The sequence below is a fragment of the Scyliorhinus torazame genome, chromosome 18, assembly GCF_047496885.1.
Source record: "Scyliorhinus torazame isolate Kashiwa2021f chromosome 18, sScyTor2.1, whole genome shotgun sequence".
In the NCBI taxonomy this organism is placed as follows: domain Eukaryota; kingdom Metazoa; phylum Chordata; class Chondrichthyes; order Carcharhiniformes; family Scyliorhinidae; genus Scyliorhinus; species Scyliorhinus torazame.
In genome coordinates, this window is record NC_092724.1 from 100,689 (window position 1) to 225,719 (window position 125,031).

Below are 125,031 nucleotides of genomic sequence, written 5' to 3' on the forward strand. Positions count from 1 at the left end.
TTTAAGGAGATTGGGTCAAGAATCAAACCCAAAAAGAAGTCAGCGAGTTGTTGCGATCTGCTATGCATTGCCTGAAAAGATGTGGTGGAAGCAGAATTGGATTAGGAATTGAAGGGGAAGATTGGTTAGATTACCATAGATCTGACACAAAGGACCAATTTCCAATCAGTGATTAGCCTCCGACTGTGCTGAATCACGATACAATTGTGGTGAACTTTAACCAGGTACATGTTTATTGGTAAAATGATTGGACAAAACGTGGAATCATTGAGAGTGGTTTACCTGATTGGTTAATTGATAGCACATGTTTATTAACTAAATTAACTAAAGGCCTTGGGATTTCGGCCGGAGCGGTGGTGATTTCTGGGAGGTAAGTTTCTCCTTTAAAAACACTTACCTTCACAGGAGCAGGCCTTGGGATTTCGGCGGGAGCGGTGCGCAAGTGATTTCTGGGAGGTAAGTTTCTCCTTTAAAAACACTTACCTAGTCCCGTTTCTGTTCTTCTTTTCTGTTTTATTTTTTAAATATAAGGTGGGAACCGGAAGTTCGGCTTCTGGGACAGGGGGGACCTATACCGTTGGGATGGTCTCGACCTGAACCGAGCTGGGACCAGTGTTCTGGCGAAGAGAGTAAATAGGGTGGTCAATAGGACTTTAAACTAAAGATTGGGGGGGAAGGGAAAGTCAGGGAACCAAGAGGTGAAGTAATCAGCGGGGAGCGTAGCTGCTTAGGAATACAAAAAAACACGAACAGACAAAACTCAAGAGTGGTTACGATTGTCCCCATCCCACAAAATATGACACAGTGTATGGAAAGGCTCAGTAAACCAAGGTCCACCACACTAAGAAAACAAAAAGGGACGGTCAATAGAGAATTAAAGGTGCTATATTTAAATGCGCGCAGTGTAGGGAACAAGGTAGATGAGCTTGTGGCCCAGATTGTGACTGGCAGGTATGATGTGGTAGGCATCACAGAGACATGGTTGCAGGGGGTTCAGGACTGGCATTTAAACATCCAGGGATTCACAACCTATCGAAAAGACAGAGAGGTGGGCAGAGGGGGCAGGGTTGCCTTGTTAATTAGGAATGAAATTAAATCAATAGCACTAAACGACATAGGGTCAGATGATGTGGAGTCTGTGTGGGTAGAGTTGAGGAACCACAAAGGCAAAAAAACCATAATGGGAGTTATGTACAGGCCTCCTAACAGTGGTCAGGACCGGGGGCACAAAATGCACCACGAAATAGAAAGTGCATGTCAGAAAGGCAAGGTCACAGTGATCATGGGGGACTTCAATATGCAGGTGGACTGGGTAAATAATGCTGCCAGTGGACCCAAGGAAAGGGAATTCATTGAATGTTTACAGGAGGGCTTTTTGGAACAGCTTGTGATGGAGCCCACGAGGGAACAGGCCATTCTGGACTTAGTGTTATGTAATGAGCCAGACTTGATTAAAGATCTTAAAGTAAGGGAGCACTTAGGAGGCAGTGATCATAATATGGTCGAATTCAATCTCCAATTTGAAAGAAAGAAGGTAGAATCAGATGTAAAGGTGTTACAGTTAAATAAAGGTAAGTACAGGGGCATGAGGGAGGAACTGACGAAAATCAACTGGGAGCAGAGCCTAGTGGGAAAGACAGTAGAACAGCAATGGCAGGAGTTTCTGGGAGTAATTGAGGACACAGTACAGAGGTTCATCCCAAAGAAAAGAAAGGTTATCAGAGGGGGGATTAGGCAGCCATGGCTGACAAAGGAAGTTAGGGAATGCATCAAAGCAAAAGAGAAAGCCTATAATGTGGCAAAGACTAGTGGGAAGTCAGAAGATTGGGAAGACTACAAAAACAAACAGAGGATAACAAAGAGAGAAATAAGGAAAGAGAGGATCAATTATGAAGGTAGGCTAGCCAGTAACATTAGGAATGATAGTAAAAGTTTCTTTAAATACATTAAAAACAAACGGGAGGCAAAAGTTGACATTGGGCCGCTCCAAAATGATGCTGGTAATTTTGTGATGAGAGACAAGGAAATAGCTGAGGAACTGAATAAGTACTTTGCATCAGTCTTCACAGTGGAAGACATGAGTAATATCCCAACAATTCAGGAGAGTCAGGGGGCAGAGTTGAATATGGTAGCCATCACAAAGGAGAAAGTGCGAGAGAAACTAAGAGGTCTAAAAATTGATAAATCCCCGGGCCCAGATGGGCTACATCCTAGAGTTCTAAAGGAGATAGCTGAAGAAATAGTGGAGGCGTTAGTTATGATCTTTCAAAAGTCACTGGAGTGAGGGAAAGTCCCAGAGGATTGGAAAATCGCTGTTGTAACTCCCCTGTTCAAGAAGGGAACAAGGAAAAAGATGGAAAATTATAGGCCAATTAGCCTAACCTCGGTTGTTGGCAGGATTCTAGAATCCATTGTTAAGGATGAGATTTCTAAATTCTTGGAAGTGCAGGGTCGGATTAGGACAAGTCAGCATGGATTTAGTAAGGGGAGGTCGTGCCTGACAAACCTGTTAGAGTTCTTTGAAGAGATAACAAATAGGTTAGACCAAGGAGAGCCAATGGATGTTATCTATCTTGACTTCCAAAAGGCCTTTGATAAGGTGCCTCACGGGAGACTGCTGAGTAAAATAAGGGCCCATGGTATTCGAGGCAAGGTACTAACATGGATTGACGATTGGCTGTCAGGCAGAAGGCAGAGAGTTGGGATAAAAGTTTCTTTTTCGGAATGGCAACCGGTGACGAGTGGTGTCCCGCAGGGTTCAGTGTTGGGGCCACAGCTGTTCTCTTTATATATTAACGATCTAGATGACGGGACTGGGGGCGTTCTGGCTAAGTTTGCCGATGATACAAAGATAGGTGGAGGGGCAGGTAGTATGGAGGAGGTGGGGAGGCTGCAGAAAGATTTAGACAGTTTAGGAGAGTGGTCCAAGAAATGGCTGATGAAATTCAACGTGGGCAAGTGCGAGGTCTTGCACTTTGGAAAAAAGAATAGAGGCATGGACTATTTTCTAAACGGTGACAAAATTCATAATGCTGAAGTGCAAAGGGACTTGGGAGTCCTAGTCCAGGATTCTCTAAAGGTAAACTTGCAGGTTGAGTCCGTAATTAAGAAAGCAAATGCAATGTTGTCATTCATCTCAAGAGGCTTGGAATATAAAAGCAGGGATATACTTCTGAAGCTTTATAAAGCATTAGTTAGGCCCCATTTAGAATACTGTGAGCAATTTTGGGCCCCACACCTCAGGAAGGACATACTGGCGCTGGAGCGGGTCCAGCGGAGATTCACACGGATGATCCCAGGAATGGTAGGCCTAACATACGATGAACATCTGAGGATCCTGGGATTATATTCATTGGAGTTTAGGAGGTTGAGGGGAGATCTAATAGAAACTTACAAGATAATGAATGGCTTAGATAGGGTGGATGTAGGGAAGTTGTTTCCATTAGCAGGGGAGACTAGGACCCGGGGGCACAGCCTTAGAATAAAAGGGAGTCACTTTAGAACAGAGATGAGGAGAAATGTCTTCAGCCAGAGAGTGGTGGGTCTGTGGAATTCATTGCCACAGAGGGCGGTGGAGGCCGGGACGTTGAGTGTCTTTAAGACAGAAGTTGATAAATTCTTGATTTCTCGAGGAATTAAGGGCTATGGAGAGTGAGCGGGTAAATGGAGTTGAAATCAGCCATGATTGAATGGTGGAGTGGACTCGATGGGCCGAATGGCCTTACTTCCGCTCCTATGTCTTATGGTCTTATGGTCTTAAATACACATGTGAAGTCTGTTTAGCTGCATTAGGAGGAGATGTAAGTCATTTCCAACTAAAATTATTCATAGATCTCAGATGGTGAAGATGTGGCCACTTATTATTAGTCAATTATTATTGGATAACACTGCAAACTCAAAATAAATGCTACAGTCAACAGCACAGTTTATAGAAAATTTAAACAATGCTCCACAAAAGTAATGGAAATATTTTGTGGACTTAGAATAAAATAGTTTGCGCCAATACCAAGGATGCAAACAGGATAATATTTTCAGAAGAAGGAAGGATGACAAGTACGAACTAATCTCTACCCGAACATTCAGGTTCGGCAACATTCAAAAAAGTGGGGACAAAATACCAAAGAGGTTCATTCATGCCATAGTTCCCAACCCTGAGAAAAAATGTAAAGCAGTCAGAATTTTAAAAGAATGCCGTCTACATTGGATGACAAAATATGGCTGGTCTTGTCAAGTTTAGGAATAGATTTTTAAAAACTAATTGAAGCTGGATTAACGACTGAGAGTCATTCTTATTCTGTCAGAGACAGCAGGGTGATGGGTGGTCAAATTCCAGCAGAAATTAGTTGGGTCCAAGTCATCAAAAGACAAATGGGACACAATTCTCTCCAAAATATGACTGGCTGGCTGTCAAAGGACAGGCGCTGCCGGTACACACGAGGGCTAAAGCGGCACCTCTTTCCCACCTCCTCCTTGGCCCTCTGGAGCATCTGGGCCTAGTCCAGCCCGGCAGCCTCTCGGGTGTCCTAGGTGACGTGGTGCCACCCTGTTCATCGGATGCGGCAGGGACCGGGGGGGGGGGGGGGGGGGGGGGTGAAGTCTGAAGTGCTGCGGTGTTCTGGCACCCCCCCTCCGAGGGTCACCGGCACGGACCCCAACATGTCCTTCTCCCTCAGAGTGCCCAATGGTCCCTGGGTACTCCTTGGGACTGAGGTCCAGCTGGAGCTATCCCCTGAGATATCCCCCCACCTGGAACTGCCAGTCCTGGAGGCCCACTCTCATCTTGACCAGGGTCTCAATGCTCGTGGCCATGGAGCTCAGGGACTGGGCCACCTCCCTCTGTGACTGGCTGAGGTGTGCAGCACCTGGGAAACGCTCTCGGGTGGTGCCAGGGGCACAGTGCTAGTTACTCACCCTGGCCACCCTGAGGAGGATGTGCAGCTTTTTACGGCATTGCTAGCTGGTCCTAGCAGTGGGGCCCACGCTGCTCAGGGCCTCTGCCACTTGCTCCCAGGACTGGTATATGGCAGTCGGTGGCAGCCTCCTTCCCACCCCAAGACCCACCTCTCCTCCACGGTGTCCATCAGGGTCTCGAGCTCTGAGTCAGTGAACCAGGGTGCCACTCTTTGTACTGCTTTCTACTTGGCTGGGATGATAGTGTGTAGGGTGGGGAGCGCTGATATGTGGCTGCAGCTTGTCAGGCCCTCGCGTGCCACTCCCTTCCTTGGCCAATCAGGCACGGTTTTGCATTGGAATTGCATTAATTCCACGTGGCGTTGGTGCCAGCCTATTCATGGACCCTGAATTTCCCTGGGACCAATGCCACTTCCATGGTGGTAGAACACCAGCGATTCAGTCCCAGCGTTGGCACTTTTATGTCTAAACATTTTTTTGCAGTGGGGAAGTAAAGATACCAACACGTCAGGGATCAGGGCGTCAGTTTGAAAGGGTGGCCCAGAACACAAAGTGAGATTGAAGGTCCCCCACCCCCACCCCCATGGTCATCATGACCCCCTGCAGACATGGGCAACACCCCAAACCTCAACCCCGGAGGGGCAACCTTCGCCCCCACACCAGCCAGGCATGAGGGTGAACTGGCTCCACTCACATCCGCCATCAATGGCATCAGGGCCAACCCCGAGTCAACATACCCCATTATGGGGTCGCTGAGGGGGCCCCTGCACCTTTAAGGCTACACCCCTTTCAGTCCCCCTGCTCACCCGGTCACCCCCCACTCTTCATAACCCCCCCCCCTTAATGCACCCCTTCATGCCTCCCTTTCATGGGTGATTTGTTCTGTTGTGAGTGTAACATAAGCGGCTTCCTTGTGGTGCACTTGACAAAGGAAGGTTCAGACGTGGAGATAACTTCAACACGTTTATTATACTATCTACACTTCTATTACTCGGGTTCGACACTACTGCTAATCCTACTGTAGCTACCCAGACTGACGAACCAGTTGCTGCAATCCACGTGGTGGGTGTAATATTGAATCAACCCTGTGTCTGTACTTACTGACTGTCTCCACTGGAAAGAGGCAGATCGTGTGTGTGGTGTCATTTATATATGGGTTGGTGTAATGCCCTCCTGTGGTCGTGTCACCTCCGTGTGTATCGTGAATGTCCATTGGTCGTGTCCTATTGTTATAACCTGCCTATTTACCATTGGCTGGGGACTAATGACTATCCCACAATCCTGTGGGAGTATGAGCTTCCCCAATGAGGGGGGCGGAGAAACCACTAGTAAACTCCTAGTATAAATAAAGCTGGCCAGTTCAGGAACCAGCAGGAAGGAGCATGTAGCAAGGGAAGTTACTGCTACTGTTATGTATATATGTTATAGTAAATAAATGTTATTACTTTGTATCCTTAAAACTCGTGCTGGATTCTTCGTGGCCCTTACAAAACCTATCTAACTGATCTATTGGTTGAGTGTGTGTGTGTGTGTGTGTGTGATGTCTCTTGTGCTCCCTCTAGTGTCTAGCTAGCCTGCATGTATTTACATTGATGCACATCACCACAATGGGCATGGCTCCCTCAGCCTCTACCCCTTGGCAGTGCCATTAGGCACTCAGGCACTGCACCTGGCAACCTGCTGGTGTCAAGTTGGCACTGTCCAGGTGCCAGGGACAGTTCCTGGACACTGCCCTGCCCTGTGCCCAACCACCTGGGGGTTCCAATGGCCTCTTGAGCCCCCCCTGTGTGGCCATCACATCTGTTTTTTGTAAACCAGCATTGATTCATGCCAGCCTCACGCTGCTCCAGTGCAACTCTGAATCCCAGGAGACGGGTGCCGGGGAAACCTGCCTCATTTAAATGTGCGGATCTGGATCATGCCCACCGAGGACGTGATCTGGATAGGGTCGGGCACCATGGGTAGGGAGCATTGCAATCAGCTCGCCACCTGCCCAAAACACGATTTGGGGTCTCTTGCTATACACCGGGAATAGCGGGATCAGGTGCTGCTGGGAAATCGCGCCAATGGTCTTATGTTGGAATTGACTGCAGGCCATTGGATTTTTGTAAAATCTGCTGCCTGGTCCTTTTTTTTAAGAAATAAAGAAAACAGCTGAATGGAGACCAGGAGAACGAGAGAGAATCACAAATCCGCATCAGCGATTCCCCACACAGCCTCACAGCTGTGATGCCAGAAGAGGGCGTTCGCAAACATTCTTATGGAACAAAAAGGATGATTCATTCGGGGATTGAGTTTATACATCACAAACACAAAATGAAGAAAATTCTTCCTCTTTTAGCCTTTTTGTCTCTGTTTGGCATGGTGACAAACCTCAAGGCAGAGGAGGCATTTTCCATTCCCATTTTCAGGGGGCGGAAGTGGGAGATCCCACAGGAGCTTACATCAGCAGGATTTCCCATTCCGATTGGGGGGGAAACAAAGACCGAACAGGAATCCCAATGTTGAATGTCAGGATCCCTATTTGAATACATTTACATGTAATTATCAGACCTTCAGGCCTGATAGTCGATCTCACCCACCGCCCAGGTTGTCCTGTCACCTCATTGTGCTTAAATCACAACAGGTGCCGCACACCGTGCACCTGGCAAGCAGAACCCATTGTGGGCACGCACGCGAGTACATCGCCCATTGGGAGTGAAGAATGAGGGTCAATCCTGGCCTGTATTGTGGCACGACTTGCATGAGTGTTATGAAAACATTGGGCGCGATTCTCCAGAAAGATTTCTAAGTGTGGTAGTGAGCGGGAATTGCCGTGAGCTTCCCAGAGCCTCAGCCCAGCGAGGCCGGCAACGCTATTCAACATTCATTGGTCCACTCAATGAGGCCTCATAGGCTTCACGCTGCAAATGAAGGCTTGCCAGCCGATTCGCTGGGACTGCGCCCACCAGCCCCATAAGACCATAAGACATAGGAGCGGAAGTAAGGCCATTCGGCCCATCGAGTCCATTCCACCATTCAATCATGGCTGATTTCAACTCCATTTACCCGCGCTCTCTCCATAGCCCTTAATTCCTCGAGAAATCAAGAATTTATCAACTTCTGTCTTAAAGACACTCAACGTCCCGGCCTCCACCGCCCTCTGTGGCAATGAATTCCACAGACCCACCACTCTCTGGCTGGAGAAATTTCTCCTCATCTCTGTTCTAAAGTGACTCCCTTTTATTCTAAGGCTGTGCCCCCGGGTCCTAGTCTCCCCTGCTAATGGAAACAACTTCCCTACATCCACCCTATCTAAGCCATTCATTATCTTGTAAGTTTCTATTAGATCTCCCCTCAACCTCCTAAACTCCAATGAATATAATCCCAGGATCCTCAGACGTTCATCGTATGTTAGGTCTACCATTCCTGGAGACTTCCGGGTGTGGCTATGCAGAGCTAGGTCGCATATTCGGTAGCTCCTGCTTGGAACGGACTTTTGGGCTCTTTTACAGGGCCCCCACGGTATTTGTTTGACATTTCCCGGTGTGAGAAGAAGACTGCAGCATTCCCCTGACAGTGTCCCCCAGGAATGTTATGTCTTTTGGCTACCAGACCCGGCAGAAACAGTAAAAGATTTGGCTGCAACAGGATAAACAGGGCCTCTTCCAGCATGCAGAGAAGGGCAAGCTTAAAGCTGCAATCTGACTTGACTCTATCAAAGGTGAATTCTAGCAGGAGAGGGAACAACTGTGAAAAGATCTACCAAGGCCATTGAAGAAGCAGGGACGAGGCTTCCGGTGGCGGCCATGGAGGAGTAGGTCGCGCATTCGGCAGCTCCTGTCTGGAACGGACTCCCAGACCTTTTTCAGGAGTTTCCATAGACTTTTTGGGGCAGACTGGTGAAGCGAACACTGCCAAAAGGATTCCCTCTCGACTTCCGGTTGCGGCTATGCGAAGCTAAGCCGCACGATTCAGCAGTTCCCACTACCATGGACTTTCGGGCTCGTTAGAGGAGCCCCAACGGAACTTTTTTTTTTTTTTTTTGATGCATCCCGTGGGGAAGGGAAGAGAGAGGTCCCCCTCCAACTTCTATGAAACGGACCAGAAGTGTAACGGCCAAAGGAGCGGCACTGGAGCAACGAGGGGAAGAAAACAAAATGGTGGCGGCTAGGGACAAAGGGGAGCTGCAGGACTTCATCAAGCGCTGCTTCGAGGAGCAGCGCGAGGAGATGAGCAAGGAGATGTTGGCGCCTATGCTTTCGGCAATTGAAGGACTCGGGATCACCCAGAAGGCCCACGAAGCTAAGATCCAGGAGGTACAGAAAAGAGTCAGTCAGAACGAGGACGAGCTCGTGGGCCTGGCGGTGAGAGTGAAGCAGAACGAGGCGCTACACAAGAGGTGGACGGGAAGACTCGAAGACCTGGAGAACAGGTCGAGGAGAAAGAATCTGCGAATCCTGGGTCTCCCTGAGGGAGTGGAGGGGGCCGATGCCGGGGCATACGCGAGCACGACGCTCGAGGCGATGATGGGCACGAAGGCCCCTTCGAGGCCGCTGGAGTTGGACGGGGCACATCGGGTGCTGGCGAAGAAGCCCCAGGCAAATGAGCCGCCAAGGGCGATGGTGGTGAGATTTCACCGGTTCACGGACAGAGAGTGGGTCCTGAGATGGGCCAAGAAGGAGCGGAGCAGTAAGTGGGACAATGCAGAGATCCGAATATACCCGGACTGGAGCACGGAGGTTGCAAAGCAGAGAGCGTGTTTCAACCGGGCCAAAGCGGCGTTGTACCGGAAAGAAGTGAAATTCGGAATGCTGCAGCCAGCGCGACTGTGGGTCACATACAAGGGCCAACACTGTTACTTCGAAACGCCTGAAGAGGCGTGGACCTTTGTAGAAGCCGAAAAGTTGGACTCTAACTGAGGGTTTGTGAGGATGGGGGGGATGTTTTGGGGTTTGATGTGTGATGGTTGTTGTATATAGGGGGTCAATCACGCGCAGGAAATGTTACATGGGCTGGGGGAGAGAGACAAGGCCGTGACAGGAGCTGCGCCAGAGGGGCCGGATCGGGCTTTGGAAAGTCGGGAAGGGGAACGAAGGAATGCATATGGATTGGGAGACTCCCACGCGGGGAGGTCAATGAGACGGCGGGGGAAGCCGGGGTCAGCAGGCGTCAGCTGACTTACGGGAGTGACATGGGGGAAGCAAAAAAGCTAGACAGGGGTCTAGCGGGGGGGAGGGGAGGGGAGGGGGGGAAGGGGGGGGAAAGGGTTGCTGCTGCACTGGCCGAAAGGGAATGGGACACAGAAGAGGTGGTTGGGACGGGGATCCCCCCTCTGGGGGACTGGAGGGTGAGGGAGGCGTAGACACGGGACTGGCCCAGAAAAGGAGATGGCTAGTCGGCGGGGTGTGGGGGGGTGAGAGCCCCTCCAATCCGGCTGATAACGTGGAATGTGAGGGGCCTGAATGGGCCGGTGAAGAGGGCTCAAGTGTTCGCGCACTTAAAGGGACTGAAGGCGGACGTGGCCATGCTCCAAGAGGCACATCTGAAGGTGGCAGACCAGGTCAGGTTAAGAAAGGGATGGGTAGGACAGGTATTCCACTCGGGACTGGACGCAAAGAGTAGAGGGGTGGCAATATTGGTGGGAAAGCGGGTGTCATTTGAGGCCAAGACTATTGTAGCGGACAATGGAGGGCGATATGTAATGGTGAGCGGTAGGCTGCAAGGGACGTGGGTGGTGTTGGTAAACGTATACGCCCCGAACTGGGATGATGCAGGATTCATGAAGCGCATGTTGGGGCGCATTCCGGACCTGGAGATAGGAGGCCTGATAATGGGAGGGGACTTCAATACAGTGTTGAATCCAGCACTAGACCGCTCCAAATCAAGGACTGGAAAGAGGCCGGCGGCGGCCAAGGTACTTCGGGGGTTTATGGATCAGATGGGGGGAGTGGACCCATGGCGGTTTGCAAGGCCGCAGGCCAGGGAATTTTCTTTCTTCTCCCATGTACACAAAGCCTACTCCCGGATAGATTTCTTTGTTCTGGGTAGGGCGCTCATCCCGAGGGTGGAGGGGACGGAGTATTCGGCTATAGCCGTTTCGGACCATGCCCCGCACTGGGTGGAACTGGAGCTGGGAGAGGAGAGGGACCAACGTCCGCTGTGGCGGCTGGATGTGGGACTGCTGGCGGACGAGGTGGTGTGTGGGAAGGTGAGGGGGTGTATCGAAAGGTACTTGGAGGCCAACGACAACGGGGAGGTGCGGGTGGGGGTGGTATGGGAGGCGTTGAAGGCGGTGATCAGGGGAGAGCTCATTTCCATTAGGGCTCATAGGGAGAAGACAGAGGGTATGGAAAGGGAGAGGTTATTGGGGGAGATTTTGAGAGTGGACAGGAGATACGCAGAGGCCCCGGAGGAAAGATTACTTGGGGAAAGACGACGGCTCCAGACGGAGTTTGACCTGTTGACCACAGGGAAGGCGGAGGCACAGTGGAGGAAAGCGCAGGGGGCGACCTACAAGTATGGGGAAAAGGCTAGTCGGATGCTGGCACACCAGCTCCGTAAGAGGATGGCAGCGAGGGAAATAGGGGGAGTCAAAGATGGAAGGGGAGCCACGGTTCGGAGTGCGACGAAAATAAACGAGGTATTCAAGGCCTTTTATGAAGAGCTGTACAGATCCCAGCCCCCAGCGGGGGAAGAGGGGATGAGACGATTCCTAGATCAGCTGAGATTCCCGAGGGTAGAGGAGGTGGCTGGTTTGGGGGCACCAATTGGGTTGGAGGAGCTGAGCAAGGGTTTGGGGAGCATGCAGGCGGGGAAGGCCCCGGGACCGGACGGATTCCTGGTGGAGTTCTACAGGAAGTACGCAGACCTGTTGGCCCCGCTACTGGTGAGGACCTTTAATGAGGCAAGAGAGGAGGGGACCCTGCCCCCGACAATGTCGGAAGCGACAATTTCTTTGATCCTAAAGCGGGACAAGGACCCACAGCAATGTGGATCGTACAGGCCGATCACACTCCTCAATGTGGATGCAAAGTTGCTGACAAAAGTGCTGGCCACGAGGATCGAGGATTGTGTCCCGGGGGTAATCCATGAGGACCAGACGGGATTTGTAAAGGGCAGGCAACTAAACACCAATGTGCGGCGGCTCTTAAACGTGATAATGATGCCATCGGAGGAGGGAGAGGCGGAGATAGTGGCAGCTATGGACGCGGAGAAGGCCTTTGACCGAGTAGAGTGGGAGTACCTCTGGGAGGTGCTGCGTAGGTTTGGGTTCGGGGTAGGGTTTATCAATTGGGTTAAGCTCCTTTACAGAGCCCCGATGGCGAGTGTAGTGACGAACCGGCGGAGGTCGGAGTACTTTCGACTGTACCGAGGGACGAGGCAGGGGTGCCCCCTGTCCCCCCTGTTGTTCGCATTGGCGATCAAACCATTGGCCATGTCATTGAGGGAGTCTAATAAATGGAAGGGGGTGGTCCGAGGGGGAGAAGAGCATCGGGTGTCGCTATATGCGGATGACCAGTTGCTGTACATGGCGGATCCAATGGAGGGGATGGTGGAGGTCATGCAGACTCTAAGGGAGTTTGGGGAGTTTTTGGCCTATAAGCTCAATGTAGGGAAGAGTGAGCTCTTTGTATTACAGGCGGGGGACCAAGAAAGAGGGATAGGGGACCTACCGCTGAGGAGGGCGGAGGGGAGCTTTCGGTATCTGGGGATCCAAATAGCCAGGAGTTGGGGGACCCTACATAAACTGAATCTGACGAGGTTGGTGGAGCAAATGGAGGAGGATTTAAAAAGATGGGACATGTTACCGCTCTCGCTGGCGGGTAGAGTGCAGTCGGTCAAAATGGTGGTCCTTCCGAGGTTTCTGTTTGCGTTTCAGTGCCTTCCCATCGTGATCACTAAGGCCTTTTTTAAGAAAGTAGGCAGGAGTATTATGGGGTTTGTGTGGGCGAATAAGACCCCGAGAGTAAGGAGAGGGTTCCTGGAACGCAGTAGGGACCGAGGAGGGTTGGCGCTGCCAAACCCGGGGAGCTACTACTGGGCAGAAAATATGGCGATGATCCGCAAGTGGGTTATGGAGGGAGAGGGGGCGGCATGGAAGAGGATGGAGATGGCGTCCTGTAAAGGAACGAGCCTGGGGGCGTTGGTGACGGCACCGCTGCCGCTCTCGCCGCCAAAGTATACCACGAGCCCGGTGGTGGCGGCAACGCTAAGGATCTGGGGCCAGTGGAGACGGCACCGGGGTGCAATGGGAGCATCGGTGTGGTCCCCGATCAGGGGTAACCACCGGTTTGTCCCGCGGAAGATGGACGGGGGGTTCCAGAGCTGGCATCGGGCGGGGATTGGAAGAATGGGGGACCTGTTCATCGACGGGACGTTTGCGAGCCTAGGGGCACTGGAGGAGAAGTTCGAGTTACCCCCGGGAAATGCCTTTAGATATATGCAGGTGAGGGCTTTTGTGAGGCGACAGGTGAGGGAATTCCCGTTGCTCACGGCACAAGAAGTTCAAGATAGGGTGATCTCGGGTGTATGGGTCGGGGAGGGCAAGGTGTCGGAAATACACCAGGAGTTGAAAGAAGAGGGGGAAGCGCTGGTAGAAGAGTTGAAGGGTAAATGGGAGGAGGAGCTGGGGGAGGAGATCAAGGAAGGTCTGTGGGCTGATGCCCTAGGTAGGGTTAATTCCTCCTCCTCGTGTGCCAGGCTCAGCCTGATACAATTTAAGGTGGTCCACAGAGCGCACTTGACGGGGGCGAGGTTGAGTAGGTTCTTTGATGTAGAGGACAGATGTGGAAGGTGCTCAGGGAGCCCGGCGAACCATGTCCATATGTTTTGGTCATGCCCGGCACTGGAGGGATTCTGGAGAGGAGTGGCGGGAGCAATATCTCAGGTGGTGAAAGTCTGGGTCAAGCCAAGCTGGGGGCTAGCAATATTTGGAGTAGTGGACGAACCGGGAGTGCAGGAGGCGAAAAAGGCCGGCATTCTGGCCTTTGCGTCCCTAGTAGCCCGGCGAAGGAACTTGCTAATGTGGAAGGAGGTGAAGCCCCCCAGCCTGGAGGCCTGGATGAATGATATGGCTGGGTTCATAAAGTTGGAGAGGATTAAGTTTGCCTTGAGAGGGTCTGCGCAGGGGTTCTACAGGCGGTGGCAACCGTTCCTAGACTATCTCGCGGAGCGTTAGAGGAAGGTCGGTCAGCAGCAGCAGAAACCTTGGGGGGTGGGAGGGTGGAGGGGGGGGGGGGGGAGGGGACGTCCTGGGAGGGGGGGAGGGGGGAGGAAAGGGGGTCTGCCTGGGAGGGTGGATGAGCAAGAGATAACATGAAGGGTTGGGGAAACTGGCACGTACGGGTGAGGGCCAGTGTACAAAGCTATGTAAATATATAATTTTGCCATGTATATATCTTGCTCTGCGCGATTTCTCGTTTTTTTTTGTTACGGGGGTGGGGGGGGGGGGTGGTTATTGTTTGTATGGGAGAAAAATTGTGTTAAAAAACTTTAATAAATATATATATTTTAAAAGGTCTACCATTCCTGGGATCGTCCGTGTGAATCTCCGCTGGACCCGCTCCAGCGCCAGTATGTCCTTCCTGAGGTGTGGGGCCCAAAATTGCTCACAGTATTCTAAATGGGGCCTAACTAATGCTTTATAAAGCTTCAGAAGTACATCCCTGCTTTTACATTCCAAGCCTCTTGAGATAAATGACAACATTGCATTTGCTTTCTTAATTACGGACTCAACCTGCAAGTTTACCTTTAGAGAATCCTGGACTAGGACTCCCAAGTCCCTTTGCACTTCAGCATTATGAATTTTGTCACCGTTTAGAAAATAGTCCACGCCTCTATTCTTTTTTCCAAAGTGCAAGACCTCGCACTTGCCCACGTTGAATTTCATCAGCCATTTCTTGGACCACTCTCCTAAACTGTCTAAATCTTTCTGCAGCCTCCCCACCTCCTCAATACTACCTGCCCCTCCACCTATCTTTGTATCATCGGCAAACTTAGCCAGAATGCCCCCTGCTAACAAGGGCAAACAGCACTTGAAATGCACTGGCACAGCAAACCCCACTCAACTTACAGCTATGGCGCATAGAAAACCGGCCCCAAGATTGGAGACACAGACCTGGGGAGGCTCCTAGAGGGGGTGGAGGCCTGGAGGGTAAGCCACAGGGCCACCTGGGATGGTGGCAGCATCGACGCTCGGGCAGTGTGACCAGTAGGACTGGCCTCCAGTGCCGCAAGTAGGTCAATGACATACACCAGGCAGCACCCCCCCAAACTGCCGCCCCAACCCTCCGTCTGCCCCCCCCAACCTACCCTTCACCCCCCTCCCATCACTCCAACCCTGTCTTCACCCCCCCCCCCGCGACCGCACCACGTGAACCGCACGTGTGGCTAACGATGCCCTCTCTGAGTCTCCACAGGAGAAGCTCTCCCACAGTTGGCGGGAGAGGGCCCAGGTCGGCGGAGGGCTGCCCGGCAGAAGAATTCTCATGACCTTCGAGGAACAGGCCTGGATGTTACGGGGGTGGCTGAGGATAGAGCGGTCATGAACACGGAGGTAGGTCCATGGCTCAGAGGCGAGGAACCGCCAGGCCTCACCCGGATGGACTGTCACACGCGAGTTGTTATTGCCATACCGACTGACCCATCCCTCCCATGGACCACATGTCCATTCCCCCATCCGGGGTGGCCCCCTCTCCTGCCTCCCATGAGACCACCTCGGAAGAGAGTTGAGGATGCCACAGTTGAGGTGTCACAGCTGTCATCCGCTCCCGCCACCAGCGCAGAGACACACACCTCGGTGGGAAATGTTAGTGGTCAGGCCTCTGGGGCACAATCTGGTGAGCACCGCACTGCTGATGATGTACATCAGGTGGAGGCAGGAACCACCAGGGGAGACAGCAGTTGGAGGGCTGCTGGATCCCTGGACCCAGCTGGGTCCCAGCCTGATGCTGAGCCTCTGGAACAGGGTTACCCGGAGCTGATGGAGGTGATAAAAGCAACCAGGACATTCAGGGTGTCAGCGTCACTTCAGAAGATCCATATCCAATTGGAGGAGTCCCAAAGGCTACGGGCACAGGAGATGTCGCCGGCAATGAGCGGCACTGAGCCCAACACTGCCAGGGTGGAGAGCCAGGTGTAGGACGTCGGCAGCATGGTGCAGACATTGGGAAACTGCCAAGGCTTCCCAAGCCAGATGATGCTGGGGCAGCCGGGGCTGGAGCTAGCTGCTCCTCCCAAGGTGAACCCCAGGGCCGTATGGGCACCGATATGGAGGAGGAGGCGCTGGGTGCCAACCCGCACCCGCCCCATGGAGTGGAGATGGTGGCCATCAGCTGCCCCAATTCCACCCCTCTGATGAGGTCACACCTCACAGCCAACACCCGGAACAGAGCAACACGGCTGTGAATGTGTCGCCAACATGTTCGCCGGGGCCCTCTGGCCTTGGATCCCCAAGGGGATGCCCACCAGGGGCATTGAAGGACACGGGATGAGATAGGCAGCTAGCTGCCTCCACATCTGAGGTGAGATTCTCCGAACCCCCTGCCAGGTCGGAGAATCGCCGGGGGCTGGCATGAATCCCGCCCCCGCCGGTTGCCGAATTTTGTGCCGTGCCGTGGGGGCACTCTTTCCCTTCCGCCTTTGCCACGGTCTCCACCATGGCGGAGGCAGAAGAGACCCCCTCCACAGCGCATGCGCGGGAATGCAGTCAGCGGCCACTAACGCTCCCGCGCATGCACCGCCCGGAGATGTCATTTCTGCGCCAGCTGGCGGGGCACCAAAGGCCTTTCCCGCCAGCTGGCGGGGCGGAAATCAGTCCGGCGCGGGCCTAGCCCCTCAAGGTTAGGGCTCGGCCCCCCAAGATGCGGAGGTTCCGCACGTTTGGGGCGACGCGATGCCGGACTGATTAGCGCCGTTTTGGCGCCGGTCGGCGGACATCGCGCCGATACTGGAGAATTTCGCCCCCGAAGTGCATCCTGGGAATACACCAAGATGTAATGGTAGAGCTAGGAAGACCAAGCATGCTGAGGATCACTGAGAGCACTGGGGGAGAAAGGGTGGGTGGGGGTGTGCGTTGGGAGGGTGGGGGAATTGTGGTGGGTTTGTGGAGGGTGGGGATAGTGGGCCGGCACCATCAGCAAAGTAGGCACTGGCCACCAATTCCCTGTTCCGGCGGGGGGGTGGGGGGGGGGGGGTGGGGTGGGGGGGGGTTAGCAGGAAGGCAGCGTAGAGCACAGGGCTCCAGCTGCCAGTATGGCCCGGAGAAAGGCCGGGTCCATGGCCACGCATGCGCATGGCGGCGGCCCTTGCGGACCCGGCACACAAAATAGTCCCCCCCTTCAGCAGGCTCGCACGCCCCAGACTGCCTCACCACAGTGCCCCCGGCCCTGAATATGTCCCCCACTGCACGGGATCGGCCCTCCCCTGACTGTGGTGGCGCTGGACTGAGTCCCAAAAAAATTACTAGCTAACTTGCACTCATATTTCACCTTCTCCCCCCTTATTGCTTTTTTGGTTGTCCTCTGCTCACTTTTAAATGATTCCCAATCCTCTGGCCTGTCACAAATCCTCGCCACTTTGTCTGCTTTTTCATTTGCTTTTATGCTGTCCTGGATGTCCCTGATCAGCCATGGATGCCTTGACCTCCCCTTAGCATGTTTCCTCCTCCTTGGGATGAATTTCTGCTGTGCCTCCCGAATAACCCCCAAAACCTCCTGCCATTGCTGTTCTACTGTCTTCCCTGCTAGGCTCCTTTTCCAATCAACTCTGGCCAGCTCCTCCCTCATGTCTTTGTAGTTACCCTTATTTAATTGTAATACCGTTACATCTGATTCCAGCTTCTCCCTCTCAAACTGCAGGGTAAATTCTATCATATTGTGGTCACTGCCCCCTCAGGGCTCCTTCACCTTAAGTTCCCTAATCAATAAAGAAGCTCATCAACCTGGCATTAAAATGTTTTGTCTGCATACAAGAAAAATTATTTTTCTAAGTGTTTATTTTGCGCACGTTCTGAGCAATTAAACAAGCACTTGTATGAAAGGTGAGAATTTTGAGTTCAGGTCTCAATAAGGTTACTATTTATACGCACTTGGATTATCTACAAATACAAGAGCAGCAGGGGTCAGGTCCTATAAAATTAAGCTGCTCAGGTCACTGAACCAAAGAGGGTATCCAATAACCCTTCAAACTTCCCGCAATCATGCAAAGCAAGCAAGAATTATTGGTGGACCAATGTTTATGGTAACAAAGCAAACCGTGCCCCTAGTTGGATTGATATATCAAACATTTTCTTGTGCTAAGCAATACAAACTGCAGAGGCTGGATGTTTAAATCTCTTGTAGACAAGTAATGTTGCTTCAAAATGCATAAGAAGTTTACAAAGCAATACAAATATCAAACCAGAAAAGCACCAATAGCAGATGTACTGACATTAAGGTGATAAATAAATTTGACCTTTCATTCTTTTGTGAGGGCCACGAAGAATCCAGCACGAGTTTTAAGGATACAAAGTAATAACATTTATTTACAATAACATGTATATATAACAGCAGCAGCAACTTCCCTTGCTGCACACTCCTTCCTGCTGGTTCCTAAACTGGCCAGCTTTATTTATACTAGGAGTTTACTAATGGTTTCTCCGACCCCCTCATTGGGGAAGCTCATACTCCCACAGGATTGTGGGATTGTCATTAGTCCCCAGCCAATGGTAAGTAGGCAGGTAATAACACATTCCTGGTAAGTTCATGACTTACAAATGGCTGTTTTTGATGCAACGACCAGGAACTTGTGCGTGGAGCAAACGTAGGGCAAACTCCAAAGCTAACAATGAGCAGATATACACATCAGCTCTGAAGGCAAAGATCACAATTCAGGAACCTTTTTGCAAATTTCCCAAATTGTCAGCTGCTCTAACCTACAAAATAAAAAACGTGACTTGCCAAATATTTTATTCAAGTTTATTGGTATTAAAGTTAAGTAAAGCTCTTCATGGATATGATCCACTTGATGAGGAAAATTGAAAATGCAGTTCAAGTTTCACCTCCCATCAAATCTCTGCAAATGGGTACATTTGAATCTTTTGTAAGAACGAGAGGAAAATATGATAATGTCATTGAGTTGCAGCTGGAGCTACAATATTTACAGTTTCAGAATGCTGAGGTACATTTAATTTTATAGCACATGGCAATGAGTTTTTGCAGTGACAATATTACATTTCAGAAGGGACAGGAATGCCCACCTCACGGCCTCGGCACAATCCAGTTAGTGCTCCAGGCCAGAATGGAGGGATGCTGCATTGTTTAGACATGTCTTTCTTTGAATGATGGGTTGAGCCGTGGTCCTGGTCATTTCGGCTGGTTTCAGAGCACAGTAAATATTTCACGGCCAGAATTCCTTCTTTAACTACCAAAATAAGCTTGTCACAGCACGAGACTTCAGAAAACCAAGTATTTACAGGCCATTTGGTCTGGTCAGTATCAATATAAATACTCCACAAGCTTCCCCTTTTCTTCATTTAACTCCATCAACATAAACGGACAATGAAAATAAATCTCAACTTTTAACTTTTTCAATTAAACCCCCCCTTCCTCCTCCTCACTGCCAGCTTCAGCTTTTAAGGAGTGGGGAAAGAGTGTTCCATGTTTACACTATTCTCCATGTGGGAAAAATGTTTCCGAACATAAACATTATTCAGCCTTGTTCTGAACTCGCACAGCAGAGGAAATTCACCTCATCGACCCTATCGAGTCCTTTGATCATCTTGAACAATCCAATCGATAGCTTTGAATTAACTATATAACCCTAGGTCAATGAAAATAGCCCAAATGTTTCTATATAAATAGTTTGATATTTCTGACAAAGTCCATTTCACAAAGACAGGGAGCTGTTGCTTTGGCGCACTTACCTTGCAACACGCACGCTTCTCTATTTAAGTAGCTCTCTTACCTTTTTATCATAGTTAAATTTATTTTTCTCTTTGACAGGAAGAACCAGGATTCCTTTGTGCTTTGCCCAGCTCTGTACAGCAGTTACAGAACAGGAGAGTAGCACAGAGAGACTTGAAACAGTTCAACAGCAACGCAGATCAAAAGTCACACCCATTATCTCAGCAGCGTCTATATATACAGCACTCTAGAATAAATTACGCAATGTAGTTGGTAAGCTTTTGTTATCATAGGTTAAAGCTTCTTACCAACACTAGCTATACAAAAGGTCAGGGAAGGATCAATTAAATATTATGATAGCTCTCCCAGTTCCATTGCAAACTATGGGTTTTCTCTGCAGTTTGTCACAACATTTATTGTCTAATTTATCACTAGGAATTTGAGTTTGTCAAATCAGAGGTCAAGCGACTTGTATGCAGCATGTAAACGAGGACATAAATATCTGCTTTTGCATTTATACACTTGTGCGTGGTAACAGTAGATGAAGAAACTTTTAATACCGCAATATTTATTGTACTTAATAATAATAATTGCTTATTGTCACAAGTAGGCTTCAATGAAGTTACTGTAAAAAGCCCCTAGTCACCACATTCCGGCACCTGTTTGGGGAGGCTGGTACCCGCACTGCTGGCCTTGTTCTGCATTACAAGCTAGCTATTTACTCCACTGTGCTAAACCAGCTTGAACAGGATTGAAAGACACTTTTAACGGTACTTATCCACTTGCAAAACTTTTGAAAAGTTGATAGAAAAATAAAAGTTACAGTCATGAATTGGCACGTAATGGTGTGAATATATTGTATGCCAAAGTATACAGATACGCATTAGTGAAGTTTTAGAATTTGATCATGAAAAACAAGACACTAAAAATGTTGCCAGTTATTCCGCCTGTCATGATATTTGGCGGGGGGGGGGGGGGGGGGGGCGGGGGGGACAGAATAGTGATCAAACTGTTGTCTATACCCAACATTTTCCAATATTATTTCAGATATCCGGTTTTCTTTACATTTCTGACCTTCCTATCGAGTTTGCTACTTGCTCGTCTATGTTTCAATAAAATCACCTCTCATTCGTCTACATTTAAATGAGAATGCACCCAACCTGTTCAACGTCCCTCCAGACAATCCCTTCACCCCAGGAATCAGTACGATGAATCTTCTCTGAACCACTTTCATAGAAAATAGGAGCAGGAGGAGGCCATTCGGCCCTTCGAGCTTGCTCCACCACTCATTATGATCATGGCTGATCATTCAGCTCAATAGCCTCATCCCACTTTCCTCCATATCCTTTGATCCCTTCGCCCTGAGTGCCATATCGAATTGCTTCTTGAAGCCATACAGGGTGGGATTCTCTGTTGGCTGATGGCAAATTTGGGAAACGCGATTGGCGGAGAATCGGTTCTGATCCCAAAATCGCAACAGGCGCCCATTTGACACCAAATCGCAATTCTCTGTCATCTCAACGGTGGGGTCAATGAGGCCCAGAATGCACGGATAGTAAACACCGTTTGCATATCGTTAGTGCGCCTGCCCCGGTAGTCTCCGGGGCCTCCGCGATTCTCCTCCTCCGATAGGCCAAGTTGCCGATGGTGCCGATTGTGAAATCGGCGTGGCTGCTGAGGGAGAAAGAGGAGGTAGGACTCAGAGAGGCGCGACTGTGGGCTGCCGGGCCGGAACCTGGTTGGGCTGGGTAGGGTGGGGAGTGGGGGAGGCCCTGCCAAGGCCAGGGGGAAGGGGGTGACCAGGAGATGGGCCGGGGTGACTTCCCCGCACGGGACTGGGGCAGTGTCGGGGCCACCATTGCCACGCCTGCAAGGCAGCCATCTTGCTGGGCACCCCACTGACCTCCCACCTTGGCCCCTGGTTCTGCTGATTGACAACTGCCATATGGGTTCCCCCATCCCCGCATCCCACCCTCCGCCACACCCCACATAACTGCCACCTGCCGGCATGGCATCAGGTGCCCACCCAAGGGCAAAGCCCACTGTAGCCCTTACGGGGGAGGCGGGCGAGGGCCCTGGAGCATACCGCTGGCAAGGGCAGTGTCAGTCGATGGTACCCCTGGCAACAGAGTTGGGTACCAGGGCCGGAGGCCCCCAAGGTGCCTGGCACAGGCTGAGCCAGGGGTGCGGAGATTGGGGGGGGGGCATGCAGGGGCAGTGCCCGCAGTGCCAACCGGGGCCACGTGTAACCCGTTGGACCTGGTTGGGCACGGGGATATGCACCATGCTAACATGTTGACCTCTCATCCCCTGCTGACAATGGATATTGGAATTCTGTAATACTGGGGCTGGTTTAGCACAGTGGGCTAAACAGCTGGCTTATAATGTAGAACAAGGCCAGCAGCGCAGGTTCAATTCCCGTTCCAGCCTCCCAGAACAGGAGCTGGAATGTGGTGACTAGGGGCTTTTCGCAGTAACTTCAATGAAGCCGACTTGTGACAATAAGCAATTATTATTATGTTATTATTATTAAAACCAGCAATGATGCCGTCCTGCTGGTCGCCGGAGCCCTGGGGGATGCCCTGCGGCTGTACAAGCTGGAGCTGCTCGAGGAGGAGGGGGAAGCTGCAGCGGCGGAGCGGGCAGCAGCAGAGCGGGCAGCAGCGGAGCGGGCAGCAGAGGAGCGGTCAACAGCGGAGCGGGCAGCAGCAGAGCAGGCAGCAGAGGAGCGGGCAGCAGCGGAGCGGGCAGCAGCAGAGTGAGCAGCAGAGGAGCGGGCAACAGCGGAGCGGGCAGCAGCAGAGCGGGCAGCAGAGGAGCGGGCAGCAGCGGAGTGAGCAGCAGCGGAGCGGGCAGCAGCGGAGCGGGCAGCAGCAGAGCGGGTAGCAGCGGAGCGGGCAGCAGCAGAGCGGGCAGCAGCGGAGCGGGCAGCAGCGGAGCGGGCAGCAGCGGAGTGGGCAGCAGCAGAGCGGGCAGCAGAGGAGTGGGCAGCAGCGGAGTGAGCAGCAGCGGAGCGGGCAGCAGTGGAGCGGGCAGCAGCGGAGCGGGCAGCAGCGGAGTGGGCAGCAGCAGAGTGGGCAGCAGTGGAGCGGGCAGCAGCGGAGTGGGCAGCCGTGTAGCGAGCAGCAGCGGAGCGGGCAGCAGCGGAGTGGGCAGCAGTGGAATGGGCAGCAGTGGAGTGAGCAGCAGCGGAGCGGGCAGCAGCAGAGCGGGCAGCAGAGGAGCGGGCAGCAGCGGAGTGGGCAGCAGCAGAGTGGGCAGCAGTGGAGCGGGCAGCAGCGGAGTGGGCAGCCGCGTAGCGAGCAGCAGCGGAGCGGGCAGCAGCGGAGTGGGCAGCAGCGGAGCGGGCAGCAGTGGAGCGGGCAGCAGCGGAGTGAGCAGCAGCGGAGCGGGCAGCAGAGCGGGCAGCAGCGGAGCGGGCAGCAGCGGAGCGGGCATCAGCGGAGCGGGCAGCAGAGTGGGCAGCTGCAGAGCGGGCAGCAGTGGAGCGGGCAGCAGTGGAGCGGGCAGCAGCGGAGCGGGCAGCAGCTGAGCGGGCAGCAGAGCAGGCAGCAGCGGAGCGGGCAGCAGCGGAGCGGGCATCAGCGGAGCGGGCAGCAGCGGAGCGAGCAGCAGAGGAGCGGGCAGCAGCGGAGTGGGCAGCAGAGGAGTGGGCAGCAGCGGAGCGGGCAGCAGTGGAGCGGGCAGCAGCGGAGTGAGCAGCAGCGGAGCGGGCAGCAGCGGAGCGGGCAGCAGCAGAGCGGGCAGCAGCAGAGCGGGCAGCAGCGGAGCGGGCAGCAGCAGAGCGGGCAGCAGAGGACTGGGCAGCAGCGGAGTGAGCAGCAGCGGAGCGGGCAGCAGCGGAGCGGGCAGCAGCGGAGCGGGCAGCAGCGGAGTGGGCAGCAGCAGAGTGGGCAGCAGTGGAGCGGGCAGCAGCGGAGTGGGCAGCAGTGGAGTGAGCAGCAGCGGAGCGGGCAGCAGCGGAGCGGGCAGCAGCGGAGTGGGCAGCAGTGGAATGGGCAGCAGTGGAGTGAGCAGCAGCGGAGCGGGCAGCAGCAGAGCGGGCAGCAGAGGAGCGGGCAGCAGCGGAGTGGGCAGCAGCAGAGTGGGCAGCAGTGGAGCGGGCAGCAGCGGAGTGGGCAGCCGCATAGCGAGCAGCAGCGGAGCGGGCAGCAGCGGAGTGGGCAGCAGTGGAGCGGGCAGCAGTGGAGCGGGCAGCAGCGGAGTGAGCAGCAGCGGAGCGGGCAGCAGAGCGGGCAGCAGCGGAGCGGGCAGCAGCGGAGCGGGCATCAGCGGAGCGGGCAGCAGAGTGGGCAGCTGCAGAGCGGGCAGCAGTGGAGCGGGCAGCAGCGGAGCGGGCAGCAGCGGAGCGGGCAGCAGCGGAGCGGGCATCAGCGGAGCGGGCAGCAGCGGAGCGAGCAGCAGAGGAGCGGGCAGCAGCGGAGTGGGCAGCAGAGGAGTGGGCAGCAGCGGAGTGAGCAGCAGCGGAGCAAGCAGCAGCGGAGCGGCCAGCAGAGGAGCGAGCAGCAGCAGAGCGGGCAGCAGCGGAGTGAGCAGCAGCGGAGCGAGCAGCAGCGGAGCGGGCAGCAGCGGAGTGAGCAGCAGTGGAGCGGGCAGCAGAGGAGCGGGCAGCAGCGGAGTGAGCAGCAGCGGAGCGGGCAGCACGGGAGCGGGCAGCAGCGGAGTGGCAGCAGCGGAGTGGGCAGCAGCGGAGCGGGCAGCAGAGGAGCGGGCAGCAGCGGAGTGAGCAGCAGCGGAGTGGGCAGCACGGGAGCGGGCAGCAGCGGAGTGGCAGCAGCGGAGTGGGCAGCAGCAGAGCGGGCAGCAGCTGAGTGAGCAGCAGCTGAGCGGGCAGCAGCGAAGCGGGCAGCAGCGGAGCGGGCAGCAGCGGAGTGGGCAGCAGCAGAGTGGGCAGCAGCAGAGTGGGCAGCAGCAGAGTGGGCAGCAGCAGAGTGGGCAGCAGCAGAGTGGGCAGCAGCAGAGTGGGCAGCAGCAGAGTGGGCAGCAGCAGAGTGGGCAGCAGCAGAGTGGGCAGCAGCAGAGTGGGCAGCAGCGGAGCGGACAGCAGCGGAGCGGGCAGCAGCGGAGCGGGCAGCAGCGGAGTGGGCAGCAGCGGAGCGGGCAGCAGCGGAGCGGGCAGCAGCGGAGCGGGCAGCAGCAGAGTGGGCAGCAGCAGAGTGGGCAGCAGCAGAGTGGGCAGCAGCAGAGTGGGCAGCAGCGGAGTGGGCAGCAGCGGAGCGGGCAGCAGCGGAGCGGGCAGCAGCGGAGCGGGCAGCAGCGGAGCGGGCAGCAGCGGAGCGAGCAGCAGCTGAGCGGGCAGCAGCGAAGCGGGCAGCAGCGGAGCGGGCAGCAGCGGAGTGGGCAGCCGCGTAGCGAGCAGCAGCGGAGCGGGCAGCAGAGCGGGCAGCAGCGGAGTGGGCAGCAACGGAGCGGGCAGCAGCGGAGTGGGCAGCAGCAGAGTGGGCAGCAGTGGAGCGGGCAGCAGCGGAGTGGGCAGCCGCGTAGCGAGCAGCAGCGGAGCGGGCAGCAGAGCGGGCAGCAGCGGAGTGGGCAGCAGCGGAGCGGGCAGCAGTGGAGCGGGCAGCAGCGGAGTGAGCAGCAGCGGAGCGGGCAGCAGAGCGGGCAGCAGCGGAGCGGGCAGCAGCGGAGCGGGCATCAGCGGAGCGGGCAGCAGCGGAGTGAGCAGCAGAGTGGGCAGCCGCGTCGCGAGCAGCAGCGGAGCGGGCAGCAGAGCGGGCAGCAGCGGAGTGGGCAGCAGAGGAGCGGGCAGCAGCGGAGTGGGCAGCAGCAGAGTGGGCAGCAGTGGAGCGGGCAGCAGCGGAGTGGGCAGCCGCGTAGCGAGCAGCAGCGGAGCGGGCAGCAGAGCGGGCAGCAGCGGAGTGGGCAGCAGCGGAGCGGGCAGCAGTGGAGCGGGCAGCAGCGGAGTGAGCAGCAGCGGAGCGGGCAGCAGAGCGGGCAGCAGCGGAGCGGGCAGCAGCGGAGCGGGCATCAGCGGAGCGGGCAGCAGAGTGGGCAGCTGCAGAGCGGGCAGCAGTGGAGTGGGCAGCAGTGGAGCGGGCAGCAGCGGAGCGGGCAGCAGCGGAGCGGGCAGCAGAGCGGGCAGCAGCGGAGCGGGCAGCAGCGGAGCGGGCATCAGCAGAGCGGGCAGCAGCGGAGCGAGCAGCAGAGGAGCGGGCAGCAGCGGAGTGGGCAGCAGAGGAGTGCGCAGCAGCGGAGTGAGCAGCAGCGGAGCAAGCAGCAGCGGAGCGGGCAGCAGAGGAGCGAGCAGCAGCAGAGCGGGCAGCAGCGGAGTGAGCAGCAGCGGAGCGAGCAGCAGCGGAGCGGGCAGCAGCGGAGTGAGCAGCAGCGGAGCGGGCAGCACGGGAGCGGGCAGCAGAGGAGCGAGCAGCTGCGGAGTGAGCAGCAGCGGAGCGGGCAGCAGCGGAGCGGGCAGCAGAGGAGCGGGCAGCAGCGGAGTGAGCAGCAGCGGAGCGGGCAGCACGGGAGCGGGCAGCAGCGGAGTGGCAGCAGCGGAGTGGGCAGCAGCAGAGCGAGCAGCAGCAGAGCGGGCAGCAGCGGAGCGGGCAGCAGCGGAGCGGGCAGCAGCGGAGCAGGCAGCAGCGGAGTGAGCAGCAGCGGAGCGAGCAGCACAGGGGCAGGAGGCAGCCACCCAGGATGGAGAGCCAGCCGCCCAAAAAGGCCGAGGAGGAGGAGGAAGCACTGCATGAGCGCCGGTCATTCGAGGAGCTGCCGGACTGGGTGTATCATCGAAGACAGACCCAGTGTGCACTGGGTGTATCATCTGCTGCTGAGCAGGGAGACAGTGCGACACATAGGGCAGCACGGTAGCCTTGTGGATAGCACAATTGCTTCACAGCTCCAGGGTCCCAGGTTCGATTCCCGGCTTGGGTCACTGTCTGTGCGGAGTCTGCACGTCCTCCCCGTGTGTGCGTGGGTTTCCTCCGGGTGCTCCGGTTTCCTCCCACAGTCCAAAGATGTGCAGGTTGGGTGGATTGGCCATGATAAATTGCCCTTAGTGTCCAAAATTGCCCTTAGTGTTGGGTGGGGTTACTGGGTTATGGGGATAGGGTGGAGGTGTTGAGCTTGGGTAGGGTGCTCTTTCCAAGAGTCGGTGCAGACTCGATGGGCCGAATGGCCTCCTTCTGCACTGTAAATTCTATGATAATCTATGATTCTATGACATCCGCAATATCGTGGGACCACCTGGCACCGCGGGGGAATGGGGGAGGACACCCGCTCCCAGTGGCCGTCAAGGTGATGGTCACCCTGAACCTTTATGCCACAGGGTCCTTCCAGGCACTGAGTGGGGACCTGTCCAGGGTCTCGCAGACCTCGGTGCACAGGTGCATCCGCGCCATAACATAGGCCCAAATGTCCAATGCATCGACTTCAATGTGAACCGATCCACCAGGCTGCCAGGGGGCTCGCCGCCAATGTTGGGATGCCCCAGGGACAGGGGGTGATCGACGGGATGCCTGCCCCCTATGGATAAATGCAGATGACAGGCCCCTCTGCACAAACTGAACGGGGTTTCACTCAATCAATGTGCAGCTGATATGTGACCATGAGCTGCACATCATTCACCCCTGCACCCGATACCCGGGCAGTCTGCACGATACCCGGGCAGTGTGCACCCGATACCCGGGCAGTGTGCACCCGATACTCAGGCAGTGTGCACCCGATACCCGGGCAGAGCGATTCCTTGATCGAGGGGTGGTCGTTTACCTCTCTTTGTGTCAGCTCCTGCTGGCGCCGAAAGGTCTGGGTCGGCTTTGTGTTGCTAATTTGTAGCAATTGTTCCCAGGGATGGCTGATTAATATGCAGATGGCTGGGGTGTTGTGATGTTGATGGCTGCAGGTATCGATTCGGTCTGGCTTCCCCAGAGACGAATATACTGTTTTACCTGCAGCTCTCTGTTTGAGTCCTGTTGGCTGATTTTCCCATCAGCCTCTTCCGTTCGCCATTTTAAATCGGGGTTTGGCCTATCTAATCGGGAGTTAGCCATTTTAAGTGGCTACATTCTCTCCTTGTGATCCTAACGCGAAGCGTGAAGGATCACATCATTTTTTTCTTTCATTCCCTGACCGGGGGGGACACCTCCTACATGGCCTCTGCTCTGACCATAGCTATGCACAAAAACTTTAACTAACAATTCTAAGGGCGCTATGTCAGACAGGGACATGCATTACAAAATAACAAACTTGGAACCTCTAACTTATCCTTAGTACACTACACTCGCTAAACATTTAATTATCCTACCTTCCTCAAGCATACAACAAAATCACATCATTCCATATAATCTTTCCTGGCTTGGCAGTCAAGCTCAGGATCATACAATTGGTTTGCTTATGAAAAAGTTTGTACATTTCTTTATTTACAACAACAACAATAAACGCAAGTGAATGCACTTTATTATTTCATTCGTGGGGATCGGGGGTCTGGTCGTAACCGAACATAGGGGATCTGATCCTATATATCGGGGTTCGAGCGCGGTAGGCTCTCCTTCTCCATTTACGTTGGCGCATAGTCTGCACTACACAGCAGAGTATCACCAACGCTAACAGTGCTTCGATCACGTAGGACAGGGAGTACCAGGTTATGAACCTGGCACACCAGGATGATGCAGTGTCGCTGGTGACTGGGCTCTGGGTACTGCGGGGCAGTGAAACATTAACGGCTGGGAGGTTTGAAGTCATGGGGTTCGCGTTCACGCGCAACCAAATGTCTAAAAGTAGTGTGTTGATCACGATGAAGGAAGTCCTCATGGCTGTTCTCTTTTCCTTTTTCTTTCTTGTCTTCTCGTTATTTTCTCCGGTCCTGGAGCTTCTGGAGTTCTGTAGGAACAAGCATAGTATCTGTAACTATCTTTGTTTAATATCCGGTGTGCTAGTGTGTCTGTCCTTTGGTGTCAATTATTCCCTTAACCCTTATAATTGGTCACTGTGTGTGACTCCCTTATTTTTTTTTCAAAACAAGATTTTAGGACACGGCACACTTCCCAATGACGGACCAGTGCTGATTTACCATCCAAATGTTCCAGGATGTAAATAGCAGATGGCGGCAACCTAAAGGTTACCTAAAATAAATAAAATCTTTTTGAAATGAAAGATGTCAAATGAGGTGCGTATGGGCCGCGACGGGTAAGATTTGGATGGAGTCCCCGGGTAGGACGGCTACCAATGCCGTATCCCCCCTACCCGAGCGTGATTGACCAGCGGGGGGGTCACCAGGCAGGGCGGGTCTCACGCCGTTTCTCCACTGCCTGAGCAACCGACAAGAGCGGGCAAAAATGTAGTCATCGTGGTGGGGCTGCCGTAGTGGTTCTATCCTTTGAACCAGAAGGGCAGTTACGATCGGGCGTCTGATACCCGAACAAGTATCAGCTGAAAAGCTAGTTCCTCTGAACCAGCGTGTGGTCTCTTGACCAGTATCTGCAGATAATCTGGTTCCGCTGAACAAGCGCGTGGAAAAAAAATTCTCCTGTCGGACAAACAACATTGAGCAAACTTACTAACAACATAAAACATTCTGCAGGTTCCATCAGGAAGGACAACACTTTTCCCAAGCGGTTCCTTTTTAAACATCATTTGGACACCTCAGTTCTCGGTTGCGAACAGGGTCGCAAAGGGGTTGGCGGTTTGGGAGTCAGACCCGAGGTCGTCCTCTTCTCCCAGGTGCCAAACTCTGGAGTGGATTAGGGCTGAAAGGGCTGCATGGTGTGAGTTGGGGTTGCTCTCGTCGTTGCGGACGAGTCTGTAGGAGTTGTCGCGGTGCCAATAATTGGTGTCTAGTTGTGTGGGGACGTAATCGGGGTCGTCAGTGTGGTTCGGCGGTGGGGTTTGTTCAGGAAAGTGATCAGGACGGGATCACTTGGATCATAGTCGGAGTCGCTGGGTGTGGGTCCAGTTGCATGGGGATAGTAGGGCGGCGTGCTGTGGCTATCGTCCGAGTCACAGTCGCTGTCCTTGCTGCTGCAGTCTGTGGGCGTCCGGGGCGGAGTGTATATTTCGGGGGTGGAGTCGAGGTCGAGTCCGTGGCTGGGTTGGACGTGGTGGGGGTTGGTAGGGTTACGTTGGCTGTGGGCAGGGTGTGGTCTGCTGCGTCAAGCATGACGTGGTGGGCGTGGTTCGACTGTGTTCCATAAGCCTTTAACTGATTTATATGACACCACGCAGTCTTACCATTCGGGTACTTTCTTTTGTAAACGGATGGGCTTACTTTGTCCGCAATGGAATATGGACCCGAGTATTTAGGTGACAGGAATGTGCTGGGGTTATACACTGAAAGCATTACTTGCTGTCCGATATCGTACTCAGTCGCATGCACTGTCTTGTCGAAACAAGCCTTGCTCTGTTTCTTTTTGGTGCCCAACTTTACTGCGGCTGCTAACTGAGCTGTTTTAACATTTGCAACTAATTGCTCCACGGCTTTCTCGTGGGTGAGGGCCGTTACTTCAGGGCTGGTCAGGTCTAAACCTGACAAGTATTCTGTGCCTTTCATGGGGCGTCTGGTCATGAGGGTGTGGGGTGTAACCTGTGGATGTAGAAATAGTGTTACGCAAAAACATCAGCGCAAAAGGGAGGACTGAGTCCCAAGTGGTGTAGTTCTGCTGGACCATTTTTCTGAGGGTGGTTTTTAGGGTCCGATTCATGCGCTCCATGATACCACTCGACTGTGGGTGGTACGCAATGTGGAATTTTTGGGTGATGCCAAATATCGTGAGGACATTCTGCATGACACGTCCCGTAAAATGGGAGCCTTGGTCCGATTCAATGCTGCGGGGAAGTCCCCATCTTGTAAAGATGTGGTGGGTTAGAATCTTGGCTGTGGTTTTTGCAGTGTTTGTGCGGGCTGGGAATGCTTCCACCCATTTTGTAAATGTGTCTATAACCACAAGTACATATTTATAGCCATTCCTGCAAGGGGGCAATGGACCTATAAAATCAATCTGGAGGTTAGTCGAGGGGCCATTAATTGGTCGGGTGTGGCTGAGTTGGGCCTTTTTGGCGTTTCTGTCGGGGTTGTTTTGCGCACAGATAAGACAATTCTCGATGTAATGGTTTACATCTTCCTTTAGATTTGGCCACCAACAAAGCTGTTTGAAATGGGCTGTAGTGGGATCGATTCCTTGATGTCCATGACCGTCATGGAACAAACAAATCAATTGGTTCCTGTCCTGTTCAGGAACCACATAAAGGGTGTCTTTTAACACCACACCATCATGTGTGATCAGTGTATTTCTGAACCTCTCATAGGAGGCTGGAAACTTCCCTTTTACAATCTCCGTGAGATTGCTGTCCTGCTTCTGGGCCTCTACTGGATCCTCGATCCTAGTCTGTGTGATCTGAACTGCACTCACTGGCGTGCTTTTGGGGGGTTTCCAAAAATACCCATATCTGGAACCTGCCTTAGCCAGTGCGTCGGCTTTTACATTTCCAGGGGGGGAGGAACGATGGTGGTTGCGGACTTTGATGATCCCAAAAGTCCTGTTCTGGGCTTTTTCTAAAATATGGCAGAGCAATGGGGCTGAGGGGAGGGGATTTCTGTCTGCGGAAACAAATCCTCTTGCTTCCCACAGGGGCAGAAATTCCGTGAGGCTGTTACAGACATAGAGGCTGTCCGAGTACATGTCTGCTGGGCTGGGGAAGGAATCCGGGTGCTCAACTATATATGCAATGACCGCAAGCTCTGCTGCCAGCGCGCCTAAGTGTCCGGGTAGTTTCAACGTTATCTCCTCGAGGGCGCATCCCTGCGCGTCCTCAACATAGATCCCGCAACCTCTTATGCGCTGTCCATCCAAGACTGTGGAAGATCCATCCACATAAATCTTTATGGACTCACACGTGTCCGTGTGCAGGGGGCTTTGAGTTGAATTTCCTATCTTTCTGGGGGGTGTTTTAGCGATAAAGGGGCCTGTGTTGTGGTGTGGAGAGATAATCTCACATTCATGGGGGGTTCCGGGGTACTGTAAATTGTCGGCTAAGTAGGTGTGTGTCTTTGTCCTTTTCACAGTGATGTCCTGTCCCTGCAAGAGAAGGGTCCATCTGGCTGCTCTTATTTGACTGACTGTACCGTCCTTGAGTCGTCCGTCCAGTAAATGTTGGGTGGGGGTGTGTTCGGTCAGAATTGTGATGGGGTTCAGTCCGGTAATGTAGGAAAAGTACTGGACTGCCCAGAAAACTGTGAGCAGGTGCCTCTCACAGGCTGAAAATCCCTGCTCCACAGCATCTAAAAGTCAGGAGGCGTAAGCTACGGGTCTTAACTGTTCGTGCCGTTCCTGGAGGAGCACGGTTGAAAGGGTGCGGTCTGTGGTCGCTACCTCTATGGCGTAAGGGGAAAGCAGGTCTGGAACTTGTGGTGCGGGGGCTGCTATGAGTGCCTGTTTTAAAGAGTCCACAGCATCCGTATGCTGCGGAAGCCATTCCCAGGGGGCTCCTTTCTTTAGGAGGTCTGAGAGGGGCGCTGCCTTGCTGGCGAAACCGTCAATGTGGTTTCGGCAGTAGCCAACCAGTCCTAAAAATGACCGGAGGGCTGAAACGTTCTGGGGAAGGGGCAATTTAGCGATCGAGTCAATTCTTTTGTGCTCGATCTCGCGTTTACCGTGTGTGATAATCGTTCCCAAATATATCACTTTTTCTTCCAAAATCTGGGCCTTTTTGGGGTTGACTTTACAACCAATTGAATGTAATAGTTCCAGGAGTTCGGACAGAAGCTCAATGTGCTCTTCCTTTGTGTCTGTCTGCAGTAGTAGGTCGTCTACATACTGTACCAGACATTCGGGGCGAGAAAATTTCACTAGTCCATTTGCCAGCTGTCGGTGGAAAATGGAGGGGGAGTTGTGGAAGCCTTGTGGCAGGCATGTCCACGTGTACTGCAGCACTTTAAAAGTGAGGGCAAATTTGTACTGGCACGCCTTTGCCAATGGAATGGACCAGAACCCATTGCTGACGTCCAAAACCGTGAAATAGCGGGAATTGAGTCCCTGCTTGAGCATGGTCTCGGGACTTGTTGCTACGGTGGGGGCTGCTGCGGGGGTGACTTTATTGAGTTCCCGATAATCAATGGTCAGTCGCCATGATCCATCGGGCTTTCTCACTGGCCAAATCGGGGCATTATTAGTGGAGGCTACTGATCTAAGTACGCCCTGCTCTAATAAGCTCTCTATTACTTTTGAGATTTCTCCCTCTGCCTCTAGGGGAAATCCGTACTGTTTTTGGGGTCTAGGGTCAGGTCCTGTTATTTGCACAGAGCCAGTCATCCGTCCACAGTCGTGCTTGTGGGTCGCGAATGCTGCCCTGTTCTTTTGCAGAACTGCCCTAATCTGCTTGTCCGTACTAAGCGTGGTCGGGTTGAACCAAAATTCACCTACGGCGCTAATTTTGTTCATATATGAAATGAAATGAAATGAAAATGAAATGAAAATGAAAATCGCTTATTGTCACAAGTAGGCTTCAAATGAAGTTACTGTGAAAAGCCCCTTTTTGCCTATATATTCACCTATGTTGAGCGTTGTGGGGGCTCTTGCGGATTTCGCCATCTTCCAGACACACTGGTTGACTGGATCGAATGAAAGGTGGTGGGAATTGATGAAATCAATTCCCAGAATGTGTTCTGCTGTGTCGGGCAGGTCTACTAAAACTACGGGGTGTTTGGTGGTGATTGTTCCGATTTGGATGGGTACAGGGGTTGTGCTGTGTCCCTGCTGTGAGTGGCCTGTAAAGCCGCTGAGGGTGATAGTGGCTGTAGTGGGCCACCTGTCTTTTTGAAATAGGGTGGAGGAATTTATGGTGGTGCGGGACCCTCCTGTGTCCCAGAGAAATTCGATAGGCTGGCCCCGAATCTTCGCTGCAACTACTGGTCGTCCTGACTTATCCCAAAGGGTATCGCAGACCCAACTGGGGGAGCCAGTACACCGTCAGTCCGTTCCAGTCAAGTCCATCTGATCCGAACGGGCGCTAACGCTATGGATGGGCTCTGTCTTTTTCTTAATCAGAGTGCCTGTCTGTTGGGCTCTCTGTGGCTTTTTAGGGGCATTGCACTCTTTCGCGAAATGTCCCAACTGTCCACAGTTGTAATACTCCTGTGACTTGGGTGGGGGGCTGTTCTTTCCCACATTTACCCATGCGGGGTTCTGGCGTGTTGTTTTTACTGCCTGCATGTCTGCGGCGGCCTACTTTTCCTTGGTGTTTTTAACAGTGGGTTTGCTCTGAACAGACTGCTCCCAAACGCGGGACAATCTTTTCACCACCCATTTCTCGTTATGAGCCCCCTCTGAGGGATCATAACTCGTACAGGCTTTCTGTCCTGTTTCTGTGGCATGGGAGATAAGGGCGCGGGTCCATTTGGCCATGTTGTCTGGGGACAAATGGGCATGGTCTGCGTCTCCAAAGACTGCTGCAAAGTGAATCCACAGGCGTCCAGCGAACGCTGTGGGGTGCTCAGGTTTCTTCTGCCTACATTTATTGAGGCCATCTACAGGGTCACCCCGGTTATACCCGATCGCATCCAGGATCGCGGTATGCATTTCTGCAAGGGTGCCTCCTCCTACATTCTGTGGGTCGGGAAGGGCTGCTGCTACCGATGGATCTAAACTTAGAAACATGAGCTTTACATGCTCTCTCTCGTCCAGGCCGTACATGTTCGCCTGATGTTTAACTGTGGCAAAGAAATGGTGGGGGTCTGAGGCGGGGAGGAACGGTGTGATCTTCTCACACGCGTCCCGTAATTGGGTCACTGTTAAGGGGGTGGAATATAGAAATTCCGCATCGTCCGATGTGGCTGTGCAGAGGGTGGTTACAGGGTTCATTGGAGCCTGAACTACCTGCTGTGTGGGGGGTTGGGGTGCTTTTCTCTTTTGGGGCTTTCCCTGTGCACATGTTCCCTGAACATATCTCTGCGCTGTTTCGTATAACTCTTCCCAATCAGGGCCATCTTCCTGGTCTAACTTTTCCCCAAAGGTGTCCTGAAATCCTTTCTGAACAGGAAGCAGTGATTGCAGCTCTGCAATCTGCTTCTGGCATTTTGCGTAATCTATGGTGCTCTGTTTTTGTTCTGTGGTGGCAATGTGGAGTGCTCCTAGTGCTGCCTTGAGATCACTACACTGTTTCTGTAGCGTCTCTACCTGTTTTTCTGTCTCTTTTCTTACCAGGACTGCACGTTGCGTGTCCTGATAGGCCTTTTCATATTGTGACTAGAAACTGCTTAAATGCGCCAGACAAGACTGGTGACCCCGTTTGGCGTCAGCCACCTCTTCATCCTTTGCTGCCAATTTCCTCCTTAATTCTAAATTCTCTTTTTCAACTTCGCATACATCGACTTTACTGATCCGATGTATGCGCTCAACTTCTTTGCGGAGCGTCTTGACGACCTCCTCTGTGCCTCGCAATTGTGCCAAACAGGACATGATTGCCATTGGCTTGCGAGCTTTTCCCAAGCTCTTTTTGTGTATCTCGCTCAGGTTCTCCCACCAAGTATGCCCTATACTTCCGGGACCTGATTCCTCATTATCGCAGAAATCATTCCACAGGGGCCATCCTTTGCCCTTGAGATATTTCCGGATTTCCTCCTCCCAAATGGGACACTGTCCCACTCTACTGCTGCTGGTCGCTGCGACCGCAAATTCCTCAGGGTTCATGAGGCGCTGCATTGCCTGCATTGTCATCTTTCCTACCTGACTGCTTCTTCTAAATTTGGAACAGGGGGCTAAGGTGTTGTTGTAAATGCGGGTACGGCTTTCGCTACTTTCCGAAAATACAGACTCCTGACAGTTTTGACGCAACAAAAATCTATCAGTTTTACCTTATAGCCCTGTTAGTTACGCATGCATACACACACTTCCGAATTATGACTATTGATCAGAACTGCTTGAACACTTGTGGTTTTCTGTTTCCAATTGGGTTTCTAATTCAAATTTCTTGGGTTCTCCTGGAGTGGATTTCCACTTCTAGATCGGGTCCCACCAGAGTCACCAAAATGTTGCTCGTTTTAGCCTTAGTTTAATTGCCCTTGTTCTATCACCTTTGCTCTTGAGTCGCCAGGTATCTTTCTGATACCGCCACGTGGTTCAAGTCCGAGTAATGATCAATAATCATTAGTAAGAGTTAAATCAATGCACATTTATTATATACAGCAATCAATACTTATACATTAATTCTACTTCTAAGCTACTTCCTACAACTAACAGGCCAATACTTAACTTTGGAAATGGCCCGCTAGGTCAGGGAAACGAATGGCCTTTCATATGGGTTCTGAGCCTGCGGGATTCAAAGCTGATACAGGTCGATAGCCAGGAGTGCCTATCTCGTAGCGAGCGTTGGAGTAAGACTTACGGTTTCTTGCGGCTGTTGTAGAGGGTCAGCAGAAGGGTCTAGAAGGGTGCGGAGAGGATGGAGAGAGAGAGAGCGCGATTTGACCTTGGACTCTATTCTTATAGTCCCCAGGGGCTTCCTCTCTTTCGGGGCGGACCCTGTACCTGGTTCCAAGTGATTGGACTTGGTCCCAATCACTTGGTTCGATATTCTCCAATGCTGGAGCGATTCCTTGATCGAGGGGTGGTCACCCACCTCTCTTTGTGTCAGCTCCTGCTGGCGCCGAAAAGTCTGGGTTGGCTTTGTGTGTCCAATTTGTATCAATTGTTCCCGGGGATTGCTGATTAATACGCAGATGGCTGGGGTGTTGTCATGTTGATGGCTGCAGGTATCGGTTCTGTCTGGCCTCCCAGAGGCGAATACACTGTTTTACCTGCAGCTGTCTGTTTGAGTCCTGTTGGCTGATTTTCCCATCAGCCTCTTCTGTTCGCCATTTTAAATCGGGGCTTGGCCATTCTAATCAGGAGTTAGCCATTTTAAGTGACTACAGTGTGAAGGTGCATTGAGGGGAATGAAGAGAGTTAGGAAAGGGGTGTGGAGAGGAAGGGAAAGAGATGAAGGGGAGAGTTGGGGAGAGAGTAAGTGGAGGGGAGTTGGTAGAGTGTGGTGAGAGTTGGGGAGGGGAAAGGTTATGGAGGGGAGAAAATGGAGAGGTAAGGTGGAGCAGAAATGAGACAGGAGAGAAGGGAGAATATGGCAGAGAGAGGAGCTTTGGGTATGTTGTGGCAGGGAGAGGTGCAAATGAGAGCGGCACTATCATTCTAAGTTCAGGATGGTTCATGCATGGCGAAGTGTTATTCCTGTGCATCTGCTCCCATTGGCCTTCGATCACAGGTTTCAAAGGTGCTGTTATCTGCAAATGGTATATCCTGCAAATTTTGAATACTGATTAGTGAACCATGTCCAATTTCCATTCATTTGAAAAGTCCGGATGCACTTTCCATCAAAAAAAGATAGTCATTTAGCAGACAAATGATCTGACTTCAGCTGTCTCCATGTGACATCAGGGGAGCAGGAGGAAGAATTTACTTCAAATTTGTACTTCCCCATTTGTCTGCAACACCAATAGAGTTGGCATCCCTTTCCTGTGGAGCTGAGCTATTAGTGTTCATCATCATTGTTCTGGTGGAGATGCACCAGCAGCTATGGGAGAACACATACACTGATGGACATAAATCTGGAAACTGCTTTGGGACATTGCACGATCCTCTGGTGGCTTCCTTATTGCGCTTGGAAACCTGAAAGGAAAGTTGTGAAAATTTGTTACAACTAATTCCCATTGGAAAGAGCCTTTGACATCACTCTGTGAATAAAAGTCAGGGTCAATTAGGACATCAGCACCTGACAATTGAGAGATTTTGTAACATGACACAGGTATCAGTATCTGACTTTCAAAAACATGTGCATATTTGTGGCACATCTTGTGGCAGAGTGGACAAGATGTCTGAGCCTCTACCATTGTACCAATAAAGTGCAAACTGATCTTTGAAGTCAGCAATGAGTGCCATCACTATGCCACTGACTGTAAAACTCTGGGCTATGAAGGTGTGTTCATAACGCGGCCAAACAGGTTTGAGTTTCATAGAAAATAGGTGCAGAAGTAGGCCATTCGGCCCTTCGAGCCTGTTCCACCATTCAATATGATCATGGTTGATCATGCAAATTCAGTATCCCACTCTTGCTTTCTCCCCATACCCCTTGATCCCTTTAGCCACAAGGGCCACGTCCAGCTCCCTCTTGAGTATATCCAATGAAACGGCCCCAACAGCTTTCTGTGGTAGAGAATTCCACAAGCTCACAACTCTCTGTCCTGAATGGCTTACCTCTTATTCTCAGGCAGTGACCCCTACTTCTGGACTTCCCCACCATCAGGAACATTCTTCCGCATCTAGCCTGTCCAGTCCCATCAGGATTTTAGATGTTTCTATGAGATCCCCTCTCATTCTTCTAAACTCCAGTGAGTATAAGCCCAGTCGATCCAATCTTTCTTCATGTGCCAGTCCTGCCACCCCAGGAATTAGTCTGGTGAACCTTCGCTGGACACCCTCAATAGCAAGAATGGCCTTCCTCAAACTAGGAGACCAAAACCACACACAATGCTCAAGGTGTGGCCTCACCAAGGTCCTGCATAACTGCAGCAAGACATCCCTACATCTATACTCAAACCCTCTCGCTATGAAGGCCAGCATGCCATTAGCTTTCCTCTCCGCCTGCTGTACCCGAATGCCAACCTTCAGCGACTGTTCCACCATCACACCCAGTTCTCATTGCACTTCCCCTTGTCCTAAACTGCCTCCATTCGATAATCTGCCTTCCTATTTTTGCCACCTAAGTGGATCACCTCACATTTACCACATTATATTGCATTTGGCAAATACTTGCCCACTCAGCCAGCCTGTCCAAGTAACCCTGCAGCCTCTTTGCAGCCTCCTCACAGCACACACCGCCACCCAGCTTTGTGTCATCTGCAAATTTGGAGATATTGCATTCCTTTGTCCAAATCATTAATGTATATTGTGAAGAGCTGGGGTCCCAGCACTGAACCCTGCGGTACCCCACTATTCACTGCCTGCCACTCTGAAAAGGACCTGTTTATTCCCACTCTTTGTTTCCTGTCTGCCAACCAGTTCTCTATCCACATCAATACATTACGCCCAATACCATGAACTTTAATTTTGCTCACTAATCTATGTGCGACCTTGTCAAAAGCCTTTTGAAAGTCCAGATACACAACATCCACTGGTTCACCCTTGTCCACTCTACTGGTCACATTCTCAAACATTTCCAGAAGATTTGTCAAGCATGATTTCAGTTTAGTGAATCCATGCTGACTTGGAGCGATCCTGTTCAACCTGTAAATCTTTTCAAACATACCAATGGCTGACAGTAAGAGGGGGAGACACTCTTAGTCAGCCATGCTTGATGTGAGTGGCACCCCTCAAGTTAGAAGGCCCTGGCGACAGGCTAGTGACCTGTTTCAGGAATTACTAGCTATGGAAACTGATGTCCTTAGTCTGCCTTAGCGCCCAACTAGGTGCGGGAAGAGAATTGGAATTGGAAGTCAGTCTGTGGTTAGAAAGCTGACTTACTGCTGTTTTAACAAGCATCAGGAAGGAGGTAGTTTTAAGTAATCTATATTTCTATTTTTGGATCTTAGAATTAAGGTATAGCTTTAAGTAAGTTTAATTTTGTGTTTCTGTAGTTTGTGTGCTGAGATTAATGTTTTTTAAAATAAATTTAGAGTACCCAATTATTTCTTTTCCAATTAAGGGAAAATTCAGCCTGGCCACCCCCCCCCCCCCCCCCCCCCTGCCCAGCCACCCCCGCCTGCAACTCCCTCTGTGATACTTACTTGACGCACTACGGGGTGGGGACAGTAACAGCGGGTCTGGTCCATGGGATGGAGAATGATGACAACCCGCTTTGTGATGAGCTCTGGTGCTCCGCATCGTATGACGACGTCTGACTCCTGCCCACAGTAGCACTTTCCACCGTCCACCTGGGTGATCCCTGCATGTGAGCTGGCCATTCCATCACACGGTCCCATCGGATCCCTGGGGTGATGGTGGTGGGGATGGTTGGTGAGGGGGGGAGCCCGGGCTACCCACAGGGTCCACCCATTCCCCCCCAATGTCCACCCATTTCCCCCCCTCCCCGCCCTTGCCAGTCCTGACCAGCTCACCCCTCACACCCATCAGACGGAGCACCGAAGTAGGTTGTAATGGCGGCAACAGGTGTTTAATGTGAACAAATATATACAAATTTGTGCCCTAGCCCTTATAACAAAACTGTGCCGTGTCCCAGGCCTTGGACATGCTGATCCAAGAAATTAGTGATGCATGTCATAAGGGAACATCGGTGATCATGGGTGATTTTAATCTTCACATAGATTGGGCAAATCAAATTAGCCACAATGCCATAGAGGAGGTATAAGGGATGGTTTTCTTGACCAATATGTGGAGGAACCAACTAGAGAGCAGGCCATCTTAGACTGGGTACTGTGTCATGAGAAGGGAATCATTGCCAATCTGGCTGTGTGAGACCCCTTGGGGATGAGCGACCATAACATGATAGAATTTTTTATCAAGATGGAGAGTGAAGTAATTGATTTGGAGACCAGGGTGCTGAATCTTAATAAAGGGAACTATGAAGATATGAGGTGTGAGTTGGCCTTGATAGATTGGGGAGAGTTACTTAAAGGGATGACAGTGAATAGGCAATGGCAAACATTCAAGGAACGCATGCGGGAACTACAGCAACTGTTCATTCCTGTCTGGCACAAAAGCAAAGGGAATAAGAGGGCCAATTCATGGCTTGCAAAGGTCATTAGAAATAGTATCCGATCCAAGGAAGAAGCAGACAGATTGGCCAAGAAAAATAATAGGTCTGAAATGAAATGAAAATGAAAATCGCTTATTGTCACAAGTAGGCTTCAAATGTAGTTACTGTGAAAAGCACCTAGTCGCCACATTCCGGCGCCTGTTCCGGGAGGCTGGTATGTGAATTGGGATTCCCGTACGGGGATTGAGGATTGGGAGCAGTTTAGAATTCAGCAAAGAAGGATGAAGGGATTGATTAAGAAGAGAAAAGTACAGGACAAAAGGAAGCTTGCAAGGAACATAAAGACTGACACTAAGAGTTTTGACAGATATGTGAAAAGAAAGAGATTGGTGAAGAGAAATGTAGGCCTCCTACAGACAGAAACAGGGGAATGCATAATAAGGGACAAAGAAATGGCTGAGCAATTAAATACATACTTTGGTTCTGTCTTGAGGGCACAAATCAGATCCCAGAAATGTTGGAGAATGAAAGGTTTAGTAGAGGGAAGAACTGAGGGAGATTAACATTAGTAGAGAAATGGTGCTGGGAAAACTGATGGGATTGAAGGCGGATAAATCCCCAGGGCCTGAGAATCTGCATCCCAGAGAGCTTAAGGAGATGGCTCTGGAAATAGTGGCTGCATTGGTGGTCATCTTCTGGGATTCTATAGACTCTGGAACTGTCCCGGCACATTGGAGGGTAGCTCACATCACTCCAATATTCAAAAAGGAAGGTAGAAAGAAAGCAGGGAATTATAGACCAGTAAGCCTAACATTGATAGTGGGGGAAATGCTTGAATCCATTATCAAGGACTTTATAGCGGAACATTTAGAAAGCAGTGGCAGGATCAGTCAGAGTCAGCATGAATTTATGAAGGGAAAATCATGCTGGACAAATCTGTTGGAATTCTTTGAAGAGGTAACCAGTACAGGCAACAAGGGGGAGCCAATTGATGTGGTATATTTGGACTTTCAGAAGGCGTTTGACAAAGTCCGGCATAAGAGATTATTGTGCAAAATTAAAGCACATGGGATTGGGGGAAATGTATTGAGATGGATAGACAACTGGTTGGCAGAGAGGAAACAAAGAGTAGGGATTAATGGGTCCTTTTCAAATTGGTAGGCAGTAACCAGTGGGGTACCATAGGGATCGGTGCAGGGACCCCAGCTATTCACAATATATATTAATGATTTGGATGAGGGAACAAAATGTAACATCTCAAAGTTTGCAGGTGATACCAAATTAGGTGGGAGGGTGAATTGTGACGAGGATGCAGAGATCCTACAGCAAGATCTGGACAGGTTGGGTGAGTGGGCAAACCAATGGCAGATGCAGTATAATTTGGATAAGTGTGAGGTTATTCATTTTGGAAGCAAAAACAGGAAGGCAGTTTACTACCTGAATGGTTGTAAATTGGGAGAGGGGAGTGTGCAGCGGGACCTGGGTGTCCTTGTGCACCAGTCGCTGAAGGTAAGCATGCAGGTGCAGCAGGCGGTAAAGAAGGCTAATGGTATGTTGGCCTTCATTGCGAGAGGTTTCGAGTATAGAAGCAGGGATGTGTTGCTGCAATTGTACAGGGACTTGGTGAGGCCACACTTGGAGTATTGTGTGCAATTTTGGTCTCCTTCTCTGAGGAAGGATGTTCTTGCTCTCGAGAGAGTGCAGCAAAAGTTTACCAGACTGATTCCAGGGATGGCGGGACTGTCATATGAGGAGAGATTGACTAGGTTGGGATTGTTCTCGCTGGAGTTCAGAAGAATGAGGGGGGATCTCATAGAGACTTATATAATTCTAACAGGACTGGACAGGGTAGATGCAGGGAAGATGTTGCCAATGATGGGTGTGTCCAGAACCAGGGGTCACAGCAAGATCAGTTCTGGATCCTCTGCTGTTTGTGATTTTCATTAATGACTTGGATGAGGGAGTTGAAGGGTGGATCAGTAAATTTGCAGACGATACGAAGATTGAACATAGAACATAGATAGAACATAGAAAATACAGCACAGAACAGGCCCTTCGGCCCACGATGTTGTGCCGAACCTTTGTCCTAGATTAATCATAGATTATCATTGAATTTACAGTGCAGAAGGAGGCCATTCGGCCCCTTGAGTCTGCACCAGCTCTTGGAAAGAGCACCCTACCCAAACTCAACACCTCCACCCAACACCAAGGGCAATTTGGACATTAAGGGCAATTTATCATTGGCCAATTCACCTAACCCGCACATCTTTGGACTGTGGGAGGAAACCGGAGCACCCGGAGGAAACCCACGCAGACACGGGGAGGACGTGCAGACTCCGCACAGCCAATGACCCAAGCTGGAATCGAACCTGGGACCATGGATCTGTGAAGCAATTGTGCTATCCACAATGCTACCGTGCTGCCCTTAAGAACAAATAAATCTACACTATATCATTTTCCCGTAATCCATGTACCTATCCAACAGCTGCTTGAAGGTCCCTAATGTTTCCGACTCAACTACTTCCACAGGCAGTGCATTCCATGGATTGGTGGAGTTATGGATAGTGAGGAGTGCTGTTGTCGGCTGCAAAGAGACATAGATAGGATGCAGAGCAGGGCTGAGAAGTGGCAGATGGAGTTGAACCCTGAAAAGTGTGAGGTTGTCCATTTTGGAAGGACAAATATGAATGCGGAATATAGGGTTAACGGTAGGGTTCTTGGCAATGTGGAGGAGCAGAGAGATCTTGGGATCTATGTTCATACATCTTTGAAAGTTGCCACGCAAGTGGATAGAGCTGTGTAGAAGGCCTATGGTGTGCTAGAGTTCATTAACAGAGGGATTGAATTTAAGAGCCGTGAGGTGATGATGCAGCTGTACAAAACCTTGGTGAGGCCACATTTGGAGCATTGTGTACAGTTCTGGTCGCCTCATTTTAGGAAGGATGTGGAAGCTTTGGAAAAGGTGCAAAGGAGATTTACCAGGATGTTGCCTGGAATGGAGAGTAGGTCTTACGAGGAAAGGTTGAGGGTGCTAGGCCTTTTCTAATTAGAACGAAGAAGGATGAGGGGCGACTTGATAGAGGTTTATAAGATAATCAGGGGAATAGATAGAGTAGACAGTCAGAGACTTTTTCCCCGGGTGGAACAAACCATTACAAGGGGACATAAATTTAAAGTGAATGGTGGAAGATATAGGGGGGATGTCAGAGGTAGGTTCTTTACCCAGAGAGTAGTGGAGGATTGGAATGCACTGCCTGTGGATGTAGTTGAGTCGGAAACATTAGGGACCTTCAAGCAGCTATTGGATAGGTACATGGATTACGGTAGAATGATATGGTGTAGCTAATTTGTTCTTAAGGGCAGCATGGTAGCATTGTGGATCGCATAATTGCTTCACAGCTCCAGGGTCCCAGGTTCGATTCCGGCTTGGGTCACTGTCTGTGCGGAGTCTGCACATCCTCCCCGTGTCTGCGTGGGTTTCCTCCGGGTGCTCCGGTTTCCTCCCACAGTCCAAAAATGTACAGGTTAGGTGGATTGGCCATGATAAATTGCCTTTAGTGTCCAAAATTACCCTTAGTGTTGGGTGGGGTTACTGGGTTATGGGGATAGGGTGGAGGTGTTGACCTTGAGTAGGGTGCTCTTTCCAAGAGCCGGTGCAGACTCAATGGGCCGAATGGCCTCCTTCTGCACTGTAAATTCTATGATAATCTATGATTAATCTAGGACAAAGGTTCGGCATAACATCGTGGGTCGAAGGGCCTGTTCTGTGCTGTATTTTTCTATGTTCTATGTTCTAAGTGTTAAGATTGGATACGTTTAGGGTGGCACGGTGATGCAGTGGTTAGCACTGCTGCCTCACAGCACCAGGGACCCCGGTTCGATCCAGCCCTGGGTCACTGTCCGTGTGGAGTTTGCACATTCTCCCCGTGTCTGCGTGGGTCTCATTCCCACAACCCAAAGATATTCAGGATAGGTGGATTGGCTCACTAAATTGCCCCTTAATTGGGAAAAAAGAATTGTGGACTCTAAATTTATTTTTTAAAAGATTGGCTAAGTTTGGCAGTTGTTTCTAGTGACAAAGGGTTGCATAATTGATAGTGTATGATGTTCACCAGGGTCAGATCTTATCTACTTTTACAACACATATTGCAACATTTTTAAGGTGGTTGTTGGGAACTTTGTCTCTTCCAACCAACAAGGTCAAGGTTAATAACAGGAAATTGACAAAATGTGAGTGTGGTAATGTCTTGAATCAGATATTGTAAAACTACTAGACTACAAGTTCCTCCTTGTTGCGATGCTCCTTGTTGTGAAACTTCCCGCTGATGCTTCTGGAAGTTCTCGGAAGAGTGAAAAAAGCTGTTAATGTTTTATTTCTAATTCTTATTGTTTTGTACATTCAAAATTTTACAATAGAATACAAATTGCAACTTGGATTTAAATATCAAAGATCAAAAAGCAGACAAATTAGACTGGACAAGTTTCGTATTTCAAATTTGCACTCGGCTCAAAATATTCCCCAAAACACGGAAAAATATATCTGCATCGAGAGGGGTGAAGCTTCTGGACATTTTAAAAGATAATTATAATTCAAGATGGAGGACTTCCAGTGGTGGGGATGTAATAATAAAAGTAAGAATAATCTTTATTGTCACAAGTACAAGTAGGCTCACATTAACACTGCAATGAAGTTATTGTGAATGTGCTGAGCACGTGCACATCAGGTAGCTCTCCTCTGAAACACAAGAAAATAGCCCAGGGGGTGGGGAGCTCGTTCTAATTCTAATGATTATTAGAATTTCTAGCCAAAATTAGCCCATAAAAATCGAACTAAAATATCCCGTCACCCTCAACAATACGAAGAACAATGAAGATGCCAGGAAGCAGCAGTTTCAGAGGTTGCAGTGACAGGAGCAGCAAGGAGGTCAGCAGACCCACGAGGTGAGGGGTTCCCATCCACCCCCGAGAGGGAGACCAGGGACCCGAAAAACATTGTGTTTTCTACCCCCCCCCACACACACACACACACTCCCCGCCCCCACCCTGCCACGCCGCCCCTCTCGCTTTATTGGCTGTTGGCTTCAAACAGGTCATGGAAAAGTTTTTTCAAAAAAATATTTTTATTCTCCTCCTTTTTCACATTTTCTCCCAAATTTACACCCACCAACAATAAACAATAATCAGTAACAAACATGTCAATCCCCATATCAATAACACCGATCCCATCCTCCCACCAAACTCCAAACATTAGCCCGAATGTTCACACAAACAAATGACAAAAAGGAATTAGGGATCACCCATAGTCACCATTAACACACACAGTCCCCCTCCCCCCAACCCTCCAACCCATCCCCGCAAACTAATGTTCGATGTTATCCAGTTCTTGAAAGTGCAGAAAGAATAAAGCGCATGAATTGCAGAACCCCTCCATCCTTCCCCTCAGTTGAAACTTAACCTTCTCAAGAGTCAAGAATTCCAACAGTTCCCCCCGCCACGCCAGGGCACAGGGTGGAGAGGTTGCTCTCCACCCTATCAGGATCCACCTTCGGGCGATCAACAAGGCGAAGGCTACAACATCTGCCTCCACACCCGTTTCCAACCCTGGCTGGTCCGACACCCCGAATATGGCCACCCGGGGGCCCGGGTCCAGTTTCACGTGCACCACGTTAGAAATTACCCTAAAAACCTCCGCCCAGTAATGGTCTAGCTTTGGACAGGACCAAAACATATGAACGTGATTAGCCCCCCCCCCCCCCCCCCCCCCCCCCCAACGCTCACACACATCTTCTACTCCTTCAAAGAATCCGGTCATCCTCGCCCTCGTGAGGTGTGCTCTGTGTACCACCTTCAGCTGTATCAGCCCCAACCTCGCGCACGAGGTGGAGGCATTCACTCTCTGGAGCACCTCACACCAGAACCCCTCCTCCATATCCTCTCCCAACTCTTCCTCCCACTTTGCTTTGATCCCTTCCAGTGGTGTCTTCTCCACTTCCAAAATAGATCCGTAAACCGCAGATACTTCCCCCTTCTCCAGTCCCCCTGTCGTCAGCATCTCCTCCAGCAATGTGGAGGCCGGCTCCACCGGGAAGCTCTGTATCTCCTTTCTGGCAAAATCTCAAACCTGCATGTATCTAAACATTTCTCCCTGCTCCAGCCCATACTTAGCTTCCAGCTCCCTCAACCCTGCAAACCAACCCCTAAGAAACAACTCTTTTAGTGTCTTAATCCTCTTCTCCTCCCATTTCCAAAAATTTCCATCCCACTTCCCTGGCTCAAATTTGTGGTTCCCCCGAATCGGCATTTCCCTTGAATTTGCCCCCAACCCGAAGTGTTGGCGAAACTGCCTCCAAATTCTCAATGAAGCTATTATTACAAAACACCCTGTCTGCCTTCCCCTCTGTAGCAGCACCTTTCTCACTCTGGCCACCTTCCCTCCCCATATGAATGAAGTAACCCTTCCTTCAATCTCTCTGAAAAAAGCCTTTGGCAGGTAAGTCGGCAGGCATTGGAAAATAAACAGAAATCGCGGCAACATGTTCATTTTAACCGCCTGTACCCGACCCGCCAGTGACAGAGGGAGACCATCCCACCTTGCCACATCAGCTTTCACTCTGTAGCCATGTAAAATGGCTGCGTTCCGATTAATCTGGCCAAAACCCAGTTTAAAACGGCTAACCCGAAAGACTGCCGGGAAAAGCAGCCAAGAAGACACAAGCAGGCAGCTGCAGACAGGTTTGCATATTCGGCTCTGGGAAGTTAGCCCAGATCGATACTCAGGGCTATCAACAGTCCTTCAACCCAGGTATCCGCAGTTGCATTCAGGACTGTTTACACCTAATCAACTCAGACATCCACAATTTAATCGGCTATCCCCGGGAACAATTGCAACATATTAGCAATTGAATACCGGGCCAGACCTGTCGGCGCCTGCAGTGGCCGAAACAAAGACAGGTGAGCGACCACCCCCCGATCGAGGAATCGCCGCACCATTGGACACATCGACCCCAGAGATTGGGGACAGAATCCAATCACTTGGGACTCAGGGTCAAGGGCCGCCCCGGGAGGCGGGAAGCCCCTGGGCCCTATAAAAGTAAAGGTCCAAGTTCAGATCTCTCTCTCTCTCATCTTCGCCTGCTCGAGATCTTCGGAAGACCAGCCACCGGTAGCAGTAAGTTTGAATCCAACAATCGCTATCCGATAGAGACACCTAGCCACCGACCTGTAGCAGCCCTTTTGAATCCCGCGGGCCAGATTTGATTGGACAAGCCATTCGTTTCCCTGACCTGGTGGGCTCTTCCTAAGTTAAGTATTGATAGGTAGTGATAGGTTTGTTATATAGAAAGTAGCATTAGGGTATTAATATTGCTTGTTGTATATAATAAATGACCGTTGTTTTAATCCTTACTAAGCGGTGTGCTGTGTTATTAATCATAACCTAAACTTGAACCACGTGGCGGTATCATAAAGATACCTGGTGACTCATGAGCAAAGGTGACCTAAACAGAGCAAATAGAATAAAGCTAGAAAGAGCAACATAATTGGCGACTCCGCCGGGACCCGACTTAGAAGTGGAAAACCACTCCGGGAGAACCCCAACATTTTGAATTAGAATCCAATCGGAAACAAAACAAAAAAAACCCACAAGTGTTCAAGCGGTTCTGGTTAATAATTCACAATTCGGAAGTGTGTATATGCATGCGTAACTAACAGGATTATAAGGCAAAACTGATAGATTTTTTGTTGCATCAAAACTATCGGCAGTTGATATTTCGGACATTAGCGCAAGCCGTACCCGTATCTACCACACCACCTTGACCCCCTGTTCCAAATTTGAACGTAACGAGCAGATAAGAGAGAGCCATGCAGGCAATGCAAGCGATGCAGCGCCTCATGAACCCCGAAGATTTTGCTGTTGCACCAGTCAGCAGCGTAGCAGCGGGACAGTGTCCCGTTTGGGAAGTGGAAATCCGCAAATTTCTGCAGGGCAAAGGATGGCCCGTGTGGAAGGATTTCTGCAATAACGACGACTCAGGTCCTGGAAGTATTGGGCATACTTGGTGGGAGAACCTGAGTGAGATTCACAGAAAGAGTTCAGCAAAAGCGCGCAAGCCGATGGCAATTGTGTCCTGTCTGGCACAATTGCGAGGCACAGAGGAGGTCGTCAGGACTCTCCGCAAAGAAATAGAAGGCATACATCGGATAAGTAAAACCGATATATGTGAAATTGAGAAAGAGAACCAGGAATTGAAAGGGAAATTAGCAGCAAAGGACCAAGAGGTGGCTGACGCCAAACGGGGTCACCAATCTTGTCTGGCGCACTTGAGTAGTTTCCAGTCACAATATGAAAAGGCTTATCAGGACCTGCAGCGTGCAGTCCTGGTAAAGAAAGAAACAGAAAACCAGTTAGAGGCGCTCCAGAAACAACACAGTGATCTCAAGGCAGCCTTGAGAGCGCTCCACGCCACAACCACGGAACAAAGGCAGAGTACTTTAGACCATGCTAAGTGCCGAAAGCAGATTGCAGACTTGAAAGCACTGCTTTCTGTCCAAAAGGGATTTCAAGAAACCTTTGGGGAAAGTTTAGACCAGGAAGATGGCCCTGATTGGGAAGAATTGCAAGAGACAGCGCAGAGATATGTTCAGGGAGCATGTGCGCAGGAAAAACCCCAAAGGAGGAAAGCACCCCCACCCCGCACACAACAGATAATACAGGCTCCCATGAACCCTGTAACAACCCACCGCACCGCCACAGCAGACGCGGCGGACGTCTTATATTCCACCCCCCTCACAGTGACCCAATTACGGGACGCGTGTGCCAAAATCGCACCGTTCCTCCCCGCTTCAGACCCACACCTTTTCTTTGCCACCGTCAAACACCAGGCGACCATGTACGGCCTGGATGAGAAAGAGCAGGTAAAGCTCACGGTCCTCAGCTTAGACCCATCGGTCGCAGCAGCCCTTCCCGACCCACAGAATGTAGGAGGAGGCACCCTTGCAGAAATGCATACCGCGATCCTGGATGCGATCTGGTACAACCGGGGCGACCCCGTAGATGGTCTGAATAAATGCAGACAGAAAACGTCTGAACACCCCACAGCGTTCGCAGGACGCTTGTGGATTCATTTTGAAGCCGTTTTCAGCAACGTAGATCGCGCCCATTTGTCCGCAAACAATATGGCCAAGTGGACCCGCGCCCTTATCTCCCATGCCACGGAAGCAGGACAGAATGCCTGTAACAATTATGACCCCTCGGAGGAGGCTCATAATGAGCAGTGGGTGGTCAAGAGATTGCCCCGCATTTGGGAACAAGTGGCTCACGGTAAATCAGCCATTAGAACCCCCGAGGAAAACCAAGCCGCCGCAGACGTGCAGGCAGTAAGATCCACTCTTCACAACCCCACCTGGGTAAACGAGGGAAAGAGCAGCACCCCAGCCAAACCGCAAGAGTGCTACAATTGCGGCCAATTGGGACATTTTGCTAGGGAATGCAAAGACCCTAAGAAACCACAGAGTGCCCAACCGACAGGCACTCTCGATAAGAGAAAGGCAGAGCCCGTAGCGGCCGAGAACTGAGGTGCCCACATGATGATTTAAAGAAGACACTTGGTGAAAAGTGTTGTCCTTTCTGATGGAACCTGCAGAATGTTTTATGTTGTCTGTCTGTTTATTAAATGTTGTTCGTCCTACAGGAGAATGTTCTCACCGCCCAACACCCATTCACCTGAACTTTTTAACTTTTCCCACTGACACTCACCGCGGCCACACGCCCATTCTGCCGAAACCTCTGAGGACTTGCCTCAGACACCCACCAGACCAGACGCCCGATCGTAGCTACTCTTCTGATTTGATGGTAGATTCAGAACAGTAACCCCACCATGATGACTACATTTTTGTCCGTTCTTTGGTCGCTCAGGCAGTGGAGAAACGGCGTGAGACCCGCCCTGCCTGGGGACCCCCCCGTTGGTCAAAAACGCTCGGGTAGGGAAGATACGGTATTGGTAGCCGTCCTACCCGGGGACTCCACCCAAATTGTACCCGTTGCGGCCCACACGCACCTCATTCAAACTTTACTTTTTTTAAAAACCGTTTTATTTTATTTCGGCAACCTTTGGGTTGCTGCCACATGCTATTTACATCCTAGAGCATTTGGATGGTAAAGTTAGCACTGGTCCACCATTGGGAAGTGTGCCGTGTCCAAACATTTGTTTTGAAAAAAAAATGGGGGGAGAGTCACATGCTGTGACCAATTATAAGGGTTTAATTGGCCCCAAGAAGGACAGACACACTAACACACCAGATATTAAACCGGTTACTGCTACCGGTGGCTGGTCTTCCGAAGGTCTCGAGCAGGCGAAGATGAGAGAGAGAGATCTGGACTTGGACCTTTACTTTTATAGGGCCCAGGGGCTTCCCGCCTCCCGGAGCGGCCCTTGACCCTGAGTCCCAAGTGATTGGATTCTGTCCCCAATCTCTGGGGTCGATGTGTCCAATGGTGAGGCGATTCCTCGATCGGGGGGTGGTCGTTCACCTGTCTTTGTTTCGGCCACTGCAGGCGCCGACAGGTCTGGCCCGGTATTCAATTGCTAATATGTTGCAATTGTTCCCGGGGATAGCCGATTTAACTGTGGATGTCTGAGTTGATTAGGTGTCCTGAACTAACCTAAACTTGAACCACGTGGCGGTATCATAAAGATACCTGGCGACTCTAGAGCGAAGGTGACCTAAACAGAGCAAATAGAATAAAGCTGAAAGAGCAACAACTCTCCCCACCAAACTAGAAATGTTTACCTGCGGAGCCCCCCCCACTCCTGGGCAACCTGCACCCCCAAGTACCTAAAGTGAGTCCCTGCCCTACGGAATGGCAGCCCCCCCCAACCGTGCCCCCACCCCCAGCCGAGACACCACAGGCCCTGGAACAAGTTGGTGAATGGCTCCCATGTTTTCTGGAAGCCCTCTTCCGACCCTCAGATGGCGAATTTGATTTTCTCCAGGTGGAGAAATTCCGATCGGTCGGACAGCCAGTCTGCAGCTGTGGGTGGTGCTGCCGACCGCCAGCGGAGCAGGATTCTCCGGTGGGCGATCAGGGAAGCAAAGGCAAGAGCGTCAACCCCTTTCTCCATAAATAGCTGATTTAAACCAGTCTAGAGCCCTGCCCCCACCCCCACTCCTGCCATTTTGTTCCCCATGCGGATTTGTTTCCCCCTCCTATGCCCCCCTCTCAACCTCCCTACACTTGCCCCTCTGATTCCCTCCCCCTTAATGGTGTGCCCCCTCCCTTGCCAGACACTGCATCTCTTCCCTTGCTCATACCTCTTGGCGCTAGCTTTCCCGCTAGTGTGGTGGCCCCCCCCCTCCTGGGGTAGGTCTGCCCCTCCCCCGGATCGGTCTGCCCCACCCCCGCCGGATCTGTCTGCCCCACCCCCGCCAGATCTGTCTGCCCCACCCCCACCGGATCGGTCTCCCCCCACACCCCCACACCCCAGATCGGTCTCCCCCCACACCCCCACACCCAGATCTGTCTTCCCCAACCCCCCAGATCTGACTGCCCCACCCCCACCAGATCGGGCTGCCCCCCCCCCCCCAGATCTGACTGCCCCACCCCCCCAGATCTGACTGCCCCACCCCCCCAGATCTGACTGCCCCACCCCCCCCAGATCTGACTGCCCCACCCCCCCAGATCTGACTGCCCCACCCCCCCAGATCTGACTGCCCCACCCCCACCGGATCGGTCTGCCCCCCCCCCCCGATCTGTCTGCCCCCCCCCGATCGGTCTGCCCCCCCCGGATCGGTCTGCCCCACCCCCGCCGGATCGGTCTGCCCCCCCTCCTGGGGCAGTTCTGCCCCCCCCCCCCCCATCCTGGGGCCACTATGTCGGTTTTCCCTCTCTCTCCTCCTCACCCTCTCCTGGCTCTGCTGCACGCACCCCCTCCTTTTCGTGAACCCAAGTATGGGGAGCCCCCCCCGCACCGTTCCGGGACCTTGCCGGGCCAAATTAATGAAATGAAATAGAACAAGATTACAGGAGCACCTACGGGATGGGGAGGGGGAGGAGGGGGGGCGGGCGGAGAGGAAAGAGGGGGCGGGGCCAGTCGACAGGGGACTGAGGGGAAGGGGAGAGGGTAAAGAGTTATTTTTTAAAAATGTATTTTATTACAAACTTGTATCAAAATAGGTTCCAGCCAATAAACATCCCGGGAAACATATTTCCCAACAATCAACTGTACAGTCTGTACAGATTTTTTCCCTTTTTCACCCCCCTCCATCCCCCTCTGCGACAAACAGCTCCTCAAACATGGCCCCAAACTTTCCTCAAACTCCCCTGCTGAGCCCCTTAACTCGTACTTTATCTTCTCTAACCACAGGAAGTCATACAGGTCACCGACCCATGCTGCTACCCCCGGTGGCGATGCCGACCGCCACTCCAGCAAAATTCACCGCCGTGCAATCAGAGAGGCGAAGGTCGCGACATCGGCCTTCCTCCTCTCCATGAGCTCCGGCTTCTCTGAAACCCCAAATATCGCCACCAAAGGGTCCGGGTCCACTCCCTCCTCCACTATCCTGGCTAAGACCGCGAACACTCCCGCCCAGAATCCTCCCAATTTTTCGCAACGCCAAAACATGTGCGCATGATTAGCTGGCTCCTGCCCACACCTCTCACACTCATCTGCTACCCCCTGAAAGAACCCACTCATTCTCGCCCTAGTCATATGCACTCTGCGCACCACCTTAAACTGGATCAGGCTCATCCTTGCACAAGAGGAGGTCCCGTTTACCCTTCGCAGTGCCTCACTCCATACTCCCCAATTGATCTCCATTCCCAACTCCGCTTCCCATTTCTCCTTGATCTTCACCACCCGCTCCCCCAGTCACTTGTAAATACCCCCAATTCTTCCCTCCCCTTCCACATCCGGAAGGAGCAGTCGCTCCAGCAGGGTGTATCCCAGCAACCTAGGGAAACCCCCGCCAGACCTTTCGAGCAAAGTCCCAAACCTGAAAACACCTGAAGTCACTCCCCCTTGGCAGCTCTACCCTCTCCCTTAGCTCCTCCAGACTGGCGAGCCCTTCCTCCAAATACAGATCCCACACCTTGACCAGCCCCACTTCCCTCCACCTCCTGTATACACTATCCATCCCCCCCGGCTCAAACCCATGATTCTCGCACAGCGGCGTTAGCACCGACATCCCTTCCACCCTAAAATGCCTCCTCAGCTGATTCCATATCTTCACCGTGGACTGCACCACTGGGCTCCCTGAATACCTACTCGGAGCCATTGGCAATGCTGCCGTCACCATCGCCCTCAAACTGGACCCCTTACAAGATTCCTCCTCCATCCTAACCCACTCAACCCCGTCTCCTTCCCACCACCGCCACACTTTGTCCACATTCGCCGCCCAATAATAATGAAGCAAGTTTTGCAACGCCAACCCCCCCTGCTGCCTCTGCCTCTGTAGCAGGGTCCTTCCCTCCCCCCCCCTCCCCCCCGCCCCCATACAAAGCCAGAAATGATCATGTCCGGGCTATGTGGGAAAATATACGGGCAACTACTGGACAGAGCTCGAACACCACTGGACGAGACCAGACAAAAATGGAGGACGAACTGGGGACAGAGGTAGGCTGGGGACTCTGGAGCGAAGCACTGAGCAGAGTGAACTCCACCTCCTCCTGTGCAAGGCTAAGCCTAATGCAGCTCAAAGTGGTGCACAGAGCGCATCTGACCAGAACCCGAATGAGCAGGTTCTTCCCGGAGGTGGAGGACAATTGTGAGCGGTGCCAGAGGGGCCCAGCCAACCACACCCACATGTTTTGGGCTTGCCCCGAGCTTGCTGGGTTCTGGGCAGCCTTCTCCGAGGCAATGTCCAAGGTTGTGGGGGTGAGGGTGAAGCTATGCCCAATAGTGGCAATCTTCGGGGTATCGGAGCAGCCAGAGTTACACATGGGGAAGGGGGCCAACGCCCTCGCTTTCGCTTCCCTAATCGCACGCCGGAGAATCCCGCTCGGCTGGCGATCGGCAGCACCACCCACAGCTGCAGACTGGCTCGCTGACCTTTCGGAATTTCTCCACCTGGAGAAGATTAAGTACGCAATCCAAGATCCTCTTGTTCAAGAAGGGGAGTAGAGACAACCCCGGTAACTATAGACCAGTGAGTCTTACTTCTGTTGTGGGCAAAATCTTGGAAAGGTTTATAAGAGATAGGATGTATAATCATTTGGAAAGGAATAATTTGATTAGAGATAGTCAACATGGTTTTGTGAAGGGTAGGTTGTGCCTCACAAACCTTATAGAGTTCTTTGAGAAGGTGACCAAACAGGTGGATGAGGGTAAAGCAGTTGATGTGGTGTATATGGATTTCAGTAAAGCGTTTGATAAGGTTCCCCACTGTAGGCTACTGCAGAAAATCCAGAGGCTTGGGATTCAGCAGTTTTGATCAGTAATTGGCTAGCTGGAAGAAGACAAAGGGTGATGGTTGATGGGAAATGTTCAGTCTGGAGTCCAGTTACTAGTGGTGTACCACAAGGATCTGTTTTGGGGCCACTGCTGTTTGTCATTTTTATAAATGACCTGGAGGAGGGCGTAGAAGGATGGGTGAGTAAATTTGCAGATGACACTAAAGTCGGTGGAGTTGTGGACAGTGCGGAAGGATGTTACAAGTTACAGAGGGACATAGATAAGCTGCAGCGCTGGGCTGAGAGGTGGCAAATGGGGTTTAATGCAGAAAAGTGAGAGGTGATTAATTTTGGAAGGAATAACAGGAAGACAGAGTACTGGGCTAATGGTAAGATTCTTGGCAGTGTGGATGAGCAGAGAGATCTCTGTGTCCATGTATATAGATCCCTGAAAGTTGCCACCCAGGTTGAGAGGGTTGTTAAGAAGGCGTACGGTGTGTTAGCTTTTATTGGTAGAGGGATTGAGTTTCGGAGCCATGAGGTCATGTTGCAGCTGTACAAAACCCTGGTGCAGCCGCATTTGGAGTATTGCGTGCAATTCTGGTCGCCACATTATAGGAAGGACGTGGAAGTATTGGAAAGGGTGCAGAGGAGATTTACCAGAATGTTGCCTGGTATGGAGGGAAGATCTTATGAGGAAAGGCTGAGGGACTTGAGGCTGTTTTCGTTAGAGAGAAGAAGGTTAAGAGGTGACTTAATTGAGGCATACAAGATGATCAGAGGATTGGATAGGGTGGACAGTGAGAGCCTTTTGTCCTCGGATGGTGATGTCTAGCACGAGGGGACATAGCTTTAAATTGAGGGGAGATAGATATAGGACAGATGTCAGAGGTAGGTTCTTTACTCAGAGAGTAGTAAAAGCGTGGAATGCCCTGCCTGCAACAGTAGTGGACTCGCCAACACTAAGGACATTCAAATGGTCATTGGATAGACATATGGACGATAAGGGAATAGTGTAGATGGGCTTTAGAGTGGTTTCACAGGTCGGCGCAACATCGAGGGCCGAAGGGCCTGTACTGCGCTGTAATGCTCTATGTTCTAAGGGTCAGAGGAAGGCTTCCTGGATACTTGAGGGCAGTTCGTCGGCCTGTTCCAAAACCTGTTCGAGGCCAGCAACGAGGAGTAAGCTAAGAATTTTTTAAAAACAAGATAGGAGGAGGACCCAAAGGACTGCACAGCCTGGGAGGGGGTGGGGGAGGAAGGTGGGGAAACCACAAGAGAAGAGGAGGGGTGCTAAAGCCAAAGAGAGTGGGGGAGGAAGTGAAGAGGAGGGGGGGCGAAGGGGAAGGGGGGGGGGGACAATAGACCGATCCAGAGGGCAACGGAATGTACATAGAGTCAATTAAATGCAGGTCAAAACAAACCTCTCTGTGCAATAAAGTAAATTAGCGCGGGCAAGAGAAATGTAATGTATACACACAACTGTTTATAAATATGAGAAATGCCAATAAAAAGATTTCCCCCCAAAAAAGAAATGATCGTGTCCACTTTCCCAAAAAAAAGCCTTCGGTATAAAGATCGGAAGAGCTTGAAAGATAAACAAGAACCTCGGCAGAATATTTATTTTCACCACTTGGACCCTCCCTGCCAACGTTAAGTGCCGTGTATCCCACCTCCTAAGATCCTCCCTGGCCTCCTCCACCAGCTTCGTTAAGTTCCACTTATGGAGCCCCGTCCATTCCCTCGCTGCCTGAATCCCCAAATACCTAAACCTATCCCTCGCTACCGTAAATGGCACCCCCCCTAAATCGGCCCGCTGTGCCAGTTCATTCACCGGGAAAACTTCGCTTTTCCCTACATTCAGCTTGTACCCTGAGAACCCTCCAAACCTCCCCAGCAGTTCCATAATCCTTCCCATTCTCTCCAACAGATCCGAAACATACAGCAAGAGCACTGTTGCTTCACAGCGCGCGAGACCTGGGTTCAATTCCGGCCTCGGGTGACGGTCTGTGAGGAGTCTGCACATTCTCCCCTTGTCTGCGTGGGTTTCCTCCGGGTGCTCCGGTTTCCTCCCACAAGTCCCAAAAGACGTGAATTGGATATTCTGAATTCTCCCTCTGTGTACCCGAACAGGCCCTGGAATGTGGCGACTAGGGGGTTTTCACAGTAACTTGATTGCAGTGTTAATGTAAGCCTACTTGTGACAATAAAGATATTTTATTTAAAAAATATATATTTTTATTGAAGCATTTGCAAAATTTTTATAATAACAAACAAAACAATAAAAACTAAACATCAACATGGTAAACTAGACATTTCCCACCCAGCCCCTTCTGTACATCCCTTAACCATATTGCACCTACCCCCCCCCCCTTCAGAATGCTGCTGCTGACATTTTAATTTTCCCGAGAAAGTCGACGAATGGCTGCCACCTCCGAGAGAACCCCAGCATTGACCCCCTCAAGGCAAACTTTATTTTCTCCAGCTTGAGAAACCCAGCCATGTCACTGACCCAAATCTCCACACTCGGGGGCTTCGAGTCCCTCCGCGTTAAAAGGATCCGTCTCCGGGCTACCAGGGAGGAAAAAGCCCAAAACGTCGGCTTCTTTCACTCCCTGAAGTCCCGGGTCTTCTGACACTCCAAAGATCGCCACCTCTGGACTCGGTACCACCCGCATACCAAGCACCTTGGACATCGCCTTGGCAAACCCCTGCCAGAATCCACCAAGCTTCGGGCATGCCCAAAACATGTGGATGTGGTTTGCTGGGCTTCCCGTGCACCTCGCACATCTGTCTTCTACCCCGAAAAACGTGCTCATCCTCGCTGCCGTCATGTGTGCCCAGTGTACCACCTTAAACTGTATCAGACTGAGCCTGGCACAGGATGAGGAGGAATTAACCCTGCTTAGGGCGCCCGCCCACAGACCCGCCTCTAACTCCCCTCCTAGCTCCTCCTCCCACTTGCCCTTCAGTTTCTCCGCCGGGGTCTCCTCCGCCTCCAACAACTCCTGATAGATATCCGACACTTTCCCCTTCCCCACCCAGGTACCGGACACTACGCTGTCCTGTATCCCCCGTGGCGGGGTCAACGGGAAAGCCAACACCTGTTTCCTCAGGAAGTCCTGGACTTGTAAATATCTGAAACCATTCCCCGGCGGCAGCTTGAACTTGTCCTCCAGCGTTTTCAGACTGGGAAAACTCCCGCCTAGGAAAAGATCTCCCATCCGTCTAATTCCTGCTCTCTGCCAACTTCGGAACCCGCCATCGATCCTGCCCGGCGCGAACCTGTGGTTATTGCAAATCGGGGTCCAGACTGACGCACCCTCCACCTTCTTACACCTCCTCCATTGCCCCCAGATCCTCAATGCCGCCATCACAAGGGCCGGTGCAGACTTGATGGGCCGAATGGTTTCCTTCTGCACTGTAAATTTGATTATATGATTCTATGATGTACAGGCCAAGTTGGGGTAAAAAGCACCTGAAGCCGAGACCTTTTGGGTGCAGGTTCCTTATATTAAAAAGGAGGCTGCTGATCGTGGCATCTGCCCATTCCTCCGCCAATCTCCTGCCCAAGGTGTGAAATGGGTTACTTTTCAGGCTCCCTCTGCCCCAGCAGGAGAACTGAGACTGGGTAGAAAATTACCCTGAAGTAGTCAATAATTGGACACTCAAGATCCTTGATTGGGGTAGGGGCAGCAAGCAAGCAAGCCTCGACCTCACCTCCAGAACCAAACCTCCCCATCCTGGAAATACTACCGCACCCATCCTGTATTACCAGCAGCCAGAATGTTGTTACTTAATCTCGGTTTATTTACCCATTACACTTTAACTTAATCTACAAGCTTCGTGCCAATTTTTTCCCCCAATAAATACCAAAATTGCCACATTATCCAAAGTAAAACGTTTCCCCCAGGCAAGAAAAATAATAAAAACATTGAGGGTTCTGATTTGTTAGTGAGCTTTGCCATAGGTTTCACAGAATCACTCAACTATTTACAACTCCAAGACCCTAAAAGCAAATACTTGGAAGCTTATTATTAAAACACGATCAGTAATTGTCCACGTTTCACAATTATGGCACATTGCTGCCTTTATGGAATTCCTTTGCACATATTTCAATTAAACAGATTAGATATGAAAGTTAACAACGCAAGTCTTTCACATATTGTTAAAATGAAAAATATCTTAAATCAAAGTTCAAGGACAGGAAATCAACGGCTCTGAAGAGACTCCTTTAGATATGGTTACTAAATTGTGTCTGCTCCACCCCAAGAACAATATAGGGCTGTATGAAGCACACTTCAAAACTAATGAGTATACTTTTTCACAAAAATAAGGCCTCATTTTAGAACCTAAGCTAACTTATCCCTTGTCCCAGTCATATTACTTGATGATACTGGAAATATTCTCAGAGATCAGGGCATACACCAAGAACTGAGAGGAGGGGGGGGGGGCGGGGGGGGGGGGGAGAAATGTATAGCTAAAGGTAAACTGGGGGGAGTACTCCCCCCTCTATTGTGGGCAATGAGTGCCTCATCCCAATGGTTACCTTCTGCATGTGACCAGATCAAGCTTTGCACTGACCCTCAACAAAGTGTCATATGCCAAGGTTCCCCATATCCCCAGTGTTGCGAAGAATGGATATTGTAGGGTAACCAATTGCAATCAAGTGTATTCCTGGAGATTTCACCACATGGCTTGTTCCCTGCTCCAGACATTCACACCCATGTGATCCACTGCTGCAAGGAACCTTCCTGCTGATTCCCTTATTTCCCATCGTCATTATCATTTTGATCCATAGATCTTTAATTGAGACATATCTTTAAGTCAGAAGAAGTGAGGAACTCAAAAGTGCAAAATAGCACACAGCGATTGCAGATTTAGCTTTGGAGCAGCAGAACTCATTCTGGCAGCGAGAGATTGGAGGGATTCAGTTTGAATGGTTGGCTGGTGGCCAATGAATTGGCCAAAGGCTGTATTCTGCCTGGCAACAGGTGGTGATTGGGTCTTCCCCATGGGGAACGGTTTTCAGAGAACCCAGGAAGTGACAGTCAGGTCCTGGACACAGGAGAAGCTGTAAGCTACTGTCTCTCTCCCTCTCCAGAAATGCCGCCTGTCTGCTTTTTTCAGAATCTGCAGAGAAGGTTTTGAGACCTTGATGAATCTACAGTGAAAACCATTACAGGCAACATGGTAGCACAGTGGTTAGCACAGTTGCTTTACAGCTCCAGGGTCACAGGTTCGATTCCTGGCTTGGGTGACTGTCTGTGCGGAGTCTGCACGTTCTCCCAGTGTCTGCGTGGGTTTCCTCCCACAGTCCAAAGATGTGCAGGTAAGGTGGATTCATAGAATCATAGAATTTACAGTGCAGAAGGAGGCCATTCGGCCCATCGAGTCTGCACCGGCTCTTGGAAAGAGCAGCCTACCCAAGGTCAACACCGCCACCCTATCCCCATAACCCAGTAACCCCACTCAACACTAAAGGCAATTTATCATGGCCAATCCACCTAACCTGCACATCTTTGGACTGCTAAATTGTCCTTACTGTCAAAAAGGTTTGGTGGGGTGACAGGATTACTGGGTGGAGGCAGGGGCTTAAGTGGATTGCTCTTTCCAAGGGACGGTGCAGACTCGATGAGCCGAATGGCCTCCTTCTGCATTGTAAACTCTACGATTCTAAAAGGTGGAAAGCAAAAACCTCCAACTGAAGGCCTAGACTGAAGAAAGGTGTACTGGAAGACATCCATCCAAAAAGAGACTTTTATCCTTATTTTTCTTCACATCCCTCTTTGGGCAGCACAGTGGTTGGCATTGCTGCCTCACAGCGCCAGGGACCCGGGTTCAATTCCAGCCTCAGGGGACGGTCTGTGTGGTGTCTGACTGGGATTCCTCCGGGTGCTCCGGTTTCCTCCCACTGTCCAAAGATGTGCAGGTTTGGTGGATTGGCTGTGATAAATTGCCCTTGGCGTCAAACGGTGTACAGGTTAGATTGGGGGGGGGGGTAGGAGAATGGGTCTAGGTGGGTCTTTCAAAGGGTCAGTACAGACTCAAAGGACCGAATGTCCTCCTTCTGCACTGCAGCAATTCTAGGATTTCTCTCTGTGCTGGTAATATTATACAGTAGCCTGCTGGAGACTCTCCAGGCCAATCCTGGAGGGTTGGATAGCAGATGGCTTTGGGGACCTTGCTGAGGATCTCTCCATTCTGCTTGTTCAACACTTTTGGACGAGTGGGGCTGGAAACAGCTTAAAACCCCTCCTGGCTGTATGCATCAACTGTATTCACTAAACGTGGTTTATTGTTTGTTGTTATTTTAGGGGATATTTTGTGCATTGACCCGCATGCTTGTTTTAGAAATGTCAACATGTTAAATTGTGAAAATTACAAATGCTTCAATAAAATATTTTCTAAAAAAAAAAACTGTTCACTGAAGAACAAGTTCCCCCCCCCCCCCACCCCAAAATATGTGTAGGGCAGGTGGATTGGCCACACTAAATTGCCCCTTAATTGGGAAAATAGAATTGGGTACTTTCAATTTTAAAAAAGTGATGTGTTAATTGATAAGCCCCCTATTAATTCTGTTAAAATCAGCGAGTAAAATAGTCTATTGTGTAATTAATGCAAATCTGTTCATTTTATTCGAGTTCACACAATAAACATTTTAAAGACAGTCAACATTAATCATACAGTGAATAAAAATATTGTTACAAAGTTGGTTCTTGGTCCAGGAATATAGAATATGTATTCACTCAGACATTCAGAATCATTATTTACTTGACAGAAGCATAACAAAGGTCACCCAAAACATGAATTAACCAGATTTTGATTGAAGATTAATAATCACATGCATGACATCAGAATAAAATTGTATTCCAGCAAAAACATGTCCTGTCGCCAGTTAGTCCTTTAAATTAAAAAAGGTGCTTTAAATATGCTAAAGTGTGTAACATCTTTACATAGTGACTGATATTATATAAGTAGCTCAAGCTCTGTTCATCATTGAGACTGTGAGGTGACGTGGAAGGTTCAAGTAGCAAGATTCCCCAAACTACTGGTTAGAAAGTGCAAATGGCATCAAGACCATCCCAGTCATTATTACTGACCTAAATTCCATCATGGTGCTTTTCTTAAAGAATTTAAAGCGATCATAAAGTGACTGACTTCCAGTACATTCAAAGATTTCTACATTCAAGACAGTCATTAGAACATTTACATCAAGTCTACATCCACCCACTGTGGAACTGACTTTGAGGTAGATTCTAATCCAGCTCCAAATCAGGAAATATCATTGGTCCAAAGCAATGAATTTTAGGATGTTTAATATGCAGTTTACAAGTGTCTCTTATTTTAACTGCATCTAGCACCAAGCTAGATTCATCAATTAATTGCTCCATAGTCACAGGAATTGGTGCTCTCCTCAGTTGTAGAAGAAGATCCTATTAGTCCAGTATCATGATCTACATGTTCAAGAAGAGACACAAAAAAAAGACATGAGCAAATAAATTAAAAATGCAAACAGTAATAACTTCAAAATGGAAGCAAAATCCGAGTGCTGCATCTTGCTCTTTAATGTCAGGTTGCCCGCTGGGTCGGGCACAAATGATCACAAACCAGGGAATAAGCTGAATCCAATTTTCCTTCGTTAAAATTTATACAAATTCGGAGCCTAACCCAAAACAAAGTAGTATTGACTGAACTAGTTAGGTTTGCAAAGATCTTGTATAAAAGAAGCAGAGTTCAGTGACCCAAGTTTGTGCTGGAGCCTATTCAAAGGTCGATTAGATGCCTTAGGCGAAGCATTGCTAAAGGAGTCACAATTATAGAACAGGAGACTGCTATTCAACCAATAGAGCACTATGGGCACGGTCCAGCAGCCTAACTGAGCCAGAAAAGAATCTTGCCGCAGCAGTGTGCCCATTGAAAGCCAGGAGACCCTCACTTCCAGAATCTACCCAGTTCACAACACCTCGCAAGATTCAACGCAAACTCGTGGGACGTTGCAATGTGAAACCCGCCCATAATGGCAGGATCACTTTTTAGCAAATCTGCATATTATAGCAAGACAGTAAGCCTCTCTCCAACGTGCAGATTCCAGAGGTACCAGAGGCTTTGGGATTGAATCCTTTCGCCTCAGACCTTGGGTGAACACCATTCAGCACTGGTCCCCACAAATGGCACTTGTGGGGGTCTCTGAGGAGATGGGAGGCCCCCAACTGCATGTCCTTTGGGAAGAGTGGTGCCCTGGCACTGATGGTGCCACCTGGGTACCCTGGCAGTGCTGCCTGGCACGAGTACTACCAGGGTGTCAGGTTGGCACTGCCAAGCTGGCATCTTCTTTTGCACATGCACGATCGGGCAGGGGCCCGCCATATTGCATCTGGGATGGGAAGATCGTGGATTGTTTTGGGGTCTCGGAGATCGGTATGTTATTTGAAAATGGCATCCCGATCTCGCGCTTCAATTGAGTTCCAGCGGGCGGAGCTCCCCACTGTACAAAACGGGCTATGTGCCGCCTCGACCGTGCGTTCCCCATATTCACCACGAGTCGCCATGTGTTTTTCAGCATTCGAGTGCCTTTGGGCACTTTGTTCCTTTTGGGAGAATCATGCTCTATTCTGGTCCTCTCTGGAGCAAACTAATCAATCCCGAGCCCCACTCGATTCCCAATTACCCTGCAAGTTTTCTCCACCCTCGTATGCATAAATTCCAGATTATCATTCACACTTCCTCAAATCCGCTCCTTAAATCTGTGCCCCCCTAATCCTTGTACCATCAGCTAATGGAAACAGCATTTGTTACCTTATCGAAGCTGCTCATAAACCTGTACTTGCTCCATAGGTCAGAAGTGGGGATGTTGACTGATCATTGCACAATGTTCAGCACCATTCACAGTCGGTCAGCTACAGATGCAGTCCATGTCCATTCAGAACAAGACCTGGACAACTGTCAGGTCTGGGCTGATAAGTGGAAAGTAACATTCGTGCTACAGAATTGCCAGGCAATGACCATCTCCAACAAAGTGAGAATCTAACCATCTCCCCTCGACATTCAATGGTATTACCATCACTGATTCCCCTTCTATCAACATCCTGAGGGTTGCCATTGGGCAGAACAATGTGTATCACCTACATGATGCACTCAGGAACTCAAAGCTCCTTATTCTGCACTTTCCAAACTCGAAACTGCTCCCATCCAGCTCGGAAAGCTAGAGATTCAAAACAAACCGGTTGGACTTTAACCTGGTGTTGTGAGACTTCTTGCTGTGCTCACCCCAGTCCATCACCGGCATCTCCACATCAGAAGGACAATGACAGTAGATACATGGGAATGCCACCACCTGGAAATTTCCCTCCAAGCCACTCACTATCCAGACTTGGAAATAGATCACCATTCTTTCATTGTTGCTGGATCAAAATCATGGAATTCCCTCTAACAGTGTGGGTGTACCTACACCAACATTGATTGTAGCGTTTTAAGGCAACAGTTGACCATCACCTCAAGCCCATTTGGGATGGGCTACAAATGCTGGCCTAGCCAGGGATGCCCACATCAAGTTAAGAATTAAAAAAAAGACTCCTCTTCATCTCCTTTGTTCTAAGGAGAACAACTCCAATTTCTCCAACCCACCATTATAACTAAAATCCATCACCCCTTGTATAATTTTGATAAATCACCTCAGGTTCCCTCACTTCATCGTAAAGTGTGATGCCCAGAATAGAATGCAATACCTTCACTGTAAGTGTAGCCCTCGCATGCACGGTTGCCTTGCTCCTCGCGGCCACACCGCAAGAAGATGTCGGATGTATCTTGCGGAGCAGCGGAGGAAAGGAGGTCCTCCTTCAGAGAGGCCGGCCCGCAGATCGGTGGGCACCAATCACGGGCCAGACCTCTTTTGAGCCCCCCCCCCCGGTGCAGGAACCCCCCTCGCCCCCCCACAGGCCACCCCCCCCAGCATTCGCGCGCTGTTCCCGCCGGCAGCGACCAGGTGTGGATGGCGCCGAGGGGAATCTATCGTGTTGGGCAGGCCGCTCGGCCCATCCGGGCCAGAGAATCGCCGCTTGCCCATTACCAACGGCAAGCGGCGATTCTCCCAGCAGCCAGCCGTGATTCGTGCCACGCCGGTTGGGGGGGGGGGGGGGAATCGCGTGCGGGCGTGGCGGGACTCAGGGACCCGGGCAATTCTCCCACCCGGCGTTGGGGGGGGGGGGGAAAAGAGAGATTCCACCCCTGATTTTAGGAAGATCTTTGAGAAGTTGCACAGGAGATTGACCAGAATGGGGCAGGGTTGATGAATGCTTTTAGCTCCAAGATTGGGTTGTTCTCCTTTGAGGAAAGGAGGAGGAGACAATGATTCCAAAAGGCAGCATGGCAGCACAGTGGTTAGCACAATTGCTTCACAGCTCCAGGATCCCAGGTTCGATTCAGATTTAAATACACAGATTATAAAGTACATGTTGCTACAATTGTCTCATTAGCACAAAATCCCTTTTACGCACCAAACTGACTTTCACTCTGAACCTCAGTGAATGATTCTGGTTACCTCCTCAGAATCTCCCAGATGATTATCATGAGAGAGTTTCTGAACCACTCTGAAAAACATGCTTTAAAATTCTCCCATAATTATGCTTTCCCTTAGTGATTTGCAATCCAATCCAGGCTTTCGGGGGGGGGGGGGGGGCGTGAATCCCACCCTGCCGCCGGCTGCAGAATTCTCCGGCATCGGTTTTCGGGCGGAGATCATGCCGCGTCAGTCGGGGCCGTTGGCAGCGGCCCCCCCCCGACAATTCTCCGGGCCCTGATGGGCCGAGTGGCCGCCTGTTTTCGCCCAGTCCCGCCGGCGTGAAATGGACATGGTCCATCCATCATGGCAGGACCTGGCTTGTCAGCCGTCTAGAGGGGTCCTCTGAGGGGGGGCACGGAGGGATCCGGCCCCGGGGGAGCCCCCACGATGGCCTGACCCGCGATCGGGACCCACCGATCTGTGGGCGGGCCTGTGCCGTGGGGGCACTCTTTCCCTCCGCTCTGGCCTCTGTAAGGCTCCGCCATGGCCGATGCGGAGAAGAACCCCCCTGCGCAGGAACACGCGGGCGGTTCTGCGCATGCACGGGACCACGGCAGCCCTTAGGCGCACGCCAACCCCTCCGTCACCAGCCTAGCCCCCGGAAGTGCGGAGGATTCCGCAACTTCCAGGTGGCCCAACGCCGGAGTGGTTCGTGCCGCTCTTGGAGCCGGCATCGGGCCATCACACCGAGTGCGGGAGAATCCCGCCCTTTGTGTTTTCTCTTCCTCGAATTCTTCTGAACCATACCTTGGTCACTGCTCACTAAACTCCAGACTTCCTGCACACTTTTCTAGTTTCCTTAACTTGCTGGACTTCCAGCATCTGTTTTCTTAACCATTATTCCATGGTGTGGGTTTCTTCTAGCAAGGTGAAGAGAGTTGTTCCACCGCTTCGAGCAGAGCAGCAAGAGCTGCCTTCTCTATCATTGTCAGTCTCCACCTACAATCAAATTAGCTAAACTAAGAACTTCTCGACCTTACAGGGTCTCCGTTGCTAAGCAACACCACATACTTGGGCCTTTTTATTTATTCTTCATGCTGTACCCCCCCCCCCCCCCCCCGCCCCGCCCCCCCAGTACAATAGAAATACAGTTGGAACTTAACCAACCGCCACACATATTATCATAGAATTTACAGTGAAGGAGGCCATTCAGCCCATCGAGTCTGCACCGGCTCTTGGAAAGAGCCCCCTACCCAAGGTCAACACCTCCACCCTATCCCCATAACCCAGTAACCCCACCCAACACTAAGGGCAATTCTGGACACTAAGGGCAATTTATCATGGGCAATCCACCTAACCTGCTCATCTTTGGACTGTGGGAGGAAACCAGAGCACCCGGAGGAAACCCACGCAGACACGGGGAGGATGTGCAGACTCCGCACAGACAGTGACCAAAGTCAGAATTGAACCTGGGACCCTGGAGCTGTGAAGCAATTGTACTATCATCTAGATAGGAATAATATGATCAGGGATAGTCAGCATGGCTTTGTGAAGGGTAGGTCATGCCTCACAAACCTTATTGAGTTCTTTGAGAAGGTGACTGAACAGGTAGACGAGGGTAGAGCAGTTGATGTGGTGTATATGGATTTCAGCAAAGCGTTTGATAAGGTTCCCCACGGTAGGCTATTGCAAAAAATACGGAGGCTGGGGATTGAGGGTGATTTAGAGATGTGGATCAGAAATTGGCTAGCTGAAAGAAGACAGAGGGTGGTGGTTGATGGGAACTGTTCAGAATGGAGTACAGTCACAAGTGGAGTACCACAAGGATCTGTTCTGGGGCCGTTGCTGTTTGTCATTTTTATCAATGACCTAGAGGAAGGCGCAGAAGGGTGGGTGAGTAAATTTGCAGACGATACTAAAGTCGGTGGTGTTGTCGATAGTGTGGAAGGATGTAGCAGGTTACAGAGGGATATAGATAAGCTGCAGAGCTGGGCTGAGAGGTGGCAAATGGCGTTTAATGTAGAGAAGTGTGAGGTGATTCACTTTGGAAGGAATAACAGGAATGCGGAATATTTGGCTAATGGTAAAGTTCTTGAAAGTGTGGCTGAGCAGAGGGATCTAGGTGTCCATGTACATAGATCCCTGAAAGTTGCCACCCAGGTTGATAGGGTTGTGAAGAAGGCCTATGGAGTGTTGGCCTTTATTGGTAGAGGGATTGAGTTCCGGAGTCGGGAGGTCATGTTGCAGCTGTACAGAACTCTGGTCCGGCCGCATTTGGAGTATTGCGTACAGTTCTGGTCACCGCATTATAGGAAGGACGTGGAGGCTTTGGAGCGGGTGCAGAGGAGATTTACCAGGATGTTGCCTGGTATGGAGGGAAAATCTTATGAGGAAAGGCTGATGGACTTGAGGTTGTTTTCGTTGGAGAGAAGGTTAAGAGGAGACTTAATAGAGGCATACAAAATGATCAGGGGGTTGGATAGGGTGGACAGTGAGAGCCTTCTCCCGCGGATGGATATGGCTGGCACGAGGGGACATAACTTTAAACTGAGGGGTAATAGATATAGGACAGAGGTCAGAGGTAGGTTCTTTACGCAAAAAAGTAGTGAGGCCGTGGAATGCCCTACCTGCTACAGTAGTGAACTCGCCAACATTGAGGGCATTTAAAAGTTTATTGGATAAACATATGGATGATAATGGCATAGTGTAGGTTAGATGGCTTTTGTTTCGGTGCAACATCGTGGGCCGAAGGGCCTGTACTGCGCTGTATTGTTCTATGTTCTACTATCCACAATGCTATCGTGCTGCCATATAAGCGCCTTTATCCAGCATGAATTAAACTGTAGGTTTTATATTTCCACACACAGGAATATTAAATTAAACCCAAAATTACACCTAATTTCTAATGTTTACCAATATAAATATTAATTCCTTAAACCAGCTCTCAATTGAACTAGGAGGAGGCGGCCACTCGAGCTACACAAGAGATCTTGGTTGATCGGATTTTAATCTCAATCTCACATTCTTGCCTTCCCCTGGTAGAGTCTTCAAAGATTACTGCAGAATTTCCTGCTCGAAGTCCTCAATATACAAGCCTCTCCACGCTACCCAGTGCTTAAAACCAAGGGAAAATCAGTACTTCGAAGGCAGTGATCAGTTCTTAAGCAAAGAACAACTTTTGAAAATCTTACAGCTTTGTTGCAAAAATGTTAACTGTATACAAAGGGATTCAATGTAGTAGAATTGTCTAATCATGTTGGGCACTATTCAGAACTGACCACAGGTCACCATCCACCCCAGGAGTAGTTTCACTCTCTGCCTCAAAAGAAGATCATCGTAGGTTTTGTTGCCAACATATGGGGCACGATCCAAAGGCCACACTGCGCCTGGAAAGCGACCCGCCACAGCGCGACGTGGGCATCGAAAGCCAAGAGACCCCCCTCCTGGGATCTCACTGGCTCACCACCCCTCAAGATCCAACACAATCCCATTTTCCAGCTCCCACTTCGAACTCCCAGTTTCCGGAGTCTTGTGTTCTCACTTCTGGAGGATATCACAAATCTCTCCAGAAAGGCCCAAAATACACGAGGCCATTCGGCCAATCAAGTCTGCACTGACCCTCCACCCTATTCCAACAATCCCATAACCTAACCCAAGGGGCAATTGATCATGTCCAATCCACCTAACCTGCACATCTTTGGACAGTGGAGGGAACTCTGGCTTCTCTTGCTGTGAGAGTATTAAAATGGAGTTATTAGATGCAACAAAAAAATAAATAAATAAAAAAATAAAAAGTTGCTCAAAATACTTGGAACAACATTTAAAAAAAAAAAATCCAGTTATTACTTACGATTCCTAATCTTTATTGGCCAAATTCGGGCAGCTCCTAAAGAAATGAGTGCTGCACAGGCAACGGCACCAGTTACTACAGCCATCACCAAGTGATAGAACGGAGCACATTGTGCACAGCAACTTTCAGTCCTCGGCAGAGAGAGAGAAAAAAAAAAGTCAAATTGTCTGGAATTTCCCCCTCACCAATGCTCCCCCACCACCCCAAATCAGTCCACCCAACAAAGGCTCACCATATGTATTACATATCACTCACACAATATGCAGAGTGCATTTGGGGAAATAAATATTTGTACTTCATAATTTTTTGGTACTCAGGTACATATATACACATCTCTTTCTGGGGAAGGTGGGACCTCTACAGACAGGATGGTCTACATCTGAACCTGAGGGGCACAAGTATCCTGGGGGGGGGGGGGGGGGGGGGGGGGGGGGGGGAGAGATTTGTTAGTGCTCTTTGGGGGGGTTTAAACTAATGCAGCAGGGGCATGGGAACCTGGATTGTAGTTTTAGGGTAAGGGAGAATGAGAGTATAGAGGTCAGGAGCTCAGATTTGACGTCGCAGGAGGGGGCCAGTGTTCAGGTAGGTGGTTTGAAGTGTGTCTACTTCAATGCCAGGAGTATACGAAATAAGGTAGGGGAACTGGCAGCATGGGTTGGTACCTGGGACTTCGATGTTGTGGGCATTTCGGAGTCATGGATAGAGCAGGGACAGGAATGGATGTTGCAGGTTCCGGGGTTTAGGTGTTTTAGTAAGCTCAGAGAAGGAGGCAAAAGAGGGGGAGGTGTGGCGCTGCTAGTCAAGAGCAGTATTACGATGGCTGAGAGGATGCTAGATGGGGACTCATCTTCCGAGGTAGTATGTGCTGAGGTTAGAAACATGAAAGGAGAGGTCACACTGTTGGGAGTCTTCTATAGGTCTCCAAATAGTTCTAGGGATGTAGAGGAAAGGATGGCGAGGATGATCCTGGATAAGAGCGAAAGTAACAGGGTAGTTATTATGGGAGACTTTAACTTTCCAAATATTGACTGGAAAAGGTATAGTTCGAGTACATTAGATGGGTCGTTTTTTGTACAGTGTGTGCAGGAGGGTTTCCTGACAGTTTGTTGACAGGCCAACAAGAGGCGAGGCCACGTTGGATTTGGTTTTGGGTAATGAACCAGGCCAGGTGTTGGATTTGGAGGTAGGAGAGCACTTTGGGGACAGTGACCACAATTCGGTGACGTTTACGTTAATGATGGAAAGGGATAAGTATACACCGCAGGGCAAGAGTTATAGCTGGGGGAAGGGCAATTATGATGCCATTAGACGTGACTTGGTGGGGGATAAGGTGGAGAAGTAGGCTGCAAGTGTTGGGCACACTGGATAAGTGGAGCTTGTTCAAGGATCAGCTACTGCGTGTTCTTGATAAGTATGTACCGGTCAGGCAGGGAGGAAGGTGCCGAGCGAGGGAACCGTGGTTTACCAAGGAAGTGGAATCTCTTGTTAAGAGGAAGAAGGAGGCCTATGTGAAGATGAGGTGTGAAGTTTCAGTTGGGGCGATGGATAGTTACAAGGTAGCGAGGAAGGATCTAAAGAGAGAGCTAAGACGAGCAAGGAGGGGACATGAGAAGTATTTGGCAGGAAGGATCAAGGAAAACCCAAAAGCTTTCTATAGGTATGTCAGGAATAAGCGAATGACTAGGGAAAGAGTAGGACCAGTCAAGGACAGGGATGGGAAGTTGTGTGTGGAGTCTGAAGAGATAGGCGAGATACTAAATGAATATTTTTCGTCAGTATTCACTCAGGAAAAAGATAATGTTGTGGAGGAGAATGCTGAGCCCCAGGCTAATAGATTAGATGGCATTGAGGTACGTAGGGAAGAGGTGTTGGCAATTCTGGACAGGCTGAAAATAGATAAGTCCCCGGGACCTGATGGGATTTATCCTAGGATTCTCTGGGAGGCCAGGGAAGAGATTGCTGGACCTTTGGCTTTGATTTTTATGTCATCATTGGCTACAGGAATAGTGCCAGAGGACTGGAGGATAGCAAATGTGGTCCCTTTGTTCAAAAAGGGGAGCAGAGACAACCCCGGCAACTATAGACCGGTGAGCCTCACGTCTGTAGTGGGTAAAGTCTTGGAGGGGATTATAAGAGACAAGATTTATAATCATCTAGATAGGAATAATATGATCAGGGATAGTCAGCATGGCTTTGTGAAGGGTAGGTCATGCCTCACAAACCGTATCGAGTTCTTTGAGAAGGTGACTGAACAGGTAGACGAGGGTAGAGCAGTTGATGTGGTGTATATGGATTTCAGCAAAGCGTTTGAGAAGGTTCCCCAAGGTAGGCTATTGCAGAAAATACAGAGGCTGGGGATTGAGGGTGATTTAGAGATGTGGATCAGAAATTGGCTAGCTGAAAGAAGACAGAGGGTGGTGGTTGATGGGAAATGTTCAGAATGGAGTTCAGTCACAAGTGGAGTACCACAAGGATCTGTTCTGGGGCTGTTGCTGTGTCATTTGTATCAATGACCTAGAGGAAGGCGCAGAAGGGTGGGTGAGTAAATTTGCAGATGATACTAAAGTCGGTGGTGTTGTCGATAGTGTGGAAGGATGTAGCAGGTTACAGAGGGATATAGATAAGCTGCAGAGCTGGGCTGAGAGGTGGCAAATGGAGTTTAATGTAGAGAAGTGTGAGGTGATTCACTTTGGAAGGAATAACTGGAATGCGGAATATTTGGCTAATGGTAAAGTTCTTGAAAGTGTGGATGAGCAGAGGGATCTAGGTGTCCATGTACATAGATCCCTGAAAGTTGCCACCCAGGTTGATAGGGTTGTGAAGAAGGCCTATGGAGTGTTGGCCTTTATTGGTAGAGGGATTGAGTTCCGGAGTCAGGAGGTCATGTTACAGCTGTACAGAACTCTGGTACGGCCGCATTTGGAGTATTGCGTACAGTTCTGGTCACCGCATTATAGGAAGGACGTGGAGGCTTTGGAGCGGGTGCAGAGGAGATTTACCAGGATGTTGCCTGGTATGGAGGGAAAATCTTATGAGGAAAGGCTGATGGACTTGAGGTTGTTTTCGTTGGAGAGAAGGTTAAGAGGAGACTTAATAGATGCATACAAAATGATCAGGGGGTTGGATAGGGTGGACAGTGAGAGCCTTCTCCCGCGGATGGAAATGGCTGGCACGAGGGGACATAGCTGAGGGGTAATAGATATAGGACAGAGGTCAGAGGTAGGTTCTTTACGCAAAGAGTAGTGAGGCCGTGGAATGCCCTACCTGCTACAGTAGTGAACTCGCCAACATTGAGGGCATTTAAAAGTTTATTGGATAAACATATGGATGACAATGGCATAGTGTAGGTTAGATGGCTTTTGTTTCGGTGCAACATCGTGGGCCGAAGGGCCTGTACTGCGCTGTATTGTTCTATGTTCTATAAGACCAGGAGTTGACTTAGGCCATTCAGCCCATCAAGTCATCTCCACCATTCAATAATGGCTGATATGTTTCTCATCCCCATTCTCCTGCCTTCTTCCCATAAGCCCTGGTCCTCTTAAAAATCAATCAATAACCTCTCTCCGTCGTAAAGACACTCAGTGATTTGATGTCCCCAACCTTCTGCGGCAAAGAGTTCCACAGATTCACCACCCTCTGGCTGAAGAATTCCTCCTCATCTCCAGTTTTAATGGACCTCCCTTCAGTCTGAGGCTGTGCCCTTAGGTTCTTGTTTCTCTGACTAGTGGGAACTGTTTGGAATGGGTTAACAAACCTGCCAATTAAATAGCAACTTGATGTCAATTTTCCAATACAAGTCACTGATATATAAAGGGGTTAAGGTGGCACTATTTGTTGGTGGAGATGTGTGTGAAGTTGGATCAAAGAAATAAAGGTGGTTTGTGGAGAAGCAGAACTCTGTCCCCTTTACTCTACAGCAACCCAGCTTAAACAGAAACATCCTCTCCACTCACACTCTCATCATTATCCCAGAATCCAAAAATGTCCTGATCTCAAACAGAGGTTACAGTATTACATTTTGGGTGACCAAACCAGTCACCAGACTGGAGAAAGCTAAAGTTCAATTGAGCAGGACTTACTTGCAGGGGTGAAGACTCTGGATAATGATCACCCCAAGACCATTGGCTACTTTGTCTGTGAAACTCATGGAACCGTAGACAAAGGCCCCACTTTGCTGGAAGGGAAAAGAAAATTACAAACTAAAGTTGTTATTCAGCTCATCTTGGAGATGAAGAATTTCATACCAATTAAGCAGCAACATATAGCAAGGCAATCAGCAACAATCCCACTCCCAATTACTACCCACCCAGGAAAGTCGCTGAGTGTGGATGGCCAGAGAACAGGAGGTCCTATCGAATACTTCACCTAACACCAGTTACTCAATTTGGTAACCAATAGGATAATTTTAACAAATCAGGCCATTTTTAACCTAACTTGTTTTACATTGTACCACAATTTCACACTCACGGATGGTGTGATGGGGAGATGTGAAGACATTGTTTCCCACCTGGGGAGTGAGGGTAAAATTAACCCATTTGTTACCAAGGTTGCTCAATTACAAAACTTGTTAATTGAACAAAGACTGAAGGAAGGCACACAATAGGTCTTTAGAACAATAACAATGGTATGACCATCTCTCCCATTCGAATATGTGGCACTGTTTATATTAGGCAGCAATCATAGAACTTAATAAACAAGAATATTTCCTCTCTGCAGAATAATGTGCAAGTCATCAGAAAAGTAGTTAATTCGGGATCTATCAACACTTATAAAGGAAGTGGATCAACAACATTCATGAATGTTTTATGTTTCATTTGGGATTCATGTTTTGTTTTAAATAGTTTCCCTTAAGGGGCTGCCCCTTTCATTTGTCCCTCAGTTTTATTGGACTTATCCAAAATAGGAATACTATTCAGTATAGGACTGAGGGCTAGTAAAACATTCATACTTTTTGTGTTAAGCACACCAGGGTTTGGAAAGATGGGAGGGATCTTGAAAGATGGTGTTAGTGTGTGGGTGGAGCTGGGAGTCATGGAGGAACAATGGAAGGGATGGCATTTTCCAGTTCCAAAGTTCCGCTTTAAAAAAAAAGACTGCATGTGATTGTGAACCAAAAAACACGAACTCACTCCCCACTTTTACATTTGGAGAGTTTCCTTTTCATGCATTTGATGGCAGAAACAGAGGGGCTTTGCTGTGTATCCATCGAATAAGCAGAGGGATCACGGCTGATCATCTGTGGTTTCCCAGACCGATTTCCCATTATAGAATCCGAATACTTAGAGCAGGACATGGCCTTCTGAGCAATTGCAACAGACGTCACTCCAACTAGCCAGCCTTTCCCCGCAAGCCTTTTATCCCATTCTCTTTTTAAGCCTTTCATTAAAGCTGCTCACATCACTCTCCAGTCATGCATCCCAGATTCTAACCATGTTCTGCACTTCCTCATTGTGCCATTGCTTATTTTCCCCAATCACCTCAAATTCCTCGATTCCCTTCAGGAGATATTACAAAGATAGCCAATAGCTTGATCAAAAGAGGCAGTTTAAAAAAAAAAGTGTAGGGAAGGAATTCCAGGGTATGGGCCCCAAGCACAGCCACTAATGGTGGTGCATAAAGAAAGGTCAGAATTAGATGAGATGAAAATTCTTGAAAGTTTGAAGGGTAGGAAGAGATTACAGAGATAGGGAAAGAGGAGGCCATGTGTAATCCGGACAAATGTGAGGTAATGCATTTTGGAAGGTCTAATGCAGGTAGGGAATATACAGTGAATGGTAGAACCCTCAAGTGTATTGAAAGTCAGAGATCTAGGTGTACAGGTCCACAGGTCATTGAAAGGGGCAACACAGGTGGAGAAGGTAGTCAAGAAGGCATACAGCATGCTTGCCTTCATTGGCCGGGGCATTGAGTATAAGAATTGGCAAGTCATGTTGCAGCTGTATAGAACCTTAGTTAGGCCACACTTGGAGTATAGTGTTCAATTCTGGTCGCCACACTACCAGAAGGATGTGGAGGCTTTAGAGAGGGTGCAGAAGAGATTTACCAGAATGTTGCCTGGTATGGAGGGCATTAGCTATGAGGAGCGGTTGAATAAACTTGGTTTGTTCTCACTGGAACGAAGGAGGTTGAGGGGAGACCTGATAGAGGTATACAAAATTATATGGGGCATAGACAGAGTGGATAGTCAGAGGCTTTTCCCCAGGGTAGAGGGGTCAATTACTAGGGGGCATAGGTTTAAGGTGAGAGGGGCAAGGTTTAGAGTAGATGTACGAGGCAAGTTTTTTTACGCAGAGGGTAGTGGGTGCCTGGAACTCGCTACCAGAGGTGGTGGTGGAAGCAGGGATGATAGTGACATTTAAGGGGCATCTTGACAAATACATGAATAGGATGGGAATAGAGGGATACGGACCCAGGAAGTGTAGAAGATTGTAGTTTAGTCGGGCAACATGGTCGGCACGGGCTTGGAGGGCCGAAGGGCCTGTTCCTGTGCTGTACTTTTCTTTGTTTTGAAAATAAGAGTATAGAAACATTGGGAGCCAATGCTAGTTAGCAAGCACAGGGTTGGTGAGTGAATGGGATTTTGGGAAATAATGGGTTAGGAAAACAACAGGTCATTTTAAGGGATTTAGATTTATTATGGGTAAACATTAGAAATACAGTGTTTGGCTGTAGGGGGGTTGGTGAAGTTCCACCTGTGTTTCTGTTGGGTGCGCGAGAGGGCATGAAGAGTAAATATAGTTGCTTGCCAATGGGAGGTCCTTGCAAAGAAAAAAAAATCCTTTGCTCTTCTAGTTTTAACTGGAAGTCAGGCAGTTAGTGCAGACAGATGGCGGGAGGGGGAATATCTCTACAGCTCGGCTAACAGCAGTTGTAGACAGGAGAGAGCAAGCAGGCAGATCTCATAACTCAGTTAAGGAGGAAAGCGCAAGAAAGCAAATTCCAGAGGAACCAAGGGATGGTTGGTTTTTGAAACCTGGAAATAGAACAGCAAAAGGTTCATCGGCAGCAGAGTCAAAGTGGAGAAGAAATCGGCTGCTGAGAAGCTAAGTTTCTGAAGGTTTCACTGTAGTCAGCAAAACTAATTAGGAAGACAGTATTGGCTAGATATCAGAGTGTGTGTTAACAGCTGAAGTTAGTCAGGACAAACAAATCCTAAAGGGTTGTGTAAAACTCTTGACTCGATTCTCTAGTAAAAGTGGGAGTGTTCGACAGGCCACCGAACACTCGGAGAGAAGTACAAGAGCAGATATGTAGGAAATTGGAAGTTTAAAAATAATAGTGCAGTTACGGGGTGTCGGACCAGCTGGGGTTGGAAACAAGTGCGGAGGCAGATGTTGTAGCCTTCGCCTTTGTTGATCGCCCGTAGGTGGATCCTGTTAGGGTGGAGATCAACCTCTCCACCCTGTGCCCTGGCATGGTGGGGGGGCCTACTGGAATTCTTGTCTCTTGAAAACGTCAAATTTGAACTGAGGGGAAGGATGGAGGGCTTCTACAATTCATGGGCGTTATTCATTATGCACTTTTGAGAATTGGATCACATCGAGCATCAGGTGGGGGAGGGCGACTGTGTGTGTTAATGCTGACTATGGGTGATTCCGGATTCTTTTTGTCATTTGCTTATGATAACATGCGGGCTAATGTTTAGAGGTTTGATGGGAGGATGTGATCGATATTATTGTTACGGGGATTGACATTACATTCGTTACTAATTATTGTTTATTGTTGGGTGTAAATTTGGGAGAAAATGTGAAAAAGGAGAATAAAAATATTTAAAAAAAAGTAATAGTGCAGTGATCATGGGGGATTTCAACTTCAATATTAACTGGGGTAGCCTGTGTGAAAGGTTTAGAGGGAACGGAATTCTTAAAATGCACCATGGAGAACTTAAGCCAGTACGTAGACAGGGCGACAAAAGAGGGGGTTCTGGACTTCGGTAATGAAGCATCAGTGCACTGATCAAAACTACATTAGATTCAAGATTGTTATGAAAAGGATGGCCCAGAGATCAAAGTTCTAAACCAGGGGAAGGTCAATTTTTTATTTATTTTTTTAAATTTAGAGTAACCAATTAATTTTTTCCAATTAAGGGGCAATTTAGCGCGGCCAATCCTCCTACCCTGCAGATCTTTCGGTTGTGGGTGCGAAACCCACGTAAACACGAGGAGAATGTGCAAACTCCACACAGACAGTGACCCAAAGCCGGGATCGAACCTGGGACCTCGGCGCCGAGAGGCAGCAGGGATAACCCACTGCGCCACCGTGCTGCCCGGGAAGGTCAGTTTTAATAAGATCAGATGATTTGGCAGAGTGGAATGGGACCAGACACTTTTAGATAAATCTGTGACAGAACAGTGGGATGCATTCAAGAAGGAAACAGGGAGAATTAGCAATTTTTCCAGATGCGCCATAGAAAGCATCTATCTGGCTGCATCACAGCCTGGTGTGGCAACTGCTCGGCCCAAGACCATAAGAAACTTCAGAGAGTCGTGAACACAGCCCAGTCCATCACGCGAACCCACCTTTGATCCACCCATACCTCCCGCTGCCTGGAGAAAGTGGGCAGCATAATCAAAGACCCCTCCCACCCGGCTTACTCACTCTTCCAACTTCTTCCATCAGGCATGAGATACAAAAGTCTGAGAACACGCACTAACAGGTTCAAAAACAGCTTCTTTCCCGCTGTTACCAGACTCCTGAATGACCCCCTTATGGACTGAATGATCTCTTCACACATCTTCTCTACTGAGTAGTATTACACTCGGTGTGCTTCACAGGATGTCTGTGTCTATGCATTTACATTGTGTATGGATGTATGTCCTATGTTATTTCATGTATAGAACGATCGGTCTGAACTGTATGCAGAATACTTTCACTGTACCATGGTACAGGTGACAAAAAACAAATTCAATCCAATGTGCAAGAGGGAACTTAAAAAAGGAAACTAGGAAATCAAAAAGGAGACATGAAAGGATAACAGCAGGTAAAATAAAGGAAAATTATTTTACAAGTGCATTAAGAGTAGAGCCCATTAGGGATCACAGTGTTAATTTGTGTGGAGCCGGAGGACGTAGCTACGGTTCGAAATGAATACTTTGAGCATGATCTAACCAAATTTCAACAGGGTCCCGTGTTGAGCTCGAATAGCCAATTTTCCCGGTGCTCTAACGTGACTGTGTTGCAATCCTGGCAGATTGGAAATTAGCAAACGTGACACCACTGTTTATAAAAGGAGGTAGGCAGAAAGCGGGTAATTATAGGCCATTTAGCTCAACTTCGGTAGTAGGGAAGATGCTGGAATCTATCATCAAGGAAGAAATAGCGAGGCATCAGGATGGAAATTGTCCCATTGGGCAGACGCAGCATGGGTTCATAAAGGGCAGGTCGCGTCTAACTAATTTAGTGGAATTGTTTGAGGACATTACCAGTGCGGTAGATAACGGGGAGCCAATGGATGTGGTATATCTGGATTTCCAGAAAGCTTTTGACAAGGTGCCACACAAAAGATTGTTGCATAAGATAAAGATGCATGGCATTAAGGGGAAAGTAGTAGCATGGATAGAGGATTGGTTAATTAATAGAAAGCAAAGAGTGGGGATTAATGGGTGTTTCTCTGGTTGGCAATCAGTAGCTAGTGGTGTCCCTCAGGGATCAGTGTTGGGCCCACAATTGACATAGATGATTTGGAGTTGGGGACCAAGTGCAATGTGTCCCAAGTTTGCAGATGACACGAAGATGAGTAGTAAAGCAAAAAGTGCAGAGGATACTGGAAGTCTGCAGAGGGATTTGGATAGTTTAAGTGAATGGGCCAGGGTCTGGCAGATGGAATACTATGTTGACAAATGTGAGGTTATCCATTTTGGTAGGAATAACAGCAAAAGGGATAATTTCAATGATAAAATATTAAAACATGCTGCTGTGCAGAGAGACCTGGGTGTCCTCGCGTACGAGTCGCAAAACGTTGGTTTACAGGTGCAACAGGTGATTAAGACGACAAATTGAGTTTTGTCCTTCATTGCTAGAGGGATGGAGTTTAAGACTAGGGAGGTTATGCTGCAATTGTATAAGGTATCAGTGAGGCCACACCTGGAGTACTGTGTTCAATTTTGGTCTCTTTACCCGAGAAAGGACGTACTGGCGCTGGGAGGGTGTGCAGAGGAGATTTACTAGGTTAATCCCAGAGTTGAGGGGGTTGGATTACAAGGAGGTGTTGAGTAGACTGGGACTGTACTCGTTGAAATACATATGCCAGAGGGTCGGAGGAAGTGTTCCGCTTCAGGTGGGAGCACTTCATCACCGTCTTTAAGGACCTGTTTGTGCCGGCAACCGAGGGGCGTTACCATTGGCTTTGTTAAAACGGATAATGACAAACTTTTTGCAGCACATTTGATTGTTCTGATGGATTATAAGAGTTGTATATGTTCTCTTTGCTACGTTTGGAATAAAATATTTTAATAAAAATAGTATGTGATGATGTTTAAAAGCCCTTGTTTGAAAGGCAGTTAGGCGTTTGAGACAAGAGGTGCAATTAAAGCATCATAAAAGATTAATATTGATTCCAGCCATGGATATTATTTGCTGAAGTTGGACTAGTGGAATTTTGTTTATATTAAGTCGGTTCCCCAGGGAGTAGATAATTAGAGACACACGTTTTCCGTTTAGTTTTAGATTGTGATGGGAAAAGAAAAGAAGCTCAGCTCTCAACACAGTGAGGTTATATCGGTCTGTGGACAGTCTAGTAGTTTAGAGAAAAACTATTCAAGGGCCAGACCAGACAAGAAGTTGTTTTTCTAGACAGAGTTAAATATTTGCCTGCGAACAGGACAGGAGCAATTTCTCATGCTGGCAGATATCATAGAATTTACAGTGTAGAAAGAGGCCATTTGGCACATCGAGTCTACACCAGCCCTTGGGAAAGAGCACCCTACCTAAGCCCACACCCCCACGCTATCCCAGTCACCCCACACAACCCAACCTTTTTGGACACTAAGGGCAATTTAGCATCGCCAATCCAACTAACCTGCACATTTTTGGACAGTGGGAGGAAACCGGAGATAGTTTGAGACAAGCAAGGATTTGCAAGCATGGTGAATCTGCAAGGATATGACTTCCTTAAAGCGGTTTATCAAAGACATCCGTTTACAGAAAATATTTGTGAGTTTGCCAAGTGTATTTAAAAGTGGATTGTGACCAGAGATGGGTTTTGTTTGAGTAGAGAAAAAGATAGCAGTTTGGATTGTTTCATAGTATTGTTAAGCAATGTTTAACTGGTAATTGAAAGCTATTTGTCTTTAAAGTTAGTAACACTGTTAGTAATGAAGCTCATTTTAATATACCATATCCCTATGTGTGCATGGAGTCACTCCTGGATCAAAGTATCTTTTCCTCCATCTTACAAATTAAATAAAATATCAGCATTTCTGTCTGGTATCCTAGCAACTGTTGGCATCTGGTCCAGGGTCATAATACCAGCAAAGCCAAAAAAATGAATTTTAAAAACTAGTTGTGGACATTTATCTTTAGAATTCTCTCAGGAAATCAGAAGCATTTGATGCCGATTAAAGTGACAAGAAAATTCAGAGAATCCACACACTGCTCCAGACAATCCATGTCCCCAAGACAGCGCCAGTGCATTTTTGTACAAGACAAAGGTTTTGCCACTTTGCCTTAACAATAGAGCCAAAGCAGGCTACAATGTTTTATATTGAACTCTCTCATTTCTTACAGTGTTTTCTCCTATGAGATCGGCAGTCATAGCAAGTGAAGTCACCAGAATGGTGGTAGAGCCCATGCCGAGGAGGACTGCTGCTCCAAAGATGCTCTTCTCTATATGAAAAAACCAGACCCAATAAGCAAATGCCAGGATTATCACAAGCCCAAAAAAGTAGGTCATCTAAAAAAAAAAGAGCAGAAAGAAATTGTTACCAGTTGCTGGGAAAAAAGTTAACAGATTTGTATTTGACAAAGACGAGCTCAAACTGAAAGATTGCCCACCGCACAACTTATACACACAATTTCTATGTTACGCAGAAACAGCCACTTTAACCCAATCAAGGCACGGTAGCACAGTGGTTAGCACTGTTGCTTCACAGCGCCAGGGTCCCAGGTTCGATACCCGGCTTGGGTCACTGTCTGTGTGGAGTCTGCACGTTCTCCCAGTGTCATAGAACATAACAGTGCAGTACAGGCCCTTCGGCCCTCGATGTTGCACCGACCTGTGAAACCACTCTAAAGCCCATCTACACTATTCCTTTATTGTCCATATGTCTATCCAATGACCATTTGAATGTCCTTAGTGTAGGCGAGTCCACTACTGTTGCAGGCAGGGCATTCCACGCCCTTACTACTCCTAGTAAAGAACCTACCTCTGACATCTGTCTTATATCTATCTCCCCTCAATTTAAAGGTATGTCCCCTCGTGCTAGACATCACCATCCGAGGAAAAAAGGCTCTCACTGTCCACCCTATCCAATCCTCTGATTATCTTGTATGCCTCAATTAAGTCACCTCTTAACCTTCTTCTCGAATGAAAACAGCCTCAAGTCCCTCAGCCTTTCCTCATAAGATCTTCCCTCCATACCAGGCAACATTCTGGTAAATCTCCTCTGCACCCTTTCCAATGCTTCCACATCCTTCCTATAATGCGGCAACCAGAATTGCACGCAATACTCCAAATGCGGCCGCACCAGAGTGTTGCATAGCTGCAACATGACCTCATGGCGCCTAAACTCAATCCCTCTACCAATAAAAGCGAACACACCGTACACCTTCATAACAACCCTCTCAACCTGGGTGGCAACTTTCAGGGATCTATGTACATGGACACAGATCTCTCTGCTCATCCACACTGCCAAGAATCTTACCATTTGCCCAGTACTCAGTCTTCCTGTTATTCCTTCCAAAATGAATCACCTCACACTTTTCTGCATTAAACCCCATTTGCCACCTCTCAGCCCAGCGCTGCAGCTTATCTATGTCCCTCTGTAACTTGTAACATCCTTCCGCACTGTCCACAACTCCACCGACTTTAGTGTCATCTGCAAATCTACTCACCCATCCTTCTACGCCCTCCTCCAGGTCATTTATAAAAATGACAAACAGCAGTGGCCCCAAAACAGATCCTTGTGGTACACCACTAGTAGCTGGAATTCAGTCTGAACATTTCCCATCAACCACCACCCTTTGTCTTCTTCCAGCTAGCCAATTTCTGATCCAAACTGCTAAATCACCCTGAATACCATGCCTCCGTACTTTCTGCAGTAGCCTACCATGGGGAACCTGATCAAACGCTTTACTGAAATCCATATACACCACATCAACTGCTTTACCCTCATCCACCTGTTTGGTCACCTTCTCAAAGAACTCAATAAGGTTTGTGAGGCACGACCTACCCTTCACAAAACCGTGTTGACTATCTCTAATTATTCCTTTCCAGATGATTATACATCCTATCTCTGTGTGGGTTTCCTCCGGGTGCACCGGTTTCCTCCCACAAGTCCCAAAAGTTGTGCTTGTTAGGTGAATTGGACATTCTGAATTCTCCCTGTGTGTACCCGAACAGGCGCCGGAATGTGGCGACTAGGGGATTTTCACAGTAACTACATTGCAGTGTTAATGTAAGCCTACTTGTGAGAATAATAAAGATTATTATCCACGATTCAGCTAATGTGGCCATTATTTCTATATTTTCCTTTTCCTCCTTTAGTCTCCAGTTCATTTAAATTGCAACAACCAGACAAATGTAAAAGTAAAAGAAAGAAAAGAGAGGAAAAGCTGTTTTCTTCACATTCCAGGGTGACCTTCCAGACAATTTCTGAGCTATCACAGAACCTTTACACTGCATTTGGTCCTTTGAGCCTGTACTGGCTCTCTGAAGAGCATCCTACCTATCCTCCCCCCTACCCCCTCCCCTGCAAAATTCTCTTTTCAGAGAGCAATTAAACTCCCTTATCAATACCTCAATCGAACGTGCCTCCACCACCCTCTCAGGAAAGTCATTCCACCAGCCTCCGGATGAAAACATGGCTTCAGGTGGTTTTACCAATTACTTTTGAATCTGTGCCTGCTAGTTCCTGATGCTCTCGAGGGAACGATGTCTCACTACTGACCCTGTCCATACCTTCCTCAAGTATGGTGCCCAGAACTGGCTGCAGTCTCCAGATGAGGCCTACTGGCTTACACGTGCCCAGATTAATAAAACCTAGGATACTATAATCTTCATTTAACTGTTCTCTCACCATTTTCAATGATGTGGAGATGCCGGCGTTGGACTGGGGTGCGCACAGTAAGAAGTCTTACAACACCAGGTTAAAGTCCAACAGGTTTGTTTCAAACACTAGCTTTCGGAGCACTGCTCCTTCCTCAGGTGAATGGGTTCAATGACCCATGGACATATATACAGAGTTCCCTCTGCTCCTGCACTTCCTTCTGAGTTTCTCCCTTTATTTTCTTCAGTCTCCAATGCCTCCTGCCAAATGAACCACCCCTGTATCGAACATCTGCTGCCCAATCCACCAATGTCTATGTACTTTTGTAGGTTCAGGACTATCCTCACCACAGTTGACAAATGCTTCCAATCTTCATATCGTCCACAAATTTTGAAATCACACCCTGAACACCACAATTTATGTAATCAGTTTTATGGTGTGTCAGGACAAGGATAAGATGATGTTTAGGTTCATACATCTTCAGGTTACATAGAATTTACAGTGCAGAAGGAGGCCATTCGGCCCATCGAGTCTGCATCGGCTCTTGGAAAGAGCACCCTACCCAAGGTCAACACCGCCACCCTATCCCCATAATCCAGTAACCCCACCCGACACTAAGGGCAATTTTGGAAACTAAGGGCAAATTATCATGGCCAATCCACCTAACCTGCACATCTTTGGACTGTGGGAGGAAACCGGAGCACCCGGAGGAAACCCACGCACACATGGGGAGGATGTGCAGACTCCGCACAGGCAGCGACCCAAGCCGGAATCGAACCTGGGACCCTGGAGCTGTGAAGCAATTGTGCTATCCACAAGGCTACGGTGCTGCCCAGTTACACTGGATCTGAATGAGATCAAGGTTGAAAACAAACAAGGAAAGGAGTGATACTACAATTGTAGAGAGCATTGGTGAGGCCACACGTGGAGTATTGTGTGTTGTTGGTGTCCTTATCTGAGGAAGGATGTTCTTGCTATGGAGGGAGCTGCGAAAGTTTACCTGGCTGATTCCAGAGATGGCGGGACTGTCAGATGAGGAGAGGATTATATTCATTGGAGTTCAGAAGAGTGAGGAGGGATTTCATAGAAACTTACAAAATTCTAACAGGATTAGACTGGGTAGATTCAGAAAGAATTTTCCCGATTTTGGGGGGGGGGGGGGGGAAAGAGAGAGAGAGAGAGAGAGAGAGAGAGAGAGAGAGAGAGAGAGAGAGAGAGAGAGAGAGAGAGAGAGAGAGAGAGAGAGAGAGAGAGAGAGAGAGAGAAAGAGAGAGAAAGAGAGAGAAAGAGTCCAGAACTGTCAAATTCACGAACCACAGAAAGTATTTGAGGCCAAAACGTTGTGTAATTTCAAGAAGGAATTAGATACAGCTCTTGGGCTGAAGGGATATGTTTGGGAAGGGGGTAGGTGGGATTAGGGTATTGAATTTGATGATCAGAATGAATGGCGGAGCAGGCGCGAAGGGCCGAATGGCATCCTCCTGCTTCTATTTTCTATGTTTTTATGTAAAGCCCTTAAACAGTAAAGTTCAAGTACCTCGAAAGCTAAACTATTAAAGCACAAAGTATCCAGGCTTCTTACAGAACTCCATAGTTGCTAATTACCATTCATTTCGGATTTCATACATCAGCTCTCCACAATGTCACCTGTAACAATATGATTCAATGCAGAACACATTTCCTCCAACCATTTTACTCAGTGGAGTGCTATCAGGGGATCAGCTTTTCAATAACCAGATTCAATTACAGGCCACTTATCAATAAACTGTAAAAGACTTGCAAAAGTTTTGTAAACAGAATTTCAAAAATAGCAACTTTTAAAAAATCATCTTATGGAACATAAGGGCAGCACGGTAGCATTGTGGATAGCACAATTGCTTCACAGCTCCAGGGTCCCAGGTTCGATTCCAGCTTGGATCACTGTCTGTGCGGAGTCTGCACATCCTCCCCGTGTGTGCGTGGGTTTCCTCCGGGCGCTCCGGTTTCCTCCCACAGTCCAAAGATGTGCGGGTTAGGTGGATTGGCCATGATAAATTGCCCTTAGTGTCCAAAATTGCCCTTAGTGTTGGGTGGGGTTATTGGGTTATGGGGTTACTGGGTTATGGGGATAGGGTGGCGGTGTTGACCTTGGGTAGGGTGCTCTTTCCAAGAGCCGGTGCAGACTCGATGGGCCGAATGGCCTCCTCCTGCACTGTAAATTCTATGATAATTCTCTGTTAACCACGAGTGAAAGAGTTACTCGGTTTAAAATTATGCTATTGGAGGTTTAGTCATGTTCCCCCACAACCAACAGGAGCAAAGTGACTCACTAGTCATCTAACCAATGAAACTTAACGTTTAAACCACATGGCACCTTTTAAAATAAATGGGTGTGACATAAGCAAAGGATCATTTGCTTAAAATTGGGGCAATTGCAGAGGACCACTCCGTACTGGACCAGTTAATACGCCGTACTGGACCATAACAGCAACTGTTTTATTCACTCAAAATAATTAGCTGCCTTGTCACTTAGAAGCAATTTAGCTTTAAATTCTAGTCTCAAATACAGCAAAATAAAATAGTACATTTCTCTCCAGCACTCTGGACTCTGGTAATTAGAGGGATCATTTTATAAGTACATTTTTACAGAAATTTGCTCGGACATTGACTGCTTTACCAGAAACAGCAGCAAACCTGGAATCCACAATAGTTTCCTGTGTTTGGGAGTGGTCCTTGGCATTAGGTCCAATGAACCAAATGATTTTGGTGTTGGAAGATATCAGTGAGGCTTTTAAAACTTCATCCTGGTTCTGAGCGAGTTTAATAGTCTTTCCAAAAATAAAATAAACTTTAAAACCGGCAGAAGTAGTGGTTTTCAAAAGAATATTTTGTTTAAAAAGATGGTACTGAAATTCTTGTATACAACATGGCATCCAAATAAATATGGGTGATTTGTGGAAAACAAGGCATTTAGGATTTACTTTTAAAAAAGGAGCAAGTTTCCCCTACAAGGGAAATTGTTGACAGTATACTTCATGTGGACACTTCAAATACACCAGACTAAAAGACAGGAGCAGAATTAGGCCACTCGGCCCATCAAGTCTGCTCCGCCATTCAATTATGGCTGATCTGTTTCTCATCCCCATTCTCCTGCCTTCTCCCCCATAACCCTGATCCCCTTATTAATCAAAACCTATCTATCTCTGTATTAAAGACACTAATTTGGTCTCTCCAGCTTTTTGCAGCAAAGAGTTCCACAGATTCACCACCCTCTGGCTGAAGAAATTCCTCCTCATCTCGGTTTTAAAGCATCGTCCCTTTAGTCTGAGGCTGTGTCCTCTGCTTCTAGTTTTTCCTACAAGTGGAAACATCCTCTCCGCGTCCACTCGATCCAGGCCTCGCAGTATCCTGCAAGTTTCAATAAGATCCCCCATCATCCTTCTAAACTCCAACGAGTACAGACCCAGAGTCCTCAACCGTTCCTCATATGACAAGTTCTTCATTCCAGGGATCATTCTTGTGAACCTCCTCTGGACCCTTTCCAAGGCCAGCACATCCTTCCTTAGACACTGGGTACAAAACTGCTCACAATACTCCAAATGGGGTCAGACCAGAGCCTTATACAGCCTCAAAAGTACATCCCTGGTCTTGTATTCTAGCCCTCTTGACATGAACGCTAACATTGCATTTGACTCCCGAGCTGCTGATTGAACCTGCACGTTAACCTTAACAGAAACTTGAAATAGGACTCCCAAGTCCTTTTGTGCTTCTGATTTCCAGAGCCTTTCCACATTTAGAAATAGTCTACGCCTCCATTATTCCTACCAAAGTGCTTAAACTCACACTTTTCCACATTGTATCCCCGAACAGGCACCGGAATGTGGCGACTCGGGGATTTTCACAGTAACCTCATTGCTGTGTTAATGTGAGCCTACTTGTGACACTAAAGATTGTTATTATTTAGCATGGCCAATCCACCCAACCTGCACATCTTTGGACTGTGGGAGGAAACCGGAGCAGCCGGAAGAAACCCACGCAGACACGGGGAGAACGTGCAGACTCCGCACAGAGACAGGGCGGGATTCTCCAAAATGGAGACTAAGTGTTCGCGCCATTGTGAACGCCGTCGCGTTTCACGACAGCGCGAAACGGGCGCGGGGACGACCGATTCTGTCCCCCACAGGGGGCCAGCACGGCGCTGGAGCGGTTCACGGGCTCCAGCCTCCCTTCCCGGCACCAAATGGGCGCCACGCCAACCCGCGCATGCGCGGGGGATTTCTTTAGCGTGCCGGCCCTGACACAACATGGCATGGGGGTTCAGTGGCTGGCCGCGCAACAAAGTAGGCCCGGGGGGGGGGGGGGGGGGGGGGGGGGGGGGAGAGAAGAGGCCTGTCCGCCGATTAGTGGGCCCCATTCGCGAGCCAGACCCCATCGGAGGCCCCCCCCAGCCGGGGACGGAGCACCCCCCCCCCCACCCCACAGGCTGCCCCCCGACCTTTCGCGCAGAGCTCCCACCGGCAGTGACTAGGGGTGAATGGCGGGACTGTACGTTTTCCGCCCGGCGCGCGCGGGGCTCGGAGAATCGCACCTAGTGACCCAAGCCAGGAATCGAACCTGGGACTCTTGGAGCTGTGAAGCAACAGTGCTAACCACTGTGCTACCTTGCCGTAGTTCTGCCATTTCCTGCCCACTCTCCTAGCCAGTCCGAGTCCTTCTGCAGCCCCCCTGCTTCCTCAATACTACCTGGCCCTCTGCATATCTTTTCATCTGAAAACTTCAGTGCCCTCAGTTCCTTCTTCCAAATCATTAATGTGCATTGTGAATAGCTGTGGTCCCATGCAGCCTTTGAAGTGGGATGCTCACATTTCTGCCAAAGTATCGATTCACAGGTTTCATGAGGAATGAGGACAGGAATCCGCTGATGTACATCACTAAAGGAATCATCGCAATGTAGTTCTGTAAAACAGAAACTTAAATTGGCCGTGCATTCAACATGATCAATATTTTGTTAATACACTTACCGCAAGTGTCAGAACTCTACCACTAGACAGAAGACACGAGCAAGTTTACTAATAAAAAGAAAGATTTTCATATGTTTGCTCAATTCTGAGCCTGGAGATAGATAGTGTGTAACAAGCGTTTTTCTCTTGAAAGCCCACTTAAAGTATGGACAGTTGGGCGTTTTCAAAGAGATGCAACATTTTGTTTGACTCACAAGGGTGGCATCAACTGATTGCACTGCAGGCTCAGGACTTGCTTTCAAACAATAATGAAATTCTAAGGGGTCTTAGTAATGACTCAAATCTCAAACAAGTTAAACCACTCACTCAGTAGTTTTTGAGAGGTTTGGGGAGGGGGGGTAACACAGCATTCAGTGGAACCCTTTTGGAAAAACAGACATTTGCTCACCAGTACGTACCTTTGGAAGCTTCAGTGTGTAGGTTACATACATGGCAATATAGGTCTGTGAGAGATTGATGATCAGTCGAGTGCACATGTAAATAAACGCCACCTTTCAAAACGAATAGAGTTCAGTTTTAAAAAAAGTCAGAAAACTTCAGCCACTAATCATTTTAAAGATAATAATCTCTAGGATCTATTGAAATTGTGCACAAATTGCAATGGGGTTAGAAAAAGTGAGGACACACATTAGAGAATAATTTCAGACTAATTGAATGGGGGGGGGGGGGGGGGGGCGGGGGGAGAAAGAAGTTAGCACTGCTGCCTCACAGCACCAGGGACCCGGGTTCAATTCTGGCCTCGGGTCACTGTCTGTGTGGAGTCTGCACGTTCTCCCCGTGTCGTGTGTCGTGGGTTTCCTCCGGGTGCTCCGGTTTCCTCCCACAGTCCAAAGATGTGCAGGTTAGGTGGATTGGCCGTGTTAAATTGCCTTTAATGTTCAAAAGATTAGGTGGGGTTACTGGGATAGGGTTGGGGCAATGGCCTGAGTAATCGGGTGGCCTCCTTCTGTGCTGTGGAGACTCTGTGAAGAGAAAGAGCACCTCCGGCCCCCAAAACCGAGCTGTCTTCCAAACCAAGATTTTTAAAAACAGGACTGCAGCAGTCATACACACTAACCCAGGTGTTTAACCCTTACCGCACCAACTACATAAAGACAATGGGCTAGGTTCTTCATCGGCGGGGGTCCTCCACTTTGCTGGTAGCGCACTCACACCCGTGGATTTCCCCCCAACTGTGGGGGTCCCAGCAAAGGGGTGCGGCGGAATAAAGAACCCAATATATCCATTCATCGCACTACATTTTGTTGCGGGTCCCAGTCTTCAAACATGGGCTACACTGGGTTTGGATTTACATCACTAATTAATTTAGGTTGCACAGACATTATGTAATTCTGTACAAGTGTCAAGCTGCTTAGTGCTGTCAGAGGAGAGAGGCAATGTGGAGAAGTTGTTTTTGTTTTGTGGGGGCGGGGGGGGGGTGGGGGGGGGGCAGTTACATGTGGAGTGCACTGGAGGAGGAGCACAAGGTCTGAATCCCTTAATCTCTCCACAGTTTGTAGGTCATTTAAATGTAAATGTCGCCACTGACATGTCACTCAGAGAACCGCATTGCTCACCACACCTCAGGCGAGGGGAAAGGTTGAGAAGGTGGGGCCTTCATGAATAATCTTAGCCGGGTACGGGGATTGAACCCACGCTGTTGGCGCCACTCTGCATCACTAACCAGCTGTTCAGTCAACTGAGTGAACAGACTCCCCTAACCTCCAAATATAAAAATAAGTGATTACCCGACCCCCCCCCCCACCCCCCCCAAAATAAACCTTGATTGGTAATATTTAAATTTCCACTTTGCTCGAAGACTTTTCATTCAATTCCAAAATCTCCCTAATTGGCCCAATTTGGGGCTTGGTTTAGCACAGTGGGCTAAATAGCTGACTTGTAATGCAGAACAAGGCCAGCGGCGCGGGTTCAATTCCCGTACCGGCCTCCCCGAACAGGCGCCGAATGTGGCGACTAGGGGCTTTGCACAGTAACTTCATTGAAGCCTACTTGTGACAGTAAGCAATTATTATTCTTTTTATTGAATTTACACACTTTTGAAGGTGCCAAATCTAAAGCTAAATTAAATGATTAGATTCTTCACTACACAGCTTTTCAATGGACTAGGATTTAGACAATACAACATTTCGCTCAACTATCACAAGTGACCCACACAATTAGTAGAAGTCATTGAACCATAGACGTTCAACAGCACCAAAGAGGTCATGTAACAATCCACCCCCTTTCCAAAACACCCACATTTTTCCTCCACTTATATTCATCCAATTTGTTTCTAAATAAAAGGTGTTGCAGCAATAGGTGAAGTTGCTTTCAGCTGCAGAGTGGTGAAGCAGACAACATTGACACTTTGCTACACGATGCGTAGATGAGGAGGGAGAAGCAGGAAGCTGTAGAGTTAGAGTGGCAAGAGGTAATCAGATTGGGAAGAGGCCAGTGTACTGTAAACACTGGCAGGTCGTTAGATTGAACCACTTGTATATGTATTGCATCAACAGTAAAGCGTTTTGAAATATCTTGTGGTACAGAATTAGAAAACAAACTTGCATTTATATCAGTTATTCTTGGAACAGTGTTTTCAACCGTTCAATCGAAGCAGCATTCATTAACTCCAATTTCCTGCCTATTCACCAGATTTTGCACCAAGGTGTCTGCAATGTCACAAACTTACATGATAAAATGATGCTTCCTTCAGCCAATGTTTCCACTGCAGCAGTGGCTGACCAGAGCCTTTCTTGGAATCACTGATGAGTGATGTCTGTTCAGTGGCAATGTGTTCGTCTTCATTTCTTAGCTTCTCCCGTGTTCCAATGTGGAACATGAATGAAGAGACAGAGCCAATACCAATAACAATTAGAGCCAGGGACTGCAAGCAAATATTGGAAGAGGTTTAAATAGCCAGCTGAAAAAAAAAAATCCCTTGACCAAAAATCACCTTAAAATATATTGTGCATTAAAGGTTCAAATGGAAATTAAGTTTTTTTTAAAATGTTGTTAATGTGAGTTAAGCACACTATTTAAAAAATCTTGATCAGCTTGTTCCCATTTTACACCAACCTCAATTTAAAGGGAAAATATTCAGCAATCCTGAAAAAAATAGCCCCAATGCAAAAACTCCCCTGCTCCATTCAGCCATTTGTTCTTAATGTCTGTTTTCACCGAGCACGGAACTTTGGAACACATTCGGATATCTTACCTTTATGCCACTATCATCACCTCCATTAACACTGCCTCGGTCTAGTGTCTGTCACATCTTTGCTGCAATCTCTCCTAGCTCCCAATCACTGACCTTCTACTCTGATCCACTCTCTTATACAGTATATAATCCAGCATATTTCTCCCTCTCTTTAGCTCAGAGTCATACAAACTCAAAACAGGAACTCATTTCGCTCTCCACAGATGCTGTCAAACCCACCAAGTTCCTGCAACATTTTTGGTTTTTCAAAATGAAAACTCAATTGAAACTCAACTGAAGTTTTAACATTTTAAACCTGTGCAGGTTAGGTGGATTGGTCATGCTAAATTGTCCTTCGTGTCCAAAGGTTAGGTGGGGTTATGGCCTCGGTAGGATGCTGTCCCAGAGGGTCAGTGCAGATTGGACAGGCGGAATGGCCTCCACGTGCACTGCAGGGATTCTGTGAAATCTAAGTCTGCACCCTCGTCATCAGCGCCCTGTACAGCAGCCGAACCCAACCACAAAACCCTGGCCAAGCCTGAATGGACCCCAGCACCTCCAACAGATACGCTCTCCACCCAAAGACTTTCTTCGTATCCATTGCAACCACTACTTCTCCTGCCTCTCAGAGGGCTTCATAAAAACACTGCACAGAATCGGCGAAAACTCCCTTCCCAAATCCCGTCTGGTCCGCCCCCCACCATCCCCGGCACCTAATCCTCTATCCGTGCCATCTTTGCGTCGCCATCAAGCAGGGATATCAGGCGGTACGACCCACACTGCTCAGGGTCTTTATCATTCTTCAAAATTGGAGTTGGAAGCCTGAAACAATATGGGGGAAAATCTCCCACCTACCCATCGCCTAGTTGTACATCCTCACTAGCAAAAAACCTCCAACTCCACATCAAACTCCTTATAAAACTCCACCAGGAACACATCCGGGCCCGGGGCCTTCCCAGCCTGCATCGCACCCACACCGTCCATCACGTCCCTCAGCCCGATTGGGACCCCCAGCCCCTGCATCGACCTATTTAAACTTTATCACATTGACTTGAGTGCCATGTTTATAGAACCAAAATTATGATGAAGGAAGCCATTCAGCCCATCACGTCTGCACCAATAATGCTCCTGTGTAACCTGGGGAGGCGGTGGGTTAGTGGTACTGTCAGTGGGCTAGTGGTTCAAATCCCGCACTGAAGATAGTGAAATTTGAATTTAATAAAAGTCTGGAAATAAACCATTGCCGATTGTCGGAACAACCCATCTGGTTCACGAATGTCCTTTAGGGAAGGAAATCTGCCGTCCTTACCTGGTCTGGCCTACATGTGAATCCAGACCCACAGCAATGTGGTTGACTTTTAAATGCCCTTTAAGGGCAATTAGGGATGGGCAATAAATGCTGGCACAGCGACACCCACATTCTATGAACGATTGGATGTTTTAGAAAATGAAAGTTGTTGTTGTTGAGTCAGGATGTTTGGAAGAGGAATTGGGAAAAAAAAAACTGTAGGAGGTAGATGATCAAGAATCAGTTTAAAAAGGACAGTTTTGCTGGTTGCTTACCCGGAACAGGGGAATATCCTGTTTTCCCAGGCTGTCGTCATCGGGATTTGATGAATATTTGGCTTGGAAGTGGAATAGCAGCCACGCAATCCCAAAAACTGTAATATTGGCTACAACAGTAAAAGCATTCCTGGAAATAAAAAAAGCATAATTCCTACAGAATCAAGATTTAAAATTAATCCTGCAAATATTTTAATGAAACATGCCTCCCAATTGCTATGGAAACGTTGCTACAGCAGAGCCAACCTGAAGAGTGAGCAGTATTCACAAGAAATCACTTCAAATCCTGGCAAGTGTTTTCTTGTGCACGTTATTCAAGACGAGAAAGGAAGCACGGCCTCCAAGTGAAGTGTGTCTACGGCTGAAATAGTTAATCTTCCTTTGGGCAAAGTTCCAAAATAAATGTTGGATTATTTTATATTCCTTGTTGTAAAGAAACTTTTAAAAATAAATTTAGAGTAGCTAATTATTTTTATTTTTCCAATGAAAGGGGCAACTTCACGTGGCCAATCCACCTAACCTGCACATTTTTGGGTTGTGGGGTGTGAAACCCACGCAAACACAGGGAGAATGTGCAAACTCAACACCGACAGTGACCCAGGGCCGGGATCGAACCGGGGACCTCGGTGCCGCAGTCCCAGTGCTAACCACTGTGCTACATGCCACCTTTTGTTGTAAAGAAACTTGAACATTATTCTTTTAAAGGGGTGCTAGATAAATGAGGGAAATATATTATGGTGATGATGGAGGGGGGAGGCCGAGGGTGTAGTGCGATGGGGAGGCCGAGGGTGAGTGCGATGGGGAGGCCGAGGGGAGGCCGAGGGTGAGTGCGATGGGGAGGCCGAGGGGGAGGCCGAGGGTGAGTGCGATGGGGAGGCCGAGAGGGGAGGCCGAGGGTGAGTGCGATGGGTGAGGCCGAGGGGGAGGCCGAGGGTGAGTGCGATGGGTGAGGCCGAGGGGGAGGCCGAGGGTGAGTGCGAGGGTGAGGCCGAGGGGGAGGCCGAGGGGGAGGCCGAGGGGGAGGCCGAGGGGGAGGCCGAGGGGGAGTGCCGAGGGTGAGGCCGAGGGTGAGTGCGATGGGGAGGCCGAGGGGGGAGGCCAGAGGGTGAGTGCGATGGGTGAGGCCGAGGGTGAGTGCGATGGGTGAGGCCGAGGGTGAGTGCGATGGGTGAGGCCGAGGGTGAGTGCGATGGTGAGTGCGATGGGTGAGTGCGATGGGTGAGTGCGATGGGTGAGTGCCGAGGGGGAGGCCGAGGGGGGAGGCCGAGGGGGAGGCCGAGGGGGAGGCCGAGGGGGAGGCCGAGGGGGAGGCCGAGGGGGAGGCCGAGGGGGAGGCCGAGGGGGAGGCCGAGGGGGAGGCCGAGGGGGAGGCCGAGGGGGAGGCCGAGGGGGAGGCCGAGGGGGAGGCCGAGGGGGAGGCCGAGGGGGAGGCCGAGGGGGAGGCCGAGGGGGAGGCCGAGGGGGAGGCCGAGGGGGAGGCCGAGGGGGAGGGCGAGGGGGAGGGCGAGGGGGAGGGCGAGGGGGAGGGCGAGGGGGAGGGCGATGGGAAGGCGGAGGGCGATGGGGAGGGTCATGAGACAAAATGGTCGAGACTTAATTTGCATTCAAATTAAATTATTTCCATGCTTCTAAATAAGCAGTTTTCAATCATACCCATTGTGCATCAGTATGTTAGTTATATTAACATACACAGGTGAAGGGCATTGGTTAATTCAGTACTTAAGAGCACTTATAAAGAGAGACTGCTGGGGCGCTGTAGGGAAAGGTAGAAGATCGATTTGTATAATATAGCACTGCACTAAGGACAAGGATTGAGTCCGGTTTAAATTCTTGGCCACCTGGCTCGAGATACTGTTAACCATCAACCTTCATTGTCACAACTGTGCTCCTTTGCACAGCAGCTCTGGAAAAGCTGTTCAATGAACTTTCACCCATCCTGGAACAACCTTTTCCAGAGCTGTGGAAATATCTATGGAATCTTGCACAAGGACATATGGGCCACCCTACTGGGATTCTGACATTTCCTCAACTAGCAAATAAAAAACACCCAAAAGCTACATCCTAATCACATCTCCACAGCAACTGCCTGGGAGCATGAACTAGCTCACTCGGTAACATTCATGACAACAGGATTAAGCTACCAGCAAACAGCAACTCTGTTCAGCTGGGAATGCTACATAGGATGCTGGTTTATACAAAAGAGCAAGCAAGGAAGGTTTTTATTTATTTTTTTACCTAAAAGCGGTGAGCTCAACCCGCTGATGGTTGTCCGCGACGAGTTCAGGTATCAAGGCCAGGTGGGAGATCTGTGTCGCAGCCCACCCAAACTGGAATATAACAATGAACGGAACAAAGTAAACGAGCTCAGCCCACTGTGGAGTGTCTTTACCACTACCCACTGGAGGGTTAAAAATGAAGGGAAAAGATAGGAGGACGCTGATGCTCCCTATTAAAAAAGGGAAAAGAGATAGTTAAATAATGACAATACAATAATTCAAACAGTAAATGGAGATCAGCTGCAAATGTGAGCAAATGCTGAACTTCATTTGACTTAAAGTAATAAAATATAGGAACACCTTTAAAACATGCACCACCTTCCACTGTCTGCAGAGATGGAATACTCCAATCCATTTAGAAAGGCATTTTTCTTTGCTCAGTTATTGGTCATTGGCGGGCAGGACTGACCTGGTTCAAACTGACCCAGTGTCATTGTGAATGTCAGTTTCTTTCGGAGATTGGAAAACGAGGACAGGTAGACCAGAAAAGGATAATCAGAAGAGGGAACCTTAATAGCAAACCTCAATTCAAGATGGGAGTTGCAATTGGGCAAGAGCAAATACACCTTGGGCGAGGAGATAATTATCTTTTTTAAATGATTCCTTTTGAGCTGATGAGGAATCCAAAGAATAAGTAGCACTCGTAATAAATACATTTTTGTTCAACACGTTTGATATATTGTGACCATGCTATGCAATCCAATCAAGTGAGTCATTAGTTCTCTGCCAAGCAATCCAATAACATTTTTTAAAAGTCCAACTCACAAGGCCCAATCTGAAATGACATCCCAACAACCTTCAAAGAGGAGCCATTTCTCATGTACAGCTTAACCTCCGTAGGGACGCTGTGAACAATTATTTTCGGCTGGTTAAAAATTGCAAGGCAAATCAGCTCTTGAACGCAGTTTACCGAGAAGTCCAAATGGGTGTTGTTGTATAGCTTTTTGTTTAATACAGCTGAGGTTGCTAATGTCAATGATGGCCCCTGCAGCAACCTAGAACTGCATTAATTGCGATGACCAAAGTACATGCATGAACATTTCCCTCAACTTGCACACCATGCTGACTTGGGGCATGCATCACCACTTCATGCTCAATAGATCAAAGATCAATGTCCTGGAATTTAAGACATTACCATTGTGGCAGCATTACAGAAGCTCCAGGGAGGACCATCCCCAACCTAGAGTCAGCTACAGGAGAGCAACAAACATGCTAACCATCATCCCATGGCATTCAATGACATTACCACAGTCGAATCCCCCACTATCAACATCCTGGGGGTTACCATTGACCAGAAAATGACCCAGTCATATTAATATCGTGGCTACAAGAGCAGGTCAGAGGCTGGGAATTCTGTGGTGAGTAACTCACCTCCCAACTCACCAAAGCCTGTCCACCACCTTCAAGTCACAAGTCAGGACTGTGATTGAACTACTCTCCACTTGCCTGGATAAGTGCAGCTCCCACAACACTCAAGAAGCTCAACACCATCCAGGACAAAGCAGCCCACTTGATTAGCACCCCATCCACAAACATTCCCCCCCTCCACCACTGATGCACAATGGCAGCCCTGTACATCATCTACAAGATGCACTGCAGCTACACAAAGGTACCTTCAACAGCATCTTCCAAACCCACGATGACCATCATCTCAAAAAGGCCAAGGGCAGCAGGTACTGGGAATACCATCGCCTAGAGATTTCCCTCCAAGTCACTCGCTATCCTGGCTTGGAAATACTTCCTTCACTATCACTGGGTCAAAATCTTGCAATTCCCTTCCTAACAGCACTGTGGGTATTCCTACACCTGAAGGACTGCAGCATTTTAAGAAGACAGCTCACTATGATCTTCATGTAAGGGCAGTAAAATGTTGGCCTAGAGAGTGATGCTCACATCTCGGAAATGAAAAGGGATTCAATGGTGAATACAATTTTGGAATCAATGTTGCTTTTATAAAACGTGGAAGGGAACATCAATCGAGACACATCAGGTCCAAGGCCTAGGTTTACAACAGGGATACGAGCACCAAAATCAGTTGAATTTTTCAAGGAGGCAGACAGCAGAGACGAAAAATGTTAGTTGTCTCAGATCACAGTCCATTGTGCAATGCTCTTTGCTTCAAATATTTATCCAATTCGCTTTTAAAGTTTAGGCCTCAACGGTTCCCAGAACAAAGCAATCCACGAATGGGAATTATTTAGTCTGTGCTATCACCACAATCCAGAATTATTTATTCTGTTTTTCCACATACACCCAAAATGTCTTTCCATTAAATAGAACCCACTATTCTTTATTTTTGCTCTTTGCCAGAAACTAAATTTCCCAGAATAAACTATCCCCATAACCTACTTGTCCACTCCTCTCTTTGCGAGTCAGCCAAACCTGTTCCTTTGCTGTAGTCAGCGATTTTGGAGATCAGAGTCGGATAATCTAAATCAACACACCCATGCACACAAAGATGTTTGGTAGGATCTCACAAGAGTGGTGTTTTAGTCTCCATTTCATGTACTGGTGACATGCAACACTCCCTACAACACAGAGGGCAGCCAAGTTCAGGAAATGTACACACACACAAACATGGGTTAGAGGGAAAGAAAAATAACTAGCATCAACCTGACGATGTCTCAAATGTCCTTTGCAGCCAATTATGTACTTTGGAAAATGTAGTCACTGTTGTAAAATAGGGAAAGAGAAAAAATTGTAAAATTCCAAGTTTTCGCAAGATGCTAGACTCTTTGGGATGTACAATGGGAGGAATTATTGATAACCTCAGCCATGTGCACTTATTTTAGTAGGGCACCCCTCAAATGTAATACAGGTAAATAACGTACTTCACATGTACACTTACCTCAACAAGGATCTACCAACATTCAGTGCAGCCATTATCACAGCAGTCTACATCCCACCCCAGGCAGAAGTGAGGAAGGCGCTGGACAAACTGTCCACAGGTTCTCAACAACTTCGAAACAGAACATCTGGAGGCCTTGTTCATCCTGGCCGGAGACTTCAACAAGGCCAACCTCAAGAGCGTACTGCCAAAATTCCACCAGCACATCTCCTGCCCCACTAGGGGCGACAACACTCTTGACCACTGCTACTCAAAAATCAATGACGTTCCATCCCCCGACTGCACTTTGGGAAATGAGACCATAAGACGGTGCTCCTTCTCCCGGCATACAAGCAGAAACTCAAGCGAGAGAATACAGCTAAGAAGGTTGTGCAGTGCTGGACCAAGGAAAAAGAAGAACTCTTACGTGACTGCTTGGAGACAGTGAACTGGTCCATATTTAAGAACTCAGCGACCAACTTAAATGAGTATGCCACCACCATCACAGACTTCATCAGCAAAATGTGTGGACGACTGCGTGCCAAAGAAAGCAGTACGTACGTTCCCCAACCGGAAACCATGGCTCAATCACGAGATTGACTCCCTACTGAAGGACAGATCTGAGGCGTTCAAGTCAGATGACCCTGACCCACACAAGAAATCCAGGTACAACCTCCGCAAAGCCATCCGAGATGCCAAGAGAGAATATCAAACCAAGCTAGAGTCACAGACAGACTCTCGGCGGTTGTGGCAAAGACTAAACAACATAACGGGCTACAAAGCAAAGCCGAACAGTATCTCTGGCAGCAGCGCACCCCTCCCCGATGAACTCAATGCATTCTATGCTCAGTTCGAACAGGTAACCAACAATTCGCTGTTGAGTGCCCCAGCAGCCCATAATTCACCCATACCCACCATCACAGCTTCCAAAGTCAGATTGGCCTTCCTGAAAGTGAACCCTCGGAAGGCGACGGGTCCGGACGGGATCCCTGGTCATGCACCCAAAGCCTGCGCGGACCAGCTGGCAGAGGTATTCGCGGACATCTTTAACCTGTCCCTACTCCACTCCGAGGTCCCCATCTGCTTCAAGAAGACCACCATTATACTGGTACCAAAGAAGAACCAGGCAACGTGCCTCAAATGACTACCGTCCGGTGGCCCTGACTTCAGTCGTAATGAAGTGCTTTGAGAGGTTGGTCATGAAGCTCATCACCTCCATACTCCCAGAACGCCTTGATCCACTGCAATTCGCATACCGCTGCAACCGGTCCACAGCAGATGCCAATTCCCTGGCCCTACACTTATCTCGACAACAAGGACTCCAACATCAGACTCCTATTCATTGACTACAGCTCCGCCTTCAACACCATACTCCCAGCCAAGCTCATATCAAAGCTCCAAGACCTAGGACTTGGCTCCCCACTCTGCAACTGGATCCTCGATTTTCTGACCAACAGACCACAATCAGTAAGAATGAACAACACCTCCTCCACAATAGTCCTCAATACCGGGGGCCCGCAAAGCTGCGTACTTAGCCCCCTACTCTACTCACTGTACACACACGACTGCGTGGCAAAATTTGGTTCCAACTCCATCTACAAGTTTGCGGACAATACAACCAGAGTGGGCCGGATCTCGAATAACGACGAGTCAGAATACAGGAGGGAGATAGAGAACCTAGTGGAGTGGTGTAGCGACAACAATCTCTCCCTCAATGCCAGCAAAACTAAAGAGCTGGTCATTGACTTCAGGAAGCAAAGTACTGTACACACCCCTGTCAGCATCAACAGGGCCGAGGTGGAGATGGTTAGCAGTTTCAAATTCCTAGGGATGCACATCTCCAAAAATCTGTCCTGGTCCACCCACGTCGACATTACCACCAAGAAAGCGCAACAGCGCCTATACTTCCTCAGGAAACTACGGAAATTCGGCATGCCCACATTAACCCTTACCAACTTTTACAGATGCACCATAGAAAGCATCCTATCAGGCTGCATCACAGCCTGGTATGGCAACTGCTCTGCCCAGGACTACAAGAAATTTCAGAGAGTCGTGAACATCGCCCAGTCCATCACACAAACCTGCCTCCCATCCATTGACTCCATCTACACCTCCCGCTGCCTGAGGAAAGCGGGCAGCATAATCAAAGATCCCTCCCATCCGGCTTACTCACTCTTCCAACTTCTTCCATCGGGCAGGAGATACAGAAGTCTCAGAACACACGCGAACAGACTCAAAAACAGCTTCTTCCCCACTGTCACCAGACTCCTAAATGACCCTCTTATGGACTGACCTCATTAACACTACATCCTGTATGCTTCATCCGATGCCAGTGCTTTTGTAGTTACATTGTATACCTTGTGTTGCCCTATTACGTATTTTCTTTTATTCCCTTTTCTTCCCATGTACTTAATGATCTGTTGAGCTGCTCGCAGAAAAATACTTTTCACTGTACCTCGGTACACGTGTCAATAAACAACTCCAATCCAATCCATCCTCGATCCTTCAAAGTTGGAAAGTCTAGTAGGAATTGAATAAACACATCACATCTTACTACATCAGTTGTGGGCAATTTAATAATAATCTTTATCGCCACAAGTAGGCTTACGTTAACACTGCAATGAAGTTACTGTGAAAATCCCCTCGTCGCCACATTCCGGCACCTGTTCGGGTACTGAGGGAGAATTAAGAATGTCCAAATTACCTAACAAGCACGTCTTTCGGGACTGTGGGAGGAAACCGGAGTACCCGGAGGAAACCCACGCAGACACGGCGAGAACGTGCAGACTCCGCACAGACAGTGACCCAAGCCGGGAATCGAACATAGGACCCTGGTGCGGTGAAGCAACAACGCCAACCACCGTGCTGACTTAGTCCGGATGTTGCGGAGGGTTAATCTGCACAGGACATGCCAGAACTGTACTGGTCTCCACTCAGGTGACTGGTTGCCACTTGTCTTTTACCAGATGTCCTATTGGAGCTTCTTGTTCACCTGGAACTATTATTCTGATTGTAAGGAGAAGCAAGATGTGGTCAGTTTAACCGAGATTCTGTAATGCCCAGCATTTTTCACCCATATTACACACCGCTTTCAGCAGATAACAAAAAACAATAATCAAGGAAGCAATATACACACAAGAATCAAAACTTGTGCTTTTCACTGCACCATTTTACTAAAGTAAAGATGCCTATGTCCCGTGGATGAATATGGAGATCATTGATCCAAATAATCATTCACATTGTTTCAGGAAACAGAGTATCACTGGCAAGGACTTCGCTTCCTGCTCCTGCATCATTTAACTTTCTCTCCCCCCAGCCTCTAATCTACATGCTGCCCCTTGGCAATATCATACAAAAGCACAATATTAATTTCCATATGTACACTGATACCCACCCACCACCCCTCAACTCCATGAGTTGCAACATCGTGGGCCGAAGGGCCTGTACTGCGCTGTATCGTTCTATGTTCTATGTTCTAAATTGGTTTATGATAAAATTTCAGAACAGAATGATACAAAACAGTAACCAAGGTTACACAATTAACCAAAGTTACTCAAAGAATGAAACTAACCGGCAAAAGTACAAATAACTAAATCCTCTAACAGTGACTACTGTCCCAAAAAGCAAAAAAGTGAATGGCTGCCATTTCCGTTGAAACCCATACCAGCTCTCAAATGGTGTACTTAACCTTCTGCAAACTCATGAGGTCGCCCAAGCCGTCAAGGACACAGATTAAATCCTAGCCCACTGTCCGTGTGGAGTTCGCACATTCTCCCTGCCCAGGGTAGGCGAATTGGCCACGCTAAATTGTCCCCTAATTGGGAAATAAAATTGGATACTCTAAATTGAAAAAAGAAAATGAAGTCACCTAAACAAGCCAAGGCGCTGGGCAAGTCGGAGATCTCCATCCAAGTACAACCCGCCGCCGGTTATTAACGAGGCAAAGGTGAGGACTTCCACCTTCAACCCAGTCGGATACCGCAAAAATGGCTATCAGCAGACATGGCTCCAAATCAACATCATGTTGAAGCAAAAGGCACAAAAGCTTACCGACTTGAGACAGTGGGCGCGATTCTCCACTCCCACGCCGGTTGGGAGAATCGCCTGGGCCGCCAAAATTTCCAGGGACGCCCTCCCGTGATTCTCCCAAGCGGCGGGAATGGCCCGGCCACAACGGCAGGTTCCCCCCTGCACCGTCCACACCTGGTCGCTGCAGCCGTGGGCGGTGCGTGAACACTGGGAGGGGGGTGGCCTGTGGGGGGGGAGAGGGGGGCTCCTGCACCGGGCTTCACCTGGAATGTGGGGTGGCCAACGATCGGTGCCCACCGATCGCCGGGCCGTCCTCTCTGAAGGAGGACCTCCTTCCTTCCGCCGCCCCGCAAGATCCGTCCCCCATCTTTTTGCGTGGCGGACTTAGAGGACGGCAACCACGCATGCGCGGATGACGTCCGTTATGCGGCGCCGGCCGCGTCATCTATGTGGCGCCGCTTTTACGCGGGCGACAAGGCCTGGCGCGGGTAGATGACACGGCCCCGATACTGGCCCATTGTCAGGGCCTGAATCGGTCGGGACCGGGGCCGTTCCGCGCCGTCGGGAACCTCGACGGCGTTCACGACAGCGCGGCCACTTCGGTGTGGGAGTGGAGAATCCCGCCCAGTGTGTTTGAAATTGTGATATAGCATTCTGGTAACTGGACCAATCCCAAGATTGTACAGAAAATAACCTTTTAAAACAAACAGAACTGGGAGAGAATGCTTCTCGGAGACAGGAGAACCTGCTGTTGAAAATTTTCAGAATATATATAGAGCTATCAGACAGTTAGAAAATCTACAACATTAAGTATTTGGTGATGTGACAACACGGTTGGAAAAAAAATCATTGTTCTTATTATGGGTGGCATGGTAGCACAGTGGTTAGCACTGTTGCTCCAGTGTCAGGGTTCCAGGTTCGATTCCCAGCTTGGGTCACTGTCTGTGGGGAACCTGCACGTTCTCCCTGTGTCAGCGTGGGTTTCCTCCGGGTGCTCCAGTTTCCTCCCACAAGTCCCGAAAGACGTGCTTGTTAGGTAATTTGGACATTCTGAATTCTCCCTCTGTACCCGAACAGGTGCCAGAATGTGGCAACTAGGGGATTTTCACAGTAACTTCATTGCTGTGTTAATGTAAGCCTACTTGTGACAATAATAAAGATCATAACATTATTGGTGCCTTACAAGAGACGGAGGATTATGCAAATATAAAACTGCAAGCATAATTGGCATACATTACTAACTGATAAATACTTTAAGTCAGCTTTTAAAAAGGTAATCTAAAGGGGCAGCACAGCAGTTAACACTGCTGCCTCACAGCATCAGGGTTCAATTCCAACCTGGGGTGTCTGTGTGGAGTTTGAACATTTTCAGTATCTGCGTGGGTTTCCACCAGGTACTCCAGTTTCCTCCCACAGTCCAAAGATATGCCGGTTAGGTGGATTGGCCATGATCAATTGCCTCTTGGTGTCCAAAAGGTTTGGTGACGTTGCAGGGATAGGGAAAGTGTGGGGGCCTAGGTAGGGTGCTCTGGATCTGTGCAGACTGGCTGGGCCTAATGACCTCCTTCTGTACTGTAGGGATGCCTTTAAGACCAGAGCATGAGTGTCTGTTTGGCTGGCCCCAAGAGCACCGCTCACTTGTCCTTCACCCCAAGAAAAATCCACTCATCTTTGCTTTAGTCAAATGCACCCTGTGCACCACCAGACCTAGCCGAGCACATGAAGACGTGGAGTAGACACAGTGAAGGGCCCCATTCCACACCTCATCATCCAGTATTTAGTGTGGCCAATCCACCTACTCAGCACATCTTTAGGTTGTGGCAAACACGGGGAGAATGTGCAAACTCCACACAGACAGTGACCGAGGGCCAGGATCGAACTCAGGTCCTCAGGGTCATGAGGCAGCAGTGCTAACCACTGCGTCACCGTGCCGCTCCTAGCGGTGTGGCTTTCCTGAACACCAATTAGACCTCCCGCTACCCCCCCCACCCTCCCAAGAATGACTGATCTCTTACCCCAACAAGACGGAATTACTACTCCCTCCTATTATTACTGTGGTATAACTGTGAAACATGCTTCTGTGGGTGTGTGACTAATTTAATTAAAGTGGAAACAATTAGACTATAAGTTTAAAAACATTAAAAATATGATAGGTGCGAAAGCAAGGTGTTGAAGCATAGCTCAGCGAAGCCAAGATGGGATATCAGGAAGCAGCAGGAATAGAAATTTGCATTTGAAGGAGGGCGAATTGATGTTCACCTACTTGGCTAAGGTCATAAATGAGTAAAGCAAAGTTTATTTTTACCCAAGCAGCAGCCAGAAATTATTTTTACATTCTGGGAAGCAGACCTCCAAAGAAATTTAAGAAAAATTAAATTTTAACATGAAAGAAAAATAATATTTAAAAAGAGAGATTGCAAGCTGTATGGGTACAAATTGCCATAACATCCCAAAGAATGTACTGTGCTCACGAGTAAGATACGAAAAAAGCAGAGTGAGCCCTGGCCACTCTCCCGAGTGTTGATAAAGGTTGTGGATTTCCATTATTGAACGAGCAGCCCTGTGAAAAACCTCCAGCAACTATGAAAGTCTTACTGAGATTCTACAAGGGATGTTCCCTGAAAAATGGATGTTTAGCTCCAGACAATCTTTGGGAAATGTTTGTAGAACTACTTTTAATTGTGTAAAAAGAGAGTGTTCTAAAAAAGTGATTTTCAATTCTTGTTCACGATTTCAGAACACGTCCATCATAATAAAATAAAAATTGCAAATGGCTCCGATAGCTTGTCCAAGTTTCCCTTTGGAATTTGGGCAAGCTGTCAGATCATTGACACCCCTCACTCTGAGCCTGCCATTAAGTTCAACATTAACACTAAAGCAGTGACAATGTTTCAAATTAAGTAAACCATTTAGCTACAATGTTATTTTACAAGTATTTAATTTATAACCATTCTTTCCCAATGCTCCCACCATGGTTCTGGGTGGCTTGAGGCGGCCAGTTTGAATTCAAATGCTCTGAATGGGAATAGTCCAATTAATGCAGTACTGTTTCTTCTAGATTTGGGCCCATTTAGTACATAGAATCCCTGTGCAGAAGGAGGCCATTTGGTCCATCGGGTCTGCATTGACCCTCTGAAAGAGCACCCTAACCTCGACCCAATCGCCCACCCTATCCTTGTAACCGGATCTCGAGACAATTTAGCATATCCAATCCACCTAACCACATCTTTGGACTGTGGGAGGAAACTGGGGCACCCGGAGGAAACCCACGCACACACAAGAAGAATGTACAAACTCCACATGGGCAATCGCCCAAGGTCAGAATCGAACCCGGGTCCCTGGAGCTGAGGCAGGAGGTTCAGCAATAGATGAAAACAATGTACCAAGTTAGGATAAACACTGACCACAACACGCACTCGTGCTTGCAAAAGATATCTTGACAATTATTACTCAGCACTCGAATTTCACAAGTACAACAAAAAGGATCTTTTGTTGTAAAATTGTTTTTAAAACACAAAAATTTGTGTCAAGGGCCCGTAGAATTTAACAAACAAAGAACAAAGAACAAAGAAATGTACAGCACAGGAACAGGCCCTTCGGCCCTCCAAGCCCGTGCCGACCATACTGCCCGACTAAACTACAATCTTCTACACTTCCTGGGTCCGTATCCTTCTATTCCCATCCTATTCATATATTTGTCAAGATGCCCCTTAAATGTCCCTATCGTCCCTGCCTCCACTACCTCCTCCGGTAGTGAGTTCCAGGCACCCACTACCCTCTGCGTAAAAAACTTGCCTCGTACATCTACTCTAAACCTTGCCCCTCTCACCTTAAACCTATGCCCCCTAGTAATTGACCCCTCTACCCTGGGGAAAAGCCTCTGACTATCCACTCTGTCTATGCCCCTCATAATTTTGTATACCTCTATCAGGTCGCCCCTCAACCTCCTTCGTTCCAGTGAGAACAAACCGAGTTTATTCAATCGCTCCTCATAGCTTATGCCCTCCATACCAGGCAACATTCTGGTAAATCTCTTCTGCACCCTCTCTAAAGCCTCCACATCCTTCTGGTAGTGTGGCGACCAGAATTGAACACTATACTCCAAGTGTGGCCTAACTAAGGTTCTATACAGCTGCAACATGACTTGCCAATTCTTATACTCAATGCCCCGGCCAATGAAGGCAAGCATGCCGTATGCCTTCTTGACTACCTTCTCCACCTGTGTAGCCCCTTTCAGTGATCTGTGGACCTGTACTCCTAGATCTCTTTGACTTTCAATACTCTTGAGGGTTCTACCATTCACTGTATATTCCCTACCTGCATTAGCCCTTCCAAACTGCATTACCTCACATTTGTCCAGGTTAAACTCCATCTGCCATCTCTCCGCCCAAGTCTCCAGACAATCTAAATCCTGCTGTATCCTCAGACAGTCCTCATCGCTATCCGCAATTCCACCAACCTTTGTGTCGTCTGCAAACTTACTAATCAGACCAGTTACATTTTCCTCCAAATCATTTATATATACTACAAAGAGCAAAGGTCCCAGCACTGATCCCTGTGGAACACCACTGGTCACAGCCCTCCAATTAGAAAAGCATCCCTCCATTGCTACCCTCTGCCTTCTATGGCCTAGCCAGTTCTGTATCCACCTTGCCAGTTCACCCCTGATCCCGTGTGACTTCACTTTTTGTACTAGTCTACCATGAGGGACCTTGTCAAAGGCCTTACTGAAGTCCATATAGACAACATCTACTGCCCTACCTGCATCAATCATCTTAGTGACCTCCTCGAAAAACTCTATCAAGTTAGTGAGACACGACCTCCCCTTCACAAAACCGTGCTGCCTCTCACTAATACGTCCATTTGCTTCCAAATGGGAGTAGATCCTGTCTCGAAGAATTCTCTCCAGTAATTTCCCTACCACTGAAGTAAGGCTCACCGGCCTGTAGTTCCCGGGATTATCCCTGCCACCCTTCTTAAACAGAGGAACAACATTGGCTATTCTCCAGTCCTCCGGGACATCCCCTGAAGACAGCGAGGATCCAAAGATTTCTGTCAAGGCCTCAGCAATTTCCTCTCCAGCCTCCTTCAGTATTCTGGGGTAGATCCCATCCGGCCCTGGGGACTTATCTACCTTAATATTTTTTAAGACACCCAACACCTCGTCTTTTTGGATCACAATGTGACCCAGGCTATCTACACCCCCTTCTCCAGACTCAACATCTACCAATTCCTTCTCTTTGGTGAATACTGATGCAAAGTATTCATTTAGTACCTCGCCCATTTCCTCTGGCTCCACACATAGATTCCCTTGCCTATCCTTCAGTGGGCCAACCCTTTCCCTGGCTACCCTCTTGCTTTTTATGTAAGTGTAAAAAGCCTTGGGATTTTCCTTAACCCTATTTGCCAATGACTTTTCATGACCCCTTCTAGCCCTCCTGACTCCTTGCTTAAGTTCCTTCCTACTTTCCTTATATGCCACACAGGCTTCGTCTGTTCCCAGCCTTTTAGCCCTGACAAATGCCTCCTTTTTCCTTTTGACGAGGCCTACAATATCACTCGTCATCCAAGGTTCCCGAAAATTGCCGTATTTATCTTTCTTCCTCACAGGAACATGCCTGTCCTGTATTCCTTTCAACTGACACTTGAAAGCCTCCCACATGTCAGATGTTGATTTGCCCTCAAACATCCGCCCCCAATCTATGTTCTTCAGTTCCCGCCTAATATTGTTATAATTAGCCTTCCCCCAATTTAGCACATTCATCCTCGGACCACTCTTATCCTTGTCCACCAGTACTTTAAAACTTACTGAATTGTGGTCACTGTTACCGAAATGCTCCCCTACTGAAACATCTACCACCTGGCCGGGCTCATTCCCCAATACCAGGTCCAGTACCGCCCCTTCCCTAGTTGGACTGTTTACATATTGTTTTAAGAAGCCCTCCTGGATGCTCCTTACAAACTCTGCCCCGTCTAAGCCCCTGGCACTAAGTGAGTCCCAGTCAATATTGGGGAAGTTGAAGTCTCCCATCACCACAACCCTGTTGTTTTTACTCTTTTCCAAAATCTGTCTACCTATCTGCTCCTCTATCTCCCGCTGGCTGTTGGGAGGCCTGTAGTATACCCCCAACATTGTGACTGCACCCTTCTTATTCCTGATCTCTACCCATATAGCCTCACTGCCCTCTGAGGTGTCCTCTCGCTGTATAGCTGTGATACTCTCCTGAACAAGTAGCGCAACTCCGCCTCCCCTTTTACATCCCCCTCTATCCCGCCTGAAACATCTAAATCCTGGAACGTTTAGCTGCCAATCCTGCCCTTCCCTCAACCAGGTCTCTGTAATGGCAACAACATCATAGTTCCAAGTAGTAATCCAAGCTCTAAGTTCATCTGCCTTACCCGTAATGCTCCTTGCATTAAAACATATGCACTTCAGGCCACCAGACCCGCTGTGTTCAGCAACTTCTCCCCGTCTGCGCTGCCTCAGAGCCACACTGTCCCTATTCCCTAGTTCTCCCTCAATGCTCTCACCTTCTGACCTATTGCTCCCGTGCCCACCCCCCTGCCATACTAGTTTAAACCCTCCCGTGTGACACTAGCAAACCTCGCGGCCAGGATATTTATGCCTCTCCGGTTTAGATGCAACATGTGTGGGAAATCCCAAAAGCGAAATGATTGGGAGCTCTGGAGAAGCAGAAATGCCAATAAGATTACACCAAGTGCCACATTGTTTGAGTGAGGTAATTGTGTGAGGTAATTGTTGCCACATGTTCAGGTTACAAGAATAGAAAGAAGAAATTATGCAATTAAAAGTCTAATTTTAAGACTGTGTTCCACAAGGAAACTATGATTTGCCTATTTTTGATAGCTGAACATCCAACAGGTTCTGGCAACACCACAATTGGATCTTCCTTCCATGATTGCTCTTCAACTTCCCCATCTCTAACCTCCTCCAGCCCCAAATGATGGGCCAAATGACCTCCTTCTGCATGTCGTATAAACACAAGCTGTTGGTGATTCAGGTCTGGTGCAATAAAACAGTTTGAAAATGACAGAAATTTTTCTTTAATGCCTGAAAACCAGGCCAATGTTAGATCACAGGTCAGGCTATTCCCAAGTGATTCCATCTCAGCACATCCGGTAATATAAAGGGTTACTGTAAAATATACAAGTACATCAGTGATGCAAGAGCACATGACAGAGTATGCTGAGATAGAACTATGTAGAGCCTCCTAAGCCAGTACAGTACATAGTTAACATAACATTCATCACTTCTGGGCCTTTAGGCTAAGATGAGCGCGAGGTCGGGTGTGATGCCTGGATCTGGTATGTCTCTCTTGTGGGGACCATGAATTGGATTCAATTTGAATTGGTTTATGGAGCAGACAAGGAGCTGGGTTAGGGGGTTTGCCCCTGTCCCACACTCTGAGCTCTGGCTTTGTAACTCTGGTAAAGTAATCAAAACACATAACATTCAATTTTTAAAATTCAGTTTTACCCTCAACAGTCTGTGTATATCCAGATCATGGACAAGCTCATCCAAGACCCACAATGATGGTAGGCGACACCCTGGGTTAGGGCAAGCATGCAGAGAATAAGTTACTTTCCCCATTCTTAAAAACCATACATTACAGATAATTGTTACTTTATGGCACCGTGGTTAGCACTGCTGCCTCAGCACCAGGTTCAATTCTGGCCTTGGGTGGCTGTGTGGGGTTTACTCTTTCTCCCCGTAGCTGCACGAGTTTCCTTCAGATGCTCCAGTTTCCTCCCCAGTCCAAAGATGCACAGGTTAGGCGGGGTTTTGGGGATAAGGTGAGGGAGTGGGTCTAAGTCAGCAGGATACAATCTCCTTCTGCACTGTAGGGATTGTGTGTGAAAAGTTCTCTTGATAGTTCACACTTTGTCAGATTCGAGGGGTGTCTGTGGCAGTCGCCGTATTTGCTGGTGTGTCAGGGGATAGAGTTCTCCAATGTTGAAATCTTATTAAAAGTGTTGTAGTCACATTACCAATAATTATTATGCGGTTTAAAAATAACCTTTAAAAGATTCAATAGTCCCATTTTCAGAAAACATGATAGCCACATGTTGTGCAGAGGTGCTGAATGCAGACACAGCTGGGGTCTGTTCTGAAATGTCAGCTTTAATGTCAATCATCCATCAAAATAGGAAACCTCATTCCAATCAGCCCCAAGATAAACATCTCAAACAAGGCCATGTGGGGAGGACAAGGTGCAAACTGCAATTAGAGCTGCCAAAGCAACCTTCGCATTAGCAGCAGGGTACGCAGAATTCGCTCTAATCTTCCCAAAACTCACAGGCTCAGTGTGGAGGCCCTTCAGCCCATCGAAACTGCACCGACGTGAAAAACAGCTGACCTGCCAACCTCATCCCTTATGGCTGCCAAGTGCTCATCCAGGTACGGGAAGTGGGTTGTCCTCTTCCACCCTCCCAGGCAGTGCATTCTAGAGAGTCACCATGCTCTGGGTTAAGAATTTTTTCCCCTCATATCCCCCCTAAACCTCCTGCCATTCACCTTGAACTAGTGTACGCTCGTAACTGACCCTTCAACTAAGGGAACACTGCTCCCTATCCACCCGTTCCATGCCCCTCATGATGGGGGTTTAACGGGGATAGGGTGGGGAATTGGGCCTAGGTAAGTGCTCTTTCTGAGGACAGGTGCATACTTGATGGGCTGAATGGCCTCATACACTGTAGGGATTCTATGAAACTACAATCTACAGTAACAACCAAACAGGACAAAGAGCAACCTCCCCCCACCCCCCCCCAGCAACATAAGTCAACGATACCCTCCAACCTTTTACAGATCCAACTCACACCCCTAGTTTATCGTCTCTTCTGTAGCCACCTGAGTTGGCCACTTCCCGACTTAAAACGCAGAACCGCAAAAGCTGAAGGGAAATTCAGCCAACACAGGCAAAGACTAGCAAATACAGAAATCATGTATATTGGAACTTGCAAAACAACCAGACAGCACTGAAACCAGCAGCCATTTGCATAGTAATGAGCAATTCCACGGCACAATGGCAACAGTTAAGGTGAATAAAGCCAAGATAGACTCCTCGGTGCCAGCAGGAGCCAAGACAAAGGAAGGCCAAAGGACATTTACGGACCGCCCAGCGATCAGGGAATAACTCCAGTGTTGGAGAAATCGATCCAAGTGATCGGAACGCAGTCCAATCACTTGGAACCAGGTACGGGGTCGGCCCCGAAGGGCGGGAAGCCCCTGGGGACTATAAAGCAAAGCCCCCAAGTTCAAATCGTCCTTCTTGACAGGGTCACTCAGCAACGCAAAGCAACCCCTGAGAGTGAACTGTCCAGTGGCCGCCAACCAAGTCAACGCTCGCTACGAGATCGGCGCTCCGAGCTACCAGTCCATACCAGCTTTTGAATCCCGCAGACTCAGGACCTGAACGAAAGGCCATTTGTTCCCCTGACCTGGTGGGCCAGTCCGAAGCTAAGTATAGGCCTTTTAGTGATAGGAATAGTCTAGAAAGTAGAGTTTATGCATGAGTAGTGATTTACTGTGTATAATAAATGTGCTTTGATTTGGATCTTACTAATTGGTGTGTTGCGTTATTGATCATTACTTGAACTTGAACCTCGTGGCGGTATAAAGATACCTGGCGACTCGAGAGCAAAGGTTAAACAAACAGAGCAAATTACGATTTAAGAGCCAACCAAAAAAGTTAGCAACACTTCAAAAGTAATTTGACTCTTCTGCCATTTTGAAATACTCCCGGCCTTCAAATGTGACCTACAACTTCGCTGGGTACAGCACCCCTAACCAGATCAGCCTTTGGTACAACACCACCTTGACCCTGTTGAATTCTGCATGCTTCTCGCCAGCTCTGCACAGAATCTTGGTATATTCGGACCCGGTTCCTTCCCATTGCAGTCTCGCTGCTCCCTGGCCCATTGCAAGATCTTTCCTTTGGCCAAGAATTTGTACATCGGCACAAAAACTGTCAGCAGCAGCTCTCCCACTCTCAGCAGACCCATGGGCCCTGTCCACCTCTGGGGCCTTGTCCACCTCTCCTTGCTTTATCAGCCCAGCCAACATCTTAGGGACACATTTGTGCCGCCTGTCCCTTCCACACCTTCTGGCAGCCCCACAATCCAAAGGTTCTGCCGCCTGTAGCCGTTTTCTTGCTCCTCCAGCTTCACCCTCAGCAACCTACACAGGTGGGAGCTTGGAAGTCACTGCCTGAAAGAGTGGTAGGGACAGTGACACTTTGAACATTCAATATTTAATTGTACACCTGCAATTCCAAGGCATACAAGTGCTGGGAAAATGGGGAACAGGACCTTTTCTGTGCTGTACACCTCTAATATCATTCACTGTCACTGGGTCACTTTCTCTCTTTCCCCCTCTCTCCCTTCCACACAGCCCCTCCCAGAGCATTGCAGTGTACCTACGCCACGTGGATTGCTGTGGTTCAAGGTGGCGGATCACTATAACCTTCTCGAGAGCAATTGGGCACGTGCAATAAATACCGGCCCCAGCATTACCCAAATCCATGAAAGAATAAAAAGATAGACACAGAACATAGTGCAGAAGGAGGCCATTCGGTCCATCGAGTCTGCACCAACCCACTTAAGCCCTCACTTCCACCCTATCCCCATAACCTAATAACCTCTCGTAACTTTTTTTGGTCACCATGGCCAATCCACCTAACCTGCACGTCTTTGGACTGTGCGAGGAAACCGGAGCACCCGGAGGAAACCCACGCAGACATGGGGAGAAGGTGCAGACTCCGCACAGACAGTCACCCAGCAGGGAATCGAACATGGGACCGTGGCGCTGTGAAGCCACAGTGCTAGCCACTGTGCTACCCAAGGGGAGTTGGTGTCAGGGGAATACGAGTGAGGATGGTCACCAAATCTGCACAAGCGCTGATAAAGCAAAGTAACTTATAGGCTTTTACAGAGAGGAACTGCTATGTTACATGCCTATTAACCTCATGTCTAATAGCAGGATGTGCTGGTTTCTACTTTTCACACCTCAGCTATCAGATAAGGAGGTGGGGGAAGGGCAACTGATTTGTTCAAAGCTGAAAATGAAAAATGAAAATCGCTTATTGTCACAAGTAGGCTTCAAATGAAGTTACTGTGAAAAGCCCCTAGTCACCACATTCCGGCGCCTGTTCGGGGAGGCTGGTACGGGAATTGAACCGTGCTGCTGGCCTGCCTTGGTCTAGCCAGCTAGTTAGGCCTGTGCTAAACCAGCCCCTAGCAGCAGCCTAGCAGTTGGATTTGGTTAGGAGCTGGCAGCAGTCATCTGGACTACACAGCACTACGCAAGGGGAGCTTTTGCCATACTTAACACTCATGGAATGAAAAGATTTAAAGAAAAAAAAAAGAAATCAAGAGCAAATTTCAAGGCAGTTAATTTGCATGTACCAAACTCGAGGTGATAATGCTGCAGAAATTCAAACAAGGGCAGCAGGTATACATGGTCATGTGACCAAGCACACTATCAAAAGAGCCTCAGTATTGGATTATAAGGTTTCCTGAATAAATAAATACTCCTTTCAATCATTTATCCAGAAATGTGAACATTCCATTCAAAGCAAACAGCCTTAAGTTAATGCGATTTGTTTAAAGAATTGAAAAGTTTTGCAGCTCTCAATGGTGTGAATTCATTAATAATGGCAGCAAGGTTAAAAATATTGGAAAGTAAAACACACATTGCCACTGTTATTGTTCACAAACTATTCATGTTCCCGAGACAGTGGATTATATTTGACTTTTTTTTTTTAAAAAACTGCAGGGAATAACAAATGTTTCAGGTACTGGGGGTGGGATTCTCCCAGCCCGGGCCGGGCCGGAGAATCCCCACAACCGGCGTGAACTGTGCCACACTGCCCCAACGCCGGCACGTGATTCTCCTCAGAGCGGAGAATCGGCACATTGTGGTTGGCACGGCACCGGTCACGGGCTGCTCTCCGCAGCCAGCCCACCGATTCTCGGGCCGGGCGGCTGTCGTGGAAACGCAGAGTCCCACCGGCGCTGTCCACACCTGCTCTCAGCCGGCGGGATCTCGGCGTTGAAGGGTCGGGTGGTGGCCTATGGGGGTGGGGGGGGGGGGGGGGGGGGGGTGGGGGGGCCTCCAATGTGGCCGGGCCCACGATTGGGACCGATTGGCAGGCCGGCCTCTGTCTCCCGGCCTCGATTCTTCCGCGCCGGCACTCCTGCGCCATGTTGGGTCGGGGCCGGCGCGGACAAGGGAGACACTGCACATGCGCGTGTGCGCATCCCCCAGCGCCCATTCCGTGGCCGGATCAGCATCTGGAGCAGCGTGAACCGCTCCAGCACCCTGTTGGCCCCCTGTAGGGACCAGAATTGTTGATCCTGGGACCGTGTTGACGCCGTCGAGAATCCCGCCCTGGATGAGGGAGCTGCTAACCATGGAAATTACCCAGGCAAAAATGGGCACCTTATTTTTGTTCTGAATAAATTTTTTCTGGTTTAAATATACTCTTTAGGACTGTTAATTTAATTTTGTTCTCATTAGGATTGCTGAGAGTTTGAATTTTGTTTAAAGAAAAAAGTGAGAAACTAAAATGGAGAAACGGAAGTTGGGGATGATTCAGTTGGAATCAATCATTTCATCTTCCCTCCTGATGCCACTCACTGTTGGGAGATACAATATGACACACACCACGAGCAGGTCACAATTGTCTGCTATTGCAAGAGGCAGGACAACGGAAACTGAGCCCAAAGGTGGGATCACAAAATGGGGAAATCAAACTTGATCAGCAGAGTACAATTTGAAGGTAATTGTGTTGTCAGCGGCAATCTTCCTGTTCCATATGTCAACCCAAGCTATTGGGGAGATGTACTTTTCAATAAATATCTTAAATTATACAAATGTTGTCATGTTCTACGTATGCTTAGATGTTAGAAAAAGCAAAAATTATAGTACAAATAATCTTGTCCAACTTTCCCCAAACACAACACCGAACATAGTCCACAAGGAGCACAATAGGCCATTCTGTCCACCGAGCCTGCTCTGCATTCAATGAGATAGTGGGCGTGATTTAACCAGAAGAAATAAAATCTATGTCCAGTTGTGGGCACATTTAGCGGGATATTTCTTGATGGCGGCAGCACCAAGGAGCACCCAAGAGAATGTTCCAAATCAGACCTGAAACAGGAAGTAAGCAGTCTATCCTATTTTTAAACTGATTCTAGTTTCAGATCTGCTTAAAGGTGACACTCTGCTATTTAAGTGATTTTTTTTCTAATTCTCTGAAAGAAGGACTTGGTTAGAATTACACATTTTTGGAACCCTTTCGTATTGTTGTTTTCTCTTTGCAACTCACATCAGGGCAAAGTTTCCCAACTCCCACATCAGTGCGATTGAAGAGTGGACAAGAATGGCAGCGGGACCCACTGTTCCAATCTTTCCTGGCGGTCATAACTCCATCTGATATTCACACAAGACTTGCAGCCAATTGCAACATATTGTCCTGAAATACCACACTCTTGAACAAACTGTTCCTTCCAAGTCTACAGTTAAATGAGATGCATTAGATACCCTCCCTTGATCGTTCCCCATATACTATGCAACATCTTGAATGCACAATGGAAAACCCAAGCAGGGATTACACAATCTTTCTTCACAAAACTCAAAAAATATACCACATACCAAGATACACAAATGGAGATTGTAACTATTCCCTTTGCTTCATAAAAACTACTTCCCTCTTGGTAATCACAGCCGTTTCTATCCGGGGGCGGGATTCTCCGACCCTCCCGCCGGGTGGCGGCGTGAATCCCGCCCCCGCCGACTGCCGAATTCTCTGGCACCGAAAATCCGGCGGGGGCGGGAATCGCGCCGCGCCAGGCGATGGCCCGAAGTCCCGGGGGGTGCCCCCATGGTGGCCTGGCCCGCGATCAGGGCCCACTGATCCGCGGGCAGGCCTGTGCCGTGGGGGCACTCTTTTCCTTCCGCCTCCGCCATAGCCTCCACGCTGGCCGATGCGGAAGAGGCCCACCCCCCTGCACATGCGCGGGAACGACGTCAGCGACTGCGCATGCGCAGGGGGGCGCTGACGTCATCCCCGCGCATGCGCGAACTTCCGCCGGCCCGCGGAGTCCCTTCGGCACCGGCTGGCGTGGTGCCAAAGGCCTTTCCCGCCAGCTAGCAGCATGCCAACCACTCCGGCGCGGGCCTAGCCCCTCAAGGTGAGAGCTTGGCCCCTAAAGGTGCAGAGAAATCCGCACCTTTGGGGCAACCCGACGCCGGAGTGGTTCCCACCACGCCATCCCGCCGGGTAGGGGAGATCCAAGTTACCATATTTTCATCATTGGCTGAATCACATTTTGTTTTTAGTGCTGTCCACCTCAATGGGTGGCACAACAGGTTTGGGGGGGGGGGGTGTGCACAGCACCCAAGATATCTGTCCCTGCATTGTCACTGCACATGAAAAAAAGTCAGAGATTGAACTAACTTATGGATTTGTTTTTTTAAATTCCCTTATGGGATTTGGATGTCGCTGGTTAGACCAGCATTTATTTTCCGTCCCTAGTTGCCCTTCAGGTGGTGGTGATGTTGCCTTCTTGAACCGCTGCAGATCTGAGGTGTAGGTACACCCATTGTGCTGTTAAGGAGGGAGTTCCAGGACTTTGCCCCAGTGACAGTGAAGGGACGGCGATATATTTCCAAGTTCAGTTGGCGAATGACTTGGAGGGGAACCTCCAGGTGGTGGGGTTCCCAGGTATCTGCTGCTCTTGTCCTTCTAGATGGTAGTGGTCGTGGGTTTGGAAGGTGTTGTCTAAGGAACCTTGGGGAGTTACTGCAGTGCATCTTGTAGATGGTACACACGGCTGACACTGTTAAGTCGTTTTGTCCTGGATGTTGTTGGAGCTGCACTGATCCAGGCAAGTGGAGAGTATTCCATTACACTCCTGACTTGTGCCTTGTCGATGGTGGACAGGCTTTGGGAAGTCAGGAGGTGAGTTACTCTCCGTAGGATTCCTAGCATACGACTTGCTCTGGTAACAACAGTATTAATCTGGCTAGTCCAGTTCAGTTTCTGATCAATGGTAACCCCCAGGATGTTGATTAATAACAATCTTTATTATTGTGGTAAGCAGGATTACGTCAACACCACAATGAAGTTACTGTGAAAAGCCCTTAGTCGCCACACTCCGGCACCTGTTCGGGTACACGAAGGGAGAATTCAGAATATCCAATTCACCTAACAAGCACGTCTTTCGGGACTTGGAGGAAACCAGGGCACCCGGAGAAAACTCACGCAGACACGGAGAATGTGCAGACTTCGCACAGACAGTGACCCAAGTGGGAATTGAATCTCGAACCCTGGCGCTGTGAAGCAAAACCACTGCGCTACCGTGCCACCCATTGATTGAGGGGGATTCAATGATGGAAATGCCATTGAATGTCAAGGGGTGGTGTTTGATCCTCTCTTGTGGTCGTTCCCTGGCACAAATGTAACTTGCCAATTGTCAGCTAAAGCTTGGATATTGTCCAGGTCTTTCTACATTTGGACATGGACTGCTTCATCAGAGGTGTTGCGAATGGTGCTGAACATCTGCAAACATCCCCACTTCTCACCTGGTGATGGAAGGGGGGTCATTGATGAAGCAGCTGAAGATGGTTGGGCCTAGGACTCTACACTGAGGAACTCCTGCAATGATGCCCTGGAGCTGAGATGGTGCACCACAACCATCTTCCTTTGTGCCAGGTCCAGACAGATTATTACACAGCAATGTTCAAGAGCAATCTACACACAGACTATTGGGGATCGGAGATGGTCGTCAGATATTCCAAAAACATATCAGAAGCCCCAGGAGAAGATAGTCAATTTAGCCAATTGAATACTCTCTGCCATATTAGCCATGGCAATGCATCTTGTTATTTTTGATGACCCATCCTTTCTCCACATCCCTCAACACCCATACTTCTGAAGTATTTACATTCTTGAAATATCTGCTGTGTGGAGTTTGCACTTTCTCCCCGTGCACGTTCTTCCTCTGAGTGCTCGGGTTTCCTCCCACAGTCCATGGATTGCCCAAGATTAAATGCCCCTTTGTCCAAAACTTTGGTTAATGGGTTATGGGGATAGGGCAGTGGAGTGGGTCTTGGTCGGGTGCTCTTTCCAAGGGTCCGTGCAGACTTAATTAGCCAAATGGCCTCCTTCTGCACTGTAGGGATTCTACGATTCTAAGTGAGTGGGCAGAAAATTGGCAAATGGAATTAATGTAGAAAAACAGAGATTGTTCATGTTATGAGAAGGATTTGGATTTGTCACGTATACCAAGGTACAGTGAAAAATATTGTTCTGTGGACAGTCCAGGCAGATCATTCCATACATGAAAAAACATAGGACAGATGATAAATACACAATGTAAATATATAGACAGGCATCGGATGAAACACATGCAGTGTAGTACTATCTCCCTCATTTATCCCAGCAAGCTGTGGAGGTCAAGTCCACAGATCGATAGGTTTTTAAAATCAATAGGGAAATTAAAGGTTACAGAGAGAATGCAGGAAAATTAACTGTCAGATCAGCCAAGAGCTTATTAAATGGCAGATCAGATGTGAAGGGCTGAATGGCCGCCTCCTGTTCCTGGTGTTCTTGACCAGAATTCAATCCAACTTTACTGGAAATGTTGAAACTGCCTTAAAACCACAAGTAACATCTCAGTGATTGCACCTCCTCCTGTTTCAACTTCGCGGCAACATTTTACATAGTTGACCATATCGGGGGTTAGGGGACTGATTAAACACAGGCCAATTGTAAGGGGCGGGGTTGAGGTGGCTCTTGTCTGACATCCAGCCCTCAAAAAACACACGCTCTCCAACACAAATACCATCTATTACTACCTCACCACATTTTAAAAATTCATTCTCTGAATATGTGCGTTGTTTGTTAGACCATTTATTGCGCAGTCCCAATAGAGCACCTGTGGTAACCTCTGCAGTCCATCGAGAGAGTTCCAAGATTTTTGAACCAGCGTCAGTGAAGGAACTGTGCACCATGTTCTTAGAGAGAAGCGGAGGGGAGATTTTATAGAGGTAAACAAAATCATGTGGGGTCTGAACAGAGCAGATAGGGAGGAACCATTTCCACTCATGAAAGGATTGAGAAGAGGCCACAGATTTAAAGTTGTTTCCTAAATTCATTCAGGGGATGTGGGCATCACTGGAGAGGTGAGAATTTATTACCCATCACTAATTGAAGATGGTGGTGAGCTGCCTTCTTGAACCAACGTGCTGTTAGGGAGGGAGTTCCAGGGTGCTGATTCAGTGACAGTGAAGAAATGATGATATATTTCCAAGTCAGGGTGGCGAGGGACTTGGAGAGGAACCTCCAGCTGGTGGGGTTCCCAGGTATCTGCTGTTCTTGTCCTTCTTGATGGGAGTGGTTGTGGGCTTGGAAGGTGCTGCCTAAGGAACCTTGGTGAGTTACTGCAGTGCATCTTGTAGATGGTACACACGGCTGCCACTGTTAGTCGGTGGTAGAGGGAGGGAATTTTTGTGAATGGGATACCAATCAAGTGGGGCTGCTTTGTCCTGAATAGTGTTGAGCTTGTGTTAGAACCGCATTCATCATGCAAGTGGAACATTCCATTACACTCCAGACTTGATGTGAAGGAAACCTAGGAAATAAAACTAGCAGTACCCTACAGGGAGAAGGCAGGAGAATTGAACTAGATGCATTGTTCCAACAAAAAATTATGCTACTGGACAATGTCAGCTGGTCTGACAGCATCTGTGGAGAGAGAAGAGAGCCAATGCTCCTCTTGCTCATGTATTTGTTTGTTTGCCCCTTGTTCCGCACTGTGACCAATCACTATTCGTCAATGTACTCTGTCAATTATTCTTTTTGTTGACTGTGTCCATTCCGGAGAATCCCCCTTTATGACCCAATCAGGGGGGCAGCACCTGTTTTCAGATGCTCTGCCCCCTCCAAAACAGCATCATCAAGGAGTATGCCACACAGCATTGGCATGAAGCTTGCCTAAATTAAGGGTGCTATATAAATGCAAGTTATCACTTCAAGTCCCAACTTGATTCTGTTCCTCTTCCCCTCCAGCTATACTCGACCTGGGTGTTTATATAAAAGGATTAAAATAGAGGCCTTTACTCAAATTCCACAATTTTATAAAATAAACAATCACATGGAGTTATTTTAAATTACTATTTGGTGCATGGATTGTTCTTTAAAAATTGGATGACTCTCTTGCTGAGAGTGACAAGAGTGTAATCTGTGAGAATTGCTATAGTGAGAACCCCCAGACCCTCCGGCTGAGGCAGGAGAATGTCCCTCAGGCAGACTTACCAACCAGGTGCCAACTCTTCCTGCGGCCGTACCTGCCGCAGCCGGGAGCGCGGTCCGATTCCAGGCCGATAATCGGGGTGCAGAAGCCGTCAGCGAGCTGCCCGACCAGCAGCAGCAGCCCCGCGTTGTGGTTGTTTATGGCCAGAACCGAGTGATAATAAACCAGGAGGTAAGTGAACCACATCGAGGCGCAAAGGTCGTTCAGAAAGTGGCCCATGGCGAAGGCGAGGCGGGCGGCGAGCGGCAGATCTCCCGCCATGGCGTTAAATGGCAGCGAGAAAGGCGCGGCGGGCTGGCCGCCGAATTCCCCGGACCCCGCCGCCGCTCAGTCAGACGCGGAACCCGCCCCCATTCCGGGAGGGGTTTAAATCCGGCAGGAAGCGGCCGCGCCCCCGGGACGTCCAGCCGCTGACAGGAGACTAGCCCCGGGCCGAAGGGCGGCGCCTCCCGGGCGGCCAATGAGCGGGCGGAGCGGGCGGGGTCAGAAGATTCCGCTTCTGGTTCGACCAATGAGGCTGCAGCGAAACCCAAACAAATAAAAACAAATTCTGCACAAAATGCTGTAGATTCCCCAAATTCCCAATATTCCCATTCCCACAATTCCTGCAATTCCCGCAAATTCCCCATTCCCGCAATTCCCCGAATTTCCAAACCCTCCGCAATGCCCAATTTCCCGCAATTCCCCATTCTCCACATCCACCGGATTAATGGGAATTCGGGAATTGTGACAAAAAAAAAATTCAATCAATCCTCACCGGATTCTATTTTCTTCATTCAGCATTTTTCAGGTTTTTTTTCGGGGACCCATTTTTACCATCTGACCTTCATGACCCAGGCTGACCGCCCTTCGCGACCCACGGCAACCGCCCTTCGCAACCCACACTGACCGACCTGCGTGACCCAGGCTGACCGACCTGCGTGACCCAGGCTGACCGACCTGCGTGACCCACGCCGACCGACCTTCGCAACCCACGCCGACCGACCTTCGCAACCCACGGCAACCGCCCTTCGCAACCCACACTGACCGACCTGCGTGACCCAGGCTGACCGACCTGCGTGACCCAGGCTGACCGACCTGCGTGACCCACGCCGACCGACCTTCGCAACCCACGCCGACCGACCTTCGCAACCCACGGCAACCGCCCTTCGCGACCCACGGCAACCGACCTTCGCAACCCACGGCAACCGCCCTTCGCAACCCACACTGACTGACCTTCGCGACCCACGCCGACCGACCTTCACGACCCACGGCAACCGCCCTTCGCAACCCACGGCAACCGCCCTTCGCAACCCACGGCAACCGCCCTTCGCGACCCACGGCAACCGACCTTCGCAACCCACGGCAACCGCCCTTCGCAACCCACACTGACCGCCCTTCGCGACCCACGCCGGCCGACCTTCGCGACCTACGCCGGGCAGACCCATCTGCTTGGTCTTCAAGATCTGACTTGCTGTCATTCGATGTTAAATTTCCATATGGGTTGTTTATCAGAGGTCCTGGAGCTCACACCATCACTGCTTTGTCCTGTTGTGGACACTCCTATGAAGCTCCCTCCAGCAGATTCTGTTGGGAGATCCTGGCCTGTTTGTGTCTCTGCCCCTTTATTCGTTAGTCCAAAAACATCCATCTACAGTTCTTCACGCTGTTCTGTTGCTTGCTGGCAGCTACAAAACAGACAAAGCTCACCTCAGTATATTTGCACCCAGAGCACATGATGTCAGTGTACCGGGCGCGGGACCTCTTCTCTACCGCCCCTTCTGGCGGGAAGACTAATTGATTTAAACAAATTCTGCTCCTGGGACAGTGCGCTGATGAATGGAGGAGGTGGTCTGTCACGCTGGGCTTTGGGCCTACGCACCGCTATATCCGACTGAGGGGGCACGCATGTAGACAACAGCATTCTTCAAAGCCGATCACAGAGATCCCATTGGCCAGCTCTTGGCCCATTGCCGCGAATGTTAAGACGTGCCAAGTGCTGATCCAGGTACTTTTTAAAGGATGTGAGGCAAACCGCCTCTAATGAAATGTAATGAAAATTGTTTATTGTCACAAGTAGGCTTCAAATGAAGTTACTGTGAAAAGCCCCTAGTCGCCACATTCCGCCGCCTGTTCGGGGAGGCTGTTGGCCTGCCTTGGTCTGCTTTCAAAGCCAGCGATTTAGCTTTGTGCTAAACCAACCCCTAAACCAGCTCTACCACCCTCCCAGGCAGTGCATTCCAGACCGTCAACACTTACTGGGTTAAAAAGTATTTCCTCAAAACCCCCCGGACCTCCTGCCCCTCACTTTGAACTTGTGCCCCCCTCGTAACTGACCCTTCAACTAAGGGGAACAGCTGCTCCCTATCCACCCTGTCCGTGCCCCTCATAATCTTACACACCTCGATCAAGTCGCCCCTCAGTCTTCTCTGCTCCAGGGAAAACAACCCAAGCCTATCCAACCTCTCTTCATAGCTTAAATGTTCCATCCAGGCAACATCCTGGTGAATCTCCTCTGCACCCCCTCCAGTGCAATCACATCCTTCCTATAATGTGGCGACCAGAATTGCACACAGTATTCCAGCTGTGGCCTCACCAAAGTTCTATACAACTCCAACATGACCTCCCTGCTTCTGTAATCGATGCCTCGATTGATAAAGGCAAGTGTCCCATCTGCCTTTTTCACCACCCTATTAACCTGTCCTTTGCCTTCAGAGATCTATTTACAAACACACCAAGGTCCCTTTGTTCCTCGGAACTTCCCAGTGTCAGGCCATTCATTGAATATTTCCTTGTTAAATTATTCCTTCCAAAGTGTATCACCTCACACTTTTCAGGGTTAAATTCCATCGGCCACTTTTCTGCCCATTTGACCATCCCGTCTATATCTTCCTGTAACCCAAGACACTCGCTCTCACTGTTAACCACCCGGCCAATCTGTGTGTCATCCGCAGACTTACTGATCCTACTCCCCACATAGTCATCTAAGTCATTTATATAAATGACAAACAATAGGGGGCCCAGCACAGATCCCTGTAGTACACCACTGAACACTGGAATTAAAAGTCTAATGATGACCATGAACACAGTAAGAAGTCTTACAACACCAGGTTAATGTCCAACAGGTTTGTTTCAAATCACTAGCTTTCGGAGCACTGCTCCTTCCTCAGGTGAATGGAGAGGTATGTTCCAGAAACATATTTATAGACAAATTCAAAGATGCCAGACAATGCTTGGAATGCGAGCATTAGCAGGTAAATAAGTCTTTACAGATCCAGAGATAGGGGTAACCCCAGGTTAAAGAGGTGTGAATTGTCTCAAGCCAGGACAGTTGGTAGGATTTCGCAGGCCAGATGGTGGGGGATGAATGTAATGCGACATGAATCCCAGGTCCCGGTTGAGGCCGTACTCATGTGTGCGGAACTTGGCTATAAGTTTCTGCTCGGTTTGAGTTTCTACAAAGTTTTGACATTAAGTTTCTACAAAGATGCAAGAATGCAGACAAGATCCCGAAAGGGCTACAGATCACAAACCCACTCAAGTCAACTTACAACACAGACTACGCTGAGAGACTGCTGTCGCACCTCTCTCACACTCCTCAACCACCTTATACGCCAGCTCTACAGCAGACGACGCAACCTGGAAACCAAGAAACTGAGCAGAAACTTATAGCCAAGTTCCGCACACATGAGTGCGGCCTCAACCGGGACCTGGGATTCATGTCGCATTACATTCATTCCCCACCATCTGGCCTGAGCTTGGGAAATCCTACCAACTGTCCTGGCTTGAGACAATTCACACCTCTTTAACCTGGGGTTACCCCTATCTCTGGACCTGTAAAGACTTAATTACCTGCAAATGCTCGCATTCAAAGCATTGTCTTGCCTCTTTGAATCTGTCTATATATATGTTTCTGGAACATACCTCTCCATTTACCTGAGGAAGGAGCAGCACTCCGAAAGCTAGTGTTTGAAACAAATGTGTTGGACTTTAACCTGGTGTTGTAAGACTTCTTACTGTGCTCAGCCCCAGTCCAACACCGGCATCTCCACATCATGATGACCATGAAACCATTGTTGTAAAAACCCATCTAGTTCACTAATGTCCTTAGGGAAGGAAATCTGCTGCCCTTACCCGGTCTGGCCTACATGTGACTCCAAACCCACAGCAATGTGGTTGACTCTTAAATTGCTTACCAAACCTCTCAAGGGCAATTAGGGATGAGCAATAAATGATGGATGGTGCTCACACCCCCTGAATGAATTTAAAAAACATTCTAGTCATTCATAGGCACATATATTCATATTGGAGTATCTTTTGTTTTATTCATTTATGGGATGTGACCGAGGCCACTGTTTATTGCTCATCCCTAGTTGCCGTTGTGAAGGTGGTGGCGAGCTGCCTTATTTAGAGTTATTAACACGTGTACCGAGGTGCAGCAAAACGTTCTCCCTGTGTCTGCGTGGGTTTCCTCCGGGTGCTCCGGTTTCCTCCGACAAGTC

General features: G+C 49.2%; 2 protein-coding genes across 3 annotated transcripts in view; both read right to left on the reverse strand.

Moving 5' to 3' along the window:
• The window catches only part of LOC140394880 (GRAM domain-containing protein 2B), an 86,023-nt gene extending 66,072 nt beyond the window's left edge, over positions 1–19,951 (reverse strand). The window contains exon 1 of the mRNA XM_072482028.1: positions 19,837–19,951. Coding sequence (XP_072338129.1) covers positions 19,837–19,847 — 11 coding nt within the window. The 5' untranslated portion in view covers positions 19,848–19,951. The remainder of the gene's footprint in view (positions 1–19,836) is intronic.
• A 41,453-nt stretch (positions 19,952–61,404) lies between these two features.
• On the reverse strand, positions 61,405–120,960 carry LOC140394881 (major facilitator superfamily domain-containing protein 12-like). 2 transcript variants are annotated; one of them, XM_072482029.1, is made up of 10 exons: positions 120,553–120,955; positions 95,315–95,525; positions 93,080–93,209; positions 91,013–91,207; positions 88,743–88,835; positions 88,187–88,279; positions 80,863–81,030; positions 73,220–73,314; positions 69,141–69,271; positions 61,405–62,246 (listed from the first exon to the last, which is right to left on the reverse strand). In XM_072482029.1, the coding sequence occupies exons 1-10, from the start codon at positions 120,809–120,811 to the stop codon at positions 62,167–62,169; spliced, it is 1,455 nt and encodes a 484-aa protein (XP_072338130.1). In that variant the 5' UTR covers positions 120,812–120,955; the 3' UTR covers positions 61,405–62,166. The 2 variants fall into 2 exon arrangements, with proteins under 2 accessions (XP_072338130.1, XP_072338131.1); XM_072482030.1 differs by lacking the exon at positions 80,863–81,030 and having other exon boundaries at positions 120,553–120,960.
• Between the last annotated feature and the right edge of the window lie 4,071 nt (positions 120,961–125,031).

Bases quoted from the DNA above. Each gene is read 5' to 3' on its own strand.
- LOC140394881 (XM_072482029.1), bottom strand. From the start codon at position 120,811: ATGGCGGGAGATCTGCCGCTCGCCGCCCGCCTCGCCTTCGCCATGGGC. The intron at 91,208-93,079 runs GTAAGCAACCAG...ATTTGCTTGCAG, and splicing joins AGGATATTCCCCTGTTCCGG to TCCCTGGCTCTAATTGTTAT. The intron at 69,272-73,219 runs GTAAGTCCTGCT...CTCTCTGCCGAG, and splicing joins CAGAGTCTTCACCCCTGCAA to GACTGAAAGTTGCTGTGCAC.